The sequence below is a fragment of the Zootoca vivipara genome, chromosome 6 (genome assembly GCF_965207765.1).
Source record: "Zootoca vivipara chromosome 6, rZooViv2.hap1.1, whole genome shotgun sequence".
In the NCBI taxonomy this organism is placed as follows: domain Eukaryota; kingdom Metazoa; phylum Chordata; class Lepidosauria; order Squamata; family Lacertidae; genus Zootoca; species Zootoca vivipara.
In genome coordinates this window covers 72,751,376-72,891,280 of record NC_142589.1, presented here as the reverse complement: position 1 = coordinate 72,891,280, position 139,905 = coordinate 72,751,376, and the positions used below count along the sequence as shown (strand labels likewise).

Sequence of the window (139,905 nt, the reverse complement as noted above, 5' to 3'; positions counted from 1 at the left end):
TCAGGCATCCAAAACACAACCAATCTTTGCAATTCACACTTGTCTGAATTTTGCGATGCAATTCTCCAGCCAAATATTTTGTACATAAATGCATATACTAGGGTAAAGAGTGTGTGAAAATGCATCTATTCATGAAAATAACATACAAAAATGCATTTTAGGCAAGTTCCCATTTACATGAGTTCAATAAGTGTGCACATTCCACTGAACCCAGAAGCGTCACAAAAAGGGATGGAATGAGGGGGGGAGGGGAACAAGGTCTTTGCAGGCTTTTTTCAGTGGTGTTTCAAATATTCATGATTTCACTTAAACAAACAGTGGCTTGGAACGCAACCCATATGTACATTGGGAGTTGCCTGTATATTATGGGAAATTGCTTTGCAGAATTGCGTACGCCGTGCAAAATTGCATAGAAACATGTGTGTATCAAGCAAAAGTCACACCCAAATGCCGATAACTCTTCAGGAGAGAAAAGTTGGGAATGAGAAACTGAAACTGAAATTGACAGATTTCCCCATCCCAAATTACCTGCTCCCTGCGGTTTGCATGACGATAGCTCAGGTAGCAATCCCATTTGCTCCCACCCAAGAGAATATCTGGGCAAGGTCAGTAGACAAAGGGCTGTCCTGCCCTCTTAGCTAAACAATTTGAGGCAGGTCCCCAGGGTGTGTGCTGCAAGAAGTGTGTATGCAAGGAGAATGTGCCTTGAACACAGCACCTGAGAGCAAGAGGAGGGTCACACCTTTATAGCAAACACACCTCTCTGGGAGAGGGTGGTTTGGGGAACATTTCAGCTAAAAACCATGTAACAGAGATGGCAGGAATGGATGGGGTAGCGGGCCAAGGAAAAAGGAAGACATTCAAGGCTGCCATAGCTGGTCGTCTGAATTGAGGGGGAGATGTGAAGTTGGAGAGGAGCAGTGAGTGGAGTGAGCTGGCAAATGGTACTGCAATGTTGGCGTTTGAGCCTTTATTGGGATTTACATCTCTGCAATGCTGATAAATTGACACAGAACTCGCTTTCATGGAAACCAGTTTGCTGTATTTTTGGGCCCCGGATAAGGAAACTTTGACAAAAAAGAGGAGGTTGTCCAAACAAAGGAATTTTCAGACCCACAGGGTGGCTGCAGGGACAGCGGTGCACCCCAGATGTTTAGCTCAAGCCCATGTTGCTGCTTTGCACTCCACCCCTGAAATCCCCCAAGTTTTGCCAGACACCTTATGCCACCATAGCGCATCACAGCACTTAATGTTTATTAGAAGTTCTGCATTTTAAAAGTTCAGTGGAGCCTTCGCCAAAATGTTTCAGTATTGGCGGGTGTGGGGAATCTCTGGCCTTCCAGATGTTGCTAACTCCCCATCAACTGTGGCCATTGGTCATGCTTGCCGGGGCTGGTAGGAGTTGTACTTCAGCAACATCTGGAGGGCCAAAGATTCCCCGCACCTACAGCTTTCATTCTGGTTTACATGGGCAGTGTTTTTACACCACGTCAGATCATCTTATCTAGCTCAGGATCGACTACATGGACTGGCAGCTGCTCTTGAAGGTTTAAGAAAGAAGGCCCTCCCAGCCGAACCCAGAGATGCTGTGGAATGGATCTGGGACCTTCTGTATGCAAAGGAAAAAACCTCTAATATTTTATGGGGGAAATTAATTTTTCCTCACATTGTATTTACTTTCACTTTTTGAAGGATCTGATGAGTCTGTAAAGACAAGAGATCTCTTGATATTTGTGTTTGCTGCAGCAACGCTATTCATTGCCCAGATGTGTCGGAGAGTAGATCTATGATGTAAAAATGTGTGCAGTTTTGCTATACCTGTAATATATGCCATGTAATGGTGCTGAAAGCAAAGCAAAAGAAAGCAGATGCCTTTTATGCCACCTGCTGGCCGTTTATTTTGCTATGCTAGGAAAAAGGATCTGCGAAATATGTTTGTGGCTGCATCGCTAAATATCTGGATGTTGTGATCGGTGGATGGATGCTTCCATACAACCCTGATAAAAGATATTATAAACACTGGTGATGTTGGGGGCAGATGGAAAGGGGTGCTGGGATTATGTTTGGTTTGCTAGTTGTATTTTGATGTGCAGCTATTAAAACCAATGCAAATACTTACAAAATAATAAAATAATAATAATTTCAGTGGGGAGGGGGCCCTGTAGCACCAGAGGAGGCATCCAACTTTAATAGTTTTAAAGGACGATTAGATAAATGAATGGAGAATGACTGTCAATGGCTGATCATCATGATGGCTACATTATCCCCATGATTTGGGGCAACACGCCTCTCAGTACCAGCCACTGGGGATCCTGAGTGTGAGAGTACTATTTTACAGACTGTTCACTGCTGTGAGGACAGAATCAGGGCCAGATTAAGACCTTCAGAGGCCTGAAGCACTGAAAAGATTTTGGTGTTCCCCAATGTTGTTTTTTCTAGAAAAAGAGGTGCTGGAACTCACCATGAACACATCCCTTGTTCTCTTATAATGGCCATGGCACCCACCTGAAAGGTGATGGAACTAGGTTGTGGTTTGGTGCTCCCAGCCCTGGTGCTCCCCCATAAAAACAATACTAAGCTGATTGATTGATTGATTGATTGAATGATTTGCAGGTGAGAAGATTGGGGCAGGGGTGTTATGGTTATGCTTAGCTGTCTAGTTATATTTTGTTATATGTCTATGAAATAAAATTAATTATCATCATCATGTCATTTATCCAATGAAAATTATTATTATTATTATTATTATTATTATTATTATTATTATTATTACTTCAGTGTGGAGGGGGCCCTTTGAGTAAACCAATTGTTGATGATCATCAATTGCTACTATTCATGAAGGCTACATTGCCTCCAGTATCCGAGGCCACAGGTTCCTGGGAGAGCCAGAGTGGTGTAGTGGTTAAGAGAGGTGGATTTGTAATCTGGTGAACCGAATTTGCACCTGCTGGGTGACCTCGGGCTAGTCACACTTCTCTGAAGTCTCTCAGCCTCACTCACCTCACAGAGTGTTTGTTGTTGGGAAGGAAGGGAAAAAGGAGATTGTTAGCTGCCTTGATACTCCTTAGGGTAGTGATAAAGTGGGGTATCAAATCCAAACTCCTCCTCTGGGATAGCTCAGTTGGTAGAGCATGAGACTCTTAATTTCAGGGTCATTGATTCAAGCCCCAATCTGGGCAAAATATTCTGACGTTTAGAAGACATCTGAAGGTATCGCTGTTTAGGGAAGTTTTTAATGACTAGTGTTTTAATGTATTTTTAATCTTTTGTTGGAAGCTGCCCAGAGTGGCTGGAGAAACCCAGCAGTACCTATTTATCTACTTGTACTGGCGTGCTTTCAAACTGCTAGGTTGGCAGGAGCTGGGACAGAGCAACAGGAGCTCACTCCGTTGCGGGGATTCGAACTGCCAACCTTCCAATCGGCAAGCCCAAGAGGCTCAGTGGTTTAGACCACAGAGCCACCCGCACCCTTGAGACATACACAAACACGAGTCTCTCCCTGTGGTTTCACCACCTTGCACATTTTTCAGGATCTGAAAGAAGAGGATGGAGCTGTTCCCTATGATGTCTTACTCCTCCCCCTTTCAAAAAGTTGACAAAACTGATTGCAAATGAAGAAAACACATTTGGAGTCAGTGGTCCAGCAACATTGAGAGTGAGTGGGCCAGAGCTGTTGTTTTTCCACTGTGCCCATAAAGCCAGCTTGCCTACCACTCCTGATCATCCCCAGCCATGCAGGGCTCTGGGTATGTGCCCTGGATATTTGGAAAGGCCTTCACAATTATCTCCTCTTTACCATTGAGGCCTTATGCAATCACCCCTTCCCAAGAACCAGCATGTCCTGGATGGAAGGTGGACGAATATCCATAGCAAAGCATTCCTCCCTTACCTGGTTTTCTTTCCCTTGCTTTGTTGACAGGATATCTTTATGCAGCTGGAAGGCGTGCGGTTGGTGGTGTGAGATATATATACTCTCCAGCAAAAGGTGAGTAAGTAGCCGCTATCAGTGGGCAGGGAGAAGATATGAGAATGAGAAGAAAAGGCAGTTTCGAGGAGGGCATTTTAAGGTGGAGAGAAATGTATGATAAACAAGGAAACAGGGAGGTGTGACAAAGAAGGAAAGAGGGCTGACATGGGCAGTTGTGTCTTGTGGGGGAATCTATGGATCCAATGGTGCCATGGAATTTTTTGTCTGTTTGTTTATTCAGGACTGACTGTTTTCCTCCAATCACCAGAAGGAAGCAAATAGCTGCCCTGACAAGAAGCGTTTCTAAGGGTGGGCATGAAATAAGTACAGGTGAATCAGTCCATTTTGGTTTCCCTCAGTTTCTCATTTCCCCCCAATCAAATTCTCCACACACAAGGGATTGGCAAAGTGGGTAGGAACAGGCAGGGTGACAACCCCTAGTACTCTGTGTTTTTGTAGCACACGCCATACGTAGAACCTTCCTGTCTCTGAATGACAGTGGCCCACTTTTGAGCATCATGCAGAGTCAAACCATGGTTTGAATTAGATGAGCAAATAAGCGGGTTCCTGGACCGGGGATCAAGACTGGGGTACTTCTCCCCTGTTCCTACTGCTGTCCTTCCCCGGGGGAAAGCCATTGTTTGGCTTAACAGTACATCTGGACCTGGCCTTGTGGCTTGTCTCACTCCAGAGAAACCATGAGTTGCAATCAAGAGTTATTTGGCAAAGCTATTGCCTCATGCGCCTCAGCTGTCAGGCCTAATGCACAAGCCGAGTGAAAGTGTAACCGAGGACAACCCTGTAAACTTTACCTCTGTCCAGCAGTATTTCTTGCACATCTGTCTTGCACATACCCTTCTCTGTCCTCCATCCACACAGACATGAGTCAGAGTTCAAGGATGCATGCCAGCCAGGCAAAAGTAACCTAAGAGGCTTCAGAAGGCCACATTTGGCCCCTGAGGCCTGAGGTTCCCCACCCCTGGAGTTGGACATTCAAGCTCTATCCATCAGAGCTTCGCAAACCAGCTTGCTCTCAAAAGGCACAGGTGAAATGTTGCACATCTTTGATGCTTATTGTCGTCATCATTTGGCGTATTAAGCCACTCGCTGCAAAAATGTTTCTAAGCGACTTCCAAGAAAATTCAGGACCAAAAACAATGACCAAGCAGAAGAGCAAAGCTTCAGCCACAAGAAACATGGAGCAGCGAATGGCCACTCATGTATGTGTTTTTTTAAAAAAATTGAATAAAGATTAATTTAAAAAAAAAAAAGAATGGCCACTTTTTGTGGGTTTCGTCTTAATCTTTGAAATCAATGCTCATAATTACAAGTGAAAGAAAACAAGGGTACAGAAAGCTGAGCTAGATCAGATGACAAGTGAGGCTTATAATAACCCACAAGTGAATTGTACGTTCTACAACAATTTAAGTAAAGATGTATCGGATCAAGCATTTAGGCTTACCTAAACTTAATCATGAAAAGTTAAACTTATTTTCAGAAAGAAAGAAAGAAAGAAAGGGAGAGAGAAGGATTATATAATTATGGGAAAGCCTTGAGTAGCAGATCACAGCGGCGGAGCTTCATGCTCCACCACCGGGGGCGGAGAGCAGGTGCGCTGCCCCCAGTGATGTGGCGCATGTTCTGGAGGCGGGGGGCGCCCTTGTGCGCATTTTGGGGCGGGGCCCACCTTTTGGGGGCGGGGCGGGCAGCAGCGATGGCACCCCTGGGATCGCGTTGCTCGGGACGATCCGCCCCGCCCCTATCTTCCTACACCCCTGGCAGATCAGATGTAGTTTCCTAACTGTAAAGCAGGTGTGGGGAAGCTCTGGCCATCCAGATTGTGGCTAAACCACAACTCTGATCATCCCTGGGCACTGGCCATTCTTACTGGGGCTGATGGGAATTGTAGTTCGGAGCCAAAGGTTCACCATGCCTGCTTTAAAGCAATGTAAAGTGGGATAGTGATTGGAGGGGAGCATTCTTTTTCATACTAGTTTATTCAAAGAATTCACAGCAGGGCATGAAAAAGAATCACAGTGGCCCTGCAAAAAGCAGAGGAAGTTGCTCCCACTTGCTCATTTCAGCCACTGTTGGTGGCCGGGGCTGGGCTGCATTTGATTTGCTTCAGGAGGAAGTCCATGGCTCCAGTAGTGAGGTACGTCTTCACAGGCAAACTGCAGGCAGTTGCTGAGGCACAGCCTGATGCTATAAAAGGAAGAGGGGCAGCATCTCCTGAAGGCAGAGAATAGAGATGGAGACAAAAGTTGATTCAGCTCCCATTAAAAGGTCAGCCCTAACACATACCTTCCAAAACAAAAAAGGTGTGTTGTTGTTGGTGGTGGTGGTAGCCACCCATCTGACTGGGTCACTCTAGACAGATTCCAACACAATATTAGTCAAATAGTTGTTTATCTGCTTGACATCTGACGGGAGGGCATTCCACGGGGCAGGCGCCACTACCGAGAAGGCCCTTTTCCTTGGTCCCTGTAGAAGAATGTGTTCTGGGAAGGAGAAGGAAGAAGAATGACTGGCATCCATCTTAGGCAGGCTGCTGCACTGGGTGTGGGGGACGAGCCGCTCTTTAAATGACCATGCTGTAAGATATGGGCTTTCTGTTTAGGGAAGTTTTTTATGCTTTATGTTTTGTTGTATTTTTAATACTTTGTTGGAAGCCGCCCAGAGTGGCTGGGGAAACCCAGTCAGATGGGCTGGGTATATTATTATTATTATTATTATTATTATTATTATTATTATTATTATTATTATTATTATTATTCCATGCAGACTGAAGGTGTAAATAGGTGAATAAGGCATGTTTTTTAAAGCTACGAGTACAGTCTCAATTCTTCAAAGGAGCATGGACCCTGGGTGAGTGCCTGGAATCTTGCTGCAGCTCGAAAGAGAGTGGGGATGGCACCCAACTTTTGTAACAATATCAATTCTATTAGAATAGAATAGAATAGAATAGAATAGAAACTTTATTGTCATTGTACCTAGTACAACAAAATTGAATGTCATCCCATAAAAAACACAAACACAATTACAGCCACACACATACATACATACATACACACCCATCACAACTCCCCGGGATCATATTATTTAGTTGCAGCATTTAAGATGGTTATAGCTCTTGGACAGAAACTGTTTTTTAATCTATTCGTTCTTGATTTAATTGTTCTGTATCTCTTGCCCGAAGGCAAAAAGACTACGGTATATCCAGGATGAGATGAATCCTGTAAAATATTATTTGCTTTTTTAAGGCAGAGGGAGTTGTATAGTTCTTCCAGAGATGGGAGAGGATGACCGATAATCTTTTGGGCAGTATTAAGGACCAGATTATTTATCTCCACACCAACCATAGAGCCGCTCACCTCGTCTCGATAGGCGGACTCATTAGTGTTTAATTACATTTTTATAATTGACTTTTTATGTTTTTAGCTTGTTCTACTTTATCTGTGAAAGCCGTCTTGAGTCCTGGACTAGGAAAAAGGAATAGTATTAGTATTAGTATTAGTAGTATTAGTATTATTCCAAACAGACCAAACTGAGAAGGGGAGGACTTTCCTGCAGCAGTTGTTAGGAAGGGATGGTCCTTTGATTCTCTTGGCTGACAAAATAGGTGAAAGAAATTTGCTTCTCCAAAGGTAGGGAGCAGCTCAGTTATGAGACTTAGTGTTTGAATTCTCCAGGGAAGTACATGCCAGACGTCCGTCTTTTGCAATACTAGAGAACACTGGTGCTCTGGGACCCAACAGGAGCTTAAAGTGAGTCCTACCTGCAGTTAGCTCCCCGGCCGCAGAAATGCAGCTCTTTTCATCTCCTGTGCAACTCAGAGTCCCTGTTTCTTCTAAGCGGTTAGAGCCAAGTGCAAAACTGGCGGGACAATTCACTCCGTTCTTGGTGAGGTTCCTGGGCGGTACTGGAGGGACGCAGGAAAGAGAGAAAGCAGACTGCATTATATATATATTTAAAAAACAGTAAATGCCAGGCATCCCCAAACTTCAGCTCTCCAGATGTTTCGGACTACAATTTCCATCTTTCCCGACCACTGGTCCTGTTAGCGAGGATCATGGGAGTTGTAGGCCAAAACATCTAGAGGGCCGCAGTTTGGGGATGCCTGATATATGCCAAACATTTCTCAATTTACTGTCCAGACATGCGTAGAAGCGACTTCCGGTGCCGCTCTGCCCGATTTCTGGTGCCCAGACATGGGCAGAGCGGCACCCAAAATGGAGCCTCCCTGGCAGGTAGGAAATCCGGGGGATTTCCGGGATTTTTTCTATTCGGGATAACAGCGGGAAATGGATTAAAATCCGCAAAAAACGGGAGACTTGGCAGCTATGGTGTGGGTGTGTGGGTGTCTTATTGGTTTTCTGAGATTTATAAGAACACTAAACAGGTGCAGATATTCAAAATATGCCTTTCTCCCCACAATCTTGCCAGCTCCCACATCAGTACTCCTCTTTTTCTACAAAATTCTCCAACATTGTTCCATCAGGGTTGTATGCTAGCATCCATTCAGAATGTGTTCATCTAGGATATGAACTAAATAGTTAAGAATCACACTACAGTCATACCTCAGTTTAAGTATGCTTCGGTTTGAGTACTTTCAGTTTAAGTACTCCACGGACCCGTCTGGAACGGATTAATCCACTTTCCATTACTTTCAATGGGAAAGTTCGCTTCAGGTTAAATTCGCTTCAGGTTAAGTACAGACTTCCGGAACCAATTGTGTACTTAAATCGAGGTACCACTGTATTACATTAACATTTATGTTCTCTGTTATAGTCAGTCTCCATACAATTTTATATGTTAGGTCTCTTATCCAATCCTGTAATTCCTTGCACAACCAAGCAAGCAAATATATAAAGACACCCAGGCCATTAGTTTAAGGTTGTGACATTGTAAGGGTCGGAGAGGGACATCAAGCCTTTGATTGTTTTGGCTTGGTCTTGAGCCACCATGCAGGCACTTGGCATCCAAAGGCAGGGGGGAAGCTGTTGAAATAAATAATTAGCCATCAGGGATCATTAACCCCCTTTGCCATTGAGAGCCATTTAATGGAAAACTAGCAACAGGTCCTTTTGTTGTGGGCTGTGGAAAAAAGCTGGTGCTGTGAGAGCAAACAGGGAAGCATAATTATTATTAATAATAATAATAATAATAATAATAATAATAATAATAATTTATTATTTATACCCCGCCCATCTGGCTGGGTTTCCCCAGCCACTCTGGGCGGCTTCCAACAGAAAAATGAAATAATATAATCTATTAAACATTAAAAACCTCCCTAAACAGGGCTGCCTTCAGATGTCTTCTAAAAATCTGGTAGCTGTTTTTTTCTTTGACATCTGATGGGAGGGCGTTCCACAGGGCGGGCGCCACCACCGAGAAGGCCCTCTGCCTGGTTCCCTGCAACTTGGCCTCTCGCAACGAGGGAACCGCCAGAAGGCCCTTGGTATTGGATCTCAGTGTCCGGACAGAGATCCAGGTATACTGGACCGAGGCCATTTAGGGCTTTAAAGGTCAGCACCAACACTTTGAACTGGGCTCGGAAACGTACTGGGAGCCAATGTAGATCTTTCAAGACCGGTGTTATGTCAGACCATGGGGCCATCTAGGCCAGTGTATTGTCTACACTGACTGGCAGCAGCTCGCCAAGGTCTCAGACAGAGACCTTTCCCAGTCTTGCCTGGCCCTAGTGGGGATTGAACCTCAGACCTTGTTCATACAATGGCAGGTGCCACAGTCCTAATGTCCTTGGCTAACTGTCCCCACTCCCAAAGCAAACTTATCAAGGCCCGGACCTCCCTTCGCATACATTCAAGGGGAGTTTTATTGCAGTTTTCTGTCGTGCAGCATCTGGAAATGGTCCTTGTAAACAAGCCTCCAGACACAGTAACAGAGACGGCTTCATTGCAAAGCTGAGAATCCTGCTGGCAACCCCTGGATATTCCTGTGGCAAGGATTCCTTCTGTTTAAAAAACAAAACGAAAGAGAGAGGAATCATAAAGGAGCTGGGGAACATGCCTACAAGGTTGCACCAAGACATTTTCCTGCCTATATTTTGATAGAAAAATACATTTTTCAACTATTTTGGGTGTGGGTTTCTTAATAATAATAATAATAATAATAATAATAATAATAATAATAATAATTTGCAGAGTTATACAGAAATGAGACAGAACAGACTTCTGTAAATGCCAAAAAAAATTCCTCCCAGTAGCACCTTAGAGACCAACTAAGTTTGTCATTGGTATGAGCTTTCGTGTGTTTAATAAGCAAAAATAAAAGGTTTATTTTGAAAACACATCCAGTAAACACTGGGTGAAGTTTAGTCTCATGCCTTAATTGCCTCTCTGAAAATAGGAAGAGTATATACTTCTGAGACAGGTCAATGGTCCATCTCATCCATCCTCCTGTTTTTATAGTAGCAAACCAGACACCTGTTTCCATGTTTCAGAAACACTGTTTCTGTTTCAGTGTATCTGAAGAAGTGTGCATGCACACTAAAGCTCATACCAATGACAAACTTAGTTGGTCTCTAAGGTGCTACTGGGAGGAATTATGTTTGTTTGTTTGTTTGTTTCGACTACGTCAGACCAACACGGCTACCTACCTGTAACTAGTTCTGTAAATGCATTCGTGAAAACCGGCTGATTCACCCATCCCTGTTCTTTGTGAGTACCTGCCTGACTTCAGGAGGTAGGAGAGCATGAAACAGAGCCTCCTTTAAAAGCCTCATGTGCCCAACAGCAGGGCCGGGTCCGCTAGTTCAGTTTTCCCTGGATCAGACTGGTAACTGGAAGCTTCTCCTGCGAATGTAGCCCAGAACTAAGCGGGCTACAGGTGCAAGCACAAGGGAAATATGCATATACCAACCCATGTTATTCTGCTGGGCCACCGTTACGCAGATGGCTTCTGACTCTGGAATTGAACAGGTACCAGTGCTGCATTCTGGGCTTCCAGTACAGACACAGTTTAGAGAGTTTGCTAGCAGAAAAAGAAAATTGGGATGGAGAGCGGGAGAGAAAGCAATGCTGTTTCATTATTTCATGTCATTAATTTTTAAGAATGCTTTAAAAAATTGAAATAATAATAATAATAATAATTTATACCTCCCACTCTGGGCGGCTCCCAACAGAATATTAAAAACACGATAAAACATCAAACATTTAAGACTTCCCTAAACAGGGCTTCCTTCAGATGTCTTCTAAAGTCAGATAGTTGTTTATTTCCTTGACATCTGATGGGAGGGCGTTCCACAGGGTGGGCACTACTACCAAGAAGGCCCTCTGTCTGGTCCCTTGTAACCTCACTTCTCACAGTAAGGGAACCACCAGATGTCTTCCAAAAGTCAGATAGTTGTTTATTTCCTTGACATCTGATGGGAGGGCATTCCACAGGGTGGGCGCCACCACCGAGAAGGCCTTCTGCTGGTTCCCTGTAACCTCACTTCTCACAGCAAAGGGGAGCAGGAGTAGCAGCCCCAAGTTATTAAAAAGAAATATGATGGGTTGTTTGCAATTGTAGTCATACCTAGAGCAGACCATTTGAAAGTAATGGAGATGACTAGCATTTGATTCAATGTGTCTACCCTGAGGACAACATAGTTGCCTGCAGCCCATTAGAATAGGCTTCCTCAACCTCGGCCCTACAGATGTTTTTGGCCTACAACTCCCATGACCCCTAGCTAGCAGGACCAGTGGTCAGGGATGATGGGAATTGTAGTCTCAAAACATCTGGAGGGCCGAGGTTGAGGAAGCCTGCATTAGAACTATTTAATGCATTTTTTAACGTTTCTTCTGCTTGTGCGTTGTGCAGGGTTTTTGCACTGACTCTTCCCTCAGTGGTTCTTTAACCTCTTCATTGCTCTCTCCTGCAAAAATTTCTAGCTGTAATAATAATAATAATTTATTTTTTTATACCCCACCCATCTGACTGGGTTTCCCCAGTCACTCTGCACGGCTCCCAACAGAATTAAGGATAAAACATCAGACATTTAAAACAGGGCTGCCTTCAGATGTCTTCTAGAAGTCAGATAGTTGTTTATTTCCTTGACATCTGAATGGAGGGTGTTCCACAGGGAGGGCACTACTACCGAGAAGGCCCTCTGCCTGGTTCCCTGTAACCTCACTTCTTGCAGGGAGGGAACCGCCAGAAGGCCTCGGAGCTGGACTGGGCTGAATGATGGGGGTGGAGACGCTCCTTCAGGTATACAATAATACCTCGGGTTGCATCTGCTGCGGGTTGCGTCTTTTCGTGTTACGGACGTGGCGAACCCGGAAGTCCCGGAACGGGTTTCTTCCAGGTCTGTAACTCGGGCACATGCGTAGAAGAATGAAATTGTGCTTTGAGCATGCGCAGATGCGCCGTGTGACGTCATGTGCAGACGCGGGTTGCGGACTTTTCAGGGTGTGAATGGCACCCCGTTCCAGGATTGGGTCCGCAACTCGAGGTACCACTGTACGGGGCTGAGGCCGTTAAGGGCTTTAAAGATCAGTACCAACACTTTGAATTGTGCTCGGAAACGTACTGGGAGCCAATGTAGGTCTTTCAGGACCGGTGTTATGTGGTCTCAGCGGCCACTCCCAGTCACCAGACTGCCACATTCAAATAATTCAAATAATTCCAGGTGGGATGCATGGATTCGTTCCTGCTCACATCCTCCTCACAGAACTTCTTAGTTGCTGTGGGAAACTGGCAAGCACTCCCCTCCATCCCTTCCTGCGGCTTCCAGCAGCCGGCATTCAGAAGCATTACTGCCTCACAGCTGCGCCCGCCCGCCCGCCGCGCAGCAGCACCCGCAGCAGCCGTGCTGCGCCCGCCGTGCTGGGAAACGGGGCGGGGGGGCGACGGAGGTGCTTAAGACAGCCTTTACTGCCTCTGACATCAAGAGCAGGGTAAGCCATCATGGGCAGTAGAACTGTCCTCTGTGATTCTGTCTAATCCTCTTTTAAAGCCATCTAAGTTAGTGGCCGTCACTGCCTCCTGTGGGAGCGAGTTCCATAGTTTAACTACAAGCTTCATGAAGAAGCATCTTGTTGGCCTCACCTGTAGCTACAAGGGCAGCAGAAAGGTGGAGGAGAAACAGCTTCATGTCTCTGGGAACCGGAAGGGTCTGGCTTGAACAATGCCCCACACCAGGGTGGGGTGTCTTCTGCAGCCGCAGGGCTGAAAAAGTAAGGGGCAGGTTAAGCCAGCAAGAGAGAATCAGTCCAGCATAGAAGCACAACGGTGTCCAAAGGAATGCCAAGCAAGATTGGGAAAAACCTGATTCTAATACCTCGGAGGTTTCCACCACCCTGCAACTCAAATCCTGTGGAATGATATGAGTCCACTTGGGATACAGTCATACCTTGGTTTAAGTATGCCTCAATTTGAGTATTTTCAGTTTAAATACTCCGCAGACCCGTCTGGAACGGATTAATCCACTTTCCATTACTTTCAACGGGAAAGTTCGCTTCAGGTTAAGTATGCTTCAGTTTAAGTACTCCACGGACTGTCTGGAGCGGATTAATCCACTTTCCATTACTTTCAATGGGAAAGTTCGTTTCAGGTTAAGTACGCTTCAGGTTAAGTACAGACTTCCGGAACCAATTGTGTAAACCGAGGTACCACTGTATTCATTAACACAGTTGATTAACGTTTAATTTGGAATGTGGCTTGCCTGTTCAGTGTGCATAGGCAACATCAACAATTGATCTGAGAAAACTTGGTATATTTGTTTGCATAACATTATTCTTGTTTATAAAACCCAATTAAAAAAAGAAAAAAGAAAAACAATTTATTTGGCTCTTTGGCATTCCCTGTTTAGGGAAGTTTTTAATGTTTGAAGTTATATTCTGTTTTTAGTGTTCTGTTGGGCGGCTGCCCAGAGTGGGTGGGGTATAAATAATGAAATTAATTTATTATTATTATTATTACTACTACTACTACTACTACTACTACTACTACTACTACCAGTTTCCTAATATGGGTGCAAATGGAAGTTTATTCTGTGTCCCACATGCCTACTGTGGGTTTGTCCATGTTTTCTGCTATGCTGGTAGTAGCACTGGCTGTCTTAAGCAATCATCTCTCTCTCTCTCTCTCTCTCTCTCTCTCTCTCTCTCTCTCTCTCTCTCTCTCTCTCTCCACTTTGGTGATTCCAAGCTGTAAATTGAGACCAAGAGCATTGACTGAGTTCCTCCTTTTTGCAATTCAGATCAGTGTGCTCTGCGAGGAATCGACTGGTCAGCTTGGGCAGCTGCCCACACTTCAGAATGCCAGCTCTTGTATTACTTGGCAAAGGCAGAAAACAGAATGCATTAAGCTAAGATGAAACTGTTCGTGCCACAGGTCTCTCTGAAGAGAGCCGGCTGCATCCAACCAACTACTACTCAGAGTAGAAGTGTTGGGATTAATGGTCATGACTGAACTTAGTTCTATGGGCCTACTCTGAGCCATGGTTAGTTATAACCCAACTGATTGTCAAATTTGGGGTTTTAATTTATTACACCAAGATTTATGCAATGGCTGCGCAATAAAAATGGAACTGGCATACCCACTCAGGTTCAGGTGGGTGTTTGCCATGGGTGTTGTTGGTTTCTTTTTGTTTTTATTCTGTATTTTGTGTTCTCATTTTGTGTTCTCACATTGTGAACCACCCTGTGATCTTCGGATGAAGGGCAGTATGCAAATTTAATAAATAATCAAATGCACCAGCTAGTTCGCATACACTGAGTCTATGCCCTACAACCTAGAGCAGGCATGCAACCATCTAGACGTTGCTGGACTTCAACTCCCATCATTTTTAACCATTGGCCATGTTGGTGGTGGAGTCTAGCAACATCTGGAATATCAAAGGTTCCCCATTCTTCTAGAATAAGTTCCAGAAACCTTGTATCCCTCAGAACACAGGTTAGTATGGAAAGTTAGCTGTAAGAGAAATCTGGGAAACACAAACTGAGCTGGGAAACGTTTATGTATAAGCATGTGTGTGTGTGTGTGTGTGTGTTCCAGATATGCAAGATAAAAAAAAGAAGAACATAAATTGCAAGCAATAAATACAAAAAAAGCAATTATTGTTCAAAGGAAAAACAAAATAACTTTTCTGTATAAAATCAGAAGATTCATCCCAAAACAAATTACTACAATGAGAATAGGATCAGCATCATGTATTATTACACCAACCAGCCTTAACTAGGAATCTCACAAGTATTTTATCTGCTAAGGATTCATCTTTTACCTTTTATCCCCCCTTTCTAGATCTTCAAGTTCCTTGTTGAACTGATGTCTGTTGGTGAAGAGTTCAGTTGCAAGGTGTCCGGCTGACGCTTCCTCTATTTATAGGTGCATGTACTGTGCAGGAAAGGGTAAGTACCAGCTCTTTGTGGGGAGGGAGGAGATACAGGAAGCAGAGGGGAGCCTACGTGGCGGGGGGTGGGGGGTGGCAGTAACTAGGGGAACAGGACATTCCGATTTAGTGGAAAAAGGAAATAAGAAACTAGAGGCTGTGGTTTGTGAGAGATGTTTTTATCAATTAATCTCATGCCTGTTTTGGGAGAGACCTCTTAGGCAACATTGGCCATTTGGTCAACCTGTTTCCACCCATGACTCCCACTCATGTTCCCTCCGAATATAAACACTGGAGACCTCATTTTTGTTTGTTAATAGATGTTATCTTGAATAGGTGTGGGCGTTTTTTTTGTTTGGGGTACATCTAAAAGAAATAAGCATTGAAGAAAGGCCAAAGTATTGCTCTATTTTCCTTTGGAATGTATCAGCGAGGCTGTGAGGGGGGTCTTGTTGTCTGGGCAGCCCATGACCTCCCTAAATGTTCCCCAGGCTTGCAACCCAGGGAGGTCACTTCGGTGCTGCTAAAGCACCCGGTGCCCCCCCAGGTTGTCCAGTCACAGGTGTGCAGGAGGGCGGAGCCGGCCGGCCGCCTCAACATCTTGCTGGCTCGATCGCCACCAAACTTGCGGCACAGAGCTGCCCGCAGCAGAAGAGCACACTGCAGTGCTCCAAACGAAGGGTGGGCTCTTCCGCAGACTCAACTCTCGGGCCCTGGACTCTCAGCCTGGCGCCCCTGAGAGCCCGGCGCCTGGGTGCCCCACACCCCTAGCGCCTATGAGTAAGATGGCCCTGCACACACCATTGTCTCTTGAAACAGAAAGGCGCCAACAACAGTAATATCCCTGCTTAATGGCCATGCCGGCTGAGGCTGATGTCCTGAAACAGGGTCCCCCAACCCTGACCTGTGAAGTGGGGCTTTAGCCTACTGTGTCTAGCGGGAGTCTGTCCATGTTTCATCAGTGTCTTCATGGACTTGGTGTGGGGAGTCCGTATTACACCACCATCCCCACAGCAGTTGGACCTGCTGCTTCAACCTAGTCACGATTCAAAACGGACCTGAAGCTGGTTTCCATCCCTTACTTCTGTTTAGTGTTACTCAATTTTTACATTGCCTCCGACTAAAAGAAGGGCCGAATAGGAGAGCTACTTGAAAATGATTTACAGATGGTGTTAATAATAATAATAATAATAATAATAATAATAATAATAATAATAATAATATTTTTATACCCCGCCCTTCCCAGTCAAGACCGGGCTCAGGGCGGCTAACAACAAAAATATCAATGCAAATATAAAAGAAACAATTCAATTAAAATGCAGATTAATACAATGTTAAAATTCAATTTTAAAATTAAAAATCTACAAGTAAGATAAAACCATTATAAGATAAGATTTAACTCCAAGTAGGCTTGCTAAGATGTATAAGATTGAATCAGATAAATGCTGGAGATGCAATGAGGGAACATTCTTTCATATGTGGTGGACCTGTAAAAGGGTTAAAGAATTTTGGGAAATAATTCATAATGAATTTAAAAAATGTTTTTAAAGTACTTTTAAAAAAAAACAACCCCACCCTAGAGTCCTTTTTGTTGGGGATAATTCGGAAATTCCCAGGTGTCAAAAAAGGTTATTTATATGTATGCCACTACTGCGGCCCCTGTTTTGTTAGCCCCAAAATGGAAAACGAGTGAGGTCCCAACTAAAGAAGAATGGCAACTTAAGCTGATGGAATATGTGCAGCTTGCAGACTTAACACATAGAATAAGAGAACAAGCATTTCTGGAAGTGCGTAGAAGTGACTTCTGGCACTGCGGACATTTTGGAAATGGGCACAGCGGCATCGGAAGTTGCTTTTACGCATGTCCAGAAGTGTGTAGAAGCTACTTCTGGTGCCGCAGCACTGCTGATTCCGGATCTTTCAATCCGGAACTTGGCACCTATGAGCAGAAGCCTGAAGGGGGTGAAGGCAAAGGTGACTCCACCTGCACCTGACCAGCCTTCAAGGTCACAGAGCAGAAGGCACCAATGAGAACCAGCTGACTCTGGGCTTCTTAAACAGAGCTCTCAGCAGCAGTCAGATGCTGGAGACGGCACCTGTAGTTCCTGGCCCTACCTGGCTGTTGCCTGCTCTCCATCAGGAGTCCTTGACCTCTCGACTGGACCCTTAGCTCTGTGATCATGTGGCTGTTTATTGTGGTGGTGCTCATGCATGCAAGCTTTTTCTAGTATCCCCTTGGCGTCTCCATCATATTTCCCCATCTAATACAGATTTCTTGTTTTTGCAACAAATCCAGTAAGTTTTTTTAAAAAAAGTTTGTATATCCACAGTCACTGTGGAAATTTGTTTGCATGTTTTGGGGAAGGGGGCAGGGGAGTTGGTTATGTGAGGAGTGACATTTCAGTGGGGTGGGGAGGTCTCTATCACCTTCCTCCTGCCTCATCAGATCACAAGCTCACCATTTTGCTTCTGGCACCCCCCCCCCAAAAAAAAAAACACCTGTGCCCTGTTCAGATGAGATATTCTCTCAAGAAAGCCACACGGTAAATGTGATTAAAAAGGGAGAAAAATCCTATGGGTAGGGGAGAAATGTGATTCAAGTTCACATTTAAAGGAGAACCTTCCTAACCTGCGCTTTCTGAAATAATATGCAGTCTGCAACACAGCCATTATGAAAAATTCGCATTTCTCCAGATTTTGCAATGCAGTTCTCCAGCCAAGTCATGTGTACCGAAAATGCATATACTAGTAGAAAGTGTGCGTATGAATGCATATATTGGTGAAAATAACATACAAAAAGGCAAAATTGCATTTTAAAATGTGTATATTAGAACTTTGTACTAAAATGCTGGTGTATTTTCATTCAGGCGGTTTAAAAAATAATAATCACAAACTGAAGTGTAAATGTGAAGGACTGAGTGTTTTGGGTAATGATAAACTGAGAGAAACTGAAACTGACAGATCTGCCCATCCCTTGCTGAAGACCTCTTCATGAGTCTTCTAGGACACATCAGGATTAAGACAATTTTTTTACATGTTTAATCAGAGGAAAGTCATTGTTAACATTTGTTATAGACTGGAAACCTCCTATAGACCTTTTGCATGAAATGAAATAATGATATCTGGATTGGAGGATTGGAAATAATATTTGTTAATAGAAAACAGTTTTGTTGAGTGTTACACAGGTTTGGACAAAATTAATATTGTTTTTATATAGCGGACAGATGAAGAATGGGAAGTTCTTCATTTTCTTAATCTTATCTTTTCTATCTCTTTTAACCACTTTTTTACTCTTATTTATTTATTTATTTCCCTTTTTCTATTTCTATCTCCCGCCCCCTTTGTGTTTTTACTGTATCCAGATAAAAGTCTTAGTTTGGTTTTTAAAAACAGGAAAGATATTACCGTATTTTTCCATGTATAAGATGCCCCCATGTATAAGACTATTTTGGGGGACTCCGGATTAAGAAAACACCCCTCAGCACTACCCGTGTGTAAGACGAGCCCCAATTTTAAACCTAGTTTTTTTATTTAAAAAACCTAGTCTTATACATGGGAAAATATGGTAAGTTTTGTATTTTTATCTATAAAACTTAAGAACCTCTATAAAAAGGGTGGCACCCTCCCTTTGGAATGCCCGCCCACCAGATATCAAGGAGATAAAGAGCTACACAACTTTTAGAAGTTTTTTATGTGCTGGAAGCCACCCAGAGTGGCTGGGGGAACCCAGCCAGATTTTTTGGGGGGGTGTAAATAGTAAAATTATTATTATTATTATTATTATTATTATTATTATTATTATTAAAAGGATTAATACATTTTTAAATAGCAAGGAAAACAAAGAGTGCCTCTGTTTTCTTTCACCCTTGTTTTGATAGCAGAACTGACCTAAAACCTAAGAAGTTTTCTTCCTCTTTCCCTGCCTCCCCAAACTCCAGCTCTCACCTTTTATTACTGGCATGTGACTGCTTTTCTCCAGTGAACACAAGAAAATTTACAGGGATATTTTTAGATTTCAGCTTCCTGGACCAGGTCGAAACCCAGTCTCCCCTGGCCCCAGCCAGGCCTTGAGAGGCGGAGGTAAAAATGATGTGTATTATTTTTGCTACTTTCCATGCCAGGACAATGCAGAAAGATATGAGGAAAAAAATCATACCCCAAACACAGTGAGAGGAAGAGAAGCGTAAGAACATAAGAAGAGCCTGCTGGATCAGGCCAGTAGCCCATCTAGTGTCCAGTGTCCATTTTTCACAGTGACCAACCAGGTGCCTGTGGGAAACCAGCAAGCAGGACTCGAAGACAAGACCCCTCTCCTGTGGCATCCAGTTACTGGTATTTCAGAAGCATTGCTGCCTTCAACTGTGGTGGAAAGCCAACAGGGCAACGGAATCCTCGGGTCATATCCATGCCATACCTTTCAAGCACTTTCATACCACTTTAAGAGTCATGGCTTGCCTCAAAGAATCCTGGGAGCTGTTAAGGGTGCTGAGAGTTGTTAGAAGATCCTCAGCAAATGACAGTTCCCAGGATTCCCTGGGGGAAGCCGTGACTCTTAAAGTGGCCTAAGAGGGCTTGAGATGAATGGCTTTGATGCCACCTTGGGCATTTCACAGGGCTTGTTGTGTTATAAAATTTAAACTGAGTAGCTGCGCTGCAGAAAACGGGCCGAGGAGACTTCACGTTCTGCGCATAATTAAGAGAATGCAGAAATAAGTCTTCCGCTTGGTTTTAATTATAGAAAATAACAGAAGTTACATTAACTCTACAAAACAAAACATGACCCATCCAATGACCCACCCACCAGAGGCACTGAGAGAGGTACACAACACTCCTGATATACTATATCCAATTGCTGACACAGCTTAATTAACACAACCTTAACAGCACCTGCTGAACTGCCTCACAGCTGTATAACTAGGTCATGATATTTCCTTTTGGCTTTTAAAGAGATACACATCTTGTGAAACAATCATGAACCTTCATATTTAAATCATTCAACACGTTCCTGAACCGCCACCTTCTCCCTTAGTGGCTTTCGGTGGCTTTCGGTGCCGGGCTGCATGACACCTTGTCGAGGTTGAAGATCACTCCTGCTGAGTAAAGGGCCGTCCCCAGGGGCAAAGAGCAGGCCGTCTCTGTGCTGCATCCTCTTGCTGTGAACGTAGAGGGAAGACCACCTGCGGGCAGAGGATGACCTTGGTTAGCAGCACGAAGCTTGATGGGGAAGGGTTTTGCTCAGGGGCAGATGTACAACATCTTCACATGCAGGAGGCCCCAGACTCAGTCTCTAGGTAGTGCTGGGAAACAGCCCCAGGGCTGAGGTTGTGGGGGTCTTCTGTTTTTATTTATTTGGACCACCTAACATTAGACTAAATCTGGTAGCTCTGTCTTATGGGGGGGGTGCAGTTTTGGCAACCTATGCAGCAGCATTCTCCCCTGAACACTGGAGTCCTCCACACGTTGCTGAACTCCACCTCCAATCAGCCCCCACCAGCACAGCCAATGAGCAGGGGTGATGGGAGCTGTGGTTCAGCAGAATCTGCAGGACACCATAATGGCTATCCCTGGTTTAAATTCTAATTCTCTTTTCCTAAGGAACATGATTCTAGGGGCGGGGGGGGGATGTCTTGGGGAAAAATGATCAACACCTCATTAGGGCTGGGCGATATCTGATTTTCAACATCACATTATATCACCAGCTAAACATCACAATACAGTGGTACCTCCGGTTATGGATGGGATCTGTTCTGGAGGACTGGCCATATCCCCAAAAGTCCGTAACCAGAGGCTCCCTTCTGCGCACGTGCGTGGTGCGATTGAGCGCTTCTGCACATGCGTGCTGCACGCAGATCGCTTCTGCGCATGCACTCGCGGCAAAACCCGGAAGTATACACTTCTGGGTTCACCGCGTTCACAGCACGAAGATTATGTATCCAGAGGGATACAAAGCCCAAGGCACCACTGTATATCGATATATTGTGATGTCTGCAATAAGGGTGGAGCTATGTAGAGGCATTGGCTGACTTCAGGGTTTTTCCCACATTGTGATTTTTGCAGAGCGTGCGTGCGTGTGCGCGCGCACACACACACACACCCCATGACTTGTAATATATTGCCAGGTCACAAATTATGAAACCAATACCACGATATGGACTTCAAACAGGTTTGGGGTGATATATCGCCCAACCCTAATCCTCACCATTCTATTATCCTCAGTAGGACTACCTGGGTGATTTTTAAAGTATTACAAAGCCATTATGTAGATAGTTTTCTTCTTACATTTATATACCACATTTCTTCCACCATGGCACTGAAAGTGGCATACAGGAGTTTCTCACATGGCCTCCTATCCAAGCACTGACCAGACTCTGACCAGAGTCCCATCTGCACTACACATGTAAAACGGTATCATACCATAAAAAAATTCCTTCAGTAGCACCTTAAAGACCAACTAAGTTTTTTTTTTGGTATGAGCTTTCGTGTGCATGCACACTTCTTCAGATACCATACCATGTTGAACAGACATGGCTTCCTGCAAAGGGATATGTAGAGTTGTTGGCAGACCCCTGTTCCACTCACAGAGCTACAATTCCCAGGGTTCCCTAGGAGTAGTTCTGTTAGGGGAATAGGGGATCTGCTAGCAATCTGCTTGTTTTTTGTTTATTTTATTTACAAGGACTCGAGGCGACTTCCAACCCCACAGTTCTATGATTCTATGAGAGGTGTCAAAGCATGGTATAGTGTTCAAAAATAATAATGATACTCATCTAAGCATGGCCATTCTGACTGGGGCTAATGGGAATTGTAGTCCAGAACATCTGGAAGGCACCAGGTTGGCAAAGGCTACTTTGTTTGTGTCAACAGTGAAGGAGAGCCCATCTCCTCCCAAGGCTGCCTGTTCCACAGTTAAACAATGAGCATTGTTAGAAATTGGCTCCAACCTCCAACTATTCAGCAGCCCATTGCAATTTCCACCCATTGGCTCTCATCCTCCCCTTTGGAGCAACAGAGAGCAATTAAAAGTTTAGATCAGGAGTAGTGAACCTTTGGCCCTCCAGATCTTGCTGAACTACGATTCCCATGATCCCTAGCAAGCATGGCCAATAGCCAGACAGAAATTTTCGTTCAGCAAATGTCTCCTTTTTGGTTGAGACTTTTCTGCACATCCAAGCCTTTGGGGATATGTTGCCTGATTCTCCTCTGTACTGATTCATGGTTGCTTTTGCTGTGAAAGGCAAATATGGCTGGCCACTCTGCTGGAAATCGTAGTTTTGGTGTCTGCTGCTTCATATTGTGCATTATGTGACTGAAATCAATTGACAGAAGACAGAGTACTACAGTATATGCTTTTTTACTCATACCGGCATTCAGTGTCCCAGATACCATGATGCAGCGATTGTCTGTTCCGGTGCAATTCAGCATCTCAGTCCCCTTGCAGCGGCTGGAACCGAAGACGGAACAAGCTGGACACTGCAATCCGTTGGAGGTGAGGTTCGTAGGCGGCACTGCAGAGAAAAGTCCATGTAAAGCCCAGTCGCTCCCAAACTGCGAGGCACAAAATATTGTTTCATGCCACCCCAATCTCTGAGCAGTGCAAGATTCCAGAGGTCCTTGGCCTATCCAGGGATTGTTAAATGAGGTACTGTAAAGGCTGCTTTCCCCCGGGGTAAATAATAATAATAATAATAATAATAATAATAATAATAATAATAATAATACAGTAATAATAATACATTTTACTTTTTATACCCCCGTCCATCTGGCTGGGTTTTCTCAGCCACTCTGGGCAGCTTCCAGCACATATAAAAACATAGTAAAACACCAAACATTAAAAACTTCCTTAAACAGGGCTGCCTTCAGATGCCTTCTAAATCAATCAATCAAAAGTTGTGTAGTTCTTTATTTCCTTGTCATCTGATGGGAGGGCATTCCGCAAGGAAGTCGTAAAATGACTCTTTAATGCTGAACTGGAGCAAACAGCAATTTGGGTATTCTCCAGATTGTTGTTTGCTCCAATTTAAAGTGAAAGAGCAGGCTTTCCCTGAGAAAGGAGCAGAACAAGGGGAAAGCTGCTGGGACTCATGCCTAGAAAGCACGGGTCAAGGAAAAACCGCTCAGAGGAGAGAAGCAGAGAGTGCCATACAAGTCAGTTCCCAACGGTTGCAGAGGTCATCCTGGCAGCAGCTAGAGATGCTCTGAAGGTGGAGCCCGGCATTGGTGGTGACACTGATGGAACCAGAATAGCAATCTTCAGCAGCAATGCAGGTCTTGAGGGTCTCTGTAGTATCATCACCACCTGGAAAATGAAAAAGAGCCATTAAGAGAGCTGGTTCATGGTAGATTTTTCTCTTTTTTGCACAAAGGCTGAGGATTTGAGAACATTTGCAAAAAATCTCAGCAAGGAAAGCTTGCTCCCATCACAGCATGAGTATTTTCCAGTTGATCTGCTGTGCCCTCTTGCCTCAAAGGACCTTGGTGGGAGCAATCAGGAGGATCATACCACTGGATATTAGACCCCCATCTGCACTAAGAATGCTGAGAATTGTTAGGAGAGACCCCTATTCCCTTCACAAAGCTAGAATTCAGCTTTAACCATCAATAGCTCAAGTTGGTACAACTAATCTCAGGGTTGTGGGTTTGAACCCCACCTTGAGCAAAAGATTCCTGCATTGCAGGGGGTTGGACTAGATGATCCCCGTGGTGCCTTCCAACTCTACAATTCTGTGATTATATGGTTTTCCCATCCCAAGGAACACTGGTAAATGAAGCTCTGTGAAGGGAATAAGGGTTCTCCTAAGAGATCTCAGAACCCTCAACAAACTACAGCTCCCAGGATTCTTTGGGGGAAGCCATGGCTGTTAAAAGCAGTATGATACTGCTTTAAATGAATATTTTTCCCCCTTTCATAAAATTAATATACCACTTGATGGGGGGGGGGACTTGAAAGCAGTTTAAAAATGATAAAACAATAAAATAACTTTTTTTTAAAAAAAAAGGTAAAGCATACCACAACAAGAAATTTAAACCACAACAGAATAGTCTAAAACCAATTAAAACTCATATAAACTTTTTAAACATCTGGATAGGCTTGTCTAAATAATAATGTCTTCAGCAAGTGCTGAAAAGAATGCAGTGAAGGTACAGGTGTTGCCTTAAGTCTGTGGGGAACAACAGCAGGTGATCGCTGTTGTCCTCACGTCCTCCTTGCAGACTTCCAAAAGAGATACGCCTGCAAGCTTGCAAGCTTAAAGGAAGATTTATGGATAGCACACAGGAAAAGGAAAGTGATGCTCCTTGAAGCCTAAAATCTGTGGGAATCAGACCCCCTTGCTCCCTCTACTGGGCCAAGGCGGGACTTGCGTGTCCCTCTTTGCATCACTCACCCAAAGAGTTCATTCCCACAATGGTTAGGCAGGTGTCTTCATTCATTCTGCAGGGATGAGCCAGGCCAGTGCAGCCTTCACCGGGGCTGATGCAGGTCTCGCAGATTAGGCAGGAGCCTGCGGAAAGGAGCAGAGGAAGCAGAAGGAGTCAAGCTTGTATGAATGAGGCCAGGAAATTAGAAATGAGGACATTCAACAGAATATTTGCATTTGCAGTGGATGCACTGGGTTAGGTCCTCCAAACTGAGATAGCTGGGCTCTGGGGCCATTGAAATCAAAAGTGTGGCATTTGAACGTCAAATGGAATCCATTCCAGAAGTCCGTTCAACTTCCAAAACATTTGACTTCCAAGGCACAACTTCCAATTGGCTGCAGGAGCAATTGTGCAGCCAATCTGAAGCTGCAGAAGCCACACCGGACATTCGGCTTCCAAAAATCATTTGAAAACCAGAACAATCACTTCCGGTTTTCAATCACCGGGGAGCTGAAATGTTTGAGTTTACAGGTGTTCGGCTTCCGAGGTTCCACCGTACTTAATTCTACCCTCCCAGAGTGGCTGGGCTGGGGCAACCCAGTCAGGTGGGCAGGGTACAAATTATTTATTATCATCATTATTATTACACCAAATAGGCAGGTCAGGAAACAGTATTGCCCTCCTGACATGGACTCACCTTTACCCAGGAGGGAAGCCAGGAGGAGGCCGAGGTTGACCAGAGTCTTCATTGTGAGATCTCTGCTGAGCTGTTGCCTCTCTGGCAACGAAGAGTCCAAGTGAGAGTATATAAGCCACAGCAGTTACATAAGGGGGTGAACGGGTAAATATAAGCTTGGCGTCGGGCTTGTTGCTTTTGATGAGAGGCACTTAAAACCCTTGGGCAGCCCCCAAACTCCCTTGACAGCTGATCCTCTTTGTCTATTGACTGCCTCAAGGAGTCCTTTTGTGAGCCAGCTGGGTCTCGCTCACTCACTCTCTCATAGCCAAGGGAGCACACAGCCACCTTCATTTCACCCCGACCTTTCCCACTCCTGGCAACGAAGTTGGGAGCTTTGAGTTTCAACTTGTGGGATACAAAGAGAGTTGATGGAAAGAGGAATGCTTCCCAATCTAAAAGCGCATTGCACTCTTTTTTTCTTTCAAATGGAAAGGGTCTTCTAACACCGCTGGGATTGAGTCCCAGTGAGCTGAGCTTTCACTCCAGTTTTTGGGACGGTGACATAGCTCTTTGATTAGGAACGTAGCAAGATGCCCCGGTCCATCTGGCTCAGTATTGCCTGCACAAACTGGCAGCTGTTCTCCAGGGTTTCAGGAATTGTGTCTCCTTCAGCTCCATGTGGAGATGCTGGGGATTAAAATTGGGGACTTCTGCATGCAAAGAAGATGCTTTCCTGCTGAGCTACAGCCCTTCCTCACAAGGAATAGTCTGCCTGCAGAAAGAGCTGTAAAGGGAAAATGACCTCTCCCAAGATTCTCCACCCTTTTCCTGGGCAATGAAAGAGAGAAATTGTTCATAGAATCATGGATTTGTAGAATTGAGACCACAAGGGTCATCTAGTGCAACCTTCTGCAATGCAGGAATCTTTTTCCAAAAGATCCCACAACCCTGAGAGTAAGAGCTTCATGTTCTACTGCCAGAGATTTGACAAAAAGGGTGAAGAAAAGAGAAAATTCTCACTGATTTCCCTCAGAAACATCACTTCTGAGAAATTTTGGCTCAGCTCCGCTATTCACCCCAGCAAGGCAGCATACATGCCATCAGCTCCCAGTTGGCCTAAGAGGACTAGATAGATAGATAGATAGATAGATAGATAGATAGATAGATAGATAGATATAGACACACATACACAATAAAAAATGTAAATAAATAACGTTGTTGTTGTTGTTGTTGGTTGTTTCTCCTACCCCCACCCCACCACCAGGATGTTGAGTTTCAGTGCTGAGTTCCATTCACAAGAAAGCTTCATCACAAGGAAAAGTCAACCCTGTAATTGGCTTATTTTAATTTCTGTCTCACAGAATCCTTATCCCATGGATTCAGATCAGGTTACAGTATGCAAGAGCCCTGCTGGATCAGACCAAAGCAGCCTATCTGTTATAGCATCCTGTTCTCACAGAGGCCAACCAAGTGCCTAGTGAAGCTTACAAATATAGGTTCCTTGCCATTGATGTAAAACAAGGATGGACCTTTGACATGTTGCTGGGCTCCAGCTTCCATAAGCCCCAGCCAGTGGTTTAGCCAGTGGTCAAGAATGACGGAAGTTGCAGTCCAGCAACATCACAGATTCCCCATCCCTGATGATAAAACCTTGAAATGTTGATTGACCTTGAGACTGCGCAGGAACAAAAAAATAAAATGTGCACTCAAGTAAAAGAACAAGGAACCAATTGTTAGGCACTGAGATTGGAGGGATTCCAGTTACTTGCTTGCAATTTCAGTGGTTCAATGGTCCAGGGTCCCTTTTTTTTAAAGAAGAATAATGAAGGTGATCCATTAGTGTTGGCTGTCCCCAAGAGAAGGAGGGGTTCTTTTATACAAGACTGGGTGTTTTTCTTTTTCAAAGACGGATGTCAGTCAAGTATTAACATGACCTGCATGTAAAAAATCCTTGAAGGAGACCCCAAATACTTGAGGTTGGGAAGTGCCTTACTGAAAATGGGGCCATGATAGAATCAGCACACAACACCCTTCAACTGGGCCCACCACCGACTCCAGTCAGCTACATCTGTGGGCAGGTCTGACATTTAAATAGCCCACAATGCCCTGGGGCAACACTACAGCAGAGGTATTTTGTGGATAATTGCCATGGTGGTTTGCTTGCAGCTGTCTATCTCAAACTGTGGAGCCATAAACCTGCTGTGGCAGACATGAATGTAGAGCATTTTGCTGGGTAAGGGACCCTCGAACCCAGTCCAGACTAGCAGTGGGATCAGAAACGAAAGGCCTCTAGTTCAAATGCATCCCCCTTAAGAGATTCCAAATGGCAACTAAGGTTACAATTGGCAAGTAAGGCTGTATACACATTAGCAGCTAAGGATGCAGAAAGATTGTTACCCTCTGTTGTGTTTTTATTTAATTTGGCAATTTTATTGACGCGGGTGGCGCTGTGGGTTAAATCACAGAGCCTAGGGCTTGCTGATCAGAAGGTCGGTGGTTCAAATCCCCACGACGGGGTGAGCTCCCGTTGCTCGGGACCAGCTCCTGCCAACCTAGCAGTTCGAAAACACATCAAAGTGCAAGTACAGTGGTACCTCTACTTACAAATTTAATGCGTTCCGAGCACACATTTGTAAGTCGAAAAAAATTGTAAGTCGAATCCCATAGGAATGCATTGGGAGAAAAAAATCGTAAGTCAAAGCAACCCTATCTAAAAATTCGTAAGTAGAAAAAATCCTATCTAAACCGCATCCAAGATGGTGGACGGAGCTCCATTTATAAGTAGAAAAATTCGTAAGTACAGTTATTTGTAAGTAGAGGTACCACTGTATATAAATAGGTACCACCACAGCAGGAAGGTAAACGGCATTTCCATGCACTGCTCTGGTTCGCCAGAAGCGGCTTTGTCATGCTGGCCACATGACCTGGAAGCTGTACGCTGGCTCCCTTGGTCAATAATGTGAGATGAGCGCCACAAACCCAGAGTCGGTCACGACAGGACCTAATGGTCAGGGGTCCCTTTATCCATTTAGCTGTGATTATATCTATTTGTACATTGCACAATAAATGCCCATTTACCTACCCATCTCTTGGGGCTCATCCACACTTTCCCTTTAGTCCAGGCTTAGTTGTTCCGTTTTTAATTTTGTCTGGCATTCTAATTTTCAACCTTTTTGCCTCAGATTTTATTCGGTTTTTATTTGTGTTCATTTTTCTAGTCTGCTTTTCTGGTTGTTTTCACCGCCTCCCATGGCAGCTAGGTTGAGCAAGTGCATTCCTAAAAATAAATAAATAGTTGAGGGTCTTATTTCCACTAGACTCAATTTTTTGGCCTGCTCACAAATGAAGCATGAGCAACCATGGTGGGGGAATTTGTCTGCAAGTCTGCTAAAGGGACAGGATTCCCAACTTCCTTTGCATCTGAGCACCAGCTCTGGAAGCGACTGTTTCTTTTATGAAATTCTTTGAACGAGAGTGCTTATTACAGCCTTCCCCAATATTCTACCCTGCATTGCTGGGGCTGAAGGGATCTGTAGTCCAAAATTTCTGGAGGGCATCGGGTTGCAGAAGGATGGCTCAGCATTTATGTTCGTAAATGAAGCTTGGAGGGACGTAATGGCCCCAAAGAGGCACACAATGGAATGCTATTTCCAGGAGGCAAGCCTGTTGCCAGATTCTGAAAGGGGCCGAGTGCTTGGGCAGAGACTCTGAGGGAGAAATTGAGCTGAAGCTTGTTCCAAAAGGAATCGGGTAACAATGGATGAGTCAAGAGAAACAAGCTCAGATTGAGGGCTGATAAAGTTGTTTCTGTTGGCACGTACATTTGGGGCAGGAGACAAACAGTGGAGTTTCTTAGGTCTGATCCATCTGGTACCTGGACAAAGTACCTGCCACCACCACCACCCCGAAAGCTTTCATGCTATTGGATCATCTACTCTGACATCCAGCTGCCCATTTAGGCAATACGGAATATGTAAAGGTAAAAGACCATTGGATGGTTAAGTCCAGTTAAAATTGACTATAGGGTGTGGCGCTCATCTTGCACTGGCATGCTTTCGAACTGTTAGGTTGGCAGGATCTGGGACAGAGCAACGGGAGCTCACTCCATTGCAGGGCTTCGAACCGCCACAAGCCCGGGAGGCTCAGTGGTTTAGACAGACACGGGTGGCGTTGTGGATTAAACCACTGAGCCTAGGGCTTGTCAATCAGAAGGTCGGTGGTTCAAATCCCCGCGATGGGGTGAACTCCCGTTGCTCGGTCCCAGCTCCTGCCAACCTAGCAGTTTGAAAGCACGCAGTGCAAGTAGATAAATAGGTACCGCTACAGCAGGAAGGTAAATGGCATTTCCGTGTGCTGCTCTGGTTCGGCAGAAGTGGCTTTGTCATGCTGGCCACATGACCTGGAAGCTGTACGCCGGCTCCCTTGGCCAATAATGCAAGATGAGCGCCGCAACCCCAGAGTCAGTCATGACTGGACCTAATGGTCAGGGGTCCCTTTACCTTACCACCCACTCCCCTCACTGTACAGTACTAGGAAGCAGGTCTCAAGTGTATTCAGCTGGGGCAGGCGTCTCCAACATGGTGCCCCACATATCTTCCCCCGAGTCCACCTGCCTCAATGCCTGGGCCATGAGTTGGCAAGGGGAGTTGCCTTTCTATCCATGAAAAAGCACATAAGGTTGAAGAAGGAAGCTGGAAAAAGTGGCTCCCTTTCCTACTTCTCCCAGTTCTGCTCGCTTCTGAAGGCTCGGATTAATCGCAAAACGTTGAAGAGGAAGCAATAGAAAGCAATGGCTTTGCTTTCACACCCCATGAAGCCAGTTCCTATCACCTGCTTTTTCTTTTTTAAGACAATGGTTTTGTTAATATTGTAATGGTGTTAATAATTAATCAAACGAACACATTTCAAACAGGAAGCTTTTTTATTTTTTCCTCATTTCATAAAATTTGCCCGCTGTTTGACTGTAGCGAAAGCACGGTTTGCAAAAAACAAACAAAAAAAACCCTAAAAAGCAGGGGGGGATGAGAAAAAAATCTACAACACTTAAAGTTAAAGCAGCAGATTGACATCTCACCTTTCTAAGCATGTGGCAATAATAATTAAATTAATTAATGCATGTAAATAAGTGCTGAATACATTAGGAACTGCATGTTATATCCTTTATTTATTTATTTCTCAGGGTTGCTCTTGGTATTTATTTATTTATTGCTTGCTTGCTTGCCTGCTTGCAATAAAAAAGAATTTTCCCGCCAATTTAGCGCCCGCTCCGAGAGCGAGCTAGAGCGCATGCGCCTACAGGAGGAGGCGGGGACTCGCCCGTCGGGAAGCAAAACCTGACTTGAACAGGAAAAAAAGAAAAACGGCGGCAGGGGGCGCTCGTGCCTCCGAGCCAACGCTGCCTTGCCCTTAGGCGCCTGCGCAAAAGCTCCTGGCGGACTCGTCCAGGTGGGAGGAGTCTCTGAGCGGCGGGCAGGCGAGAACATACCATAGAGCTGAGCGTCCTCGGGATCCGGCATTTCCGGCCGGCAAGGGGAGTTTTGCTACCGGGTCACGGTGGTGACAGAAAGTGGCGGGGAGATGCCGGAGATCGCGATCCGACATGTGGTGTCTGCCAGTAGTTCCGACCCGGTGCGGGCGAAGGTGTAGGGCGAGGTCGCGGCCGCCTTTCTTAAGAGGGCGCTCCGTGGCCGAGGGAGGGGAGGGAGGTTCCGTTATTTCCCCTAGCCGGTTGGGCGCAACCACTCATATCTAGGGTGGGGGTGGTCGGGGGGAGTTGGTTTTTGATTGGTGGAGCCTGGAAGAGCCCATTCCAAGGGGGAGGAAGAGAGGTGGGTGATAAATTAAGGGATAGGAGACCAGAGGAGATTATTGGGTGATGTCATATGTAGGGTGAAGTGATGGGCTGGGGAGTGATGGGGAGGACAACACACCATATATTTAAAGCACACACCCAAGAGTCCTGGGGGCTGTAGCTTGTGCAGGGTGCTGGGAATTGTAGCACTGTGTGAGGCAAACTACAGTTCTAGTGGAGGGGTGGGGAGTGATGGGGAGAACAGCTGTGTACACACCATACATGTAAAGCACACATACGGACATCCAAGGGTCCTGGGAGCCGTAGTTTGTCCTGGGAATTGTAGCTCCGTGTGGTGCAGATTATACAGTTTGTAGGATTTTTGGGAGTGAGAGGAGCGGATTGTGTTTTAAATGTACAGTGTGTATGCAGCTGAAGAAATCACAATGCAGATGATGTGGGCAAGTAATACCTGCTCTGGTTGAGGGATTCTTTCCTGCCCCTTCTTTTTTGACTCTTCCCATCTCATCTCTCTTCTCACGGCCCCCCCCCCTCCAGACGCACTGTGCTGAGAACCTGCTTAAGGCCGACACCTATCGCAAGTGGAAGGCCGCACAGGCTGGGGAGAAGCACATCTCTGCCATACTACAGGTGAGTTTTTGTTAACCTCCTGAGCATTTGAAATCTGCCTCAACTCCCCCACCTGCACTTTGTTAGGAGTGTAATTGGAGTGAGAAGCCTGTGATGCAATTTCTTTGGGGCCAAAATACCTGGGATTGGCTTGCATAATTAGTTTCTCATGTACTTAAACAGCTGCAGTTCTTTCTTGGCTACGCAAATTCCTTGCTTGGAAGGAAGCTAAACTGAATCAGGTTGTAGGCATACATAACAGCTGTCTTGATTTTGTAGAGAGTGACAGATGGACAGGATGTTGGCATGATGATGGAGCTTGCTGGTGGAAATATGTCCATACAGCCTGATTTGTGCTATTGTGTCTCCAAGTGATTGCAGGCAAATTTGTGGCTGTGGAGAGGAAAGCGTACTGTGGGAACTGGCAATATTTGTAGCATTGGCAGATAACAAACCTCATGCATGTGTTTAGTTGCAACTTGACTTAGGTTTGGCTAGGTTTGCTATTGGCATTTGGCTTACTGTGGTTGCATTGCTTCAAAAATGGTACTGTGTTGGCTTGGGTGTGCTCAATAGGCTGCCAGGTCTTCATGTCCATACTTCCCATTAAGCTGCTTTTGCCACCCATCTGTCCCAGTCTGTGAGCTGGGATCTTGAGAGGTCAACTCCAAAACCAGGCAGCAGATTAGCATCTCATCTTTATGTCATAGCTTGGTGGATCACTTGCAGTCAGAAGTCTGAATGCAGCCCAGCAGCTGTGCATTGTGACCACCAGTGGTTGACACCCCCCCCCCATATTTCCCACAACAAAAAGCATAACAGGAATTCAGTGAGAAAGACAAAGCCCTTTGGTAGGGCACATTGTTTGCATGCTGCAGGTTCCAAGTTCAAACCCTATTCTCTGTGGCTAGAAGGACCTTGGGCACCAGGGCTGGGAAGAGAAGGATTCTGTGTGAGAGCTTGGAGAGTCACTGCCAGTCAGAGTAATAATAATTTATTATTTGTATCCCGTCCATCTGGCTGGGTTTCCCCAGCCGCTCTGGGTGGCTTCCAAGAAAGATTTAAAATACATTAACGTGTCACAGATTAAAAACTTCCCTGAACAGGGCTGCCTTCAGATGTCTTCTGACAGTTCTCTGGTATAAGACAGCCTCCCCCCAACCCTGTGTCTTCCAGATGCTTTGGACTAGAACTCCCATCAGCCTTAGCTAGCACAGCTCTGCTGGCTGAAATTAATGAACTCTCAAAACATCCGAAGGGCACCGGGTTGGGGAAGGCTGGTATAAGATTTGATTTGGTATGAAGTGAGTGTGTGTGTGTGCATGCATACATATCGGCAATCATGCATGAATGGGACACTGTTCAATTTGTCAGAAACTTTAGAAGCTTGGGCTGAGACAACATTTCTGTGTGTTCCTTAACCGTTGGCTGAAGCTGTTGTGTCTCCCCACAGTTTGAGAAAGAGGAGCAGATTCACAGCATTGACATTGGCAATGAAGGCTCCGCATTTGTTGAAGTATTGGCTGGCAGCTCTGCCTCCTCCAGCGAGCAGAACTATGAGGTGAGTGAGTGCCTGTGTGTGAGAGACTGGAAGAGCCTCGTTCCTCACCCAACCTGAGAGCAAGCTGTTTTTTGCAGGATCAGAGTTGTGTCCTTCTTGCAATTTGTTTGGGCTGTTTCATTTGGTGCAGAACATATCCCCCCCTACTATTTTCCTAGTCTGTGGGGTTGAAGCAGTCTACTAATGGGGGTCCATTTCACAGAGGCTGGAAGTGGCACTTAAACCTAGTTAAAGAAAGCCCAAACCTAGAGATAGTGGGAGTGGGGTCCAGAGTAACACATGAGTGGCAGTCCAGCAGCATAGGCTAGCTGCAACTTGAATGCAGCCACATGCAAAACAAACAATGTTAGACAAGTCAAAGAACGTGCCATAGAGACATGGAGGGGCAGGGGGGTAGAGGAGCACCCTGTATATTGTGCATTTGGTAGTTTTCATCAGAAGCCATAAATATGACCCAATGTTCCTCTCTAGTCCCATCCCCCCCCCACACCTCCTACCTCCGTGAACCCATATTTTAATCCTATTAGGCTGGCATATGTCAAGTTATAGGCTAAAATGCAATCCCTTTAAGCCTGCAGTGCACCCTGACCTCCACCCCAGTCCTTTTCCTCTTACCTCAGGTTCTGCTGGTCACATCCTCCTTCATGTCCCCCTCGGAGAGCAAGAGCGGCACCAACCTCAACAGGGTTCGTATGTTTGGACCAGATAAGCTTGTGAAGGCCACAGCTGAGAGAAAGTGGGACCGGGTGAAAATCATCTGTACCCAGCCCTATACCAAGGTTTGTGAGGAAGTACAAATGATACAGGATATAAGGGATGCTGGCCAGTGTCAGGCTTGAGTTCCTGCCTTTGTTTCTCAGTTTGGTAAGAGACTTACTAGGCCTGCCTTCATTAGCCTGATAGTCTCCAGCTATTTAGGATTACAACACGCTGTTCTAGCCAGCACAGCCATGTTGACCAGAGCTGATAGGAGTTGTAGTATGAAATGCCTGCAGAGTACCAGGTTGGTGAAGGCTGTGCTAGCCAGTCACGGGTTAGTTACCATCTCCCTCCATTGCCCATCTGTGAAATGGGTTTCATTCTGGCCAGTATTACAGGAGTGGTTTGAAGCTGAGAAAGGGTAAAGTACTTTGCATTCTGCAATAGAAATGGTTATTGTAACTGCCCAAAGAACATTTATATTATGGAGTGTTGTACAAATGCCAAAAATAATAACAGCAACAGCAGCATGAAAAGGCTGGTGGCTAGCATCTCTACTAATCTGGTGAACAGAGGATGCAATTTTTTAACTGCTTTAGGTAGTAAAACTATGGGTTCCCCATCTAGAATGAGGTGAAATCAGGGAACATTAACGTGGGATGGAAATAACTAAATTCTTGTATAGAGATATTATTTTGAGCATATTCCTATTTTTGTCTACTCTGAAATTCCGATGAGTTGTGGAACTTACTCCCAAGTAAGTGCATAACAGCATTAATTGGGCTAACCTCCAGCAAAAGAACATGTAAACTCCAGAGTTGTGCATATTCTTGGCACAAAAAATATAGTATCAGCTGTTTATCAGGGTGATTGTTTACAAGGGGAGCAATTCCTAGTAAGTGGTGTCAGTCTGATGTATGCCTACCATACCAGTAAGTCTGTTAACTGAGATGTCTTTGGTCCCTGAGGAGTGTGTGATGATGATAAGAGAGAGGTGCCGCCTGGGAGGAGGGGCCGACAAGTGCTTGGGACTGCCTGATTGATAAACCTGACTCCTTTACTCGAGTTTCTTGCTTTTCTCAGTCCTTGACTTATGGCCTTTCCTTTGTGAGATTCCACTCTCCTCCAGAAAATGACGAGATTCATTCCAAAACTGCTTCTCCGGTGAGTGCTCCAGTGACCAGAATGTTGTCCCCTCTTTTGCTGCCACTCCTTGGCTGATTTGAAACCCTCTCTCTCTCCTTCCTGCTCTGTGTATTCAGAAGCTCACCAAGCTGGGGCAGTTCAAGGTCAAGGAAGACGACAACGACTCCCTGAAGCCCGGGGCGCTTTTCTTCAGCCGTGCCAGCAAACCCCTCGTCTCTCCACCTAAAGGTAGCCACAGTAGCTATAGCCTAGGTGGGAAACTATTTCCAACTCAAGGGCTGCATTTTCCGTCTGGGCAGATGTTCGAGGCCCAGGGGCAAAAGAGGGCAGGGCCCTCAATGTAAGTGCTGTCTTTGTACAGTAAGCTAGTTTCCGCACACACTCCTCTCTAACCTCCATCCAGATAAGGAATAAACATCATCAGAGATCAGTTGCTCAAAACCACTCAGGGTCAGTGGTTCTGAGGCCAGAGAAGGCCCTACGCTTGGTATATTGCTTCCAGCTGGCAAACCCTTAATGAGGGTTACTAGGTCAAGCCATGGGTCCATTGCATCCAGTTTTCTGTTTCCCTCAGTTGCCGACAAGATGCCTTTGAGATGCTCACACGAAAGGCATGAAAGCTACAGCACTCTCTCAACATTGCTCCTTGGGATCTTGTATTGAATGGTATCCGAAAGCCCTAAATGGCCTCGGCCCAGTATACCTGAAGGAGCATCTCCGCACCCATTGTTCAGCCTGGACGCTGAGGTTCAGCTCCGAGGGCCTTCTGGCGGTTCCCTCAGTGTGTGAAATGTAGTTACAGGGAACCAGGCAGAGAGAGTCTTCTCAGTAGTGGCGCCCGCCCTGTGGAACGTCCTCCCGTCAGATGTCAAGGAAATAAACAACTACCTGACTTTTAGAAGACAACAGAAGGCAGCCCTGTTTCGGGAAGTTTTTAATGTTTGATGTTTTATAATTTTTTATGCGCTGTAGGCCACCCAGAGTGGCTGGGGAAACCCAGCCAGATGGGTGCGTTATCAATATTATTATTATTATTATTATTATTATTATTATTATTATTATACTGCCACTGAACTTGGAGGTTCCATTTACCCATGATTACTAATAGCCATTACGAAGGAGAGTCTTAACGAAGTTTGTGTCGGTGGGGCCAGGAGGTGGCGTTTCTTTTTCTTTTCTTTTCTTTTATTCATTTATTTCTAAGAGTAATTAATATATTTTTAATAAGCTTTATTTGCACAATAAAAGCTACACATTGAAACATATTAATCCGTTATAAAAAAAGAAAACAGAAAAAAAGAAAAGAAAAAAGGATAAGAAAAAAGGAAATGGCAATAATAAAAAAGAAAGAAAAAATAAGAATATTCAACAAAAAATCTTATCAGAAACATACATTAATTTAAGGGATACCATCCGTCGTCGACATTATAAACACATATTTCCAGTGAGGTGGGTGGGGTATCTATATTATTATTAATAATAATAATATTAATATTATGCCACCGAACATGGAGGTTCCATTTACCCATTGTTACTAATAGCCATTAGCAAGGAGAGTCTTAGGCGAGTTTGTGTTGGTGGGGACAAGAAGTGGCTTTTCCCTTGGCTCTCTGTTGAACCAGAGACATTCACATGTGTGCTCCCACTGTAATGCTGTGACGACAAAGGTTTTTCGTGCCATCCCTGAAAAAGCATTCTTTAACAAACAAACAAACAAACCAAATGCACACTTCATAGCATCAGCACTGCATTTCTTAACACATTGAGAATGATTATTCATTACTGTTGTTGCAGCCTCTCAGAACAACCAGCCCTCGCCCAGTTACGCCGCTGCCTCATTGCAAACCAGCGTGTCCAGTTCCCCCGATCCTTCGCCATCAGCCACCGAAAAACCCACCACAAAAGCCTCTCCCAAGGTTAAAAGCTGATTTCTGGGTGAATGGGTTGGGTTCCAAACTTTATCCTTGCATGTTAGCCTAAAGTAGGGCTGCCAGGTGTTCCTTTATTGTTTTAACTACCTATGCTCTGATTAATAGTTCTATAGAACTTTTGTGTGTTCAAACTGCTTCATGTTCGTTATCTAGTTGTAACCTTTACAGCAACCTTTTAAAGCAGATGGGGGGAATATGTGACCCTCCAGATGTTTATCAGACTACAGCTTCCGTCAGCTTCAGCCAACATGGTTGGATGATGTGAGTTGGAGTTCAGGAACATGGGGAGGGCAACTGGCTCCCTACCCCTGCTTTAAGGAAAGTTGATATTATTATTATCCCCTGCACAGCAGTTGAGACACTAAGACTTAAGGCTAAGAGCTGTGTGCAGACCCTCCAAGAGGGTTTTTTAATTCTCCTCCAAGATTCCAATTTTCCCCATTTTTAAAAATGAAAATATGTTTTAAAACTTATTTGAAAACTTTTTACTGACTGCTCCTATAAATTGCTTATTGTGATGCTGAAAAGGTTTTTTGTTTTATTTTTGTGTACCCTCAAATTTATCCATCAAAAAACAATATTCTTTTTATGGCATCTCCTACATGTCCCCAGCTGTGATTCTGTGATGCGGAAGGGACGCAACAAGGGACGCAGGTGGCTCTGTGGGTTAAACCACAGCCTAGGGCTTGCTGATCAGAAGGTCAGTGGTTCAAATCCCTGCGACAGGGTGAGCTCCCGTTGCTCGGTCCCAGCTCCTGCCCACCTAGCAGTTCAAAAAAGCACATCAAAGTGCAAGTAGATAAATAGGTACCGCTCCAAGCGGGAAGGTAAACGGCATTTCCGTGTGCTGCTCTGGTTTGCCAGAAGCGGCTTTGTCATGCTGGCCACATGACCTGGAAGCTGTACACCGGCTCCCTTGGCCAATAATGCGAGATGAGCGCCGCAACCCCAGAGTCAGTCACGACTGGACCTAATGGTCAGGGGTCCCTTTACCTTTACCGGCATGTCCCCAGCTGTGATTCTGTGATACTAGAAGTTGGTATTTTATGACCCCAGTTTAAGGCCACCAATATGTGTGCTTGGATGGAGGATTAGCCAAGCTCATTTTTACACTTAGTCCTGTCGGTAGACTGTTTGCCAAAGAGAGACGGCTTAGCTAAGGCTACCTAGTGGGTTCAGTGCAGATGCACGATCTGAACCAAGGACTAGGAGCAAGCTTGTTTTCTCCTGCTCTGGAGGGTAGGACACGAACCAATGGCTTCAAGTTACCAGAAAGGAGATGCCGACTGAACACCAGGCAGAGCTTTCAGACAGTAAGAGCTGTTTGACAGCGGAACAGACTCCCTCGGGAGTTTGTGGTTTCTCCTTCCTTGGAGGTTTTTTAGCAGAGGTTGGATGACCATCTGTCATGGATGCTTTAGTTGAAATTCCTGTGTTGCAGAGTGTTGGACTAGATGACCCCTGAGGATCCCTTCCAACTACACAGCACCAGCCCTACTGTTAATTTAACCACTGTCTGACATGCAGAAATTCAGCAACTGCAGTTTTTTTCCTGCCAGTGAAGATGGACTGGGGGGGGGGGAATGCTTCCCTTGCTACATCTCTATATGTGGAGCTGCTGTAATTTAAAAACCAAACAAACCAGGAGCAAGTCAACCCCTGAAGTATACAAGTCCCATCCCATGATCCACTGCATTTCCTCTCTAGGTGGTTGTTAGACTAAAGCTCTCATCATCCCTGGCCACTGGTCATGCTGCATGAGGTTAATGGGAGTTGCGAGCCCAACAACATGTGGAAAGCCACAGGTTGCCTTCTTATACCATAAGTAAGTCCCTGTGGCCTTTGGGCGTCTTACCTTTTCGTCGGCCTGCATAGTTTTGCACTGCATGTTTCCTTCTGCTCACAGGAGCCCACGCCGGTCAAGAGGAAGTTTGAATTCAGCAAGAGAAATTCTGGTGTCTCGTCTACAGCCAGTAAACCCCACCCAGATACTCCCCGCCCTGCACAGCCAGCCTCCAAGAAACTCAAAGGTGTGTATGTGGGGGCTGCATTTTGAAAATGGGCCTTGGGAGTCCTCTTACGCTGGGAGAAGTTGGAGGCTAAACTCGGGGTTACTGTAAGTTACTTTCGTTGATAAGTAACTTTGCAGTGCAGATCTTAACACATTTACTCAGCAGTTAAATCCTTCCACATTGCTTCTTATAAAGTGTGCATGGGGTTGCATCCTGACTCTTTAATATGCCCATGCTCATTATTAGTGGTAGCATTCCAGCTATGGAATTCCCTCCCTAGAGAAATCAGATAATCTGCCTTTTTTACTGCATTCTTGAGAAAAGTTAAGGATTTTTTTTGTTTGTCCAGGCTTTTGGAAGATAGTTCTATCAAGGTTTTACATGGCTGGTCACTGACAACTGCATACCTTATCTGTTCTGCAGCTGATCTTGATACTACAGAAGAGACTGAAGTTCTTAACTGCTGGAAGTACTTTTTTGTTCCCCACCCCCTCCCAAAAGCTCTTCTGATGTCCAGCAGTACCAGCTGTTGCCTGGATGCTTTCACAGCCATAAGGACTAGAAACTTAGCTATTTAAAAATAATAATGTTGAGATAGCAGGTTGCCATATGCTGCTTATACTTCAATATTCCATGCAGCACCCACTTCCAGCAACTATTTGAACAGGAGTTAGGAACACAGCTTGTTCAGCATCACATTTTGATCGACTCGTACAGAAGAATGGCTACAGATCTGTGCATCTCCTCTTCCTCCTAAATAACTTTGATTTGCTCTCCTCCCCCCTCCCCAAATTTACCAGCTTCTCCTTCAGCACTTCCTTCCCCAAAGACGCCACCTTCCAAAAAGCCTCCGCAAACTCAGTCTTCAGAGGGGACAGCAGACGTGCCTTTCCAGCGTCTCCTGCAGGGAACTGTGTTCGTGTTGAGCGGCTTCCAGAACCCATTCCGCTCTGAGCTGCGGGACAAAGCCCTAGAGATGGGTGCAAAGTACCGACCAGACTGGACCCCTGACAGCACTCACCTCATGTAGGTGTCCTGCAAACCACTGGATCTCCCTGTGCCTTCTAAAACTTTGTTTCTCTCTACCCAACCCCTAGATTTTTTAAGACTGTACAGTCCCGAAGGCTTCAACCAGACATTGGTTTATATCTTGACGACTTGCTGTTTTACCAGAAACATAACAAGTCTTTGGTACGAGAAGTACATAAAAACATGCAACTACTTCTTTCCCTGCACCTCACCTCCCAAAAGATCAGATTTTGCCAGGTCTTGGAAATGGGGTAGCAGGAGAGAGTTCCCCTGCTGTCACAGGCTGCCGCCTTTTTTAATACAGCCTACAAAAGGAAGCTTGGGCATCTTACACACCATAAAAATGCAATAGCAACAAGCTAAACAATTTGCAAATCAGCATTGCACATGTGATTTTTAACACAGGCCCGTTAAAATAAGTAGCACAATAATATTAATCCCACTGGTCTCCGACCGTAATAAATTACCTATCTATTAATCCCAGATTTTTTTAAAAAAAAAATAGAAGTATTATTCTACATTTTGTACATATGGGAAATATGCTAGACACCAGCCTGCATCAACCTGGTAACCTAGATTTTTTTCTTACTACAACTTCCATCCGTCTCCAGGCCTCACAACCATGGCTGGGAGTGATGGGAGTTGCTGTCCAACACATCTCCAGGCATCGGGTTAATAATGCTGGCTGCTATAGGTGGTTGCAGGGTAGCTCCAGTAAACTAGGGCTGCTAACCAACAGGGAACTATGTAGAAGTACAGCCTGATCCTGTGCTGGTCTGCTCAAGGGTTAAAGTTGCAGCTGAGTGCATTAGAACTAATTCCAGTTTCCACCACAACAATCTGCCTTTTGAAGCGACTGGTTTATAATGGTTGTGCTTTCCACCAGCTCTTCTGCTCTTGGCGCTGGTTAGTAGAGAGTGACATGTTGCTGTGCTCTGAGTGCCCTGCTGTGTTCTCTCCCCTTCCAGCTGTGCCTTTGCCAACACGCCCAAGTTCAGCCAAGTGAAAGGGCTCGGGGGCACGATTGTGCGCAAGGAGTGGGTCCTGGACTGTTACCGCACAAAGCGGTGCCTTCCCTGCAAGCGGTGAGTTGGCGGGCGGGGGCTGAGCCTAAAGGGTCGCTCTGTCGAGGATCCTTGCAGCATTGCAGAGATGGGGAACCTGTGGTGGCAGAACTCCAGTCTCCTGTCATCCACTGGTAGCTGTGGCTGGTGGGAGTTAGAGTCCAACAAAATCGAGAGAGTCCCCACTGTATTGGGATGGGTGGTTTGGTTTCAGCTACATCTGGGTTTGCAACGGGTGTGTTCCTTTTGCCAGCTACCTGATGGTAAGCCCAGAATCTTCCAGCAGTGAGCAGGAGGAGGAGAGCGACGAAGAGACTCCTGCCCGACACCACAAACCCCTTGCACATCCGCAGGTAATAGAGCACCTCGGTTCATATGGAATAGGTGCAGCTCTGGCAGACTGCTTTTGTCCTGAGAGGAGTTCGCCTCACTGGCACTTAAAGATCAGGAATGTATGTCTGCACACACACTGTGATTGAAAAGTAGGGTCCTTCCTATAAGGTTCTTCCAATGAAATGGGGTAAAATCAAACTCTGTGCTTACTTCTCATTGCATACTTTACACAGAAGTAAATCTACATTGCCATTCTGTCTAGGATATTGTCACCTGTATAGTAGTAAACAGTGTTTGATATTTGAGCCACTTCATGGTTACAATTTTCTATCTGTAACAAAGAATATATCCCCAAAGTCTCTTGATTGTTTTGCCTTTAGGGGGCTTTTTTTTTTTGTCCCTCCCAGTGTTAACATACTGGACCGGGCGGGGGGGGACAACCTTATGTATTTTTTGAAACAAAACTGAGCTTTTAGAGAATAAAACGTCCCCCACAAAGTGTCATGGTTTTTACTTTGAGTTGAAGCAGGTCACTTGTCTCTGTTGTTCAAAAAGCTTTTTAAATTAACTGAGAAGACAATGCTCCCTGGTTAACTGGGCAATGCATTTAAAATTCTATGTGCTTTATACGTTTTTAATAAAGGATAAGATTGCAGGCATCCCCTCCTTTGTGAGATTGAAGGGGAGAACTGCTGTGACGTGAGCACTGCTTTTATTTGACAGAGAGCTGACGTGCCCAGCTCCAACCACAAGCCCAAGACCCTTGCCAGTCCCAAAGCTGTACCGATGGCACCGAAGAGGGCATCCTCTGAAGAAGAGGAAGAGCCCGCTACCTCTCGGAGCAGTGGCATCCATAACAACTCGCGGGCCCCAGCAGCTGACTCTGGAGCATCCAGCAGCGACGAGGATCCCAGGGGTAGGTCTGAGAAGCCCTGGTTCTACCTGCATGTTGGAGCAAAAGAGCTCACTTTTATACTCCCACTCCTGCTTTATCTTCCTGTAAGAACCGCCTTGTGGGATCAGTCTAAAGCAGGCATCCCCAAACTGTGGCCCTCCAGATGTTTTGACCTACAACTCCCATGATCCCTAGGTAAGAGGACCCGTGGTCAGGGATGATGGGAATTGTAGTCCAAAACATCTGGAGGGCCGAAGTTTGGGGATGCCTGGTCTAAAGGTCCTTCTCACTGAGCATCCTATTTCCACCAGCAGCCAGAGAGGTGCCCCTTGGAAGGCTCACAAATGGGGCACGAATGTGATGGCTACCCTCTCCCTGCATTTTTTGCACCCAAGGGTAATGAAATCCATGAAATGATTATGATTAAAGGAGCAATCATGAACCTTCTGCTGATCAATTCCACTACATGAAGCTCAAGTTACTAGGCAATTTAATAAACCTTTTTATCTGTGTATACCAGGCCCAATTCAAGGTGCTGACGAGGATATAAAGCTCTAATTACTTTGGGCCCTGACAGTTGAAGGGCCGCCTCTTCCCATACCTGCCAAACTGAGCCCAACACACTGCAAGGCAATGCAGGAATATACAGCTGTTCCATCCAGGGATCAAACCGCAACCTAGGCATTATCACAACCACACACTAACCAACTGAGCTGTCTGAGCTGTGGGTCTTATCTCTGGACCCCAGCAGGCCTTTTGAGTGTTCCCTTGCTGAGCCACCGAGCCTCTGATTCTTTGCTTCCCATTGCCACTTGCTCACCTGTCTTTCAGGTTTTTGTGCAATGCTGTAAGGCAGGCATCCCCAAACTTCGGCCCTCCAGATGTTTTGGACTACAATTCCCATCATCCCTGACCACTGGTCCTGTTAGCTAGGAATCATGGGAGTTGTAGGCCAAAACATCTGGAGGGCCGCAGTTTGGGGATGCCTGCTGTAAGGAAACACCATATCCCTGGCAGCTACGAAGGAGCTGGAAGGAGCAGGCAGTGCTCCTGGGTTGTGAGTCAAGGGCTGCATTAATCTGCCCATTCAAATGTAATGGCACAGTAGTGGCCCTGTACTAATTTTCTCTCTCCTCTACCCCCCTCCCCGCCCCCGCCCCCCCCCAAAAAAACCTCAGGTGCTCGAGACAATGGAGATGAGGGCTCTGGTGACACCGACGATGAGCTGAGGAGGTTAGTCAAGTGAATGGTTCTTTTGTAAGCCATGCCCTCAGGGATGGAAGAAGGATTTTGTGTTTTAAAGGGGTTGGAATAGTGGCTGGGTACCTATGATGCCAGAGACGTTGGTGACGCTGTGGGTTAAACCACAGAGCCTAGGGCTTGCCGATCAGAAGGTCGGCGGTTCGAATCCCCGTGATGAGGTGAGCTCCCGTTGCTCAGTCCCAACTCCTGCCAACCTAGCAGTTCGAAAGCATGCAGTGCAAGTAGATAAATAGGTACCACTCCGGCAGGAAGGTACAGTAAATGGCGTTTCTGTGTGCTGCTCTGGTTCGCCAGAAGTGGCTTAATCATGCTGGCCACATGACCCGGAAAAACTGTCTGGATCTAATGGTCGGGGTCCCTTTACCTTTACCTATGATGCCAGCCAGTAAGCAAATATAGGAGAAGATGGTTAGAAATTGGTGGAACAGGACTTGAAGCTGTGGTTTAAAGGGGAGAGGCTCCATCCCCTTAGTGAAAGTCGTTTGCACAGATGTTTCCTGATTTCAAAGCCTTCAATTGTAATGGCCAATGTGCATTTTTGTCCTTGAGGACTAGAAGCATGATGCTGATGGTAGGGCGGGGATATCAGGTCCTTTGTGCCAACATATTTCCATTTTCCTCGGCTTTAGAGTGGAAGAGGAGCACCGCAAAAAGCAACAAGGGGGGCGGAGGGTGGTCCCGGAGCCAGATGATGATCCGTACGGCGGCTCCACAGATGAGAATACAGATGTTGAAGAAAAAGAGGAGCCAGATCAGCCCATCCCAGAGCTACCAGGTATGTCAGGACTGATGGGATGTGAGGACTGTGAGCTTAGATCTGATTGGTCAGCTAAAGCTTTTGTTGTTTAACCCACGGGGATGAATTACTCATTGGGGCTGAGAGTGACTCATTCATCTTGTGCATAGAATCATAGAATCATAGAGTTGGAAGAGACCACAAGGGCCATCCAGTCAAAGCCCCTGCCAAGCAGGAAACACCATCAAAGCATTCTTGACATGTGGCTGTCAAGCCTCTGCTTAAAGACCTCCAAAGAAGGAGACTCCACCACACTTCTTGGCAGCAAATTCCACTGTCAAACAGCTCTTACTGTCAGGAAGTTCTTCCTAATGTTTAGGTGGAATCTTCTTTCTTGTAGTTTGAATCCATTGCTCCGTGTCCGCTTCTCTGGAGCAGCAGAAAACAACCTTTCACCCTCCTCTATATGACATCCTTTTATATATTTGAACATGGCTATCATATGACCCCTTAACCTTCTCTTCTCCAGGCTAAACATACCCAGCTCCCTAAGCCGTTCCTCATAAGGCATCGTTTCCAGCCCTTTGACCATTTTGGTTGCCCTCCTCTGGTCAGACCTCACCTGGAGTACTGCCTTCCAGCTTGTCAGTATCCTTGAACTGTGGTGCCCAGAACTGGACACAGTACTCCAGGTGAGGTCTGACCAGAGCAGCTATTTTGTTTGCTCTTTATGCAGTGCGTAGTTAAAACTATGGAACTCACTGCCACAGGAGGCCACCAGTTTGGATAGCTTTAAAAGATTATTGGACCAATTTGTGGAGGAGAAAGCTACCAATGGCCACTAGCCTCAGTGAGAGGCAGAAATTTTTCTGAATACCAGTTGCTAGAAACTACAGAGGGAGAGAGTGCTACCACGTGTTGGTCCTGTGCTTGAGGGTTTCACTTTGAGAACAGGATGCTTGACTTACCCTGATCCAGCAGGGCTCTTCTTACACGTTTGAGTATTCCTATAAAAGGCTTTGATGGTGTTTCCTGCTTGGCAGGGGGTTGGACTGGATGGCCCCTGTGGTCTCTTCCAGCTCTATGATTCTATGAAGTTAAAAAGAAAATGTTAAAGATGACCTTTTCTTTTCACCAGAGTGGTAGCTTTTGTTAAGCTGTGGGTTATCCCCACCGCCAAGATATATTGAGGCTTATTTAGTGCAAATTATTTAATGATAAGTTTTTAGGAGCAAGTTACTGGTGGGCAGCCCCATCTTTCTCCCTTCTCTGCTAAGGAGGCCTCATGACTTCTAAAGGCAAGGAGAGACTGGGAAAATGAAGTCAGGAGATGAGATGCAACCATGCTGTTTCTTTCCATGCTGGTATACATGAGACTAGGACCTGAGAGCTCCTGGTTTGCATCCAATGTTACTATACTCAGAGTAGACCCATTGAAATTAATTAGATGCAACCCTCTAGTCTTGAACTGCATAAATAGACACAATGCTTGGAAATTATGTGGTTCATTTATGGGGCGAGTTTGGGGTTTCAAGTCTTCATTCAGCTTCTCTGTCTTTGCCAGATTTATTTGTGGGCAAGCACTTCTTCCTTTATGGCGAATTCCCTTCCCAAGAGCGACGCCTCTTGAACCGTTACATTGTGGCTTTTAACGGGTGAGTTTTGCTGTGGTGGCATTGTAGTAGGTGCCTGCTGTGGCCCAAGTGGCGTGCTGAATGCATGTTGTCATCAGAGGCAGCCCCCAAAAGAGTGTAAGCTGTGTATGGTGAAGAACAAAGACCATGGAAATCCAAATTCCCCACCAAAGACAGTCGAGTTTAGCCACCAAATTTTGAAACACAGCTCCATATTTTTCTATAATGATGCTTCTCTAGGAAGAGAGGAACCAGAAACTACGTAAAGTCTTGACTGTCCACTCCTTCAGTCTTGCCTAACATGCTTTGAATATATCATACTCATTATGTCTGGGTCAGCTAAAATTTAAAAAGCACAATTCAAACAATAAACTAACATTTAGCATGGTATACTTGCATACAAACTTATCAATCCATTTAAAAATACTACTCAGAGTAGATCCATTGAAATTAAGTCAGTCATATCCATTAATTTCTGTGGGTCTGGATACAATCTACTACTTTCCTTTTTTGGTGAGAGGACGCCCATGCGATGTTGGATTTAGAACAAATCTTGGCTGCAGCGTGCAGCTAATTGAGGGAGATTTTAGCCACAAGTCCTGGTTCAGAGGCCATGCTAAACCAAACCTTGCCTAGTTTGGTGTGGCAGCAAAGATGACCTGGGAGAAGGAGCAAAGTGGGTGCAAGGCACCCTAGGAACCCATGTGTTCAAGTTTGGCTTAGTACAACCTTTGCCAACCTGGCATCCCACACCCATCTAGAGGTTTTGGACCACAACTCTCATCAGCCCCAGCCAGTGCACCGAAACATCTGGAGGGTGAGCCAGCTTGGCTTAGTATGTCATGCGAACCAGCCATTTGTGCCAATTCTGCAATCTCAAGTGTATTTCACTATCACTTCTTTCTGCTCTTAAGGGGAGGAGGAAAAGGTGCCTGTAAATTATTGTAAGGGGAATGCTTCTCTTCCGCTTGCAGGGAAGTGGAGGATTATATGAATGAGCGAGTCAATTATGTGATCACGGCTCAAGAGTGGGATGACACGTTTGAGGAGGTGAGCTCATCTTTCCAGCTGTGTAAGACTGCATTGGTCTAGCCCAGTCATCCGTAAGCCATGACACACTTTTCAGGTGGCCCCATAGATAACGGATGGAGATAAACACAGGGTGCCGGTTCCAAAGGCAACTGTGGCAGAAACAGATGATCATAGTAGCACTTTTTAGCGTTTTTATGCTTTCAAAATGCTTCAAGAGCTTTTCAGCATCCTTACAATGACCCAGTAAGGTAGTCCCACATGTTTAATGTTACATTGCTGTAGAGGTTGGGGCTGAGGTTAAAGAATAATGCTTCTTGTTCATGTTTGTTGTTTTAATTTTACTTGTACCCTGCCCATCTGAGACTAGTCCAAAGTCACCAGCAAGCTCTGTGCTTCAGTAGGGAATTAAAGTGTCAGACAGGAGTGGGGAAACCTTGTTCTAACCACGACACCCCACTTTCTCTTGCTTTGTAACCGAGATAAAATCTGAACCTGGGCTACCTCATTTAAATGCTTGTGCTAGTCCACAACAGTTAGGCATTGCATCAGGATGAACTGGCTCCGCCTTTTGGGGTGGAGCCAGGCACCTTCCAAGTGCCAGCATTTTCTCCTTTCTGTTGCAGGCTCTGAACGAGAATGCCAACCTTTCCTTTGTGCGCCCCCGCTGGATCTACAACTGCAACCAGCGGCAGAAGCTGATCCCCCACCAGCCCTATGTTGTGGTACCACGAGTGTAGGCCGGCCTCCTCCCTGCGGGTCCTGTATACTCCCTCTGGAACAAACAGCTCTCCTTCCCTTAGGGGCCACTTGACACCATGCTCTCTCTCTCTCTCGTTTTCCACTGGGACGTTCCTTCCTCTCAAGGCCCTTGTCCAGCAGCTCTGTTTCTACACTCACACACAGACGGAGCTGGGGTTTTGAGGGCCTTTTTTTCTACTATTGCTTGCTCCAGCAGTAGCTACCCCAGCTCACATGGGACATGATTTCATTTGCAGAAATAACTCGAGCTGCTCTGGAGAAATCAGTGTAGAAAGCCTCCATGGTGCACTGTGGCAGAGTGGTGAGCTGCTCTGGATTGGGGCCTGTGTAAACTCTCTCAAGGTCTTAGTAAGTGGAGTTGGAGCTTGGTTTGGACTAATAAGGGGCGAGGGCACAACTGGGAAAGCAAGATGCATCCTCCAAACAATCCTGACTTTTATTTCTGCGACCCTCTCCTGACCCTGGTTCTCATGTCACCCTTTTTCTTTCTCTTTTTTTTACCTCTCCCACCTCCCACAATCATTTCCTAGGAGGCTCTGTGTGTTCTTGTCAGTCAGTTAACTTCTCTCTCTCTCTCTCTCTCTCTCTCTCTCTCTCTCTCTCTCTCTCTATATATATATATATATATATATATATATATGTATATAGTTGAGGACACTGGCCATTTTAAGGTGGAAGTTTACATTCTGACACAAACACTGTCCTTAGAACGGAAGCACCTGTCCCTCTATACAAGCTCTGCCTTCCTCCCAGTTTTACAGGAGTTGATATTTGCCTCCTACTCCTTGACCCCTTTTCATTTTGTGACTAAGGCCACCCCATCACAAGCTTCCATTTTTGCAGATGAAATTTGTTCCTCTGTCTGCAGATTCAGCAAACCTGAGCATATGAACAGTCGGTGGTATGCTGGCCTGACCATGGGGCAAATCCAAGCCCATTTTTAGAATTCAGGAATTAACCACTCACAAGTGTTACCATTTTGGTTGACATTCTGCTCACCTGCATTTCTACGACCACCTCTGGAAAATCATTTTCAAATGAGGCCCACCGTGTAATATCCAGTCCCTGAGCTCACATTCCTTTTTAAGCTCAGTGTCCTTGCTCTGTGTCTTACACAGCTCCGTTATAAGCATGTGGTATTTGGAGTAGACGCCATACGGTGACCGAACAGAGATTCCTAAGTGGCATGCTTGGCCCAGGTACAGAGATGTTTTAATGCTGAGTGTTCTCTCACACAACCGCTTTAAACAGTGTTCAGGGTAGAAACTATGACTGTTAAAATCATACTAAGTTTTATATTGCAGCTCTTACGACCCAAGCCTCAGATTTCTCCTATAGGAAGCAAAACAAAAAACGGCTGGAGTTAATTGTCTTGTGATTTGATTCATTTCAGCAGCATGTTGTCAGTTCCACTCTTTGCTTTTTACCTCGGGCAAAGAACTATCTTCAGATTTCGCTGGAAGGGAAACAGCAGAAAAACCCACCCTTTCAGCTCAGCTTCCCGGTGAGCTTTTTTTTGGGGGGGGGGTGGTATTCTGCCCGACCCCCCCCCCCAAAAAAATTGCATGTTCCTTCCTGCTTTTCCCTGGCTGTGAACTGGACTGAGAGGCCTTGAATAATCTACCTCGTTTTTACAGCCCATCTCTTCCCCATCATTGGTGCTGCCCTCAGTGCTGCGAATCAAGCCAGCAACTCTGTCCTTATGTTCATGGATAAACTACACTAAATAAGCTGATTGCTCACAGGAGCTTCCCAGCTTCAGGAAAGGGCTGCAAATAGCCCATCTCTATGGATTCTACTCTTTGGCCCCTGTGTATATAACATCTCCAATACAGAGGTTCTCCACTTGAACCCTTAGCTTTGATCTATTTTCCACTAGGTCTTGCTATGTGGAAGCCCAGAGATCACAGGAGTAAGAAGTAGGCAGAAGCCTACCAACGGGGGGCTTCAATCAGCACGACCAACAGACAGCGTTGATGGGAGCTATAACAAAGGATGGAGATACCATGTTGGCCTCCCGTTTACCCCAATGCCTCTTTGGAAGGGAGGATTAACCTGTCCCCAGGTAGGGGGCATTAGTGTTAGCCAGAAATTGTTGAAAAGCATGGGATGCTCTATTTTAAGGAGAGTTTGCTCAGCTATGATTCCCAAAAAGCTGGTGATGGCTTTCAGGTGACAGTGAAGGGCAATAGTGTTTTTTTAATAAGCTATCTTGACTTCTCACCAGAGGGGAACTAGCTTTGGGAGTGCAATGAGAATTCACACACCCCTTCTAAAATCTGCCACGTTCAGAGTTGCTATGGGGGTGGGGGGAGGCCTAGCATTTAAACTGGATCAGGTTTGCATCACAGCTCACATGTCCCGAGATTAAGGGCTTCTTGGTTTTTAAAAAGGAATTATACCTATGGTTCATCAAAGTTTGCATGAGAATCCAAAAGTTGTAATGAATCTTCTCCAGGGATGTATTCATGTCTTCTTTCCCCCTCCAATCTGGTTTGTTGTGTTTTTTTATATATAAAAATAAATAAATGAAATGAAAACAAAATCTCAGCCTCGAGCTGCTCTTCTGCGCCACAGAGATTGTAACAACCTCCTAAGATATAACTGAGAAGAAACAGGTGTCAGAATGTTCACATGATGATTTCTAACAGGGTCTCAACAGTTCTGAACAGAAAGTCATGCATTTAAGCTTTTAAAAAGGCTCCTGGTGCTCATAGTGGCAGTTTCGGCTCATAATGTGGCTACTGAGGGTGGTGTGGAATGGCTTGAGCACACAGTAAAACGATTGTCTCCTTTCCCCTGAGGTCTCCATTCCCTGCCTGCCTTCTGTCCTGCTCATACAGCCCCAAATGCTTCTCTTCTTTCTGACATAATTGCATTATTTAGAAACCCACAAACTATTTGGATAAACCATTTAAAAATTCAAGCTAAGGCAATTACCCCTAGGACTGACATCACTATTTGTCTCCCTTTACCTTCCTCCTGTGCTTTTTTTTTTTTTACCGCTTACAAAATCTGGAATATCTGCACCAGCAGCAACAGTTAAGTAACTGCCTTTGGGGCTGTAATGGACATCCAATTTATTCTAGCTGCCTGATTCTCGTATCAAAACGCTTTGAAAGTAGGCACCTCTCTCTTTTCCTACTGTCTTGACCCGCAAAAAGTAAGCTGCCTTTGGCCAATGATGCTACACCTGTCTTCTGCCAAGTTTGCCCCCCACCCCAAATCTGTATTTGTCATATGCTCCAAGCTCAACCCGGTTAACTCAACTTTTATAGGTTTTATTATTTTTTTCCAAGAAAAATAAGACAAAAAAACTCCAGGCTCCCAGGGGAGTCCCATTTGTTTAGTATTAACTACAAACATACCATGGATCAATCAGCCCCCCCTCCCTGCTTCCCTTGCAACAATCTGAACAAATGCCTGGGGGGTGGGGGTGAGAAAGCAAAAGATGCTTTGGCAAACGGTACAAGGACAAAGAGTGTGTGTGTAGAATTCATCCAAGAAAGTGGGGTGGAAAGGTGGGCATGTGTCTAAAAATGGGAGATTGGAACACTGTGTCTGAGAAATTCAACATTTGAACCAAGAGGCAAGACAGTAACCCCCAAAAGTGGGGGATGTTTTTTTTGGGGGGGGGGGAACAAAGGAAGGCAGGTTTCTAGGCATGTGGTGAAACGGTCACACGGAAGAAGCGAAAGTAACCGAGCAGTAAAAGTTGTGTAAACCAAGTGATGGGGTGGGGTGGGAAATTCAACCATCCAAATGCAGCACAAGAAATCTATGTGCTTCAGCAGTTTTCAGTACATGTTGTAAATGCCTGGAGACATATTTTGATGTGATCAGGAACAGAAGCCCAGAGCCACCAGTTTTTACAGCAGCTGGCTCAGAGGTAAGATTCCATGCCAACTAAAGCAAAAATTTAAAAAATGGCAGATGAACACAATACATAACATTTGCAAAATTATTCTACTGCTACTTTTTGGGAGGGCCCACCACTGTACAGAATGTAGCGTGCAAGCACACCCAAAAAAATTCATGTATTCTTGGAATTTTGACTTAAGCTACCCCTGGCAATGTTGCAGGTGCCACAACCACATTTTCAGACTTATCTGTGCCTTCATAAGGACTAGCAACTTCTATTGCACACACTGTATGTGACACCGGTGTGTGTGCGGCGTTGTTAAAACTGTCCCCCTTTTCTTTAGCCACAGGCCGGATGCACAAACAGGGTTTGATAAGCCACAGGAGGCAGATGATGTACAACCCAGGAAAATGCTAAGTTTGACAGGCCTAACTTAGTAGAGCCTTGGACTGTGAAGATGCTGGTCTCTGCATTCCAATGTAAGCATGCGCCAACTGATCACAGACAAGAGACAGCCTGGGCAATGGTCAGAGGTTGTACAAAGCAATGGCAGAATTCTGCTCTCCGGAAGATTTGTGCATATCCATACATTTTCTATGAATTTATGCAAGCTTCTTGTGAAATTGGGATTCAAAGGTGGCTGAGCTTGTTTTGTAGAATCAGTGGAGTGCTGAGGTTGCAGGCCGTGGCACTCTGCCCCTCCTAGGCACACATCTCAGCAATACACAAGTTAGTCAGGTTGCAGAATATGCCGTTTCTGAGCGCAGAACCGGGGTTCTCTGACCACACACACTTTGGCTTTTTTTCAGCATGGTATACACAGCTTGGGCTATGGGGAGGAGGAGAGTACACACACATCGACTTGGCACTGTAGGGGGAGGGGAACAGCGGCAAGACCCTCAACACAAGAGCTGAGCAACTGGGTCCTCAAAGCGCATCTCTGTGTAAACCCCAAACCCCCTCTCCCTTGCTGTTATTTACAAAGATCCCACTGCACCCAAGTTAGCCAATTTCCTCCCTGCACCCCCGTGTTGTCCAGTCGCTTCAGATCTCCTATGGCCTCTCTACGTTGCTGTGGCCTTTGCTTTGGGACAAGTCATCCCCCACTTCCCCGTCCTCGTGCACCCGCTGGTGGAGCGTGAGGTTGCGCAGCTGCCGGAAGCTCTTGCTGCAGCGCATGCACGGGTAGGGCCGCCCCGCCGCAGCGGCTGCGTGGATCTGCTGGTGGGCCGCCAGCTTGGACGGGTAGCAGAAGCTCTTCCCGCAGCGGTTGCAGGGGTAGGGCCGCTGCCCCGTGTGTGTGCGGCGGTGGGCGGCCAGCTTGGAAGGGTAGCAGAAGCTCTTGGGGCAGTCGGCGCATTTGTACGGGCGCTCGGGCGTGTGGATCCACTGGTGGGCGGCCAGCTTGGAGCGGTGTCCGAAGCGCTTGGGGCAGAGCGTGCAGGGGTAGGGCCGCTCGCCGGTGTGCGTGCGGCGGTGGGCCGCCAGCTTGGACGGGTAGCTGAAACTCTTGGGGCAGTCGGGGCATTTGTACGGGCGCTCGGCGCAATGGGTCCACTGGTGCGTGGCCAGCTTGGAGCGGTACACGAAGCGCTTGCCGCAGTCTTTGCACTGGTAGGGGCGCTCGGAGGGCAGCACGGCCGGGGGGCGGGGGCGGCGGGGCCGGGCAGGCTTGGGCGACTCCGTGGCGGGCGGCGAAGACAGAGCCGCGGACGAAGGTGACTTTGCGTTCTCTTTCAGGGCCTGCGAGTCTGGAAGGGGGTGAAAAGGAGGGTGTCAGAAGCTGGGCATCCTCATTAACCAGCGGGCCATTCCCGCATCTCCCAGCCACTTCTCTGCCCCACCTCTCTAGCTTCTCATCAGTCTACTCACTAAATGCATGGACTGGGGAGACAGATAAACCCGGCTGCCACTCACCTCCCGAAGTCAGCACAATCCCTGTAGTTCTCTGTAGAAGAGAACTGATCGCTAATTCCCTCTAGGAATTGTAGCTCTTGGAAGGGAACGGGACCTCCTAAGAACTCTCAGCACCCTGAACAAGCTATAACTCCCAGGATTCTTTTTTGGGGGGGAGCTCTAGTTGTCGTTAAAACCTTTATTAAAGTTTTTTTCATGACACAATAAGAGATACACTAAGCTACCAGGGTAAATAAAAAATGCTAAGGTAAATAAAAAACAAAAACAGCTACAAAAAGTAATACAGTCGTACCTTGGTTCTCAAACGCCTTGTTACTCGCACGTTTTGGTTCCCGAACACCACAAACCCGGAAGTAAGTGTTCTGGTTTGCAAATGTTTCTCAGAAGCCGAACATCCGATGCAGTCCAATTGAGTGCAGGAAGCTCCTGCAGCCAATCGGAAGCCGCGCCTTGGTTTTTGAACCGTTTCGGAAGTCGAATGGAAGGTACCACTGTAATAGCATGCAAAGTCTTCCCTTACTGCAGACGGTCGTAGGCCCTCCCAGCTCTCACCTGGGATCTTTATCCTCCCAGCCTGTCACCCTGTCACCCAATATTTCCTTGCCTCCCACCCAGGGCCCTTCCATCAACCATCTACAACCCTCAAGAGTGTACAATCCCTGGACCCTAATAAAATTTACAAGCAGATGATACCAAAGAAGAAAAAGAAAGAAGCAGGAAAAAGAGAGAAAATGAAATTAAAATAAAAAAAATTAAAAAAAATCCCATTTCTCATCTTCCAGTTACATTTAAAATTTTATTTAAGGCATCACTCCATGGTTAACACCCATCTTTTCTACTTTCTGTTCAACAATATTTATTTTAAATCCAAGTGTCTCAGCTTCATTCATTTCCTTTTGGGGGGAAAGCCATAGCTGTTTAAAGCAGTATCACAGAGCTTTAGGTATGACCTAAGTCCTGGCAGGATGATCCAGGCTGGCTTCCCAAACGACGCCTTACCCGCAACACTGCTGCTCAGAGGGTTGGTGCCCACGCTGATCTTGCTGTTGCTCATGCAAGGCTGTTCCCCCCTTTCCAGCATCAGGACAAGGCTTGGTCGGGTGAGAATGTAACCTGCACAAACAGAGGGAAATGGTTTTATCACCATGGCACGGTCATCCATCGTGAACATAGAATATACAAAGACAAACTCGGGAATCAATGTTCTGAGCAGTGCTAGACAGAAACACAGGAAACTGCCTTACATCCAGTCAGATGTTCATTTTACATCGTTCCGTTTCTGCTCATTGTGAAGGGCAGAGGGAGACTGAAACCTTGTCCTTGGCTGCTAGAAACCCTACAGAGCCACTCACTCTCTCGCCTGGGAGGATGCTCATGAACTTTCAAGCCTACTTATCTAGGCCTAAGGACTAGGAACTTGGCGGGGCTTTTTAAAACAAAACAAACAAAACACAAAGAAAGTATTTATATATTTACGTCCCCGCTAAGAACCTCGATTTGGCACCCAGTAACAGATTCCTGGTGCTGCCGTTGGACACTCGGCCCTAGGCACAAGGCATGTGTGTGCAAAACAGGAGTCGTTAGATTCCCTAAATAAATAAATAAATAAATTCAAAAACCAATTTAAGTGGCTCCAATTTTGTTTGGAGGAGCAGAGATGCTCCAAGGTGAGCTGAAGGCTCCCACCACCACATTGAGATTTTTCCTCCAGAAGTTTATTTGCCCTGTTTGAAAGGGATGGAGGGTAGAATAAAGGAAACTGCATCTTTTAATACCAGTAGCAGTGGTGGTGGGGATTTTGACTGGGGGAAAGAACGCAGGGAGAAAAAATTAAACACTGCCCGCGACCCCCTGGCACTGCAATTCGAATAAAAACTGCTCGCTTGCTCTCTGGCCAGTGATGTGGGCTTTCTGGGACATTTTATGTCCTGATGCCCCAAAGCGATTGGGATTCAATTGAGCATGCTTGACTTACATTTAGTCAACAACATTTCTAAAAATATGCACTCTATCTTCATTTTGCATGTTGTATAAGTATCTCAAAACATCCCCCCCCCTCTAATACCGTAGCTTTTTAAAGAAGGTATTTAGTGGGGTGTGGGGGAGAGAATGGTAACTGCCCTGAGATCTATTGGTATAGGGAGGTATACAAATTTAATAAATAACAATGATAAATAAAATTTGAACTGACATATTTGATTGTTGGGGGTGGGGGGAACACAACAAAGCACGCTCAGCATTGGAGAATGTTACAATCAAACCAATTTAGAGTTTCTTCCAGATTATTTCTTGTCGAAATACTTACACATACACACTTCTCTTTCCAAATGAAAATATGTTAATATGCTCATTTCACCGTCCCTTGGAAGCTGCCAACTGGACTCGATATAGCACTGGCATCCCACTCATTATGTTGCTAACTAATTTTAATGAAGCAATGCATCGTAGATAGAGATTTAACAGGAAAATATATACCTTAGCAACGGGAAAATGTATCGCCACCCCGCTCCCATCACAACACAACAATGTTTAATTTGAAAAATAAAATAAAATGCAGAAATCCAGTCCCCTCACATCTTGTACAGGCTTGTAAACAGCCCCTTGGCCTGGTCACCTATGGCGAGCGAGAAGCGGCTCGAGTTGACTAGGGAGGCCAGATCTGTGCAAATAGGCCTCCTCCACACCCCCACACCCCACACCCGTTTCCAAGCCTCACATAAACTTTACGAGGATGTGTGGGCAAATGGGCTGGTTATTCCTGCGCCCTCATTTACAGGCTTGGCCTCGGTTTTGCCACAGGTCAGTCGGGTAGCGTATGGATCAGAACTGTGTTAACTAATGGTACTTCAATCACACGGTTCCCTCATGGCTCCCAAAAGGCCCCGGGATCCAATTACTGCTGGATTCTGCTCTTGGCCTAAGTGTGGAGTTGCTATGGAAACTCGCTTGGAATACAGGCCAGAGAGGAGGAGTTGGTGGATAAGGCAGAGAGGAGAAAGGAAACTAACAGCCTTTGCAAACCAAGTATTACAGGGGAAAGCTTTCGGATCAGATGGTGGCCTATGCAAAAGAGGGCCGGACCCATAGCTGCCAAGTTATCCCTTTTTTTAAGGGATTTTCCCTTATGCTGAATAGGCTTCCTCGCGAGAAAAGGGAAAACTTGGCAGCTATGGTCGGACCCCAATATCCTCCCTTCCAGTAGGTTCCTGATGGCAGGAAGCTGCGGAAACAATATCTGCTGGAAACAGACCATTGGCCATGCTGGCTGGCGCTGGAGAGTTGGGAGGCCAGCAACGAATTGGGACCACGTCCACACATTTAAAGCACCGAGATGCCCCTTCACACAGTCATGGCTTTCCCCCAAGGAATTCTGGGAACTGTAGTTACTCCTGGGTGCTGAGAGTTGTTGGCAATGCCTCACAGCGCTACAAGTTCCCAGAGCTCCTTGCAAAAAGGGGTTGTTGTTTTGTTTGCAGTTCTGTTGCGTATATTTGTGTTTTTATATTGTAAACCACCACATGATCCTTGAATGAAGGGTGGGATAGAAATTCAATTACTAATAATAATAACAACAGTAATTTGCAGAAATCACATCACTGCACATGCTTACTCAGTTGAGTAAGTCACTTCAGGATGGCTCTGACTTGAGTAGGTACCTCTTTCAATAACAGACCTTTTTATTTTTAGAGGGGGGAGCGATGCCTCAGGACCTAGCAAGGCAAATGTTTGTATATGCAACAATTACAAGCAAAATGGCTTATATAAACTATTATATATAAGCTATTATATATACATTATGTTTAAAGAGCAAGCTGTTGGCTTTCCAGGAAAGTTCAGTTTCGCAGTCTGAAATCCGAGACACACTTATCCGCATGCAAGCACCACTGGACACTGTGGGTTTTACTTTTGAGTAAACACACATAGGGTTGTGGTAGAACGGAGTTGTTTGGTGCTGGGCCCAAACTATTTGAACGTGAGCCCCCTGACCTAGTTCCTCAAGAAGCAGGTGTGCACCATGTAGAGTTTGCACCAGCCACGAACCACAATGTTTTCTTCAAAGCATTTTTTTTATTTTTAGAAAAATGCAACCAAGGCAGCCATCCTCGGTACAGTTACCTGGGAGTAAGCCCCATGAAGCCGAGTGGCACTTACTTCCCAGTAAACACAGACAACAGCTCTTGCTGCTATGGGGCAGCCCCCTTCCCTTACAGCTGGCCCTCCTTTCCCCAAACCAGTCAGACAGTGGACAGGAGACCAGGTGCTTGGAATCCTACGTGCAATGGGATTCGTATTACCACCGAGGGAAATCTGGATTTGGTGCAATGCACCCGGGTTCACACCATATTGGGGTGTGTGCTTTCAAAGCGGGTTAGTCTTTCTTTGGGGGGAGGGGCGGAGAGGAAAATAAAACTGCCCCCTTCTTCACCCGGCCTCGCCAAGGCCTGGAGCAAATGCAAAACCACCTTCAAATCCGAATGCAGCGGAGACTCCCCATTTTTGGATCCCCCCCCCCGCTGGGCATCCCTCGCCTTTTCACCGCATCTATATATGCAGCTGAGCAGCTGGGCCTTCCTCCTGCTGCGCGCCCGCCCCCGCCCCCCAGACGCCACTCACCGGCCCTGGAGCCTCCCCCGGCCTCAGGCTGCCTCTGGGGTCTCCCCTTCATGAGCCGATCGCGCCGGGTCATGCTGTCCCCGCGGGGGGCCAGGTCGTGCGCCCCACCGCATCCCTTCCCAGGCCGGTCCCCAGCGACGGGCGGGCGCAGCAGCAATCCGGCTGGCTGGCGAGGAGGGGTCTTTCCTTACTCGCAGCTTCCTCGGCCAATCCGCGCCTTCCCCGGTATTTATTTATTTATTTTGCAAAGTAGGTGTGTGTGTGTGTGTGTGTGTGTGTGTGTGTGTGTGTGTGTGTGTGTGTGTGTGTGTGTGTGTGTGTGTGTGTGTGTGGCGATAACGGAAACGGCCGTCCCTGGGCGCTCTTCAATTTGCAGACCTAGACCCCCACCCCCACCGTGCATGCAACTAAATTCTATTTAGAACCAAAATCATTCGTTCCAATGGGTCTGCTCTGAGCTGGGCGAAGGGGGGGGGTGAAGCTGGATAAGTATTTTTAAAAATATATTATTATTATTATTAAATAAAAACTCGTTAGCAATGTTTACTTGAAAGCAAACTCTTGCAAAATCTTACGCATGCATGGTTAGTTAACACTCACTAAATAAATATACAAAACAAAACCCCTCTGAACGTCCGAGGATGCTACTACCAGCCTATGCAGTAGGGCTACTTGAAAGTAAGCCCCGCTGAGTTCAAGGCCACTTATTAAGCAATTATATACATGTGGCCGGGTGCTTCTATGCAGACTTATTACTTACTGCCCAATAAATGTCCTTAGGATGCCAGCGCTATATAACGATGCACCACCACCTCTCGGTTCAAGGCCATATCGGATCCTAACCAGGTTTACCTAGCAGTAGGGAGACTGGGCTTAACCTCTTACACGCACCTCCTTCAGGATGGAAATGTGCGTGGCTTCAGTTCCTCCACGATGTGGCACTGCCAGCCAGGTTGAGCTTAAGGGCCCTGCTGCACCTTCTGCTGAGAGGAGGACATCTGCCCTAAGTCCTGTCTTGGTGGCGCCAAACTTAAGTCCCATCCCATTGATTTCAACGTGGCTTCCTTCCTTCCAAGAAAGCAGGAAGCTCATTGAATGCAGCAAGGTACTTGCCTCGAGGACTAACCTGGATATGACAAGGCTGCGTGGGTGTTTTGTTTCGCAGCCTCCGTTCCTAAAGAGAGAAAACTGGTGCTTAAATCTGCCCTAGGGTGGCATAATTTTACTCCTTTAATGCCTGCTCCCTAACTCGAGAAAGACAGGGAGGATGGTGCTGCTTTTCAGGGAAGAGAGGAGCCCACCTTTTCTCTGCATTATTATTGTTTACTATTAAGGCTGCAGCCCTGCAGACGGATAGAGACTTTAAGGCAAGGCGGTGTTGGGAGGAAGGAAATGTTATTACGCCTCTACCCCGCCTTTATTCCAAGCAAGTCAGGGGGGGGGTGCGTTTCCCAAACATTCCTCATGATCTGGACACTGGCCAGACCAGAACCTGCGTAACTTGAGCCAAGACTGTTGGAACAAGATGCAACTTTAGGCCGTGTCCCAGGACCCTTAAAAACAGACAGGATTTCAGGTAATAGGAAGCCATATTTTCAGGGAGACCCACTTTGGAAGATCATATTGCATCAAGGGGGTGGGTGCAATTTTAAGAGCGTTTCTTGCATTGGCTTTAAAAAAAAACTTCTAAAGAACTGTATTATTCTCCGGCTTTTCTTTTACGTATAGATTTTTATGCTCTGGGCACGCAGATAAATTATTAAACTGCTTCTTGGAATGCACACTAGGCCAATGAAGCTGAGCGAGAGACTTCAATTTGGTTTAGTTTTGGAAAGTACCGCACATTGAAATGCAAAACTCGCTGCCTATAAGTACGCGCGCGCACAAACAGACAGGAAAATACGAAAATATATTTTTCCCCAAAAGACTAAATCACAAGCAGCCGAAGGAAGCGCGATTATACAGAAAGCAGAAGCGATCTATACGGAACAGAGAAGAACTACCTGCAGCAGAATCAACTGAGCAAGCCTTGTTGGCAAAATGAGCACGCCCGGGCAGAACCACATCCAGGGATGATTTCACCCGCACCCCTCCGCCGAATGGTTTCGCCCACAGAGGAGCGCGAATGAACGACGTTTAACGGTGGCTGGAGAAGGACAAACTTAATCGCTTTTTCCCTTTTTTTTTTGCCAATGAGCTGCTGTTCTGAGTTCTATGCTGTCCAGGCTTTCCTCCAATAGAAAAGCCTTCTGGAATCTGGACGTGTAGCAAATGCAGCATTTTCTTGGCATGCAAACATCTAAGCTGCTTTCCACTGGTCCATCTAGCTCAGTATTGTCCACACTGCCTGGAAGCAAGCTATCTAGGATTTCAGACTAGGGGTTTTCCCCCCAACCCAGCCTAGAGATTGAACCCCAGGATCTTTTGCGTGCAAAGCAGATGCTAAGCCACTGAGCAACAGCCCTTCCCCTCTTTAATGTCTGTGTTTCAAGCTAGGGTTAGTCACACTCCAGGAGCTGGTCAACGTTTTAAAAGGGTGGGAGCTATTTACTGATGCTGTATTAGGATGGATGGATGTGTGAGCATTATTATTTACAATCGCCTTTGGGAAATCTCTGTGTTGCAGAATAGTCTTTCATTAAGTCAAGGCCGTTTTTTACCAGGGATGAAACCTAGGCATTTAAACTTTGTGCTGAAATTTGCCAGAACCTGTTCTGCCTCGTATACAGACATCCCCGCCCTATATAAAACAGGGAATGTCAGTTTGCAGCCTTTTTAATAAGTAAAGAATAGGGGCATTTCTACATGCAAAGAAAGAAGGCTGTGTGCAAGTCAGTGGTGGTGTAGTGCTTAGAGGATCTAGGAGAAGAGGGTTCAAATTCTCACTCAGCCACAAAGCTCACTGGGTGACCTTGGGCCAGTCACTGCCTCTCACCCTAACCTACCTCACAGGGTAGTTGTGAGGATTAAATGAGGAGGGAGGGGGAGAGCCATGTATGCCCCTTGAACTCCTTGGATAAAAAAAAGTGGGATATAAATGGAATAAATAAGGAAGGAAGCCCAATAAGAGACCCTTTTTCTACCATGATCTGCTGTGTTGTGGGTAGAACCTCTTTCCCCGTTCTCTCTCTCTCTCTATCAAAAGTACCCACCCACACAATACAAAATAAAAATCAAATGTATATTTTTTCCCAACGTCTCATACAAGAATACCGTACATCTCTTGCCCTTTGGGCTATAGAAAAGAGCAATGTTAAACATTGAAATTGAAGCGCAATTGCACTAGTTAAAGATTTCCAGCTCCCCACCCTAACGATAATGTATATATAGACCTTGAGTGTGTGCTCTGGCTTTGTATATCCATGTCCCTCCATATTGTATTGCACCAACAAATCCCACTGCCTCACCTTTTACACACATACATGCCCTACCCTCTAGTGCTCACACAGCGTCCCCCAAGTCACACAGCAAACTGCAATAATATCCATTTAGCTTAAGTACACACATTTTAGCGTTGTAAAACAGAAAAACGAGGCTGTCCTTTGCACAAAGAACGATAGCATGTAATTGTTGCAGGCTTCTTGTTTACGAGAACCTCCCTGCATGTAGACTTTACACCTGCCGGTTCAGCTCTAATTTGAGCTAGCCAGGTGCCCTTGCCTAGCTTTTATTTTCAAAGTGTTATAGTGATGGTAGTTCATTGATATGAATGATATACCCACTCGGTGAATGTAGATTAGACTACCCTACTTTGTGGGTGGAAGATTATATCTTCTTAGCTATAGTTATGTTGCTGGACAGATGCATTGCATTGGGGGGGAGGCCCAAGTCCAAGATTTTTTGCACTGGGCCCCAGATCTCCTGGCTCTCTCTCTCCCCACTCCCCAAATTTTAAAAACTTTATTTTTAAATTTATTTTAATTTGCTTACAGGATGGTCGTGCATGCTGCAAAGTGCAGTGCTGGTGATGCCCCAGCCAGCCAGAGACTTAAACATACACCTTTGCAGATAATCACACAGATAATCTTAGCCTTGTGCTCTGATTCTATTAAATACTTCACAGTGGCCAGTCCCTAAGACAGTACTGATCAGTGACTGCAGAAGGTGGGAAAGGTAGAAACCTCAGGCAGGAAGAGGATTGAATAAATCCTAGCCAAAGGAAGATAATAATATACTGAAAGGCAAAATGCTGAAGGTTCTTCATTTTTACCCATGTGTGCATGAATGGACTGTGTGCATGAATGTGTGTTGAAGGGGGTGAACTCAGCCAAATGGGTTTCTCGGGAATGTATTCTCTGTGCAATCAACCATCTGGTGGTGTCAATCTGAGTATGTAAGAACTCTCATTCCTAGAATGTGTTTATCTGGACAAGTCGGTTCTCTGGCTCTTATAGTGACTTGCAGCAAGGGTTATCTGGAAGATGCTTTGCCCTTGGGACCAAAGTCCAGGCTAAGAGTTTGTTGTCAGTAAATCTTGTGATTACAGTAGCATTAAATAGGACTTTTTGGCACAATGCTAGCTCATGCCCCTGCCATAGCTGCCACGTTTTCCCTTTTCTTGCGAGGAAGCCTATTCAGCATAAGGGAAAATCCCTTAAAAAAAGGGATAACTTGGCAGCTATGGCCCCTGCATTCAGTTGGCAGGAAAAGCCAAAACAAGGAGAGGGCTCCTGTACCTTTAATAGTAGCATGGAAGTGAGCATTACCACAGCTGCAGCTTTTCATTAAAGATGCAATAGCCCTCAACCAGGCCAATTTATGGACCTCTGAAATGTTCCCAGTTTGCAGGGAGGCAGCAGTGAACTATTCTTGTTCACTGTCCTCTTGTATATCTGAAGAAGTGGGCTCCTGTCCACAAACGCTTCATGTGAATACGGTACATTTAAACCTGTTATCATGCCACTTTTAAGTCATGGCTCCTCCCCAAAGAATCACGGGAAGTGTAGTTTTTGTTAAGGGTGCAGAGAGCTGTTAGGAGACCCCCTACTCCTTTCCCAGAGCTATAAGTGTTGAACAATCCATTCCTCTTCCTAGGGGACCCCCGGGGAATTGCAGCACTCTGAGGAGAATGGGAGTGGGGGGGTCAGTCTTTCTCAAGAAACTACACTTCCCAGATGTAGTTTACAGTTTACTTCACCTACTTCAAAATATGGCAGGTAAAAAGTCTTTTGGGTGCCCTCTTGCTCAGTTTGCTGAATTGCCCCCCCCCCCCGCAAAAAAAGACTGGACTGAACAGGTCCCCCAACAGAGGGGGCTGTTCCACCCGTGATTCCCAGAAACTGGTACAGTATTAAGAGGTATACTGTAATGACAGTGGAGGCAGAACACCAGACATCTTGGCTAGCTAGTATGGTAGCAAGTTGGTACAGTCCTCTCTTCCCTGAGTTTGCCTAATCATTTTACAAAGCCATGCACCACTGCCTCCTACCTGTGTGTGAGTTGCACAGTTTGCCTACGCACCGCATGAAGAAGTACTGCACTTTTTTTTTAATCCGCCCTGAATCTTCCAAAATTCAGCTTCACCGTCCACAAGTTCTAGGGGCATAATTTCAAAAGTCGCCTCTCGCCTTTCCACTAAACTAAAAAGTCTCAGCAGTTGCAACCTTTTCTCATAGGGAACCAATGCTGAACAAGGTCCTCTTGGAGGTGAGCCGACCAGAACTGTACGCAGGAGAAGGAACTGAGATCAGGGCTCCCAGGACTGTCTTGGTGGAAGAGCGCGCGCTTTAAGTGCAGAGAGAGAGAGAGAGCGCGCAAACATACAGCCTTGGTGGGGAGCTGCTGCGCCTGTGCGCGCTTTCCTTGTTGCTGGTACATGGCGCTTTAAGGAGGCTCGCAGCCCGCCCACTCCGCCGCCGCTCCTGACCCAGCCTCTGAACTTTTAAAGGGCGTCTCTCCTCTCCTTTCATTTCCACCAAGTGTGGCGCGCCCGATGTCTCTGTCCCGGAGATGCCCTGCTGCAGCCGCGGCTGCTCTGCGGATCCTGGGCACCGCTCCGGCCCGGGCCATTCTTCCCGGGCGATGCTACTGTGTCCGCGCAGCGCAGCGCCAGGGGCTGCTCTTCCGACAGGTGAGCTGATCCGAGGCACCCCCTCCCCCCCCCGAAGGGTGGCAGGCAGGATCGGGACCCTTCTACCCCGCTCTTGAAACAATAACAGCAGGAGTAGCAGCAACCTTACATTGAATTTATTTGGCAGTACTGTACTGCTGGTTTGGGTGGGTGTGTTTGTGCTTCTGTGGGTTGCCAACGTTTCCCATCCCATAGGGCTCCTCTGCCTCTGTGCACGGCTGCAAGGCAAGCAGAACTTTTACAGTTGCGAAGCTGCCCTCTCCATACGCACATCATACGTTGAAACACACCCGCACGGATTCTGGGAAGTGTAGTTGTGTTAAGTTTGCTGGGAAGTGCAGCTCTGTGAGGGCCAAACTACAGTTCCCAGGGTTCATTCTTTCTTTTAAGGAAAGGGAGGGGGAATGTACAGCGTGTATGAAGCTGGAAAGCTCTGCTGGAAAGCTCCATTTGCTGGATTGTTGTTTTCCGTTCAAGATAACTGGAAGCCTAGAGTGCTTCCAAGCGGGTGCTGTTTGTTGTTGTGGGATCAGCATGCATGCATGCATGTGTCTCTTCATGGCTGCTACACGGTGCCATTGTGGGGCAGAGGAGCTGGGATTTTGGGTTCCATTTCCTGGATGCCTTATCTTCCTTTTTGCCACTTGTTCCTGGGCACTTAGGCTTCGAAGTCAACTGAGTTCCTTCCGAGTAACTTCTACCCTGCTTTTCAAAGCTAACAACAAAAAGTACATTTACATGCAATCTTTTCTCCCAAGTGGTGTGCATCATTGTTCTCCTCTTCCCTGTGTAACCCTCACAACAACCCTGTTAGGCCGAGACGAGAGCATACAAGCCATTTCCTAGGAACCGAGGTCCCCTCGACCCTCCCAATAAAATATTTGAAGGCTCCAGCACCCTGAAAGTTGATAAGCATTGCCATTCAAATGGTATGCGTGTCTTATGATCAATTATGCAGGGTGGGCCTTATCTCCCACCCCCCTATTCATAGCTGCCAAGTCCGGGTCGTAAAGATCCGGGATCGGCAGCGCGCACATGACCGGAAGTTGCGTGACGCAACTTCCGGTGGCACTTTTCCCTTCTATGGGCACCAGAAAATGGCGGCGCTGGCGCCGGAAGTCGCTTCCGCACATGACCGGAAACACGTAAAAGCGACTTACGGCGCCGCCATTTTCTGATGCCCATAGAAGGGCAAAGCGCCACCGGAAGTCGCGTCACGCAACTTCCGGTCACGCGCGGAAGCGACTTCCGGCACCGCCATTTTCTGGTGCCCATAGAAGGGCAAAGCGGCACCAGAAAAATGGCCGGGTAACAATTGCATTCTCCTCCACAGTCATAGCTGCCAAGTATCCCGATTTAAGGGAAAATACCGGGATTTTCCGCCAAACGGGAGACCGCCGGGAAACGGTAAGAAAAAAGGGGTTTTCCCGGCGGATACGGGATACTTGGCAGCTATGCCCTATTTTATTCAAGTTGGCAACTACTCTATTCTGAACGTAAAAATGGAAAGCGTAATGCTGGTGGTCAACAAAAGAGATTTAAAGACTCTCTCAAGACAAATCTAAACAAAGGTACAGTAGTATAAACACTGACAACTGGGAAACACTGGCCTGCGAGCGCTCCAATTGGAGAACAGCCTTTACCAAAGGTGTCATGGGCTTTGAAAACGCTCGAACTCAGGATGAAATTGAGAAATGTGCTAAGAGGAAGGCATGCTTGGCAAATCCTCACCATGATCAACTCCCATCTGGAAACCTATGTGGAAGAATGTGTGGATCCAGAACTGGCCTCCACGGTCACTTACGGACCCACTGTTAAAACCATGTTTATGGAAGACAATCTTACTCAGCTACGAGTGATTGCCAAAGATTCAAGTTGGCACTCTTTGCTGAGAAGCAGTGAGTGGCCCAAGGTCGTAACAGGCTTCCCATAATAAATAAGTAACAGCATATAGGAGTGCATCCTGGTTTTCTCTTTCTTCCCTCTGCATCCAAAATGTAAGCATACCCGTGTTTCTCCAAAAATAAGACACCGTGTTATATTTATTTTTCCTTAAAAAAACACACTATGGCTTATTTTCAGGGGATGTCTTATTTTTTTTAATTAAGTATGGTACAGTTTAACCTACATGGTTAAACTGCCTATCACTATGGCTTATTTTCGGGGTATGGCTTATATTTCTTGAATGCTTAAAAATCCTGCTATGGCTTATTTTCGGAGAAACCGGGTAAATGTGCTTGACTACGGCCAAAGCTGGCCCTAAAATTAAGGTGTCAGATGCTGAGGGGTATTGGGAGACAGGGCTGTGTGTACCACGTTGAAGTAAGACTCGGTTAACACACCATTATAGCACAGTCACAGCTTCCTTCAACAGAATTATGGGAGCTGTAGTTTGTTAAGGATCATGAGAATTGCTGGGAGACCTCCCTATTTCCCTAACAGAGTTGCAACTCTCAGAGCTCCCAAAAAGCAGAGGGACTTAATTGTTAAACCAAGTTCAAAACTGGAGCTCTGGGAGAAGGACGGGAGTCTCCCAACTACTCTCAGCACCCTTAACAGCTCCCAAGACTGGGAATACAAATGTTTATTTACTTATCGTTTTTTATTTTGCTAAGTTGTAATACATTGTCTTTTAATTTACTGTGCTTTCTTAAACATAAATGTTATATATTTCTCTTGAAATATAATGTTTTGATGTGTATGGTCCCTTTTTAAAGGTTATCATATTATTGTCTCACTTGTATTGTTGACCACCTTGACATTCTTAAAACAACAGCAAAGTTGGACTTAGGGGCGTACCCAGGATCAAAACTGGGGGGGGGGGAGAGAGAGAGAGAGGTAAGGAAGGAGGGAGGGAAGAGAGAGAAGGAAGGAAGGGGTGGGTGGGTGGGTGGGTGGGGGAGAGAGAGAAGGAAGGAAGGAAGGAAGAAAAGAAAGAGAGAGAGGGAGGGAGGGAGGGAGGGAGGAAGGAAGAAAAGAAAGAGAGAGAGGGAGGGAGGGAGGAAGGAAGGAAGGAAGGAAGGAAGGAAGGAAGGAAGGAAGGAAGGAAGGAAGGAAGGAAGGAAGGAAGGAAGGAAGGAAGGAAGGAAGGAAGGAAGAAAGAAAGAAAGAAAGAAAGAAAGAAAGAAAGAAAGAAAGAAAGAAAGAAAGAAAGAAAGAAAGAAAGAAAGAAAGAAAGAAAGAAAGAAAGAAAGAAAGAAAGAAAGAAAGAAAGAAAGAAGGCGGGGAAGGAAGGGTGGAAGGAAGGATGGATCTCCCGTCCGTCCATCCATCCGTCCCAGCTCAGGCTGCTCCTCCCCCCTCCCACGTTCCTGTCGCTGGCTGCAGCCGCGGAGGGGGCGAAAACAGCCCGGTTTCCATAACCCGCAGTGACTTTTCCCCTTCAGTTTTCGGAGGGGAAAAATGTGGGTTATGGTCCGTAAAATACGCTAATTTCTTTTGCTGCCCCCCCCTGCCCCTCACTGGGTACGTCCATGGTTGGACTCCAATCCCTGATTCTCCCCTCCCCCCCTTTTTTTACCTATCCTTCCTCATAATGTCCCAGGTTGGTTTACAACAACATAATACACAATTATCTTATTGTACTAGGTGAAGACCTTGTAACAATAATACTAATAAAATAATACAGAACATACATCCATGCTGTAAGAGAGAGGAGATACCAAAGATTCCAACAAGCTTATCTTAATTTCAGTTTGAACTTCTGAATCGCCGGAACAATTTGCAGCCATTTTATCTACAGTTATGCAGACTTTTAAAACTTCCAGGATGATAAAACAAGTAAACCATGTTCGAAATGAACACAGTACTGGCGTGTCTGCTAGATTCTTGGGGCTGTAATCTGTTTGATGATTAACTTCACCTTCTTGACCCCTGGGTCCAGCCTGCTTGGATATAAGCAATGTTAGGAAATAAGTTCTTCTGTGAGTAGGTCTGGAACTTACGACCTGCATCAAGAATACCGATAGAGAAGTCAGTGGTAGGAATATAAAGTGCTGTGCCATTGGAGGAAAGCAAGCCTTGCTAAGATCTGAAGAGTAGCCAAATTAGGCAAAAGTGGAAGACTGTGTTACACCCGAGCGATGTGGGAGCAGGGAGCAATTGGACACATTTAAAAGATCATGGCCATTTCCTCATTTTATACGAAGAGCCTCAAACCCAGTGTGTCTCTGGGATTGTAAGAACTCAAAGAAAGCACAGCTTTAAGAATTTTGGTCCACCATCTTGATTCAAAATGGCATATTCAAGCATAGACGAAAACCAGCTCCCTCATCTCAGGTGCCATTGTGCAAAATTTGGCTACAATACATTACGAGGTGTTCCAATGCATAGAGAATGGGCAGGCAAGCAATTTTCCTAAATAATACAATACCAAATGGAATGTGGGTATTTTTATTTTAGTCGGTTAACACAATTTATAGACTGCTTAATCTAAGAAAGAAAGAAGAATCTTTAAAGCAGCTTACATAAAATGGTGCAAATATTTAATAAGGAAGTCAGACGCAGCCAAAAATAATGGGTATATGTATGTAACTTCTTAAAACTGCAGAAAGACCAGAAGATTTTTTTGTTCTTGTTTTAAAGCAAGTATATGTAATAAAAATCACATGTCTGGGTGGGCGGGCCAAAACCAAAGATTTGTTTGTTTGTTTTTAGCAAGTGCCTAAAGCAGTACAACGAAGGCACCTCCCTAATACTACCCTGTGGAACTCCCTGCTATTGACACCAGGCAGGCGCCTTCACTGTATGCTTCACATGCTTGCTTAGGTAAAACTATCCAGAAGGCTTGGTGGGTGTTTTAATCTGGTTTTTTAGTTTATCATTGATTTTAAATATTTTTTTTCAAATCTTTTAAATAATTGTTTTAAACCGGTTTATTTCATTGTTTTTTCTTTTTGTAAACTGCTTTGCAGTTTAGTTTAGGGGACCCAGGTGGCACTGTGGTTAAACCACTGAGCCTAGGATCAGAAGGTCGGCGGTTCGAATCCCTGTGACGGGGTGAGCTCCCGTTGCCCGGTCCCAGCTCCTGCCAACCTAGCAGTTCGAAAGCACATCAAAATGCAAGTAGATAAATAGGAACCGCTACAGCGGGAAGGTAAACGGCGTTTCCATGTGCTGCTCTGGTTTGCCAGAAGCGGCTTTGTCATGCTGGCCACATGACCTGGAAGCTATACGCCGGCTCCCTCGGCCAATAATGCGAGATGAGTGCTGCAACCCCAGAGTCGGTCACCACTGGACCTAATGGTCAGGGGTCCCTCTACCTTTACCTTTTGCGGTTTAGTTTAGTTTTACAATCAAGCTGTATATATAAATGCTGTGAAATAAAATAAAATAACATAAAATAGACCCGGAGTATAAAAGAACCAACGCTAAAAGATCCAACTCCTTATATACGAAGGCACGTAAAATATTTTTCTGTAGCGGGAGTATATTTGTGGACGCTAATTTGGAAAGAATATAAATCAAGAGATTCCCCAGGGCAAGGGATTAGAAGCCCGCTTCCTGCTTTAACCACTAGGCCTGGAGTGGAGGCACTCTGGCCTATGTGCTGATGCACATCATGTTGCCTTTGGCTTATGGCCTCCAGCTTCTTCTCCATGTGACTGCGCACCCATACCCCGGTCATTGCTGTTATTAGGGGCAGGGGGAAGGTGTCGTTTTGTGTACAGGGGTCCTTTTCTTCCTAGACACAAGGGCCACTGGAAGAGAAGGCTGCTTTAGGGAGAGGGGTCCTCAGACGCTTCCACCTAACGCCTTTCATGGACTAACCAGATATATCTCTGCATTCCCTCCCACCCCCCAGCTCTTTGAATCAGAAAGTTCCACATATACCTACTTGCTGGCAGATTTGAAGACCAAGGAGGCGGTTCTGATCGACCCAGTTCTAGAGACAGCCAAGAGGGATTCGACACTGGTGAAGCAGCTTGGTCTGAATTTGGTATATGCAGGTGAGAAGAGGTTTTTCTTCGGTCCTGGATGGATCAAGGCAGTTGGAGTAGCGTAACATGCTCCCAAGGAAGCCCACTCAGACAAGTTCAGAGCCCTTGCATTTGTTTACAAAGCCCTGAGCAACTTAGTTCCTGGCTAATCTAGGTACCACCTGGACCCTTACAGCTCAGCCTCATCACTCAGATCAACTGTAGGAACATTGCTGGTCACCCTCCATGATGCTGAGACTCATTTGACATCAGTGTGAAAACATGCCTTGGCCCAGTGCCATGGGATGCTCTTCTGAGAGAGATTCAGCACGGCATCCTCTTTTTCCACCTTTAAATGTTTGATGAAAACTCAGCTATGCCGCCAGGCTTATGCAGAAAATTAAGAAAGCATCCCCTGTAATGGTTAGCGAATGATCTGTGGTTTTAATTTTTTACTTGGTTTTTATTGTGCGTGTGTGCATTGCTGTAAATCACTTTGATATTTTTTCCCTTTTTTGAAGTAGAACAAAACCACATTATTCCCTCCTAGCTCCCACCTTCTCTCCCTTCCTTCTTTTCCCCCTCAACCACACAATATCTATGACAACAGGGTCTCGTACGGAATGTAAACGAAGTGTGAAGAAGACTATGAATTGAAAGTAGAGATGCTATATGTACTTGTCCTTGTTTATTTGTTTCCTAACACAATAACATCTTTAATAAAAACAAATTTTTAATACAGTCGTACCTCGGCTCCCAAACGCCTTGAGAGTCGAACATTTTGGCTCCCAAACAATCAAAAACCGGAAGTGAGTGTTCCGGTTTTTGAACATTCTTTTGGAAGCCGAACGTCCAGTGGGGCTTCCACGGCTTCCAATTGGCTGCAGGAGTTTCCTACCACCAATCAGAAGCCATGCTTTGGTTTCCGAACATTTCAGAAGTCGAACAGACTTCCGCAACCGATTCCGTTCAATTTCCGAGGTACAACTGTTTATGTGTACATATAATGAAATTGCAAAAAAGTGGATTTTTTTTCAGCTTCCAAGAGCAGCTTGGTCAAACCTGGCCTTCCTGGGTACAGTTTTACCTCGGGTTGCAGACACGATCCGTTCCGGGGTGCCATTCGCACCCCGAAAAGCCCGCAACCCGAGTGGCACTTTCGCGCATGTGCAAAAGCGCAATAGAGCGCTTCTGCGCATGTGTGCGTGGCGAAACCCGGAAGTAAACACTTCCAGGTCCGCCGCGACTGTAAGCTGGAAAAACGCAACCCGCGGCGGTCGCAACATGAGGTATGACTGTATTGCTAGGTTAAAATGGAACAGAAAATAAATGGCATATTCCACTTTCTACCACTAGGTAGCAGAAGAGTAGAATAATAGAGTCGTCCCTTTGAATCAGGAAGGAGATGGTAACCCACACTGGCGCAAGGCATTTTGGCACCTGAGGCGGCAAAAACGGCCTGGCCCTGACTGTGGGGTTAGATCTGTGGTTCTCCAGAAACATTTAGAGAACCAATCCCATCATCCCTCAACGTTGGCAATGCTGGCTGAGACCAACGGGCAATTGGAGTCCCAGTAACATCTAGGGCGGGGCACAGGCTCCCCACTTCTTTGTTAAATGCTTTGACCTTTGTGTCTTGCAATAATAACCTCAAGCTTTTTTCCTCTTTCTCAGTCAACACTCACTGCCATGCAGACCATATCACAGGCACCGGATTGCTGAAGAAGCTTCTCCCAGGCTGCCGGAGTGTCATCTCCAAACATAGTGGCGCCTCTGCTGACCTCCTAATTCAGGAAGGGCACACCCTCAAATTTGGGGATTTTGTGAGTTTGTTTAATTGATTTTACACTCCACCTTTTCCTCCAGGGAGCTCAAGGTGGTGTACACACGGCTCGCCCCCCTCCTCATTTAAACCCCACAACAACCCTGCGAGGTTGGTTAGGCTGAGGGACTGTGGCTGGCCCAAGGCCACCCAGTGAGTTTCACAGCTGAGTGGGGATTTGAACCCTGGTCTCCCACTCTAAGCACTATATCACACTGGCAATTCCAAGGCTTGAGTCTCATGGCATGCCGCCTTGCTGTTGTTGCAGGCCTTGGAAGCTCGTGCCACCCCTGGGCACACGGACGGATGCCTGACGTATGTGCTGAATGACAAGGGTATGGCTTTCACTGGCGATGCCTTGCTGATCCGGGGCTGTGGACGGACGGACTTCCAGCAAGGTACGGAGGCCTTGTGGATCCAGTTGTGAGCCTCCATAATATCCGGGGAGGGTGGTCATACCAGGGTGGACTCTGATCTGTTGCAAGGGGGGAGGTGCTATGGGATCTGAGTCAGTCTTAATGGCTGCCATCTGGAATAGAGGGCAGCTTCAAGATTTATGGGGAGACATGGGCTGTCGTATTCCATTTGACATGGGCTGTCGTATTCCATTTGACAAATGATGCCCATATTTTTTGCCTTTTTGCCTTAATCTGAATGTGTCTACCTACAATAGCACTGTTTTTCTCTCTGGCCACGTTCAGACCATACATTTGGTACCACTTCAAACAGTCATGGTTTCCCCCATAGAATTCTGGGAGCAGTAGTTTGTTAAAGGTGCTGAGAGTTTTAGGGAGCCCTTTATTTCCCCAACACAGAGCTACAATTCCCAGAGTCCCTGGAGCAAGTCTCTTTGAAGGGAAAAATATGGGATAGTGCTTCAATGAAGACAAAATCCTGTGGGTGTTGTGGATAAGATTTACAATAAGCTGTTGTATAGAAATGTGCAGCCACCTCTGCAAAAACAACAACAACAACAACAACAACAACAACCCTGTAAGGGGTGTATGTGTTTTCTTCCTCCCCACTTTGAATGAACACTTAATGCCCGGAGTGGACCTCACTGGTCACCCCCTAACACATCCCATTAATGTGAAATTGGCTTTTATGAACTTTCCATGCATCCAGAAATGCAGATTGCCTAGGATTCTGAATGCATGAAAGAGCATTTCTTCCTATATACATAAAAATCTAATGCTGTCGTCACGCTTTGAAGTTCAGGTAGCCACACCAACTGCATGACAGACAGCAGGCAAGAGAGCGAGGAAGCAGCACTGATGGCAGACATTTAACAGAGGAGGGGGAGGTGCTTCACAGAGTGCTTTAGTCAGCTGCTCTAAAGGCCCCCTTCCCACTGTTAAAAATGGGTGACAAGGGGGAGGGTATAAAGGTGGTTGGTCAGATATGGGGAAAGGTCAGTGGGCAAATTGGTAGACAGGGTGGGCAGCCAGTGTCCCAGTATATGCTCCATAGATACTTTCTTTGCACTAATGCTGAACGCATAGGTGTCAGGAGAGTGGCCAGAGGGCATACTGTTGGAGGCAGGGCCCATATGCATAGTGCTTCTCCGTCCCCCTGCCTGCATATGCATTCACTGAACAAATGGGATGAATGTGTTGAAGACCCTTTTTTAAAGCATCTGTCCTAGAGAATCAGGTTGGCAAAAAGAGTTGATGTTGAAGGAAACTTAGCTCAGCAAGGCTCTCTGTCTCATCCAAGGCAACCCAGAGACCCTGTATCAGTCGGTCCACGAAAAAATCTTCACACTCCCTGGCCACTGCCTAATCTACCCTGCCCATGACTATACCGGTAAGTCGGGGTCTCAGATTTGATGCTGGGGGGCGGGTAGCGCTGTGGTACAACGGGCACTGGATGACAATGCATGTTCTCACCCACTTCCTCATTTTCCTTAAATATCTCTGTTGCGATCAACACAGTGCCTTCTGGTTCTCTTAGAGACCGATAGATTTACTATTATAGAAACTGGAGACCCCTTCAACAGATGCACAAAGTGTTGTGTTGTTTTGTTTTATTGAATGAAATTTTATCAACCACTTCATATCCCTCAAAAAGTGATGTGCGGGGATTTAAAACATCAGTATGCAACTGAGCAGTATATAGGAAGGCAGATTGTTCTACAGTTCACAGTGCGCATGGCTGGAATCAACTCATAGGAAGGCTTCTTTAAATAAAAGTATCCAGACTAAGGACTGCTTCACTAGTGTGTTTCGTACATGAGAGTGTGCTGGTGAAGCAGCACTCAGCAGAACTGAACCCTCCTGCTCTCTTCAGTGCAGTTGGAAGTGAGAGTGGGCCATATGCTTAATTAGGGTTAACTGTATGCTTAATTGGGGTTTTAAAAGAACCCTATTTAAACATTAACCCCACACCCTGACTTGATTTGGGCTCAGGTTGGTCTGGGTTTTCCTCACAGGGGTGTGCACACCTCTGACACACACACACAGAATATACACATTAGGGCTACAACTTTTTTACAGCCTCATGTTCCTGTTGCTTAGTTAGATGAACTTTTGGCTAAAAACAAAAGGAATGGACTTTCACTTCCAAATCTTTTGAAAACAGGTCACCCCAAAATAAATGAGTCATTTTTTTGCATATGTAACTATAATGTGTCATGTAATATGCATCACATTTATTATAACACAGGAAAAATGGAGCTTGCAAATTACTTGTACAATGTTTTGTACATTGTACAATGTACATCACTTCTTATTGTCTGTAATAAATCGAGATTGTGGTTTTGTCTTTCTTTTTGCTGCAAGCACTATAAAGTTCATCCCTTTATGATGCAGGAAATCATTTGGGGGGGGGGTTGTGGGGGAAAGTCAAAAAGTTATAATATACGTACAAGGGCACATAAATATAGGTGTAGAAGGAAACATTTGTAAAAGTGGAGTCGAGAGGTCATGAAATGTGAGAGGCATCAGCTCTGTTCAGGCATTTGAGATGGATGCATAAAGTAAGGTTACCAGATGTCCCCGTTTCCCGGGGACAGATTTACAAATCAGTCCTCATACAAAATCTATTGACGTTGAAAAGTGTCCCCAGATTCATTGAAAAAATAATTTGGTAACCTAAGCATAAAGAGGCTTGCGAAGGCGAGGCCCCCCTACCCCATTGCTCCACCAGAGACTTTCCCACATTGGCCAGGAAAGTGGGGGTTGCAAGTGTGTTGAGCTAATCAATGTGAGGAGCCCCAAGCTGGAGCAGGAAGGGGCAGAGTGTGCAAGGATATTGGTGGCAGGGCTGCCTGCTTGTTTATAGGCATGACAGTAGAACTGAATGAGGCCAAAGTCTATGCTATGCAAATCTCAAAATGTCCGCCTGCCAACTGAGGATGATAATTTCCACACTTGTAGGCCCAAAGAGCTTCGCCTCGATAGATCTATGTGAGCCTTTTGGGTGCCAAAAGACTCTTTTTGCTGTTTCAGCCCCTCCCCCTTGATACATCTCCTCCTCGCTTGCAGGCCAGACAGTGTCCACAGTAGAGGAAGAAAAGACCCTGAACCCTCGCCTCACCTTGCCCCGAGAGGCCTTCATTGAACTGATGAACAACCTGAATCTGCCCAAGCCAAAACAAATAGGTGAGGCTGGTTTCTGGTTCAGTGGAGCAGCACTGATCTGGAGGCTGCCTTCTCTCTGCTTCAAGCCAATATCTGCTCCGCTACTGTGGCTTCCTCAGAGGGATCCTGGGGACCATGGTTTGGAAACGGTGCAGAAAATTATCTCGTTTTCCTAGCCTCCTTCGCTTGCTGGGCCAAGAAATGTAGGTAGCTTGCCCTATCTTGAGCCAGATAGTTGGTCCACCTACACTGGCCGGCGGCAGCTTTTCGGGATTTGCGGCAGGAGTAACACTCTCAGCCTTGCCTGCAGATGCCAAGGATTGAACCTGAGCCACAGCACTTCCCTTAAGGAATATCCAAGGGATGGGCTTTTCTTGTGCTGGACTTCTTAAAGCACAATCCCCCAAACACTTCCTAGGGAGTAAGTCTCATAGAACACAGTGGGACTTATGTACCGGTATGAGTAAACAGTGTATAGGATTGAGCATGGTGTCCCGCCAGATGTGTGTTTGTTTGCATTTACATCCCACCTTTTTCTCAGGGGGGTGTACGTCGTTCTCCCCCTCCTCAATTAATCTGCACAACAACCCTGTGACATAGGCTAGGCTGAGAGGCTGCGACTGGCCCCCAAGGTCACCTGGCGATCTTCCTGGACAAGTGGGGATTCGAACCCTGGTCTCCCAGGTCTTCATCTGGCATTCTAACCCACTATACCACACTGGCTGGGTTGCAACTCACATCATCGAGGACCGTTGGGTGTGATGGGTGTTGGAGTCCCTCAGAATCTGAAGGCCCATAAGTTCTCTCTGGCTCAATTCCTTTGGCGCTTTTACTTGGGAGCAAGTTATGTTGCTCTCCGTAGGACTTGCTTCAGAGTAAACCAGAATTGGGTTGGGCTGCCGGGGTGCTTGGTGGCTGGTCTGAAGGGTGGGCAGCCATGACTTCTTGGGTTCTGTGCCCAGCCACAGAGGGAGGGTGATTCCTATAGGGGGGTAATCTTTCTGCTCCCCCTCATCTCCTGCAGATTTCGCGGTTCCTGCTAACCTCAAGTGTGGGGTCCAAGATGTAGCCGCCTAGATGCACCCTCTGACTTCCCCAAGGTGACCTAAGGCATCCCTTGCAGCAATGGGATGGTTTCATGGTGAACAAACCCATCTCCTTACCACACTCTGGAGGAAGATGGCAGTGATTTCTTTGGAAAGAGGCGTGTTTCCTCAGATACACTCTAATTTGGTTTGGTTCCTGATCCTCCTGCCTATTGTGATAATCAGCCTCTTAATTTCAACTCCATGACCTCAGTGACCCACTTTTCTTTGTCAATTTGCACTGGCTGGACATTCCCAGCTCAACCAGGACTCGTCTGATGTTTTTGTTTTCCAAGTATGCACTGCATCGAGATTTCTGCCGGGCTTCAAGATTCCTTGCCAGAAGACAGACAAGAGTCCCTTGCACTGTGAATGTCCTGAAAACTCGGGTTTTGTGCCTGAGAAACTCTTGTTGCTAAGAAAAAATAAAACGCATTTGTTGTTTGCCGGCTTCACTTCTGAATAGGATGGGGTTGATTTTTCTGGAGCAGCAGTGGGGAACATTGTCCTTGCGGATGGCATTAGCCAATGGTCACATCCACACCATGCATTTAAAACACACGAGGAACCTGGGAGTTGTAGTTTGCGAATGGTGCTGGGAATTATAGTTCTGGGACAGTTAAGCTTTACTTCCCAGAAGCATTTGGTGGAATCAGTGTGCTTTAATTTATTTTTATCATGACATTTCTGTCTCACCTTTCCTCCAAAAACTTCATGGTGGCATAAGCACTTCCTGCCCCACTATTCGTTTACAACAACTCTGTTCACCTGATAGACAGTGACTGGCCCAAGATCACCCCATTGACAATCATGTACCGAAGTAGGGATTTGAGCCCTGGTCTCAAGAGTCCTTAATCCAGAACACTAAGCACTACACTACACAATCTAACTTCTGCTGCTGCTGCTGCTTTGGCGTGGCTGAGTAAGAGTGTCTTCCATGAACACGGTTTTAACAGTGAGTCCGTAAGTGGCTGTGGAGGCCAATTCTGGATTCACACGTCCTTCTACAGTGGGGACATTGGTTCCCAGGCAGGAGTTGATCACGGTGAGGGTTTGCCAAGTGAGCCTACCTCTTAGTGCATTTTTCCTTTTCGTCCTGAGTTCAAGCATCTTCAAAGTCCATGACACCTTTGGTAAAGGCTGTTCTCCAGTTGGAGTGCTCACAGGCACTCCATTTATACTACATTTTTTTTAGATTTTCCTTGAGAGAGTCTTTGAACCTCTCTTTGTTGACCACCAGCATTACGCTTTCCATTTTTAAGTTCAGAATAGAGTAGTTGCTTTGGAAGACGATCATCAGGCATCCGAACAACATGACCAGTCCAACAAAGTTCATGTTGAAGAATCATTGCTTTGACACTGGTGATCTTTGCTTCTTCCAGTGGATGTGGCCTTCAACTCCCATCATCCCTGACCATTGGCCATGTTGGCGGAGAGGGATGGGAATCATTGTCCAATAATTTAAGAGTCCTGCCTTAATCAGGCCAGCAGCTCACCTAGTCCAGCATCTTCTCACACAAGCCAACCAGATGCTTCTGGGAAACATGCAAACACAAGAGCCTTCTCCCCTCCTGTGGTTTCCAGCAAGTGGTGTTCAAAAGCACTATTGCCTCCAACTGGCAACAATAGCTATCATCGCTAGCGGGCATTCATAGTCCTTCATGAATTTATTCAACCCTCTTTTAAAGCCATCCCAAGTTGGTGGCCATCTCTGTTGTAACTGTAAACTCCTTGGAAGAAGAAACCTTTCTCTCTCTATTTTTGATGCACCCTTATTCATGCTGAAGCGGCTGAAACAATAATCTTTGTCCATTACAAGTCTCAGCTCAGAGACTTGTGCTGGCTTGTAGTTGCAAGTTCTAACCGCTAGGGGTGACTTGCCAGAAACTGTTAACAATAACAGGTAGCTTTTCTGAAAGGCCCCAACTACACTTTGCAGGGCATTGCTTGGATTTTCTGACAACTGCTTTTTTAAAAAAAAGCATTTTAAAGATGAAATTGCCATGGGGGCAGGTGGTTGTCTGCAAATATGAGCAGAGGCATGGTTCTGGGAATGTGCACTCTTTGCTTCCTCATCCGGGACTGAGTTTTGCATGAAAATTATTCCTCTCCTTTCTCAAATATTGACTTGGGAGCATCCAGAAACAAAATCTACCAAAAAACAAACAAACACCAATGCCTGGATCGAACGCCTTGCTGTGGTCCCAGCATGCAGGAGAAGTGGGTTGAGTTAAGGGAACCAGAGGAGGAACAAGCAGAGGAGGGGAGGTAGTAGCTGTAGCATCTCTATGTTGGGGGCTCTTGAAAGGAGCTGCCAGATTACAACTTGACCTTGACTTTCATTTTAAAATGCTACTGTGCTGTTTGGGGTTTTCCAGCTTGGGTGTCCTTGCAGCCTTGGGGATTTCCCAGAAGTTGTGGATAGAATGTGGAACGTATTGCTTGCCGCTAGATGTTGTGTTTGAAGTGTTTAAAGGGGTGGGGCACAGAGGGAGCCCTTCTGACTTTTTCACTGTGTTGTGTTCAGAGTTCTCTCTCTTGGGGCACCTAAACGGTTTGGGCAGATCATTTGGGGCAGAGATCCTGGGCCCCTCTCAGCAGGATGAGCAAGAGGGCTCCCCAAAAGCAGCACAACTAGCTTTCCATGGCTTTGATCTAAGGTGATTCCAAAGACCAAGGAGTTGGAGGGAAGCCCGAGACAGCAATGGAACAAAAACTGGATAAAATAAACAAAAACTGTATAAAGTAAACAAACAAAAAAACAGAACAACAAAGTAATATCCAGTTAACTCAGCTGGTTAGAATGTGGTGCTGATAATGGCAAGGTCAGACATAGGCAAACTTGGCCCTCCAGATGTTTTGGGACCACAACTCCCACCATCCCAAGCTAATAGGACCAGTGGTCAGGGATGGTGGGAATTGTGGTCCCTAAACATCTGGAGGGCCAAGTTTGCCTATGCCTATGCCTGGGCAAAGTTGAAGGTTCAATCTTCATACGGGCCAGCTGGATATTCCTGCATTTGAGGGGGTTGGACTAGATGATCCTCAGGGTCCCTTCCAGATCTATAATGCTATGATTCTATTATTCCTATCCCTTAAGCTCTTCCAGCCCTGTTGCAGACAGTCCTGTACAACCAGGCCTGATCTAATGAACCTTAAAGTTGAGGTGTTTTGACTGGCTATGATTCTTCTCTGTTCTCCCTGCATTCTCCTGTGTCCCAGGGTGCCCCACTGCCCTTAGTTCCTGTTATTAGCAGCTGGATACTTTGCCCCTTGATCTTCCAGCTGTACAGGCTGACGTGGTTGTTGGACTGCTCAGGGGCTCGCCGGAGAAAGTAAAAGTCCCTTCTGTGCTGCTGTTGTAGCTTCAAGCAACAGGAACTGCACGGACTCCAACTCGCATCGGCTCCAGCCAGCATAGCCAGGAATGATGGGAGTTGGAGTCCAGTCACATCTGGAGGGCCACTAACACCCCACCACTGCTAAACCATTCTCTTCCTGCAGATATCTTGTTGGTTAAGAGGGGAGCATTAAGTCAACAGCTGCAGTTAAGAATTTAAATGGTGACCCAGCCCAAGCCTGCCTGCGAGTTCCAGTCTCTTCTGTGAATCCCTTAATCCCCTGATATTTAACCATTCGGGGCTCTTGGTTACTCAGTAGTGAGGGGGGTCACACTCTGTGAATGCTCAGAAACACAATGTTCTTTGCTACATATGTTTAACGGTGGCTCCTGCCATGGAAAAGAAGTTTTGGGGCCGAGTCCAAGAACATGCCAGAATGCAAGAATACAAAGCCCAACAGGCTTAGTTTCCTGTATGACAGATGTGGGCAGGGCTGGGGAAAATATCAATCCATATTCCTAGGTGCCGCATCATTGATATAATAGCCAGAATTGCACTTAGAGGCCAGGCCAGCTTAGAGCTAAAGAAACTTCTCCAGTTTCCAGGCACCTCCAGTTTCTAGAGGTGGAACAAGTCAGTTCCACCACTGATCTGTTTACTCAGCACCTATCCTGATTTGTTTGCACAAAGCTTACACAGTGAGCAGACTGTGTCAGAACAAATGCTCAATAGATTACAGGGCAGTTTTGTGACAATGTGCATTCATCTGGGTTTGCTTGTGGCGTGTTTACATATATTCCCATGAAACATTTGGTCATTCCACACTCATCAATGCATTTCCTCGTTGCGTTCCAAATCACAAAAAGTCTGGGTTGTTTTTTGTTTTGATTTTTGTATTTACTCTAGTGTATTTAAATATTCTTCCATTATTAGTTCTGGAGGGGAGTTTCCAAAAAATACCCTATTGTCAACATAAATGTCTCTGTCAATCTGGCGAGGCAGAATTCTGAGAACTGCAATTTTCGAAGGACGGGTGTGTTACAGTGAAGAATTAGGCATCTCACATGAAAATTCAAACCCTATTCCACGCCACTCACCCATACCCCAAACAAAGCTCCATTAAACAGTGTGAGACTTACATCTCAGCAAGGTTTTGCACTGTGCACCCTACGTTAATTGCTCCCTTTGAACAGCGCGGCATCCTTCAGGATACTTTTTCGGTTCTCTAACTTTATTTCCCTTTCCACTTTACCACTTTGGCTGTGGAGACTAATTTGTCTGCCAGCTTCTCACTCCATAATTCCAGTGGGAACACCCAATGTTGTCATCCATGGGGGAATTGGGGAGAGTTGTGCTTCTGCACACAGACAGGTGTCCCGATTGTATCTCACAAATGGATTGTTTTGAACATGCAGAGAAGTGTGTCCTGCCAGCACGGCTCCCATTCATTCCCAGAGATGGGACGGGCAGAGATGACCACCGACTCGGGTGGCTGTTAAAGGAGGTTTGGACAAATGCCCGGAAGATTACGTTTCATTTCACTTTTACCTTGTATACCGCCTTTCTATATAACTATATGCAAGGCGGTTTTGAAGTTGGAGAAACAACAAAATAGAATCATAGAGTTGGAAGAGACCACAAGGGCCATCCAGTCCAACCCCCTGCCAAGCAGGAAACACCATCAAAGCATTCCTGACAGATGGCTGTCAAGCCTCTGCTTAAAGACCTCCAAAGAAGGAGACTCCACCACACTCCTTGGCAGCAAGTTCCACTGTCAAACAGTTCTTTCTAATGTTTAGGTGGAATCTTCTTTCTTGTAGCTTGAATCCATTGCTCGTGTCCGCTTCTCTGGAGCAGCAGAAAACAACCTTTCACCCTCTTCTATGTGACATCCTTTTATATATTTGAACATGGCTATCATATCACCCCATAACCTTCTCTTCTCCAGGCTAAGCATACCCAGCTCCCTAAGCTGTTCCTCATAAGGCATTGTTTCCAGGCCTTTGACCATTTTGGTTGCCCTCCTCTGGACACGTTCCAGCTTGTCAGTATCCTTCTTGAACTGTGGTGCCCAGAACTGGACACAGTATTCCAGGTGAGGTCTGACCAGAGCAGAATACAGTAGTACTATTACTTCCCTTGATCTAGATGCTATACTCCTATTGATGCAGCCCAGAATTAACAAAGCAAGCAAAGACCACATCTGACCACATCTAATCACAATCTGATCCAGTACAAAAAAGTCATAATAAAAACATAACTTTGAAATAAACAACTTATATCAAAAAAGCAATATACAATAATCCATTAGAATGCAATAGTAAACAGTGGCTGTCTTGTCTATGGGAGGCAGCAATACTCCTAAAATACCAGTTAAAGGAGAGGGCTCTTGTGCCTGAATCCTGCTTGCGGGATTCCCACAGGCTGGCCACGGTGGAAATTTATGCCAGTTTAGGTGTGTCACTGGCCTCAACATCCAGCAGGCTTTTATGTTCTTATCCTCAAAACCCAGATTAAGTGCAGGGGGTAGTGATGAAGGAACTGAATCAACAAGGTTTGCATTTGTGATTGGTGGCAATTTGTTTGCCAGAATACTGAAAGGGAGTGGGCTGTTCTCCTTGCCTGGTTTTATATAAATATATATAAATTAGAAGCTGGTGGGAAGCTGTTTCTCTCCCTGCCTTCTTCCCCACCTGCACAACTTTCCCTAGACAGGCCCGAGTTTCCCAGCCATTTCCCAAGGGAAACCAAAAGGCAGCGAAACAAGAGCAAAACCAGGCAAGACCTGGCATGTTTCAATCTGCCATCAGCTCAGAGTAGCTGGCTTGAGAAGGACGCGAGTTTTCTGTTATGTTTTGGTTTTTTCCCACAGCCCAGGTGGTGAGATCCTGCAATGCCTTGCGAAATTGTTTCAGGGTCTCATTTCCCCAGGGGCTGGAACGAGAACCTGGGATGAAGGTTCCCACCTTTGATCTGCACCAGTTGGCCTGGGACAGGGATGAGGAACCTGTCCGTCCCCGTCCCCGTCCCCATCCCCCCCAGTTAATGTTGGACTACAACCCTCACCAACCCTGGGACTATGGGCCATTGCCATGTTGGCTGGGGCTGATGGGAGTTGGAGTCCAACGACATCCAGAGCGCCATAGGCTCTCCATCACTGGATTTGTTTGTTGCTGAAGCTAAAGCAATCTGAGTGATTTAAATGAGACGTTGCACTACCTTTGTAACCCAAGAAAATCCTTAATAAAAAATAATTACCAAAAAACACACATAAAAACACAGTTCATCTGTCTTCCCAGGGAATTCTGGGAATTGCTGCTGTGTGAGGAGAATAGGGGCCTCCTACCAACTCTCAGCATCCTTAACAAACTACATCCATACCCTCCAACAGTTCTCCAGTGAAAATAGGGACATCCTATTCAACAACAATTTTCTACCCCACCCCAGGTAGTCCCAGCCACTCTGGGTGGCTTCCAACACATATAAAAACAACATCATTAAACATTTTTTTAAAAACTTCCCTGCACAGGATAACTCCATACCCTACGACTTTTGTCCGATGAAAATAGAGACGTCCTAAGGAAAAGCAGGACATTCTTCTGGGATCAAATCAGAAAATGGAATGGCTTCTGTAAGTCCAGGACTGTCCCTTGAAAATAGAGTCACTTGGAGGGTCTTTGACTGGACTTAACCATTCAGGGGTCCTTTACATTTTTAATCTCACTTTGTTGTTGTTTTTTAGTCGTGTCCAACTCTTCGTGACCCCATGGACCAGAGCACGCCAGGCACTCCTGTCTTGCACTGCCTCCCGCAGTTTGGTCAAACTCATGTTGGTAGCTTTGAGAACACTGTCCAACCATCTTGTCCTCTGTCGTCCCCTTCTCCTAGTGCCCTCTTTCCCAACATCAGGGTCTTTTCCAGAGAGTCTTCTCACTACTCTTATGTAAATTTCTCTTTTTTGTCATTTGAACCCACTGGATGAAGACACCTGTGCCCCTCTGTGTGTTGTTGTTCTACAAGCCCCATCTTCCCTGACCATCAGTTATGCTGCCTGCAGGTGATGAAGTCCAACAATGTAAGAACATTAGATGGACTTGCTGGATGAGGCCAATGGCCCACCCGGTCCAGCATCCTGTTCTCACCTTGGCCAACCAGGTGCCTGTGGGAAGCCTGCAGGCTGGATGGTATGGAGAGGCATAATATTTCTGCACTGTGGAACATAATCATCACAGCTAGTTGATAGTCTGGAGCAGGGGTTCCCAACAAAATTTTCTCGAGGACCCCTCATCGAGCCGCTATTGTGACAAGGACCCCCATTAATTCCTAATCCTAAAATTAAAAAGTGAGAGCCAAATTAAGAGTCTTTTTATATTTTATATTTATACGTTTTTTACAGTTACAACAGAGTACTCCATCAGTATACAGTTAGTTTTAATTTTCAGTTCTTAATGAGATGAACCACTTTTTAACCAACGGTCCATTTTTAACTACACGAACTGTAGCTTCCGCGAAAAACAATGCTTTGTTTACAAATACTACTGTTTTGCAAAGAGGCAGCACGCGCCAGGGAGGAGGGAGGGGAATGGAGAAGACAGGGTACCTGCGCAGTAGCGCACAAATGAAGCCGATGTGCGCAAAGCATCTTGGGGCGGTGAGCGTTAGTAGTGTTTGTAAAGCGCCACCTAACGGCATACAGCAGAACTACTGCCTCTATCTAATTCTAGTTTTACGCTAGACTCTGCTCATGCAGGAAGCGGCCAAAACAAAAAATCTGTTATCATACGAAATATATTTAATATATTTTTTATTCTAATAGCATCTTGCGGACCCCTCTGGCATAGCTCGCGGACCCCTGGGGGTCCCCGGACCACCTATTGGGAACCACTGGTCTGGAGGTTAGACTATCAGGTTAGAGAAATTCAGCTCTTTCTCCCCCCCCCCCAGCAGTCATTTTACTGCAATGGCCAGGAATGAAGTTTCCATGTTCAGGGGTAGTATCCCACAGAGGACCAGACATTTTCCTGTTCCTCACGCATTGTGGAGAGAGACAGCAGGAGACAGATGTCACCTTCATGCCCTCGGTGAACTTTCTGGGGTGCGGTAAGCATTTGAAAGCATTGCTGGGTATCGTATTGGCAATCAGCTCACAAACATTCGGTCGAAGGGCGGCTCAGGGCTCCACAGACTGTGAGTCACATTGCCACTGGGATGGTTGAACGGGAGCAGTGGGGTCACGACCCTGATTGCTGTGTCGCCTCCAGGACTTCCATGAATTAGGAAAGGGCTGTCACTCAGCAGAAAGGGATCTGCTTTGCATGCAGGAGATTCCGGGTTCAATCCCCGATGGCATCTCGGAAGTAGGACTGGGAGAGAGTCCCAGCCTGGAACCCTGGAGAGTTGCTGCCAGTCAGTGTAGGCATCACTAGATGGACCCAACGGTCTGACTCAGAATAAGACATGCCATAACTGTGGCCAAGAGACTGGTATTGATGAATTGGAAGAATAAAGATTTGATCCCCATTAATCAATGGACTGATGACATGACAACACCTGCACCATGTGAAAGGATCGCTTGCAGACTTTTTTTTGAAAAATTATTTATTAGATTTTCCAAATTAAAATTTTTCAGAGGTATATCAAACATAAATCATAAAAAACAAGATTCCAAGGAATCTCCTGGACTTCCATCCTCCCCTATTATTAATCATTTCCTCCCGCATCTTTTATGATACTCCAAATCCTTTGCCTCTTCCATTATGCCCTGATTTCAACCTTAAACTACAAGTAATATTTCAATCCTACTAATGATTTTAGCTGTTTACAATGCTATTTAAGATAAGTAATAAATTTTCCCCATTCCTTATTAAAATTTTGGTCTTCATAATCATATATGTATTAGGACAGTAATACTATTCATCTACCTATATATACTGCATCATATTATATATTTCTTAATTTTTTACACTTTTCTTCTCCCTCTTTTTTCTTTTTTCCTTTCCCCTCTTTATTTTCTAAAACTGAAACTCCCTTAATAAAATATTGATATTATTAATAAATGCAGCTTCCAATGTTACATGAATCACAGAGTCACGGGCTTGGAGGAGATCTTGTAGACTCTCTGGTCCAATGTCCATGCTCGATGCAGGAAATCCTGAGCTAGGGGACCTGCAACGGACGGCTGCCCTCCCTGTTTCCAAAGGCTTCCAGCAAGGGAGAGCCCATCAGCCCTGTAGCTAATGAGTCCCATTGTCAAACTGCTCTCACCATCTTCAGATGGAATTATTACATCCTGGGACTTCTCGGGTAAGGAGGGACCACATGGTTGAGCCAAGGAAGAGTAATTTGAGAAACATGGACTGCAATGCTCCATGGCTGGGGACAGAGTTAGTTTAGAAGGTCAGGGAATGTCTGGGCTGATCTGCTGTTTCAGGGTCAGCGCCAGCAGGGGATTAAAATTCACACTTCCTGAAAAAATATTCCAAGGAGACAGGAAATGGTGGAGTTGAGATAACCCCCAGTGAGGCCTTTGGGTGGGATGGAGAGGGAAAGGGAAAGGTAGAAAGCCACCTCCTGCATGTACTTGTTGTCATTTTGAACACTTGTTTTCATGTCCTGGCTGGTCCTGTTCACCAGCAAGCTTACTGCAATGTGCTCTATGTGGGGCTACCTTTGAAGGTGACCCGGAAACTACAACTAATCCAGAATGTGGCAGCTAGACTGGTGACTAGGAGTGGCCGCTGAGACCATAAACACCGGTCCTGAAAGACCTACATTGTCTCCCAGTATGTTTCCAAGCACAAATCAAAGTGTTGGTGCTGATCTTTAAATCCTTAAATGGGTGGGTGCATGTCAATGCTTTTACAGAGAAGCTTGTTTGCCATGTCTCTCCAAGTGACTGAGGAATGCTCAGATAAAACTCTAAGGAGCCTCTCTAGGGTTCCCCACAGCACAGTTTGCAAGCGCCAACATGCGCCCCAAAACAACACAGGGACCTAGAGCTATTCATGGGTGCAGTGACGGTTCCGATTTCCCCGATTGTTGGGAGTGCCACCCAGCATTCCATCTCTGCCGGAAGGATTTCTCTGTCTGCAGAGACATCATGCTTCTCGAGCGATGCAATGCACTGTTGTGACAGAGGGGAGTGGCTGTTTTTGTTCAGGTATTATTTCTGGGTTGGAGGCAGACAGGGCAGAGTATGTGCTCTCCCTCTGTGTGTGTTTGTGTGCGTCCCACAGGGCGATCTATCTGTATCAACAGAATACCTGCTTTTATTGACATTTTCTCAGGTGGTGCCAAAATGGTGTGATGGCCTTTAGGCTCCAGATCCGTTTTTTCTGACCAGCCAGTGTTATGGTTTTAGCTGTGGACCATGCTGTGAGAACAAAGATAACTGAACATGAAAGGGCAACAAACAAGACTCTGATAGTATCCCAATGAGTCTGCAAAGAACACAGGAAGCACTAGGTCAGATAACTTGTTCATCTGGTCCAGGACTGCCTAATACACTGACAGGCAGTGACTCTTCAATAGAGGTCTTTATCATCACCTGCCTGTACCACACGGTTGGGGAACCTGTGACTCTGCAGGTGTCTCTGGATTCCCAATTCCCATCAGCCTCATCATGTACAATCAATAGTAAGGGATACAGTCCAACAAGATCCAACAGGTAAGAGCTGTTTGGCAGTGGAACGGTCTCCCTCAGGAGGTGGTGGACTCTCCTTCCTTGGAGGTTTTTAAGCAGAGGTTGGATGGCCATCTGTCATGGATGCTTTAGCTGAGATTCCTGCATTGCAGGGAGTTGGGCTAGAATCTAGATGACCCTCGGGGTCCCTTCCAACTCTACAATTCTGATTCTAAGATCTGGACAACTGCAGTGCCTCTGTTCCCTGTTTTTACTGAATCCATCTAACTGGAGATGCCAGGGATCGAACATGGGACCTTCTGTATACAAAAACATGCACTCTACCACTAAGCTATGCCCCCTGCAACCTGCATCACTGCCCACAGATTTGCTCTAAAGGTCCCAACTCCCCAGACAGAGCTACAGTTGGCAGATTTCCTGGAAAGAGGGATGCATTGTTAAAGCACTCTGGGAATTGTAGCTCTGCAAGGGGAATGGGAGACTCCGAAGAAGTCTCAGCACCCTTAACAAATGAGGGAAACCTGTGACTGTTTTAAGTGGAACATAGCGCTTTAAATGCAGGGTGCCAATAAACTCTGCTCTCTGCCCTCTCCCTGAGAATAGGGGTGGGGAACCTGTGACCCTGCAGCTTCTGCTGGACTCCAATTCCCATCAGCCCCCAGGCAGCATGGCCAATGGCCAGGGATGATGGGAGCTGTAGTCCAGCAAATGTATGGAGGCCTGCAGATTTCTCATCCCTGCATGTCAATCTTTCCAAGTGCCAAGCTTAAGAACAAATATTATTCCAGCTTATATAGCTTCTGGCAGAAGAGTTATATAATAAAAGAAATACAGCTTGAAAATGCACACGCACACAAAACCCACTTCAGGAAACTGACAGACATTTATGGCTCTGAGGTTAAACAGCTCGATTTCCCGCAGGCTGCAAGACTCGGCCAATAGGCTACCAGTTCTACCATCAACAGCATCAAGTGGTTCAGCACTTCCTGGACTGTGCAACTTTGGGGGGCGGGGTTTTTTTTTGCATATTTGAATGCTCCCACATTTTTAAAATAATTATTATTCTTTAAAAAAAACAAAAACAAAAAAAACCCGTCCATCCGGAAAACCAAAATGTCAAGGGAAAGCTTAACAGCATGCAAGTTTTTTATGTATGTTTTCTGCCCTCCACCCTGTGGATGAGCAATTCCAACATGCCACTTCCCCGCCATATGATCTAGTCAGAAGTGGTAGAGTCCAGGCAAGGTTTTCAAACAGTGGGAGGCTGTAATGCTTCTGAATACTAGTTGCCAGGAACCTCAGAGGGGAAAGAGTGCTCTTGTATTCAAGTCCTGCTTACAGGTTTCCCACAGGGAACTGGCTGAATCAGATGGGCCAATGGCCTCATACAGCAGGCTCTTCTTATCTCTTAATGAGTGGTTCTGCCATTTGCAAACAAACCAGCTGATTAAATAGACTCTTTGCAAAGAAATCAGGATGAATTTTTAATTGTCTTTTTATTAATTTGTTTATATGCCACCTTTCCTCCAAGGAGCTCAAGCTGGTGAACAAAGCTCTTTCTCCCCTCCTGCTATATCCTTGCAACAACCCAGTGAGGAAGGTTAGGCTGAGACATTGTGGCTGGCTCAAGGTCACACTCTAACCACTACATCACACTGCCTCTCCAAAATGTTTGCTTGCTTGTTTATTACATTTGCACCCCTACCTTTCCTCCACGGAGCTCAAGATGGCAGACTTGGTTCAGGTGCTGTCTTTCTAGAAAAAGGGATGCCAGAACTCACCCCGTGAACACTTTCTTTGTTCTCCTAGAATAGCAATAACACCTACCTGAGGGGTGCCGGAACCGAGTTCCGGCGAGTTCTAGCTGAAAAAAAGCCCTGCTTTTATCCTCACAACAACCCTGTGAAGTAGGTTAAGCTGAGAGACAAAAGTGCCTGGGCTATGGCCACCCATTGAGTTTCATGTCTGAGCTGGAATTTGAACCCTCGTCTTCCAGGTCCTAGTTCAACACTCAATCTGCTACACTACGCTGGTTATGAGTTGCTGTGTATTTTAAGGACTGTGCTGGCATCACACCAAAGCAGGCTTTCATGGGTGTAAATGATCAGTAAGACATACCTAATGACTGAAAACATGTCTCTGAGCACAGACAGAGTGCCTTTCCCCCGAGCATCACTGTGCAAAACTGCCAGCAGCAATCTGAAGAGGAGGGACAGGTGACTAAATGAGAGGGTGTTGCTTTCAAACCACCTTCTGCCCCAGCATAATTGGCACCCGTCTCATTAGGAAATTAACCACTGTGGAGCGACAAGACTGAGAGGTACTCCAAAGGTTTTGAACTTATGACGCTGCCATAGTGTCAGGCAGACCATTGGTCTCTGCCTCTAGCAGACAGCTGCGAATTCTCCCGGCAGGGATAGCCAACCCAGTGCCCTCCAGACTTTTGTTGGACTACAACTCCCATTACTCCTGATCATTGACCATCCTGGCTGGGGCTGATGGGAGTTTGAGTCCATCAACGTCCAGAGTGCATTACATAATCTATCCCTGCAATCTAACCCTCAACTCTCTTTAAATTATGATCTTTAAACTGGAAATGCCAGGGATTGAATTTGGGAGACTTGGGCATACGAAAGACTCACACTGCCATTGAACCACAATCTCTTCCTGCAAAAACAAAACAAACCAGCTTAACCTGTTGAACGTCTGCCTGCCAAGTAATTTATTAACGGACAGCTGCTGCTAAATCTTTGAGCTGGAGATGCCTGGAGATAAACTTGCACTACAAGAGAAGCTTCACCTGCTGAACGTCTGCCTGCCAAGCAAGTTATAGAATCATAGAATGGTAGACATTATGAAAGGCCCTGTGTGAGAGGCAGGGTAGAGAGGATCTTGTAGGGTGGGAGTCTGGGGGAAGAGGGGGGAAGTGCCCGGATGTGAGCTGGGATGGCTTGCCTCCCTTTGTGTGGATGAAGAGTAAAGACACAATCTTCATAGAAGGTTTTATATTTTAGTTTTCTTGTTTCTTCCTCTTCTTCTTTTTCATTTTCTTTCCTTTTCTGTGCTCTTTCTTACTCTCTGTTTTGCTTTTATTGTATTCTGAAACTTAATTAAAAACTGATCACATATAAAAAAGAAAACAACCAAGAAATAAAAGGGTTTCGGCACAGCTGGGGAGGAACAAAAGAATGGTAGATTTTATTAAAGTCCCACTGCTGTTAATAATAATAATAATAATAATAATAATAATAATAATAATAGTCAGGGGTTGTTGTTGTTTTTAGCAGGAACTCAGGGGAACTGAGTTCCTTTACCTTTTAAAATTTAAATAATAATTATCTTTTGTCTGCTGGGGCTGGAACCCAATGCCTGAACCAACAATCCACCTATATCTGTAATCAATAAAGTTGCGGCCATTTCTGATCCAGATCATTGTCTGCCTGAGTTTATTAATCACATTTTACACTTAGCCACTGCGGTGTGTGTGTGTGTGGGGGGCTAACTAACTAACTAACTAACTAACTAACTAACTAACTAACTAACTAACTAACTAACTAACTTCTGGTGAGTTCCCCCACCATTTCTCCCAGAAAAAAAATCCCATTGACATTAGTAATAATAAAAGGGGCAGCTGCCCTCAGCTGGAAGCTTCAAACTTCTGCACTCGTGGGATTTTCCTGGTTTCACTATCTCAAAGCTGGTTCCCTGCAGGCCGGGCGCCCCCTCCCCCGTCCCGCTTCTTTCGGCCTCTGATGTCACAGTTTTTGTTTTTCCAAAGCAAAAGCCAAAGCCAGCGAGCAGGGTTGTAAAACTTGTTTGAACACCAGGAAGGCAGGAGGCGAACCGCTTGCAGGCTCGACCTTGCGAGCGGAAAATCAGCAGAAGAAGCCGTTCCGGCAGCTCAGCGCACGAGGGGGCTGCGCGCCTCGGAGCCGGAGGGGGTCCTCTGTCCTATAGCCCGAGAGCATCGGGGAAAAGCCGCCCCGTCAATCCAGGTGAGTGACAGGCAGCTAGCTGTCTGTCCCCGAGACTTAGCAAGGAGGCAGCGTGGTGCAGAGAGGAAGCCAGGAGCTGGGTGACATAGGCAAGGGAACGATCCAGGATGGGGGCGGAGCAAGGGAGGGACACTCAGGGAACCAGGAAGGACATTAGGACAACCTGGGAGAGACACCCATCACCCTGTTTGTCTCCATCATTTTTCCCTATCTGGGATCACAAGGGACAGCATCTGCTTGGACTGGGGGCGCCCTCAAACTTGGGAGCTTGTTTTTCACTTATCTGTGATCTCCTCTCCTGGAATTGACTGAAGACCCAGGCGGGGAGGGTTCACCCTGCCCTCCACCCCAAGAAACTGGAGGTTTTGCTTTGGGACAGATTCCCCCTCCCTACACCCTCGGATTGTCAAGGCCCAGAGGAAAGTGAGTATCAAGAAGTGTTGACCTTGGATTAGTGGGGAAGGTTGTGTGGCTTTTTTTTCCCCTGGGGAGGAAGAGGGAGCAATGTGCTTATTATTGTCGTTTTTCTGGGTTTGTTTTCCCCTGCAGTCCAGTTTAAATTTGGGGAGAGGGGCAGGAAAGGGCAAGCAATAGAGGGCTAGTCCCACCCCCCAATTTCTGGAATCTTATCAAATGAAGGCTAAAATGACTTTCAGGACAGACTGAAAGAATCTGAAATGGTGGGAAGCTGATGGAAGTCAACTTTTTTCTTTCTTTTTGAACTGAGACAAAACTTTCCATCGGTGCACGGAATTAAGTGCCTTGTTTGTGGGATTTGCAGTCTGCAAACATGGGGGGGGGGATTCCATATAGGAATTTTTGTGTGTGTGTGTGTGCGCGCGCAGAGGTTAAGAGTGTCAGTTCTATGGTACGCAAGGAGGGTCTCAAAATATGGGTTGTGGAAAGGGATTGTTTTTTAGAAGCAAGTGGCAGTGCTTTTCCTGGAAATGTTATGACCTGGTGTGTGTTTGTATCACTTGGGTGGTGCGGAAAGGGGTTAATTTTGGAGGGGTTGAAGATCAAGAACGTGCCAGGTACAGGGAAAAGGTCACTGGTGTTGCGCCATAAGGAAGTGGGGCTGGACGTGAACCAGAATAGTATCTTTCCTGCTTGTCTGGTGCAGTGACTATACCATGGGTAGGCAAACTAAGGGCCGGGGACCAGATCTGGCCCAATCACCTTCTAAATCTGGCCCACAGTCAGTCCAGGAATCAGTGTGTTTTTACATGAGTAGAATGTGCCCTTTTATTTTAAATGCATCTCTGGGTTATTTGTGGGGCATAGGAATTCGTTCACCCCCAAAAAAGTATAGTCCGGCCCCCACAAGGTCTGAGGGACCCCTGCTGAAAATTTTTGCTGACCCCTGCACTATACACTTGCAACACTTCCTGCTCTTGGGAGAGAGTCCTGGGAGCTGTAGTGTACTTTCTGCAGTGCTATAATTCCCAGCACCCACAACAAACTACAGTTTCCAGGATTCTTCAATGTCGGGGAGATGCACAGCAAAAACCAGCACACTGCAACCAAACCCTTATGTTGTACTCCACTGTTAGTTTACAGCAGGTGTGGGCAGCTCGTGTCCAAATGTTATATGGCCCTCGGTCTGATTTTGGAAGCTCCTTTGCAAGTGGTCAGCTCAGACCTCTGACAAGTGCAACTTGTCCTTCCCCTGGACATTCAATGGATGGGGAGGGGTGAGAGAGAAGGGGTGGCAAAAGGGGTACCCCTGCCCACCACTGGCTTTAGCCGTGTCCACAGTTGACATGCAGCCCCCTACAAGGGGAATGCATAGCCTCCAACATTTCCCCTATGAAAATAGGAACGTCCTATTCAACAACAACAACAACAACAATTTTATTATTTTATACCTTGCTCATCTGACTGGGTTGCCCCAGCCACTCTGGGCAGCTTCCAACACATATAAAAACATAATAAAACACTGAACATTGGAAAACCTCCCTATAACAGGGCTGCCTTCAGATGTCTTCTAAAGGTTGTATAGTTACTTATCTCCTTGACTTTGGGGGGTGGGGTTTGCATAACTCCCTAACTTCCAGCAGTTCTCTGATGAGAACAGGGATTATTCTAAGGAAAAACAGGACATTCCAGAATCAAATTAGAAACCGGGACAGCTTCTGTAAATCCGGGACTGTCCCTGGAAAATAGGGACACTTGGAGGGTCTGGGAATGCGGCCATAAGCTCTGATCCACCTCTGCTGTCAAAGGCGACTGAATGCCAGTTGCTGGAAATGGCAAGCGGGAGAAAGCGACGTCCCATTTTCCCCAAGAGTGGGGGGCCTTGCAATGACGAAAGCACACGGCGCACAGTTAAACATGGAAATCGCTCCGATGGCTTTGAAAGAATTGTAGATGGATTCATGGAGGAGAAGGCTTATCAGTGGCTACTAGCCACGATGACGGTGCAATGCCTCCACGACCAAAGGCAGCCGTGCTTCTGAATGTTAGCTGCTGGAAACCGCAAGAGGGGAGAGATGCTGTTGTGCTCAGGTCCTGCTTGAGGGTTTGCTACAGGCATCTGGGTCACTGGCCACTGTGAGAACAGGAAGCTAGATAGAGCATAGCTGCCAAGTTATCCCTTTTTTACAGGGATTTTCCCTTATGCTGAATAGGCTTCCTCGCGAGAAAAGCGAAAACTTGGCAGCTATGAGATAGAGGGGCTATTGGCCACCCAAGCCAGGGCTATTCTTATGTTCTTAATCAGCTAGGATCTCCCTAGTAGTGGGACCTACAAAAGAACATAAGAGTTTGCTGGATCAGGTCAATGGCCCATTTAGTCCAGCAATCTATTCTTACAGTGACCAGCCAGGTGCCAATGGGAAGACCACAGACAGGTCCCTTTTAGTTCCACAGTTCCATGCGTTGCAGGCAAGTTTCTCTCTTACACAGAAGGAAATCCTTTCTGACGCTTGATGTGCCGTGACACACAGATAGAGGGATGCACCGCTGGTAAACTGGGAAGTGTTTAAAAATTGAAAACCCGGACGGCTGTGTTAGTTGATATGCAAATGCATGCAGATTTAATGAGTGAGGACCCCATTCAACAAGAGGCATGCTTAATTGACCAAGCTGTCTTCCGTCAAGCAACAGCCAAAGCAAAAGCAAGCACACGTAACACTCGTTCTCTGCGGGTTTGGCAGAATAAACTGGGAGGTTGGGTGGTGGGTTTTCCTTCTTCCAAGGGCTAAGGGAGTCCAAGGGGTGCCGTTTAAGACTCCAGGAGAAGGCAATGAGCCAAATTTCCAGCAAGATTGAAAGGCCCCTTTTGGGTTATGTTTATTTATTTAGAGCATTATTATTATTACTATTATTATTAACCTGCTCTTCATTTTTAAAAGCCTTCCAGAATGGGTTGCATGTGACTGCTTAAAATACCATGGTCCCTGCTCACAGGCTTGCCATCTGAAAGATAAGAGACGAAAGGAAAATGAGTTGGAGAGGGAAGGAGGCGAAGCAGTTTTTATTGCAGTTATGACAAAGAGTGTGTGTTTGTGTGTGTGTTTTAAGAGTATTTGTTAGGATATCTTTTATTATTATTATTTGAACCCTTCTCGATTTTAAGATACTCACCTACAGCAGTGTTTCCCAAACTCGGGTCTCCAGCTGTTTTTGGTCTATAACTCCCACCATCCCTAGTTAGCAAGACCAGTGGTCAGGGATGATGGGAATTGTAGTCCAAAAACAGCTGGAGACCCAAGTTTGGGAAACGCTGACCTAGAGGGTCTGGCTCTAGGCTTCTTCTTTGTCAGATAGGAGGCAGAAACCTAGCAGGATAAGGGCCTTGTTTGCTATGGACCCCTTTTCTCTCCTTAAAGAGCTTGCAAGGCAATTTCCTTGTGGACTATGAGCAAAGAAATATTTAAAAATTATTATTACGTCTCCAGGTTTGGAGAGCTTATCACGCGCTCTTTTGCACCAAAACAACATGGCTACTTACCTGTAATCTTCATCCTGTGAAAGCCTTGCCTTCTTTCTGCAATTCAACCTGCCACAAAAGGCTCAGGAGCAAGATAATCTAGTTTTCCCCCTCCTGTTTAGTTGTCCACCCACCTTATCCGAGGCTGTGCACAACTCTGCACATTTAAAGCACATTCCCCTGTCCGCCAAAAAGCCTGGGAACTGTAGCTCCACATCACAGAACTATAATTCCCAGCACCCTGGACAAACTTCATTTCCCAGGATACTTTGATGGAAAAATGTGCCTTAAAGGCAATTTGAACATATGGTGTGCACATAGCTTGCATTGCCAACCGTTCTTTGTTTTCATTTTGTAAATGTGCTTTTGTAAATGGGTTTACAGTATGTGTGATGCTGCTACCTTTCTAAGCTGCCTTGAGGGCCCTTTGTTCAGAAAAGCAAGGTGGTGAAAAGGATAAATAAATACCCCATAAGAATAATTATACTCAAGCCATCGGTACAGATTAAACAGTCACCTACGACACCCTTGTTTCTTAAGCAGAGGGATTTATGCCTTTGCCACGCATGCAAATGACATGGGGCCAGTTTTAATCCTTCATAACAAAATGCTTCGTCAGCATGTAGATCGAATCAGAGTGGGCCAAAGATGCTTCTGAGCCATGTTGTTGTTGTTGTTGTTGTTTAGTCGTGTCCAACTCTTCATGACCCCATGGACCATAGCACTCCAGGCACTCCTGTCTTCCACTGCCTCCCATACCTTGGTCAAACTCATGTTCGTAGCTTCGAGAACACCGTCCAACCATCTCATCCTCTGTCATCCCCTTCTCCTTGTGCCCTCCATCTTTCCCAGCATCAGGGTCTTTTCCAGGGAGTCTTCTCTTCTCATGAGGTGGCCAAAGTATTGGAGCCTCAGCTTCAGGATCTGTCCTTCCGGTGAGCACTCAGGGCTCATCTCCTTCAGAATGGAGAGGTTTGATCTTCTTGCAGTCCATGGGACTCTCAAGAGTCTCCTCCAGCACCATAATTCAAAAGCATCACTTCTTTGGCAATCAACCTTCTTTATAGCCATAGTCACATGCAAAAGGATGCTGTTGCAGCCTTAGAGTTGCGCTATCTTGCCACTGAGGAAAGAGAGGGAGGAGAAAGATGAGCTAAGAGGGAGCATGTGGAGGAATACATGTGAAAAACTGTACAAGTGTGTCTAGTTCAGCTGACATACAAGTTCCTATTCAGCTCGGGACCAGGTTGCTTGAAAGACTGCCTTACACACCCTGCAAATTGAAATTGCAAGCCCGCTGCACAGTGACTCAGAGCAGGGCTTTTACTGTGGCTGCCCCTGTTCTGTGGTACAGTGGAACCTCGGTTTTCAAACGTCTCGGCTGTCGAATGTTTTGGAAGCCGAATGTCAAAACCTTGGAAATGAATGCTTCCGTTTTCGGAAGTTGAATGGCTTCCGAGGCACGTTTCTCAATTTTTTCAATTGAATTTGCCAACAACCCTTTGATCCTCGGTTTTTGAACATTTTGGAAGTCAAAAGGTCTTCTGGAACAGATTATGTTCAAAAAGCAATGTTCCACTGTACAGCATTCCTGCTGACATACAGCAGGTGGCTGCTATCTGCACTTTCCAGAAACTTTTAAAAACATTTGCTAAGACAGGCTTTCTCAGCTGGATAAATGGGTCTTCACCATGCTTGCATGCTTGTTAGGCTGTAGTCTTGTTTTAAATGTATTTAATAGGATCGTAGAATTGGAAGGGATCCCGGAGGTCATCCAGCCCAACCCTCTACAACGCATGAATCTCAACTAAACCAGTGTTTCTAACTGCTTTTAATTGTCTCGTATGTAAATCATATTGAGATGGTGGTTTAGAAGACTATAAATAATAATAATAATAATAATAATAATAATAATAATAATAATAATAGCAATAACTATATGTATCCAGGTGCACAGATTGTACACTCATAGAAGCGAGGGCTTCTGGGACCCAGGGATTGTATCCAATTAAGGAGAGCTGCTAAAAAATTACTGGAGCTAAATTGACCATGCCCATTGATTCCAATGGGTCTTCTCTGAGCATGACTAATGTTGGACGCAACTCCAGGCTTCTGCCCCATTTTAATGTAGTTTCTGCCGAGTCCAATCTGCTTCCTCTCTGTTTGAATCCACTTCTTCCTTCTGGAAAAACAGGACTTAATAAGGCGTGCCCCACCTAATTGTGGGTGAGGCACTGAGCGAGATTGCTGACAGAAGAACTTACATAAAACAATTTACGTTTCTTACCATATAAAAGAAGCCGGGGAGGAGGCATGTGTGGGAAGGGTTCGCAACTTGCTACATATGTACGGACTCGCACACACAGACTAGTCTGCTAGGACTGTGCCCTACCGCCAGCCCTCACCCACCTGGCTGTGTCTCCCTCCTCCACCTTAATCTCAGAGTTGCCCAGCTAAAATCCCCGTGCTATTTTTCTAGAAAAAGGGGTTCCAGAGCTCACCATGAACTTTCCCCTTGTTCTCCTAGAACGACAGTACAGTGGTACCTCTGGTTGTGGATGGGATCCGTTCTGGAGCTCCGTTCGGATTCCGAGGTTTCCACAACCGGAGGGATCACTTCTGTGCATGCGCACCGCGAAACCTGGAAAAATACTTCCGGGTTTGCTGCGTACGTATCCCGAAGGATATGTAACCGGAGGTGACTGTAAGTAGAGGTACAACTGTAGTGCCCACCCGAGAGGTGCCAGAGCTGAGGTCTAGTGAGCGCCATATGAAATCCCGTTTTCAGAATATAATATTAAAATCCACATCACACACTTTAAAATGCCTGAGCAAAGCTGTTGGTGCCCTTTTAATATCAAACCAGGCAGAGTATATTGGAAACAGGCAGCAGGCTCCTTCGTTGCATATCTTTAGGCACTGGGCTAAAACATTTCTCTTCAACCAGGCATTCTTTTTAATGAGTTTGTGAGAGGAGGGGATTATTGGCTTTTTGTTTTATCATGTACAGTATTATGTATGTTGTGTTCTCGTGTTGTATTTTCATGGTGTGAACCACCCTGTAATAATACAGACAGACAGACAGACAGACAGACAGACAGACAGACAGACAGACAGACAGACATCACAATCCTTAACCCTGCAGCAGATTTTCGGGGGGGGGGGGCTAGGGGGACGGACGACAGGACAACTGCAGGCCTGGCCCAAGATTATTACCATTTTCCCAAACTCCAGCTCAAATTCCACTTCCAGGCGCTCTCTGACCAAATGCAAGCAGAAAGACGTGTCATTCCAAAGGCTGGGAAGAGACCTGTAGCTGTTAAGGACCATGGAACTCGTTTGCTGTGTGATCACAGGATATGCAGCCAGCCTTGCAACAAACTTCCTGAAAAATAGGAGAAGTTCCCCTCAGGTAGCGTTGCAAGGGAGCCTTGTCCATTAGGACAAATGGAGCTCTTCGTCACCAGTCTCATTCTGCCTCGTCCACCTGCCTTCTTATTTACAACCAGTCCAAGGGGTAGCTCTGGCTGTCAGCTTCTTCCTACATAACTTCAGTGTTGCTTTTGCAGAACTCAGCAGGCAGGAGAGTTGGGCTCAATCTACAATTAGTTGGCTCTGCTTATTACTGGCCCTGTCTCCATCTGCTGTTGACCTCCCTGTCTTCCCCACTGCTGATTTCCAGGGGGACTGAACACAGGATTTTCTGCATGCAAAGGAAATGTTCTTCCACTGTGCCCTTCTTCATTTGTGAGCTGGAGCGATGAGAAACAAAGTAGCTCTGCAGGCACACTCTGGCTGTCGGCAAGCCCATGCGCTGCCTCAGCAGACCTCCTGGCTGTGTTCAGTTCCTTTTTCAATGGCATCCTACCCGCTTCTGTGGAAAAACCTGACCTTGATGTTATTTTGGTCCAAAGTGAAAGTGTCTCATAGCGAAGAGGGAAACAAGCTGGGAGAGACAACTAGGAGAGATAAGTGGGCTGCTGAAGTGGTGGGTCTCTGCCTCCGCATTCCCACTTGAGGTAGCGACAGCCCCCAGCTTGGAAGGCTTTTCAAAGGGGACCGGACAAATTCGTGGAGGAGAAAGCTATTGAAGACTGCCAGCCGCAATGAAAATGCTCTCCACCTCCTCTGAATGTGGCACTGGGCATTTGAATGTCAATTGCTGGGCATCACAAGTGAGGAGGATGCAGCTGTGTTGGGGGGCGTCTTGTGGGCATCTGGTTGGCTGTTGTAAGAACAGGATGGGCCTGCAGCCTGATCCAGCAGCCAGACTCTTCTTAAATCAGGCATCCCCAAAACTCGGCCCTCCAGATGTTTTGGGACTACAACTCCCATCATCCCTAGATAACAGGACCAGTGGTCAGGGATGATGGGAATTGTAGTCCCAAAACATCTGGAGGGCCGAGTTTGGGGATGCCTGTCTTAAATTCTCTCACAAGACATTTAAAGCAAACTTGATGTTGTTATTAGGTCATCAGTTGCGTACCCACCACCATTTCTCCGATGAAAATATGGACGTCCTATTCAATCATCATCATCATCAGTGCTTTTTTTCTGGGGGGACGCAGGGGTATGCATACTCCTAAACATTTTGTAAATCTGAGTTTGGCCTCATTGAGGGACAGTATTTCAATATGAGTAGGAAAATGATAGTACCCCTAAAGACTTTTTTTAAAGAAAAAAGCACTAATAATAATAATAATAGTAGTAGTAGTAGTAATAATACCCCACCCATCTGACTGGGTTGCGCCAGCCACTTTGGGTGGCTTCCAACATATATAAAACCATATTAAAACATTTAAGATTAAAAAAACAAAACACTTCCCTATATAGGGCTGCCTTCAGGTGTCTTCTAAAGGTTGTATAGTTACTTATCTCATTTTGGGGGTCTCATAACTCCATACCCTCTGATGAAAATAGGGACATTCTAAGGAAAAGCGGAACATTCCGGGATCAAATCAGAGACCAGGATGGCTTTTGTAAATCCAGGACTGTCCCTGGAAAATAGGGACACTTGGAGGGTCTACAGTTATTTAAGAGGTTCATAGCTCCCCCCCCCGACCCCGCACATCTTGCGTAGGAAATATCTTTATTATTCTCACACCAATGAAGACTTGGGCAACCAGAGTTCCTCTGCTATTACACAGGAAGCTACTTCAGACTAGGCAAGACTGTCTGGCCAGTGCTGACTACTCTGACTGGCAGCAGCAGCTCCCAAAAGGTCTGAGGCCATGACACTTTCCCAGCCACCCTTTTCAATGAAGGCGGCTGCTCATGTGTCACCCAAAAATCGGAAAGGCGTCACCAAAGAAGACGCCGAAAAAGGATGCAGATTTGCATGGAATGTGTGTGTGCTGATGTTTATGTATGGATGCAAACCTAGAAATATTTAATAGACTCTAATGAACAGAAATAATTGCATTTTCTGCCTCAGGCAATGAAATGTCTTAAGCCAGTCCTGTTGCCGATGTGGGGTGTAATGTGCTGCCCTGCGTACCAGGGATAGGGCGTCCCATGTCTGGGGTGCAAATGTGGCCCTGGCCTACAAGACTCTCTCTATGGCTCCCGCAGCTCAATCTAGGCCACACCTCCTTTCCTCAAACCACGTCCCTCAGTGACCCTGCTTCCCACCTCCCCACACCTTGAAAGCTATTGCGTGGCTAGGATACGTCCTTGCTCTCTAATAATGAAAATTCATATTTGTCGCTCTGCCCGATTTAAGCTCTGGCCCCGTCCACTTCTGCCGTGTGGCCCCCCGGGCTCAGAAAGCGTCCTCATCCCTATGTACATCTGACTTGAAACAGTGTGGGAGCAGCTATGGAGTTGGTAGCAACCACAGTGTTTGAGGTAACCTGAATGATACCTGAAGGAGTGTCTCCACCCCCATCGTTCAGCCCGGACACTGAGGTCCAGCTCTGAGGGCCTTCTGGCGGTTCCCTCCCTGCGAGAAGTGAGGTTACAGGGAACCAGGCAGAAGGCCTTCTTGGTAGTGGCAGCCGCCCTGTGGAACGCCCTCCCATCAGATGTCAAGGAAATAAACATCTACCTGACTTTTAGAAGACATCTGAAGGAAGCCCTGTTTAGGGAAGTTTTTAATGTTTGATGTTTTATTGTGTTTTTAGTATTCTGTTGGGAACCGTCCAGAGTGCCTGGGGGTATAATTAACAAACAAACAAACAAACAAACAACAACAACATGTCTGTTCCTTTGCCCTTTAACCTCAGGTGGCAAAGATGGCCAGGAACCACCAACTCCAGTTGTTGCCCCCGTGCAGGGGCACCATCTGGAGGGGGGCAAGATTTAAGGAGGAGGTCAGGGCCCCTCAATATTCCACAGCCTGCCAGGCCCCACTCGGCTTTCCCGCAGCCAGCAGAAGGCTGCATCGGCCTGCACTGTGTCTCGAGACGCCATGGGGACCAGCAGTCATGGTGCGAGGTCACACCGACTTGCACAGCATTTCCTGACACTGTGGGGACTGGCACAGTTTAGTGGAAGGTGGCACCGGTCTACCCAGCATTTGGAGATGCATGGGACATCACAGGTGACATGTGGCATCACATGTGTATGCTGGGCCCCTTAGGGGCAATTTGGCATCGGTGCATTCAAGGTAACATGATGCCCAGGCCTGCCACTGGATTATTTCGGGAAAAAGGAAAGGCGACAGCTGGCTGAGAAGCAGTTTGGATTCCTTTGGCCTTTGGTGCAATGGGAATTTCCTTTCCTTTCCACTTCCAGGCTCCTGGTAAGCTTTTCTTCTTTCCCCCCCTGAAAAGAATAAATGTCAGGGAGTCCATTATGGGATGCTGACTTTGACATATAAAGTCCCTGAGGGCTTTGCCCCAACCTATGGTAATGAGTTGCAATAAACAGGGCTGGCCTTCTACCTTTGCGTAAGACAGGGAGGGGGAAAATACTTAGCATTCATGGGGTGTGTTTCAGATGTTCAGGGCATTACACCTGCGTTTATCTATTCATGCCTTAAAATATTTGTACCACACCTTTGGGGTCCAGAATGAACTAAATGACAGATAATGCTTTTAAAAAATACAAAAGAATGAACAACAGCAAGCTAAAACCACACTGCAACAAAAGGCACCCCTCACTGCCCCCCAATCTGCTTTGGGCTTGGGGGGGGAAACTCAGGACAGATTTACGGCGTGCATGGAGGGGAACACTGCCCCCACCATGCAGTAGAAATCGTTCTGCTCATGCAAAGCACTTCTTAGCTCTACATTAAATGCAACCCTTAGTGACACCAACCCTTTGGCAGTTATATATCAGGCAAAAAACACCTCTGTGGTCTTTCTGGCACCTATTGAAGATCATTTCAAGTGGAGATCTTTATCCCTGTCTGTACCTGTGTTGGATTTGAAATTGTTTTCATTCATGAAAGCATTTCGAGTTGTTGTTTCTATATACAGGGAACTGTTTCTCTGTTGCTTTTCGCATAGGGGTTTGTTTTCAGCATGTATCTTTCCTGCTATGAAACCATGGGAAACAACTCCCAAACAGAGTCACAAGTCAGTAAAGAAATAGATGGTGCTGGTGACTAAATAACACAGGGTCTTTGTTGTTATCGTTTATCCTCGCAGCGGTTATCATGCCTTGTTGAGCGATGGTGCTCCAGAACTCAGATGCCATGGGGGTGCTGAGCCAAGCAGAGCTTTGCCCCTATTCAACCAAATCAGAGAAGGATCGCCTGGAGGATATGCCCAAGTGCCACCAATCACCAGACAAGGAGGGGTCCCCAGCCCAGTGCAGCATCGAAGGAGATGCCCTTTCTTTGGAAGGCGGCTCCAGTCCAGGTGGAAACTCTAGTGATGGTATGGAGGAGGATGAAGCAAGCAGCACAGAGAGTGCCCAGAACGGGGTGAGTGGCAGCAAACATCTAGGGGCTCATTTCTTATTTGAGGCTTAATTGGCTTTTGAGCCTTTTCCTTCGTCAAGCGGGAGAGGGGTGTTTTTAACAGAAATGACGGGGAAATATGCATATGTATTTGCTAGGGTCTGCCTCCTCTGCTTTCTCTGCTCGCCAGCCCCATATGTTTTGCAAGCAGAAGGTCACAGGTTCAATCCCTGATATCCCCAGGCAGGGCTGGGAATGTGCCCTGTCTGAAACCCTGGAGAGCTGCTGCCAGTCAGTGTTGACAATACTGAGCTACAGATGGACCAGTGGTCCTCCTTGGGACAAGGCAGCTCCCAATGTTTTTATTTTAATCAAACAATGGATAGAGAAGTGCAGTCATCTCTAAGCGGTGCACATGAAATGCAATACAGAAAAGGTAGTTAAAACCACACAATCAGATACTCTGGTTTCTCTTCAGATCGTACAAATCTTTCGCCTTTTACTAAAACGTCACAATCAGACTTCAGCTAATGGGGGGAGTCTTCAGTAGACGCTGGAAGATCAACAGGGATGAGCCTGCTAACCCCAACCAGAAGAGAGTTGGGCCCACAATTTTAACTGCATGGCTCCCAATGAATACAAACCACGCATCCAAGCCATAGGTGCCACAAACAGTGACCCAGAGGACTCAGTGTCTGGGCAGAGATTGGGGCGGCCAATGATTTTTGAGCATTAGGGTTATGTAGTTTGGGAGGAGCCACAGCTCCTTGGTAGTTTGAGGAGCCACAGCTCATTGGTAGAGCATCTGCTTTGCATGCAGAAGGTCCCAGTTAGGCATTGGGGTGGCTAACATGAGAACAGGATGCTGGACTTGGTGGGCCTCTGGCTGGATCCAGCAGGACCCTTCTTAAGTTCTTATGCGGCAGCAAACCAGAAGCCTTTTTGCCACTGGTGCCTAAAATCATTAGTTTGGGTGTTGCTAAAGAGGGAAGTGAGCAGGTTTTTCCTCCTCCCTCTATGAAGCTCATCTGTGTGGAGAATGGTCAACACCTCCTCTTAGTTTTCTACTATAGTTGTACCTTGGTTCTCGAACGGAATCCATTCTGGAAGTCTGTTCAACTTCCAAAAACCAAGGAACTTCCTGCACTCAATCGGAAGCTGTGTTGGATGTTTGGCTTCCAAAAAATGTTTGCAAACCGGAACACTCACTTCCAGGTTTGCAGCGTTCGGGAGCCAAAACGTTTGAGTCACAAGGCATTCGAGAACCAAGGTACGATTGTATGTAGTGACTGGAAGGATTCCCAAGACAGAAGTTTTGGTTTTCAGGTACTATATGGTTAGGTCTTCATAGCTCCTAGTTAAGTACCAATTGGACAAAGGGGTAAAGTATGGGAGCAGGGCTGTGAGGAAGAGTTCAGAAAGAACCAAATCTCTCCTCTCGTGAAGGGAATCTAGTCTCTTGCCTTCCAAGCTGACTTTTTCAGATTCAGTTTTGCAACCCTGGTAGGGAACCCCGCCACACCTTTTGGCACAATTTTTGGGATACACCGTAGCTCCGTACTGGAGCATCTCATTTGAACAAAGATGGTCACTGTTTTGATTTGCACCTGGTACCTCCAGTGAAAAGGAAGCCCATGATCAGAGGCAGCCGCAATGCTTCTGAATTGCTGGAAAGCACAGGAGGGGAAAGATGCTCTTGTGTTCCGATCCTGCATGCAGGCTTCCCAACTTCTTCTTAAATTCTCTTTTTATTTCATATTCTTTATTGAAAAATAAAAAGTACAAAATTACAAGTGCTCAAAGTCAAAGAAGACACAAAATGAAGAGACAATAAATAGTATCCATGTAGGAAACAAAACAGAACAACGACAGCAAAATATATTGTGTACATTACAAAAAAGGGGTTGTTATTGTAGTTAGCCGGACCTTCATCTAATATGGCATTTATAGCAAATATCATTAAATTTGTCCTTGGCAAATCTGTGTTTGTACACAACTTGCTCATGTGCAGCGAGTTTGTACATATCTTCAATCCAATCATTAAAGGGAGCTGCATTTTTATTTTTCCAGTTCATCAATACCAGTCTTTTTGCCGTAGTAAGGGCACGTAGAGTCCCTTTGTTAGATTCCATGTCTTGCGTATATAATTCAAAAAGATATTTTCCTCTGAAAATTTAAGATTGCTGCATACAGTCATGTTGATTGTCTCTATTACCTCCTGCCAGAAATTTTTCAATGTAGGACGTTGTATGGCCGTATGTTTTAGCTGAAGCCTTATCCTTGCCACATCTCCAGCAGCTAGATATATAGGCCCTTCTTAAGCTCTTACAGCGAGGGGATGAGAACCACCCACAGGGTTTCGTTTGTGTCAATGCAGCCTGCGCGTGTACACGCAACCCCTGATTTATATATTGTGTTTCCCTTCCCAGTACGAGAGTCCCCAAACAGGAAGAATTGGCTGCAGCACAAAGGAGAAGCAGCTGCGGCCGACTCACGCTGTGAGCAAGATCTCGGCTCTTGAGAATCGGATCAAGGAGCTGCATCACCGGAAGAAGGAGGTGAACATCGAGGTACGCCTCACTCTCCTACAATCCCCTCCCTGTTTCACAAGGAAAGGGGTGTCTGATGGGTGACAATTGGCACCTGCAAAACCGGTATGGTGGAGGCACCACACCCAGGCAGGTGGGGAAAAGGATTGAGGCACGTCACAGATACATAGAGAGCAGGACCTGCTGGTTCTGCAGAACGGGGCATCCCTCGCTGCACAGTGTTTAGTTCCCAAGGTGCTCTCAGAAGCGTTTTCTAATGGTCAGATCAGATCAGGGGAGCCTGGAAGTTAGAACTTCCCCTGCATTCCTCGATTGCTCTTATCCCATGATTCCGCTTGCCCATCTGCCCCCTGGTGGTTTTGTAGAGGTTGGCTGGCCGCCAGTCAGGATGTTTGGGCACCTCACCTCTGACATGCCCCCCTTCCCCAGCAGCTGGACCTGGAAGGAGCCTTGCTGCAAGGAGAACTGAAGGAGGAGAGGCAAGAACTGAGAAGGGAAGAGGAGCGGCTGCTGGAGCTGCAGAGGCGCCTCGTGGAGACGGAGCGCAGGTGCCACGCCGAAAGAGAGAAGGTGAGGCCCTCCTCTCTAAGTCTTCCTCTCGTCAGCCTCCAGGGGCCTCTTTAGGTCGGCGATTTATTGCGGGTGTGTTTTGCAACATGTGGATTTCTCCTGCTTTCGTTTGTTCTGAGGTGCTCCTTGTATGCCTCTGTACGATTGCTGTCTGGAAGGGTGGAAGTGCAACAAAAGCCGGGCAAAAATAAACCGGGACATAGAATCATAGGATTGCAGAGTTGGAAGGGACCCCCCAAGGGTCATCTAGCCCAACCCCCTGCAATGCAGGAACATTTGTTATGTGATTTCAGTAGGAAGTTGCAGGATATGCACCGATTGGAAACAAAGCAGTGCGACCTCCCCGAAACTTTTGCGAGTGCAAGCAGTATTGAAAGTCAGATTATGTGTGGTTGCCCAGATAGCATCATCCTGAGCTGATGATGAATGGGATGGGTAGGATCACACCCTTTCTCTACCAGCTCCCTCTTCCCTGCTGGATAACTCTTCCAGTTGGATGAATCTTACCTCCTGTGTGATGGTGGGAAGGTCCATCAGGACTGTGGAAAGGGGAGGGAAGTTTTGCATTCTTCATCTCCCTGCAGTTCGCCTTCTGTTGCTCAGTTGATTGGTGAACAGGTGAGACTGGTGAAAAGGTGGTGGAGGATGGACTGCAGAAAAAAAATTAATCTGTATCTGGAGCCTCCTGTCCTTCTTACTGCTCTGCTGATCAGGAGGAGGGCATGTTGTGTTGTCATGTAAGATCAGGCAGTGGTCCGGAAGCAGCCTGGGCAGTGGACCGATTGCACACCTCTGACCTGAGAATGTGCAAAATTAGTCGACATATGCACATTCCCCAAGGGCAGTTGCGAGTATGTCTGTTGATGGAAAATATACATTATTCCCTCTTCCTGGAAAGATTATATGCACATTCCCCATGAGACCTGGTGAATGTGCACAATGGCCAGTTGCTATGCACATTAACCTCTCAGTGCACATTCCCTTTAAAGCACACACATGTTATGGATATATATATATATATACCTTCCACTCAAGGAGGTTTATGCATCTGATGAAGTGCACTGTCATCCAGGAAAGCTTATGCCATAATAAATTTGTTAGCCTTTAAAGTGCCACGAGGCTCTTTGTTTGTATTTTGAGATTGAAACTGAAATTCAAAGGCTTTCTCATCATCCCTTTTGTTATTCACCACGTTGGCCTTTTAGTGTTATATAATAAAGCAAAGCTTAAGTTGACAGAAAAGCGGTGTTTGGCTAAACGAAAACAAAACCCCACCACACCTACACACAGAATGGAGGAAGGACTGTAGCTCATTGGTAGAACATTTGCCTTACATGCACAAGGTCCTGGGTTCAATTCTTGGCATCTCAAGGTAGGGCTGGCAAAACTCCTTCCTGGAACCCTTACACTGGGCTAGATAAACCAGAGTAAGGCAGCTGTCTATATTCCTACTTAGGTTTTTTCTTGTCTTAGACTCATAGAACTTAGAGCAGGAAGGGAACCCAAGGGTCATCTGGCCCAATCCCCTGCAAGTCAGGCCGTCCCCACTGTCTCCCTGCTTGTCTTAGGTCTCTCAGCTTTTTTTTTGTGTGTGTGTGTGTGGTAGGGGGAAGAAATGGCAAATGGTTGCGTCCTGCCCTGAGATCATTTATGGTGACAGGTGCAATAGATATTTTCTTCCTATATACATAAAAATGCAATGCTGTCATCATGCAGCCCACATCACAGGACTTCTGCATAACAACAACAAGCTGTCACCAAGAATATATACATATGCATAAAGAAGCTGTCCTTCTGAAATCTTCAAAAGTACCTGTAATTAAATGGTGCAAGGAACTTAACAGGTAGCTGACACACAGGAGGGTGCTAAATCTCCACCTTGGTGTCCAAAGTCTGCTCCTAGCAGAGCGCAACACCTTGGTCTCTGGTGGTGGGCTGGGAGGTTGAAGTGCCTGAAGCAGTGAGGAATAACAGCACAACAAGAAGGAAGAGAACACAGGGAAGGAGGAAAATGCCGGTAACCTAGCGACTAGTTATATCTTTCCATTCCCCAGTGGGAGAAGAGTAAGGGCCATAGCTCAGCGGTAGAGCATCTGTTTTGCATGCAGAAGGTCTCAGGTTTGAATCCCAGCATCTTCAAGTAGGACTGGGAGGGACTCCTGGAAAACCACTGCTGGGCAGTGTCACCAATGTTGATGGGCCAATGTGTCTGACTTAGCACAAGACAGCTTTCAATCTTCCCACGCTGGCAAAAGTGATGGGTAGACTGAATCCAGGTGACCCTACCCTGAAATGCACTCCTGCCTGCACTCTGAAGTGTTGCAGCCTGGCCTTTATTTCATCAGTGAGAACGTGGCCTCCCAAGCGGCACTTATCGCAGTGCCGATCACGGTTGGGAAAGGAATGCCTAATCTGGTAACCTGCTAGGTGGAGCAAAAGTGGCTGGATATTTGCTGCCCATGGAGATGTAGTAACGCTATCCCTGCCCTCTTTTTCGGCAGGAGAAGGCGCGGCTGCAGAGGGAGCGTCACAAGGTAGAGGAGCTGCAGCGGCAGCACGCTGAATCACAGATCCACCTGGACAACCAGCCCGAATCCATGCGGGAGCGGATGCAGAAGCAGCTTCAGGAGGTGAGCGTGCAGCAAAGAGCTACCAGAAACAGGTCTGGTATGGCGGCATGTGAAAAGCAGGTCAGATCGTGTGGTTTCTCTTTGGTTGCTACTGCTTCAGATTGCAAGTGGGGCAGATATTGCAATTTGAAGACATGCATCAAACTCTCTGCGTATAGGAAGATAGGCATCAGGGAGAGAAGGGCTCTAGCCTAGACCTTTAGGGAAGGGCAGTGGTTCACTGGCAGAACACGTGCATGCAAAAGATCACAGGTTCAACCCCCAGTGTCTCCAGGTACAGTTGGGAGACACCTCCTGGCTAAGACCTTGGGCATTGCTGAGCTTCATGGGCCCAGTGGTCTGATCAGTGTAAGGCAACTCCCTGTGTTTGCATGTTTCTAATAGTGTTCTGTGTGCATTTAAAAATGTGGTTCTCCTCACCTACGATCTGAAGTGGTGAAATCTAGGACAGACTCCCCCAACTAGGTGCCCACCAGGGGCTTAGGATTGCTATCTGCCCCCCAATAACACAGCTGGGGTGGGTGGGAGTTGTGGTCCAAAACATCTGGAAGGCACCAGGAGGTGGGGGAAGGCTGGTCTCCACAATCAGCTGCAGGCCTAAAAAAAAAATCCAAAGCCAGGAAGAAATTTCTACTGGCTTGCAAATTTTGGGAATCTGGCAGGTAGCATAAGTTCCCTGGCCACTGGGTCCTTCTGCCAATAAGCGATGGGACCCAGAAGTCTATCTTGACTCTGGTTCTCTTCCCAGACATCTGAGATGCTAGATGGAGCCCTGAGATGCTATGAAGATCTGGAGTTCCAGCAATTGGAGCGGGAAAGCCGGGTGGAGGAGGAGAAGGAGGCCGTCTGCCAGGCTCTGGCCCAAGAGATCACTCAGCTGCAGAACAGCATCAACCAAAGGAAGGTAAGTGGCAGTCCTGATGACCCATGAATCCAGTTCCAGGCTTTGTGTTCACCCTATAGTAGCTGCCTCTGACCTGGGGCCCTGACAGTGCTGGTTGGGAGTTGTAGTCCAAAACATCTCAAGGGCACCAGTTTGGTGCAAAGGCTACTGCAGTGTTTTTCTTTTCAGGATGAGGGGAGACATTCCTATCCTGCCATTTTCATGTGCACAGCATTTATTTCTTACACATTTATTCTTTTAAAAAGTAGCATGGGTGGTTTTTTGTGTGCTCCAGGCTACTTTGCCAAGTTAACGACAAACAGATCTGGTACTTTTGTTTTCCTTTGACTGCACACTTAAATCTGGTCCAATCAGTAGATCAACCAACTGAAATTTTAGTTTCTCAATAGACACAGGAGCCACCTTTGAACCAGTGGTGCCAACTTTTAATCAGAGGGATCAGGACTTAGAGGCTCTTAAGTATATTTTTGAAGGGTGTTGTTTGTCTTTTTTTCCTGCTGGGATATGTATAAAAGAAAGGATGAAAAAGAAGATGGCCTTTCCTTTCAGAAAAGGAGCATTGTTAAACTGTAGGTTAGCACACAATTCACCTGTCCACCTTTTGCTTTCTAAAAAAGATCCACGTTTAGCTTGGGATATTCTGCACACGTGATAGTTAAATCTGTGAAAAGGCAGATGAGTCATCAGCTAAGCATTATTTAATTAGTCAATAACCTTGGGATTGTGTTTTTGCTTCTACTGCACCTGACCACGACACAAGAGGGGATCCCTGTGTGTAATTATCCGAGGTGCAATAGAGCTCTGTGTTGCCCTGAAGCCTGAGGATTCTAACCAGGTTCTCTCCCCCATATCCAGAGGACGGTGCAGAGGCTGGAAGGACAGGCCTGTTTGACACAGGAGCAAATGGTGGGTGAGAGCCAGCGATTTGCGCAAGAGAAAGGCGAGGCTGTCAGGAATCTCAACGCGGTAAGGAATTCCCAGGAATCTCGGTGCAGCAAGGAATTCCTGGCTGAAAGCCAGGAAAACACCCAGGATCCCAGGTTCCTTGTCCTCCCACACCAGTCCACTTCCTATGCCCAATGATAACAATTAATACAAGGTCTTGCTTTCAGTTCCCTACCACTAAGCTTCTTTCTACCTTTCCAGCCTAGTGATGGAAACCAGAGGTTCTGGCTCCTAGGCTTCAGTGGTGGCTGGTTCCATTTGGGATGGGTAGGGCAGAAGATAAGGGAACCCAGCAGCAGGTGGCGCCAAACCCAATGGCAATGGAGGAGACCAGGGGTTTTATTGTGAGGAGGGAGGGCACTAAATACACTGTGATGCTATTCTCATACCTTCCAACACGTCAAGGTGAAAAACCAGGATGTGTGTCCATATGAGTCATGTTACCCACATGAGATTGGGGCCCTGAAAGACACAGTTTTTCCAGGGCTCTGCTCCTGCATGGGGTACTGAGTGAGATCATGCCCCCCAAAGCATTTTTTTGGGGGGAGCGAGATTGTGGCGCCCCAAACGGGCACTGTGTTCTTGCATGAAAAAAGGGATGTCGCAGTTTTACTGGGACAATTGAAGAATACCTATTCTTTGTGGGTGAACCGACAGTAGGAAGATGTGGGGTGGTAGGAGGAGGGAAAAAGGATGGGGCACCAGATCCATTTATGGGTCAAGCTGACCTGAGCCAACATTTGCAACTGGACTTTGCCTGTCTACAAAACTGACTTGTTGTTGTTCTCGGTCTAGGAGAAAAATCGCCTAATGGACATGGGCCCGGAGTATTCGGAGGAGGGTGGAGAGGACTCCTCTGAAAGTAAGCAGGGTGTCACTCAGGTAAGCCCTTTCAGGTGCTCCCTTTTGTCTCTCCATCCACCAGTGCCCATCCAAAACCAAATCATCTTCCAGACAGCCTGCTTATCGAGTGGTCATCCTGATTTGTGTGCACAAAGTTTTGTGGGGAGGTTATATGGTTTCTTGAGCATTCGTTCTGATATTTTTTTACGGGCAAGTTTTGCAACAATACCTCAAGCAAATGTTATTTATTCCCCACCTTCTGGTACATTTCCTTGTCACTTTCCTTACTGTAAAAAGTCCACTTGTTTTTGGGAAAGGGTTTGTTTTACAAGAGCTCCAAATCTACAGTATTTTAATAGCGCGACCAGTGATGGGATCCCACCTGCAAATTAGTGACAGTATGAGAGTGACCCAAGTTTCCCATCAACCAGGATTGTTCGTGTGTTTTTGTACCCAGGTGGGTGCACAGTTCAAAAGTGCACCCTGCTATTGTTGCATGGGGGGGGGGGTGCAGAGGGGAACCCCAGATCTCAGCTCTAAAGTTGCTGCTGTTTAACAGGCAGAAATTCAACATTCCTCCAGCCTAGTGATCCCACATTTTAAAACACTGCTGTTATGTACTGAGCTGAATCCTAGAACAATAGGATTCAGAATCAGCGGGAGCTACCCAATCCAACTCCAGGTGGAAGTGAATCCGCAACCTGATTGGCCTGCTGGAGCAGCCAATCAGGCGGCTGGCAGAAGTGAATCTGCTACCTGATTGGCCTGTAGGAGCAGCCAATCAGGCTGCAGGCAGAAGTCAATCCATAATATAATTGGCCCACAGGTGTAGCCCTGAAGTAGCCAATCACGCAAGGCCCATTGTGTAAATAATGTATATAAGCAGATGGTTTGGGGAAAAGAGCCATTCGTCTTCTCTTCTCCTCCTTGATGACTATGAGCTGAATAAAGAGCATGAAATTCACTCTTGACTCCGAGTATATTTCAACTGCCATTGAAGTATTTGCATGGCTGTTTTAATTCCTGCTTTAATCTGTGCATTGTGTTAATGTATTTCTTTTAATTGATCTGATCTTACGTTTTTATTATTGCTGTGTTTTAGATTGCATTATAAACTACTCCAGGATGAATATTATTATTTATTCAAGGTTACTTATTTATTTTTTATCTATCTGTGCACCTGACATCCTCAAAGAAGCCCAGGGCTGCAAGCAACCAAGCAGTAAAATAATGCAGCGTAAAATAGAATAGAATAGAATAGAATAGAATAGAATAGAATGTATTTAAAACAATCTGAAAACAATTTGAAAGGAGTGGCATATAAATAACTTAAGTGTCATTGGAGCGGGGGGGGCAGCCTTCTGAAATTTAAGACTTTGTGCTGGTCCAACATGTTCGTTTTTTTTGTACTCCCCCCAATGCCACCCTATCTTCTTATTCCCTGTTCAATCTGGATACACCATTTCCATGTGCTGATCTGATTTTTTGCAAAAATGGTAAATCCCTGTTAAACGGGAATATACAACAGAACGTCATTTTGAGTTGTGTGTTGTGTGGGCACCAAGCAAAACCTATATTCAAGGGCTAGGGGTGACCTGGAAACTACAACTAATCCAGAATGTGGCAGCTAGACTGATGACTGGGAGTGGCTGCCGAGACCATATAACACCGGTCCTGAAAGACCTACATTGGCTCCCAGTACGTTTCCAAGCACAATTCAAAGTGTTGGTGCTGACCTTTAAAGCCCTAAACGGCCTCAGCCCAGTATACCTGAAGGAGCGTCTCCACCCCCATAGTTCTTCCCGGACACTGAGATTCAGCGCCAAGGGCCTTCTGGCGGTTCCCTCACTGAGAGAAGCCAAGTTACAGGGAACCAGGCAGAGGGCCTTCTCGGTAGTGGTGCTCGCCCTGTGGCACGCCCTCCCATCAGATGTCAAAGAGATAAACAATTACTTGACTTTTAGAAGACATAGGGAAGTTTAACTAGTTTAAATTTGTGTGAGTCAAATTGGCCTCGCCAACCTTGCAGGGGAGGAGGGGAGGGGAGTCATGTAAACTACCATGTGTGCTGCCAGACCACCTGTGAAAAGCTTGCTGGGACTGTGCTGAAAAATCTCACACCTTTTTTATTGGTTCTGGTGGTAAAAGCAACAGAGGATTGATTTATTATTTCACGGGGGGTGGGGGGTGGGGAGAAACACCGCTTCCATCCTTTTATCTGTGTCTGTCTCTCCCTGCAGCTCACTTTCACCCAAAAGACGGACCGGAAGGTCATTGTGTTGGGTTCCGACCAATCAGACTCCTCCTCCTGTGTCTTCTCCGTCCGCAGTTCTGTCAAGGTCTGTCTTGTCCTGTTGGTCTGTGTTGATTTTCAGTGTCTGTCTTCCTTTTATGTGTACAGACGTGACTCTGCAGCTGTGCTCCCCCCACCCCAACCTAGTACCCTCTGGGTGTTAGCAGACTACAACTCCCAAACATCCAGAGGCCACCAGGTTATGGGAGATGCCTGCTAAGCACCTTTGGATCTGCATTGTCTTTGATAGGAGAGGATGGGGCATCTGCATCCTTTCAGGGTGGTATGGGAACATGGACCAGCAGTGGAGGCAGCAGATATCCAATGGCTTAACTGCTGCAGCGTAGGCTGGTCTGTTAGGGCAAATGGGACACATTCAGCAACCTCAGCCTGCCCTCATCCAATCCTCACATGCTTGCCTTCTGGCTCTGGCTCTGGTTCCACTTCTTGTTGGCCTCCTGCCCTACCAGTTCCAAAGGGCACCAGCCACCACTGCAAGATAGATTCTGTAACAAAGATGACGTGTTAGCATGAGAACATAACTAGAACCTGCTGGATCAGGTCAATGGCCCATCCAGCCCAGCTTCCTATCCTTGCAGTGGCCAAAATCTGCAAACAGGAACTGAGCGCAAGAACACTCTCCCCTCCTGTGGTTTCCAGCTGCTGATTTTCAGAAGCATTACGACTGTGGGGGGGGGGGTAGTGCATAGTCATTGTGGCTAGTAGCCATGGCAGTGACTCATGGGGCAAAAGGACAGAGACTTGGGAATATGAGATTGACCTTTGCTAGGGGAATATTGGGGCTGAGCCTTGCAAGGCAGTAGGAGGTGAACCAGGAGCCATGAGATCAGTCTCAGTCAGTCACGACCAAAGAGCAAATTGCAGCCAGAGGGCGAACCAGAGTCAGGATTTCTAGCAGCTGTGGTGGCTCATTTACCAGAAGTGATGTCTGTAGCATTAACTCTGGAAGTGTATACTTGATTCTGGCCAAACGAAGCCTCCTGATGTATATTTTGCTCTAGGAGTGTAAATCCTTGTACTGAAGGAACAAGTTAAGTTAGATGCCACTTGTGAGGTTCTAGATAGCCAGCGTGGCTAATAGACCCTTCTTCCATGTTGTTGAATCATTCCCTCTATTTCTGGGGTTCAAGAGGTAAGTGCTGTTGCTTATGTGTGATGGATTTTACTGGATGTAATTCTTATAAAGCTGCCTAAGAAATTGCTAGACAAACAGACAGACAAACGAAGGAATGAAAGAAAACCTGGCTCCTTTCAAAGCATGAGGGGGCACTGGAGTGTGAGCTCCGACCCTAATTCTTACCTTCCTGTTTTTTCTGCCCAGGGATCAATTGGATTGCAGAGGACCGCAAGTCTCCCCCGTAGGAGAGGAGATCGCCTCACGGCCAGGACTGCACAGCGCCCCCTCTCCATGCATGGTATGGATTATTATTATTAATTACCTGCCCTTCACCCTGAGGTTCTAGGGTGGGCTACAACAATTAGAGAAGGAGGTGGTCTTTCAGGTATTTGGGGTCTAAGTCAATTACAGCTTTAAACACGAGTGTGAACACCTTGGATTGGGCCCAGCAACCAGTTTTCTGGAGTGGGCGGAAAGCATGAGACAGGGAATAGGGAAAAATTCAAGGAATACTATTTTTGGAGGTGGGTGGGTGGATAAGGTTCATATACATGACATTTTGGTTGCAGAGGTTGTTGTTATCACTTTAGCACAAAACCCGACTTCTATCCAGTGAAACAAAAAAGTACAACATCCATTCCAGTAAACAGTGAATGCTATCCACCTTACCCATTGATGTGAAAAGTCCCTTTCTCCTCCAAAAAGTATGAGCCAGTGGTAAACCCACCTCTGCAATCTCTGAGACAGCTTTCCCCAACCTGGTGCCCTCCATGCATTTTAGAATACAATTCCCATCAGCCCCAGCCAGCATGACCCTTGGTAGGGATGGTGGGAATTGTAGTCCAAAACAGCCTGAAGCCACAAGGTTTCCAGGGGGAGGCAACTCTTTCCCTTTCGCCAGCCATTTCATGGTGGCTGGCAAAAAACAAACAAGCCACACCTTAGCAGTGAACCAAGAGGTTTGAAATAAGATGTTTTACAGGAATTGGGTCTTTTTCATCTAAATGGTGCGGCAGGAAAACAAACGGACCTGTTATTTGTTTAGTACATTTATATTCCACTGTTCCTCCAAGGAGCTCAGTGTGGTGTGCATGGTTCTTCCCTCTCATTCTAACCTCACAACAACCCTGTGAGGTAGGTCAGGTTGAGAGATAGTGACTGGTCCAAGGCTGCCCAGTGATCATCCTCCCTGGGTGGGGATTTGAACCCTATGTTGTGACCAATTATATCCAAAATTGGGATTTCCAGAGTGGGTGTTTTTTTTAGGGGGGAGGTTATTGGGCCATAGCTCAGAGAGAGAGCATCTGCCCTGCATGCAGAATTTCCCAGGTTCAAGTCGCTGCCAATCATTGTACTGAGCTAGAGGACCAATGGTCTGTTTCACTGTCTTCTGATGAGGACCGTGTGCCCTGTGTCTTTGGGGAAATGCTGAACCAATCACTTTCCTTGGATTTCCTCCTCTCTCCCTGCAGGCGCTCTGGATCCCAGCATGCTGGCAGCACAGCTCTCAGGTGGGGGCAACAGGCCCTACCTAGGCAGCCCAAACCTGCAATATTCACGTCTCAACAACCCCCTCTACCAGCTGCTGGCCGGCCAAGGAGCTGTGGGGCAGCTAGGAGGGTCCAGCCAAGGAGCCTATAGGTGAGCACACCTGTTTCTCCTTAATCTCAGCCTGTCCCAACAAACACCTCACCAGTTGACAGTGGCCTTTTCCTTGGCACTCCAGCCTTCTCCACTTGGCAGGCGCCAATCCATTAGTTAAACCATGGGAGTCCACATGAGGCAGTGATGGCCCCAGACTTAGATGCCTTTAAAAGAGGATTGGACAACTTTGTGGAGAACATCAGTGGCTATGTTCTTTTTTATAATTTTTATTACATTTTCTGTTTTACTATTTAGAATATTCATTTAAACAACCTTAACATATCAACGACTTCGCTTCTTCTCTTTCCATGGTTATTTTGCATAACATAAATCCCTGCATATTTTACATCAACTAAACCATTCAGTATTCCATTATTACATCCATAAAAACTTATTTACACTGTTGAATTTTTCTTAATGCTGCCAACGTTTTCAAGTGTACGCAACCCCCCCCCCCCCATATTCAACAAACATTTTCCAATCTTCTTTAAACGTATCTTCTTGTTGTTCTCTTATTCTATTTGTTAGGTCTGCAAGCTGCGCATATTCCATCAGTTTAAGTTGCCATTCTTCTTTAGTTGGGACCTTGCTCGTTTTCCATTTGGGGGCTGACAAAATATGGGCCACAGTGGTGGCATACATAAATAACTTTTTTGAACACCTGGGCAATTTCGTCTGAATTATCCCCAACAAAAAGGACACTGGGTGGTTTTTTTGGTGTGGTTTTTTTTTTTTGGAAAAGTGCTTTTCAGCATTTTTTTCAATTCATTATGAATTATTTCCCAATACTCTTTTGCCCTTTTACAGGTCCACCACATATGAAAGAACGTACCCTTAACCTCATTGCATCTCCAGCACTTATCTGATTCAGTCTTATACATCTTAGCAAGTCTACTTGGGTTGAGGGGGGAGTGGTGTCACACTCATGTCCTGCTTGTGGGTTTCTCATCTGGTTGGCCACTGTGAGGACAGGTTGCTGGACTAGACGGTCCTTTGACCAGATCCAGCAGGACTCATGAGATCTCCCACTTTCCCTCCTGTGGAAGAGAGAGAGGTGGAGGGAGGCGCTGTGTCTCTTGAAATACTTAGAACTGTGTGTGGATACCTTGGCCCTCCAGATGTTGATGCACCACTGCAGGGCAGCCAATGTAGTCCCCTCCAGATGTTCCTGACTACAGCTACAACATTGGGCATGCTCTCTAAGGCTCATGGGAATTGTAGTCTAGCGACATCTGGAGGAACTAAGCATGTCAGCCAGTCCTGAACTACATGCTCAGGCCGACACCCTGATGTCTGCTTGTCCACTTCCACCGTCACTAACTAGAAATGTCTCCCGACAGCCTTGGGAACTGTGTCACCCAGTTGGCCGAGATGGAACGGAGGGTGCGGGAGGCCATGGCCGAGAGAGAGCGGCTGCTGCAGGAAAGGGTGAGATCAACGAATTCCAGGCCAAGATTGTTAACCTTCCTCTGGTTTCAGAATAATCCCTGGTATTTGGGAAGGGTGGGAAGTATCATCCATGTATACATACCACAAGTCTCTCCAGCTCTCCCAACACAAACACACACACACACACAAACAAACACACAAACACACACACACACACACACATTCCCCAAAGTGTAAGAGCATGAGGACCAAGCTACAAATTATGTACATCTCCTGCATTTTTCTCTGATGTCAAAAGAGCTTGGAGGTGAGGGGGGAGGCAGAATTTGATAGGGGCCAAGGCAGAGGGGTGGGTGGGTTAATGAGGTGACATGCATACCCAGGTCCAGGAAATCTACTGGACCTGACTCCCCCTATTAGCAGCATTATGCGGTTCTATTACACAATATCACCCATATACTCTTTGCATATGAGGCCATAAATATGAGGCCATAAATGCTGAAGCACCTAAATGCAATTCAGAGTTGTACAGTGGCAGAGCATCAGGCCAGGGTTGGTGAGATCAGGGTTCAAATCCTCACTTAGCCATGAAGCTCAGGAGGAATCAGACTGCTCAACTACTACTAGATCTGGGTGTGCTCATGGGTGTTGAAGTTGGGAACAGAAGAAGGTAGCAGTTTTCCTTCCGACCGGTCTCTGTCGCAAGAGACGCCGTTTCCATTCTGCCGCAGTTCGGTTTGCCCCAAATGCTGCTCTTGTAGCCTGCTGTTTCATGTAATCTGGGGAATTATTTATGCTAAGCTATGCAACTTTACAAATTTAACATAATTAATGACGTAATGCTTTCTCTGCTATTCATTTCAATGTAAAGGAAATCATAGAATTGCAGAGTTGGAAGGGACCCCCAAGGGACATCTAGCCCAACCCCCTGCAATGCATGAATGTCAAAGCATTGCTTAAAAAATGACCAGGAGTTGCATATTGGTTGCTATTCATTAGCTAATTAATTAATGGATAGGCCTGTTAGCCACTTGTTACCGGAAAGTCTCCAAGCAACTTGCAGCACATTAAAAAAAGAAGAAGAATAGGACTATGAATATATTGTGAAAACGAAACAAACATACACAAAACTCCCCAGTAACACTGTAGGAAGCCTTGGCAACACTAGCGATAGACCGTCAAGCCCAGAATCTAACATTAACCAACAGCATCATTGTTCTGCTCAACTCCGTTTTCTTTTCTTGAGACGGAACACCACAACATCTTGTTAGTAGTGAGGTCTAGCCGGTGGGCAGGCAGTGGGGGAAAGCGAACAGAATGCCACCCAGCCCCCCCCTTTTGCTATAAATCAGAATAACCTCAGTTGCCTGCCATGTGCCTCCGAGGACAAGGAAGTTGAAGGTTTCACTATGTCAGCTCTCTGCTCGCCTGGTCTTCACAGAGAGAGAGCGTGAGGGGAGGAGTTTGGGGATCCGTTTGGTTTTTATCTTTTGCGGTTTGGGGTTGTGTGCATGTGCCCGTGTGATGTTTGTCTTTTTGGGGGTATGTCTGTGGCTGCTGGCGCTTCGCTGCCTACCACCCGCTCTCGCCGGCAGACTCCGCTCAACCCTCTTTCCTTGCAGGAGGCCAAGAAAGTAGCCGGGGAGGTGAGACGCATGGAGGTGCTCCCGTCCACCAAGGTAGGAGAACTTCTGCAAAATCAAAACAAGCTTTTACAATCCCTTTCGTCTTTGGATTCCCAGCGGGAAGGTGGCTTGAGCTCAAACGGGCTTTGCCAGGGCTAAGCCTGGAGCCTGTTGCAAATTTGCTTCTGGTATGCACCTTGTAAACTGGGAAGGACTTTGAGCATGCACAGGGCATAGCTATCCTACACATCAGGGGGATGGGGAAATGATTCAGCTTTTTGATCAGAGGAGGTAGCCTCTGTGAACATGTGAGCAAAGCCGTGCTTCTTGCTAAGAGCAGCCCTGCAGCTGGGTCAAGCCAAAGGCTGATCTGCTCTTTGGCATTCTGTTTCCTTCAGTGCCCAAGCAGGCGCTTACAGGAAACTCACAAGGAGGACAGGAGTGTAAATAACACTTTCATTTTTGCTGTCCTGCAGCTGGTATTCAGAGCCATGCTGGAGTTAGCAAATAGAGATCATGGGATCGTAGCCATTGATAGCCTTAGCTTACATCAGGGGTTCCCAAACTGTGGTCCGTGGACCATGAGTGGCCCACAAGCATCCTTCAAGTGGTCCGCGGTTTGCCCTCATTAAATGCTCACATTGATTTTTCACTATTGCTTCTTTCATTTCTTAAATTGTATTTCATGGCATTGTAATTTGAATTCTGTGGAAGCAATGTTTCTGTGGCAGCAATGTTTCTGTGGCAGACACTTTATTTTAAAAAAATCTCTTAATCGGCTTTTTATTTAAGTAGCTCCTGTCCAGAGGTTTAGATGAGAGTCTGTTTCCAAGTCCTGCTTGAAGATGCCAGAAGCGGAGATATTTTAACTAAGGATGTTTTAATGCCCCAGTGGAACTATGACTGTGTATTTTAATTATTTATTGATTTTATAGTATAATAATAATAATAATAATAATAATTGTTGCCCCAGCCACCTCTGGGTGGCTTCCAACATATATAAAAACATAAGAAAACTATAAAATGCTTCCCTAAACGAGGTTGTCTCCAGATGTCGTCTAATGGTTATATAGTTAAATATGACTTAGAAGCCATTTTGGCATGTAAGCGGTATGTAAATTAATAAATAATAACAATAACAATAGTAATTATATTGCTCCCTTTGTTTCTTTTATTGTATTACAATTTGAATTCTATTATAGAGAGAGAAACAAAAATACTTCTTCATGCAGCACACAGTTCACCTGTGGAACTCTCTTCCACAGGAGGCAATGATGGCCACCAACTTAGATGGCTTTAAAAGAGAATTATACAAATTCTTGAAGGAGAAAGCTATCAATGGCTGCTAGCCATGATGGCTGTGCTCTGCCTTCCTGGTTGGAGGCAGTAATGCTTCTGAACAGCAGCTGCTAGAGGGGAGAGTGCTCTTTTCCTTCGGTCCAGCTTCCGGGTCTATCACAGGCATCTGGTTGGCTGCTGTGAGAACAGGATGCTGGACTAGATGGGCCTGATCCGGCAGCCAAGCTCTTCTTATGCTCGTTCATTGTTAAGTATGTACAGTGGTGCCTCGTCTTACGAATTTAATCCGTTCCAAAGGCACCTTCGTAAGTCGAAAAATTCGTAAGTCGAAAAGCGCCATTGGAAATGCGATTTCCCATAGGAATGCATTGGAAACGGAAAAATTCGTAACCCTATCTAAAAATTCATAAGTCAAAAGAATCCCTATCTAAAACCACCGCAGTTTTTTCCCGGATGTCGAGACATTCGTAAGCGCGTGGCCATTACCCCCATTTGTAAGTCGAAAAATTCGGTTGTTGAGTCGTTTGTAAGTCGAGGTACCACTGTATCTGTGCTTTGAAAGGTGCTGTCAATCAAGGTAGGCAACGCTAGGTCAGGTGGGCTAACTCGAAAAGAAAGCTGGTGAATATATCTGTAATGTTTCACTTAACGCCAGAATTTCATACCCGAAGTAACATCCCCATTCTGCACCAGAAATGCCGTTTGCATATAGGAAGTGGGGAGAGATGTGTTATACAAGGCAGTCAAGCTTCAAATGCAAATTCTGCTCAGCTCCCACCCACTAGCTTGAGAACATGAGGCTTCATTATAAGACTGCAAGACCAAATCCAATACTTACAGTAAGATGGCGTGCTAGATTTGAAGATAACAGTCCTCTCCTGTTCATTTTGTCCCAGTGTCGCTGGTGTCCCTGGGTGTTCTGCCGGTTAACTGTTGGCTTTCATGTAGCATACAAAGCAGCTCTATAGACAGTCAACCTTCACTCGCATGCATTTCAAGCTTCTCTTTGCCTCCATAAGGACTAGAAACTTGCCTTGGCGAAAGTATAAAGCCAAGAACCTTAGGAAACTGAATTCTGTGCCCGGTTTGGCTTCGTGTGCTTGCATGGTGCAGTCGCAGAGTACAGGCTGCTCTGAGTGCACCCCCCCCCAAAAAGCCACTTCCAAATTTAACCTTTGCCATGCTTGCCGTCCTGCAGGATCCTAACCCAGCCGAGATCCAGGAGCAAAAACCAGCCACATTCGACCTGCGCAAACACCTGGAGGCATCGGGGCACAGCGTGGACACCTGCCCCCAGGTGCGGGTGACCAACAAGTCCTGCAAAGGCTACCTGGTCAAGATGGGTGGCAGGATCAAGACCTGGAAGAAGCGCTGGTTCACCTTTGACCGTCAGAAACGTGTCCTAGCCTACTATGCAGGTGAGAAGGAGAGTCCACGGCCGACTGCCATGTAAAAAAATGCAAGAGAAACTCTGCTGGATCACGCCGGAAGCCCACCTAGTTCAGCATCCAGTTCTCACAGTGGCCTGATCCAACAGGCTGGTCCTGTAAGGTTGCTCCCACTTTTTATGGCTTGGGTGGGGTGGGGTGAAAGAAAGGCTTTCTCACCTGGGAGCATAACTCCCAAACATGCATAAAGTGCATGCAAAAATGTCCATAGAGTCAGAATTGTAGACTGGAAGGGGCCGTGAGAGTTCATCTAGTCCGATCCCCTGCAATACAGGAGTCTTTTGCCCAATGTGGGACTTGAGCCCATGACCCTGACATTAAGAGTCTTACGCTGCATTTACGGAACTATCTAACTTGAAATAAATGTTGTCTGGAGAAATGAAAAGCAAAAAACAAAATTGGATGTATTTATTTTATTTGCATGCAGAGATTTAAAAGACTGGCACCTTTTAGAGGTAATTTGGGTTTTTGATTGTAGTAGGGTGAGCCTGCTTATCCCCCGATTAGCCACCTGGGTGGGGGGTGCTCATCTGTTATCGGAACCTGCTGCTCTGGATGGCTCTTGGCTCCCCCAGTTCTGAAAGCTATGTACTGAAAGTTGGAGTACAGTTGTTCTGCCTGCAGAAGGTCCCTGGTTTAACTCCTCCCTTGCATCTCCAGGCAAAGGCGTCTCAGGCAGCAGACATAGGAAAGAGAGCTTCTGCCAGCCAGTGCAGAAAGTTTTAGGCTCAATGGGCAGATGTGACGATGGGTCCCTCTCTCTCTGTTACTATCAATGCGTCACAGGAATTCAGAGGGGAAAACACCCACCCTCTTCTCCTGCCGCCTCAAAAATAAACCCCTTTTACTTATGGGTTTCTCAGTAAGGAGAGCCTTCCAGCTTACGTGGCCTGGTACCTTAAGAAACTCTAGGCTGTCCGATGGAATAACCTCTTGCCTACAGTAAAGGGTCTCCCTCAGTTTGATTCCCCACTGTAAAAGTTTGCCCTTTTCACTCTGGCAACTTCTTGGCGCCTCAGGTTACCCTACTAAGCCTCCTCCGTTTAACTCCAGGACACAAACTGCCACCTCCCTGCCTGAGGTGAGTTTTGCCCTCTCTTGAGCCACCACGGCTGTGAGTCCTGGTACCTCGCTGGAATAATAAAGATGAACCTTTTTGGCAAAACAGAGATGAAGTTTTATTGTCTTAAAAGCATAAGTTTTTCTTTAACGTGTCATGTATTAATCTGCTTTGTTTCAGTTGTACAAAAAAACTCAGTCAAACATTTAACTTCAAGTTTTCCTAAATCTTATCTAAATTCCCAGTCTCCTGACCTCTCCACTTTCTTCATATAACCTCACCACACCACATCACACCACATCACACCCTCCTCCCTCTCCCTAACTGACCAAACCGACACTCCCTCCTTTTTTTTTTGAACCGGGCACAGTCCCGCCCCCATCAGAATTCTATGTCAGTCAGGCTGGAGGTGGATTAACTCTTTGCCAGCCAGGTAGGAATAAACATTTCAAAACTGCGTCAATTTGTCACAGCAGACTTAGAGCCAAACTGCATGTGGTGTTAATCATATGGCCATCCTTTTTTTCTTTCAGAAATTGACTGTGCATGGCCCCAATCTGGATCGGGACCTTGGGGTGGGCTTTATCCTTTTGACTCTGCCACAGCACTGATCCAGATCCTGTGCAATCCACATCCCTGCAATTTGTGTTGCAGGGTGGGGTGGGGTGGCAGAAGCATCCATTTATTGCAACAAAGCACCTTCCTTTGATCCCGAAAGTCTGCTCAGAGCATTAATCTCCCCCCCCCCTAATTCCCATGCCGATTGAAGCTCAAACCGCTGGTATGTGTAGAACATACAAATCAAGTCTGTTTGCATATTTCTTATTTGCGTATGAGAATTTGCATCTAGGTATAAAAAATGAAAATCATCCTCCTCCTCCATGGGGAAAGCAAGTTGCTAACAAAAATGAAATATACTGGAAAGCATAGTCATCTTCCTCTCAGGCTCTTAAATTTCACCAGGCTTCCTCTCTTTAAGCCATAGCCATTCACTTGTTTCACATCCGTAAGGACTAGAAACTCTTTGAAATAAAAAAATAAAAATGAAGAAATTAAAGTTTTGCAGTCTGCAACCCAGTACTATTTCCCCTAAGGAATTGCAGCTGGCACCCAATCCTGGAATGTCTGAGATTCTCTTAGAGAATGCCTCTAGGCTTGTGTTGTGGAGGGGTCAATGTGATGGGCCTGAGAAATTCTTGCCTGTCCTCTGTTTGGTATTTCCCCTGCCGCTCTCAGCTTTCTAATGTGCCCCTCTGCTTCTTTCTCATTGCAGACAAAGAGGAGACCAAGCTGAAGGGCGTCATTTACTTCCAGGCCATTGAAGAGGTGTACTACGACCATCTCCGCAGTGCTTTCAAGGTACCCAAAAGCACAGACCCTCCCCCCTTAAAACTCTCTTCCCAGTGAAATCCCTTGACGCAGAGCAAAGTTAAACTATGGTACTAGCTGCCACGGGAAGCAGTGATAGCCACCAACTCTGGTGGCTTTAAAAGGGGATGAGACAAATTCGTGGAGGAGAGGGCTATCAATGGCTTTACTAGCCATTTGGAGGCAGGAATGCTTCTGGAAACGGCAGGAGGGGAGAGTGTTTTTGTGCTTGGGGAAATAAGTTACATCAGGGGCAGGACTGGGGTGGGGAAGTGAGTGGAGCCGCAGGTGTGACCCTTAACCTTTGCATACCATAGCAGGTGGCATCTCTCCTTCCATGCAAATGGTAGCCAAAAGCATGTCAGGAAGCCACGGAGCAGGGGTCATTGAGGAGTGTAGATCTGGGGGTGAAGGGTTTGTAAACTGGGAAGAGTTGTCCTTTGCCACCCTGGGTTCCTTTAGGCAGGATAATAAACAAATAAACAAATAAACGGACACATTCCAGCTAAGCAGAAACCACCCGAGGACAGTGTGAAGCAGGGCAAATCGGGGTGGGGGTTATCTAGGTAGCATCCTGGGGTGAAATAAGAGAGGCTAGGTGAGCCGCTTTCAGTTCCCTGCCCATTATCTACCTCAGTGTAATCTGGAGTAGGCTAACTTTATCACTATGGGGAAGGATAGCTACAATAAAGATGACTGTGCTACTGAAAATGTTGTTTCTTTTTCAAACAATCCCAATAACAAGTGGACAAAATTGCTTTAAAGAATGGCAGAGAGATTTGGCAAGATTTATACGGCAGGGCAAAAAACCAAGGATAAAGTACAAACTGCTAACAGAAATAAAAGAAAGAGGAGGGTTTGCACTTCCAGACCTCAACTTGTATTATGAGGCAGCATGCCTAGTAAGGCTTAAAGAGTGGATGATATTAAAAAATGCAAATATATTAGATCCATATTTTTTTTCATGGAGTCTGCAGAAATTGGGTTTGTGCAAAGCACCTGCTCTAACAACTGAGATGTGGTTGCTTTGCAAAGCTGCTCTGCTGTAATTGAGCCTAGAGCTACCCCACAAAATGCCAGAGGATAAAATGAAAGTGTGGGGGGGGAGGTGTTGAAAGAGCACCACGTGCCCTGCCGTGAGGTCCTTAGGGGAGGAAGGGTTGGATTTCTAAAAAGTGCATCATGAGAAAGTTTTGTGTTTCCATTGTTCTTTCGACTCTCCTCTCTTCCAGAGCCCCAGCCCCAAGATGACCTTCTGCGTCAAGACTTATGATCGCCTTTTCTGCATGGTGGCACCCAGTCCAGAGGCGATGCGTATCTGGATGGATGCGATAGTCACAGCGGCAGAGGAGAACGTTCGCTACTGATGGGCCTCACTTGCTGTGGACATGTGGCTCCCATGCTTGACTATGGGGCCTGGCACTTCTCTCCAAGGAGGACTCCTCTGCTGTAAAATATAGCTCCTCCCCAGGACAGAGACTGATGGCAAGATGGGAGAGGCCAAACGTTTTCATGTTCGGTCAGAAGGCCTTGCGTCCTGTCTGATCTTTGGAACAACAGGGTGGAATCCCAAGTACCTTGTAACAGGGTAATCAGTCAATAAGAATGGTTGGCTGTGCCTGTTTTGTTCATACAAATTGCCTGAATACTGATGTTTGTTTTTTAATGGACCAGTTCAAAAGAGGTTTCTGAGTATCCCCTCTATCAGAAAAGACTTAGGGCGATGTCTTGGCAGAGGGAAACTCTTCTAGCCAGTTCTATAAATAAAAGTGACTTCCATTCCAAAGGATAAAAACCAGCTTCTCTGGAACTTGTAGCTCCTGGACATCTGCTGAACAAAGCGAATCATCTGGACTTCATGTGGATTTTATGAGTTGGCTGGACGTTCCATGAGTCACAAGTAGACTCCTGCTGGTTTTGTAGAAGTCATGGCTTGCACTAGCCCCAGCCAGCTGAGATTTGATCCTGGTTGTGACCCTTACAGGTACATCTAATTTCCATCATGCTACTTGTTTAGACTTGCTCAACCACGTGGCATTTCCACCCCTCCCCAGTAGTGTTTTTGTCACACTGCGTTCACATGGCTTTGACTGGATTGTGGAAGAGGTTTTTAATATGTGTGTTTGGGGGTGGGGGTAAAACTCTGCTACACCCCCTAAGCGGAAAAGCAAGGCACCTTGCCCACACTGTATAGACCTTCTTATATTTATTGTGTGCTTCGGTCTTTCTTTCTTTTGTTGGAATACCTGGGACACTGCTTAAAGGGGCAACCATGTATAAAACTGTGGGCTATTTATTATGTCAACCTTTAAAGATCTGAATGTCACTCAAGTTTTTCCCTCCTGCAATAAGAAGGTTTCACTCGTGGTAATTAAGCTGTCCAGCCTCCCTCCCTTTGCAAACTTCTCTGTGTCGAATCCTGCTCTTCTCCTGTATCTGCCTGGAAGTACACTAGGCACTAGCTAGAGCCTATTTTGGTACCCACCATGCGGAATATCCAGTTGTTCCCATGACTATGCATCTGTCGCGCACAAGTGACTGCTATCAGGGTTGATGTCATCAGGGCTCGGAATCATGAAGAAGACGAAGAAGAAGAAGGGTTTGGATTTGATATCCCGCTTTATCACTACCCGAAGGAGTTTCAAAGTGGCTAACAATCTCCTTTTCCCTTCCTCCCCCACAACAAACACCCTGTGAGGTGAGTGGGGCTGAAAGACTTCAAAGAAGTGTGACTAGCCCAAGGTCACCCAGCAGCTGCATGTGGAGGAGCGGAGACGCGAACCCGGTTCCCCAGATTACAAGTCTACTGCTCTTAACCACTACACCACACTGGCTCCCAAGAGCCATGAGACACCAGCCCAGGCCCACTCCCCAACAGTGGGGCTGCTAGTTCCCCCCACCCCTTCGACCTTCTTCTGGTGCCTGTTCAGCTGCTTTCTCCAAGCGCAGTGACAAGTCGAAGGAGCAGGAGCAGCTGAGGAAGGAGCGTAGCTCAGTGGCAGAGCATCTACTTTGCATGTACAAGGTCCAAACTCCAGGTAGGAGTGGGAGAAACTCCTATCTAAGTGTTGGAGTGGCAGCAGTACTGAGCTGGATGGACCAACAGCCTCATTCAGTATTTATTTATTTCATAAAAGGAGTACGCCTCTTGAAAAAGAACCTCAAAGCAGTTTATAAGACAGCTTCCCACATTCCTGTGAGTGTCTCTGCCTCCCATGGCTCCTCTCATACCTGTCAATTGCCAGATATCTCAGTGATGCCATTTTCCTGCCCATGTGGATGCTGCTGCAGCTTGTGAAACGCTGATTGCCAGTGTTTGCATGGTCCATGGATGGCATGTCACAAGCCCTGACAAACAGCTGATTGTTGGCCCTTGCACAACCTGCAAACCCCCTTTGGCTCACTCACATCTTTACCTGCCCCCAAACAGCCTCATTTATAGGCAATTTGCTTTTGCTCAACAGACTTTGCCCCTTCTCCTGCCTGCCCTCTCTTCGATCACAACTCTCTTCATCCCCCCAATATGAGCCAGCAAAAGAGCTTCCTTCAACATTCTGAAAGATAGGGAAGGTGAAAAATGTATTTTCCCTGAACTGTTGAAGAATTTTCATCCAGCTCTGAAGAATATTCAGTGAAATGCATGTACCCAGCACATACAATGTCACCACCTACATATAGTGCCGAGAAATGGGGATGGTTTAGTCCTAGGCCGCATTCACACCAAGTTAAAGCACTATGATACCACTTTAAGCAGTTATGAACTCCCCAAAGAATTATAGAAGCTGTAGTTTGTTAAGGTCCCCGAGTCTCTTCTCGCAGAACTTTGATCCCCAGAGTTCCCTGTGAATTGGTCGTTCTGAGAGGGGACTAGGTTCCTCCTAGCAACTCTCAGCACCCTTAACAATTTCCAGCTCCCATAATTCTTTGGGGGAAGCCATGACTGTTTAAGCTGGTATCATCTGGCTTGGTGTGAAGGTGGCCCTGGTCATTTGACTAGTTTTTTCTCTCCAGTAACTTGCTGTGGGACTTGAACCCAGGCCTGTCCAGTGAAGCTGAATGTTGGGAGATTCAGGACAGACTAAAGGAAGCTCCATATATAGCACATAGTTAAAATATGGAATTTTCTGGGTGTGACGGGTACCCAGCCACGAGCTGGGTAGCTTCAGTAGGCGATTAAGATGGTCAAATAGGTTTCTAGACATGGTGGGTGTATTGCAGCCAGGTTATACTGCCTATATATCACTGTGAAACTATGGTGGACTAGGGCTACTGTCCTTGCATCCTTGTTGCAGGCTTTCCTTAATAGGCATCTGAATGGCCACTGTGAGAACAAAATGCTGGCCTAGATGTGACCCACCAGGATTCTCCTTGAGACAGCACCACCTACAACAAAACAGCTCAGAAACAAAGCCTGCATGATTAAGACTGCCTGTCTCCTATTTGGGCTGGGGAAGCTGGATGAATAACTTGTTTTGTGCGATAGGAAACATTGAGCAAAGCTGTCGCTTAATCCTCAGGAGAGGTGTGTCTATTTTGAGCAGCTTCTACAATCCCATGTTTAGGAAGCCTGTTTGATGACTGTATTTAATAAATTTTTGCACCATCACAGGTACATTAAACAAACACACACACACACTCTGTGCTTTAAACCTGCTTAGCAACACGGCACGGAGGAGAAGAGAGGAACAAGGTGCTATTAAAAAATCCAGATGCCAGCAGAAGTTCTAAGAATCCTTCAGGGGTGGAAAGACACTGCCCCATGCAGCTTCAGACCACATGTGCTTCTGTCAACCAGAGCAAGTCTTCTAACTGTTCGATTCTGCAGGGCTGTTGTTGCAGGCATCTATCGCAAAGACACCTTAAGTCTCCAATGCTGACTCACCCAGACCTAGGAAGCCCTAGTTCCCTGGAAAGTCTCACTGCTCAGGGAAGGGGTGGGGGTGGGATTCTGCAATACCATGCAAGCATTCTCCCCAGGTTTTTAAGGGTCTTGGTTTTCCAGCTTTGCTAAGCTGAACTTCGGAAACTTGTCCTCAATCCATTTCCAGAGCCTGGTTCTCAAAAGCAGAGCTTTATTTGTCCCTCGAATGACTCCACATTTGCTTTCAGACCCAATGATAGGGCAAAAGACCACACACACCCACACACACACACGTTATGTTCAGAGAACTGAGACTAAGAATCAGCATTCAGACTAAACTTAGTAGGTATAGGGATTTATTCTAGAGTTCCTTCCTTGCCCTAGGGTGCACTCTCCTTCTTTCCAGAACTGCTCTTGCCCTGTCAGTCTAGTACAAATCCTGGGATGGACTTATCTGTGCTTAGACCGGGTCATTTTGAAAAACCTGACCTGGATAAAGAAATGGATCTGCCACGAACCTCACACCTGCTATACCCAGTTGAAAATGTTCAGAAAACATCGCTGTGTAGCACAAGGTCAAATTTCATTCTACTCCGCAATTTGGGGGCAGAAACAGGCCGTACAAAATTTGATTTGGTAAGGAATGTGATGGATTAATACTGTTTTAGCAAACGATGACACATAGGCCTCACAAGCCTCAAGTCTCCAGAGCCTTGAATTTGCTCACAGCACTCTATCAACCACCGTGGATTGGACCGGCTCAGCGACAGATGAAGTAGCTTCCTTCTGGTATCTGCTAGGCCTTCTGAAGGAGTAGCCGCTCTCTTCGAGCAAAGTTCTCCTGAAAGCCCCAGCCAAGTTGAAACGGCCGAGCTTCCTGCGGAAGTCCAGGCCCAAGAAGAAGTAAAGGATGGGGTTGGCACAGCTGTTGAGGTAGGCCAGAGAGGACATGAGGGGAAGGCCAATGGAAATCCCTTGACCCTTCACTCCCACCAACTTGAGGATGAGGAATATGTGGTACGGTGCCCAGCAGAGAAAGAAGGTGACCACAATAGCCAAGATGACCTTGAAGGGTTTGTTGGAACGAAAGGTGGTCTGCCGCCGCCTCAGCTTCACTGCGATGACCCCGTAGCAGATCACAATGATGGCAAAGGGAGCCAGGAACCCACAGACCAACCTCAGAAAATACAAGGCCCACTTCACTGAAACCTTGTCCCCCAGGGCGAGGGAACACTTGGTGCTACCTTTCTCTGCTACCACTCTTCGGTAAAGATAGAAAGGGAGGCTCGCGGCAGTAGCCACAAACCAGGCCCCAGCAGCAGCCAACCACGCCAAGCGGGGCCCCCGGTGGTTTTTGAACCACACCGGGTAAGACACGGACACTGCTCGGTCCAAGCTGATAGCAGCCAGGAGGAAGACGCTGCAGAACATGTTGAGGTACTTGATGAAGCTGTTTGCTTGGCACACGAAGCTCCCAAAGGGCCACCCCTCGTTGAAGGCGTTCTTCAGCAGCGGCACTATCCGGCTGACCGAGAACAGGAAGTCGGCCAAGGCAAGGTGGAAGAACCAAACACAATTGACAGTGTGTAAGACCTGGGGCGCTGTGATCCAGATCACGGTCCCGTTGCCGAGGGAGCCAAGCAGGAAAACCACACTGTAGAAGAAGATCTGGATTGTGTCCATGATTTTGCTCTCTTCGCTTCTAGCTTTGGAAGGCAGCTGCAAAGAGACACTGGTAGGCCACAGGGCAGTGGCGTTGACATCCATGATGGAACCTTCGAAAAGAGAGAGAAATGGGGAGTCAGCTGTTCCTGAGGCTGGTATGTGAACCTCGAAAGGAGAGGACTTGTGCCCCAGCAACAGCTGCAGGGCCACAGATTAGCCGCCCCTGCTGTAGGTGCCTTGAGAAAGAGACTTTTTAGAATTTTTTTTTAAAAAAATGATGAAAAAAAGAAGAGAGAAGCAGAAAGAAAGAAAAATTTATCCTTGCAAATGAATGCTGAGTGAACTCTTCACAGATTCAAGCCGGATTGGCTTGGAAGTAAGCCTGCCTGTCAAGCTATGAAAGCCAATCAAAATGCAGCCCACACCTCAGATTCATTTCTCCAAATCCCCTCCCCCAAACTTGCCAATTCCTCAACCCGTTTCTGCATTAGGTAGGCACTTTGAGGAGCAGGAACAAATCACGGCAAGAAGGAGGAAGGTCTCCCCTCCCCTGCCCACAGCCCTCTATCATCTGAAGGGCTTCTGCATTTTCCAGGGACTGCATGCAGTCTGATACTCCAAAAAGCAGCAAACCCCAGGGACCAGAAAAGGAAGTTGGATGAGAGACTTTTCTCCCTTCCTCTCACTTGTAGAACCAGGGTGGGAACCAGTCTGGGAAGAAGAGGGTCTGGGGTGGCTGGGGCAGGGCAGAAGAACTTGGAGGTTGGTAACACTTATATTTGAGGCAAGCTCATGAGCCTGTAAGGCTTCTCATCCATGCTGAGAAAGAAGGGTCTTGAGTTTGGAGCTTATGAAATGAGCAGATTACTGAAAGGTTCCTGTGAACCACAAATGCTTTCCCACAAAGGAGGCTGCCCGCTGCAACTCTGCCCGAGTCCCTGTTCTGGATTCGCCTCTTCCCTAGGAGCCTCCAACAGTGTTGCATTCATCCTGCAATTGCAGCACTCTGAAGGCACAGAAGCCCCAGAATTAACCTCCCTTAGAGGAGGGCTGCCTGTTGTGTACCTGCATGAATAACTACTCTAGGCTTTTCTCCTTTCATTCAGGAGATAAACAGGAACTCACACAGGAACACAACAGGTAGGCTTTCCAGACAGAAAGGTGGAGGTGGGGAAGGCGGCTGGAAACAAGTCCGAAGAGGAAAGGTTTAAGGAAGTGGGCATATTTAGCTTTGAGAAGAGAGAATTAAAAAGAGATATGATAGTCACCATCAAGTAGTCAAAAGAGCTATAACTAGGGTTGGAAGGATATTTCCATTTCTATTCTGTTTCTTATTTTTCCAGTCTTAAATACTGTCCAGCAGCAACTTTTTTTTATGTCCCTGTGAAAATTCACCAGCATTTTATCAAAAATTTCTCCCAATAAACACCTTTTTGTGTGCAACATTGACTAATGGACATATTTTTGCAAGCAATATAAACCATTTTTTCACACATATAATTCAGTTTCAGGCACACTATCCAAATTTATGCATTTCTGTACACATTATTTGCTGAAAATCTGCATAGCAAAATTCATATAAGTGCATATCTAGAAGGAGAGCTGCATTTTGTTTTCCGTATTGTTTTGCAATGTGCAAATTTGATACAATTTGCCTATAAATGTGAACTGAATTTACATCCTCACCCAGCAAACTAATCTGCATTTTCATAAACAACATACAAACCCAAACACTACCATCCTTTGAAATTTATCTGAATTTTGCAATGCAGTTTTTCAGGCAAGTAATGTGTACAGAAATGCATACGCTAGGATGTGTGTGTGTGTGTGCGCGCACACACACACACACACAAATGCAGAGATTAGTGAACACCAAATGCCAAAATCCATTATAGTACGCAAAATGACTTTGGGGGAAAAAAAGTGCTGATGGATTTTCACAAGTTTTTTAAATAAAAAAATCACATACTGATGTGGAAACGTGGAGAACTCGTGATAACAGAGGGAAATGACTGGCAGGGAGGGGTCTCAGGAAGAAAAGCTGGAGGGGAAAAAATCTGCCACCTGAAGTGGCTGCCTCACTTTGCCAAATGGTAGAGCCTTATTTTGGAGCACAAGAGTGAAAGGGTATCTTTATTTTCCCAGAAAAAGGGAATGACTCTGTTATTAGAACAGGGGGGAAATATCCATCTGCTTTGATTGACTTAGGCTGCGTACACACCATACATTTAAAGCACTTCCCCAACAGCCCTGGAAGTTGTAGTTCAACCCTGGCAGAGCTACAATTCTCAGCACTCTTCAAACACTACAATTCCCAGGATTCCTTGGTGGGTGGGTGTGCTTTAAATGTATGGTGTTCATTCAGCCTATGCCTCCCCACTGTCTCTGGCACAGATCCTTCCCAGCTCTGCCTTATGAGGTTGTTTTTAATTAGGAATAGCAAGATTGGAACCCGGGACCTTGTTGCTGCCTCCACTCAGCTGTGCTTTCTCTACACAAGAGTATGAACCACATACAGGAAAGTGGGAGGCATACGCTCCACCCTAAGCATGCCACTGAGGCCACACACCTAAATCACATTGGGATGCCAACATGACACACATTGCGATGCAAACCACAACGCAGACAGAGCACAATTTTGGCGGTCACAGACCACAACAGAGGTGCAATCTATGCAGGGAAGAAACAATCTCGCCAGATGGACGATAGAAGCATATTTACTTTGCTTCAAAAGACCAAAGCAACTGGAACAGCCACAGAGGCGAGAAAGGCCATTGTGATGTGTTTTCCCTCACACCAGCTTCCATCTGATTTGAAAACGTAAGCTCTAGAAGGACACCGTCCAAGAAGATGAAGCATCTTGGACCCAACCCTTACCTGTCAGAGGTTGCAGGATTCTGGTCTTGTCTTCTCTTTCGTTGGTTTCCTTGTGCATGAAACTGGAGACCTCTTGGTTGCTACTTGTCTTCCTCGCCTGGCTAAGACCTTGGTGTCTGGACAAGACAAAGATTAGCTCCTGATGAAAAGGGGAACTCGGTGATATGTTTACTTCATTTTGCGTGGAAGAGGGGGGAACACAGAGGCTGGTGTGTGTTCGGGAAGCTCTGCTTGTAGACCGAGATAACAGCAGCCAATTGAGGCACCAGAGAAGGCAGGAAGTCCTCTAATGAAGAGTTCTGTAGAAGCAAGGCGAGGCATCAATAAAAAGAAGAAAAAATCCAATTGCTCTCCTAAAGCTGCAGGGTGCGATGATTCATGGGAGACACAGATTTCACCCGATGCTTGACTTGAAGAGGAATTCTTTCTCTCAGGAGTGAGCTGTTCCTTTTGTAGTAGAGAGCGGGTTTGCAGAGTCGACAGTGGGCAGGGCTGGATGTGCAATCTGTGCAAAAGTTCAGCCAAGTTCTGCTACAAGAAACAGCTGAATTCTGCAACTGGAATATGAGCACATTTGCCTGATTTATTCCATGTTTTTTTTTTCTTCTGCAACAAGGAAAAGCTGGATTCTGCAACTTGAATGAAAGCACATTTGCCTGATTTATTCTGTAATTGGTTTATTTTTATTTATTTATTTTGCAAAAATCCCCCTAGCTGCTCTTAGTTATTGGGCTGGGGAAGCGCTGACCCTCCATATATCACACATACAGAGACAATTCTTGCATGTTTCTTAAGGGTGCTGACAGATGTTGTTGTTTAGTCGTTTAGTCGTGTCCGACTCTTCGTGACCCCATGGACCATAGCACGCCAGGCACTCCTGTCTTCCACTGCCTCCCGCAGTTTGGTCAAACTCATGTTCGTAGCTTCGAGAACACTGTCCAACCATCTCGTCCTCTGTCGTCCCCTTCTCCTAGTGCCCTCCATCTTTCCCAACATCAAGGTCTTTTCCAAGGATTCTTCTCTTCTCATGAGGTGGCCAAAGTATTGGAGCCTCAGCTTCACGATCTGTCCTTCCAGGGAGCACTCAGGGCTGATTTCCTTAAGAATGGATAGGTTTGATCTTCTTGCAGTCCATGGGACTCTCAAGAGTCTCTTCCAGCACCATAATTCAAAAGCATCAATTCAGATGTTAAGAGACCTTATTACCCTCACGGGGCTACAGTTCTCAGAACAGTTTAACAGTTCCCTGGTAACTCTCAACACCAGCATATCTGAAGGAGTGTCTCCACCCCCATCATTAAGCCTGGACAGTGAAGTCCAGCTCGGAGGGCCTTCTGGTTCCCTCCCTTTGAGAAGTGAAGCTACAGGGAACCAGGCAGAGGGCCTTCTTGGTAGGGCCACCCGCCTGTGGAACGCCCTCCCATCAGATGTTTTAGAAGGCAGCCCTGTTTAGGGAAGTTTTTAATGTTTGATGTTTTATTGTGTTTTTAATATCCTGTTGGAAGCTGCCCAATGTGGCTGGGGAGGCCCAGCCAGATGGGCAGGGTATAAGTAATTGCTGTTGTTGTTACCCAGAATAAATTGGACTTATGGTTCTCAGGATTCTTTGGGGAGAAGCCATGACTCTTTAAAGCAGCATGACACTGTTTTCAGTGTGTTGGGCAGATGGGGCCAAAGAAATACATGGTAATTTTACTAAAACTATGGTGCCAACACAGGGCAGCAGTTGTAGAGTCAACAAATGCAACATACACCAAATGAACAACCAGGACAGGAGTGTCTCTGTGTTAGTAATGTTTGGTATGTGCCATTGATCTAACAGCCCCTTCGTCCGTTCGGAGGTTGTTCAGCCTTAGCCACTGTTGGGGATACTTTATGGAAGAGGCGATGCTGCTGTTCCGTTACATAATGAAAGCATCGGAGAGAGCGGACTCGGGCTCTCTGCTAGAGTGCTTATCATTTTTATTTGAACATTTCAACATTTCAATTTTAAAATTTATTTCAAGGAGCGTGTCACAAACACATCGTTATTTCAAGCACCACAGATTTACAGATATAAACTGTCAGATGTAATGCAACACAGATGAGGATGACTCTTAAAAAAAAACAACCTCCTTTGGACAGCTCTCACAGGAAACCGAAGCCGCTGTCTAGTTTGACTGATAATGCAGATAAATTTAATAGGCAGTCAAACTAGATAGCAGCTCCTCTTTCCTGAAGATTAGGCTGCATGTTAGAGCTATGAGGTCTGCTTGCAGTCTGAGGCTAGGCACACATTTGTAACTTATAACTCTGTTCCCCACCACTGCATTTTGAATTTCTATTTTTAATGTTGCTATATGCATCAGAGAGAAAGTCAAGGATGTTTTCACTCGCTGTGCGTTACCGAATTTGTTTTGTTGAGCTCAACTCCCTTCATTGAAGTTGTCCTCGGTGCTTGTTCAATGGCTGTTTCAAATGTACACACCTCAGCTTAACTGTGGGTTGCATTTTCAAATCATATTCCTGTATTGCAGGGGGTTAGACTTAAATGATCCTCAGGGTCTCTTCCAACTCTCTGATTCTGTGATATAGAGTATTTCTAAGCAAACTACAGGATGCACATGGATTGGGGTTAATGCCATGTGTGTTCAGACATCAGCAGCAGCAACACACTGGAGCTGGAGTAAACAGTAATGTTTTCAGATGGAGGTTCTCTAAGGAAATATTCACACAATCCATATAAAGCACTATGATGCCACTTTTAAGCAGCCAGGGCTTCCCCGCAAAGAATTCTGGGAGCTGTAATTAGTTAAGGGTGCTGAGAGTCATAAGGAGAGTCCTATTATCCCCATGGAGCTAGAGTTCCCTGGAAAGAGGGATTGACTGTTAAACCCCTCTGGAAATTGTAGCTCTGTGAGGGGAATAAAGGGTCTCATAACAACACACGGCACATTTTGCACATAGAAGGACCTGGGAACAATCCCTGGTCACTGGGTGACCTTGGGCCAGTCACAGTCTCTTAGCCTGACCTACCTCACAGGGTTGTTGTGAAGGGGGAAAAAGAGTGGGGAGGGAGAACTGTGCATGCGACCTTGAGCTCCTGGTGGGATATAAATGCAATGATAAATAAGGGTGATATTTAAAGCTAGGAAAGCTTTGGTGCAGCTGCCTGAGCAAAGTCTGGAGCCCCCTCCAGCTGTTATGGAAGGGAAGGGAGAAGACAGCCAGTGCACAAGAGAAAGTCTTCCTAGGGTCTCTCGCTGCTTATAAGAATGTATCATTGCTTAGAGGGCTGATGCCAAAAAAACTTCAGCTATTTACTTTTAGGATGTTTTGCAACAAGCAAATTAAACCAAGATTACTCAGAGGTCCCCCGCCCCAGCATTCCCATGAAATGCCACATTTTGGAGTTGGAGCTGTGTTTGCAGGTGTCTGTGACTGACAGGCAGACTTGCCATGAATATGTGATTCACCTTGATTGTATTGTTCATGAGGATGTGGGTGGCGCTGTGGTCTAAACCGCTGAGCCTCTTGGGCTTGCCGATCGGAAGGTCGGCAGTTCGAATCCCCATGACGGGGTGAGCTCCCAATGCTCTGTCCCAGCTCCTGCGAAACTAGCAGTTCGAAAGCACGCCAGTGCAAGTAGATAAATAGGTACTGTGGCGGCAGGAAAGTAAATGATGTTTCCATGCACTTTGGTTTCCGTCACGGTGTTCCATTGTACCAGAAGTGGTTTAGTCATGCTGGCCACATGGCCCAGAAAGCTGTCTGTAGACAAATGCCGGCTTGCTCGGCCTGAAAGTGAGAAGATCGTCACAACCCCATAGTTGCCTTTGACTGGACTTAACTGTCCAGGGGCCCTTTACTTACCTTTTAACCTATTGTTCATGATCCAGAACAAAGCATCAAACTACAAAGGAGTGGGGAGCATGTGCCTTTTAAAACCTTGGTGATAAAATCTCCAAAGGGCTAGCCGAGGAAAAGGGCATGACAACTTTCACGTACAGAAACTGGCTTGGTTTGACAATTACATATTTCTTCAATACTGGCAATGAGGAAGCAGCCTTCATTGTGCCTGAAGGCGACAGGCTAGTTTAGAAGGTTGCTGGGCAGACCAAGTGACAGCCCTCTCCTTCAAGGCTTTGCTTCTGTTGCCCAGCCCCTTTACAGTTGCCACCTGAGGCAACCACCTCCCTCTGCCTAAGGCCAGCTCTGCCTTCAGTTGGAGGGATCAGATAGTAGCTGTTGGAAAAGACCCTTTGCTTCCTGAGACCCTGTGGGGCTGTTGCCAGTCAGAATAGACAATAAATACCAGACCTGGAAACTCAAAACAGCCTCCAGTGATGTGGAAGGAAGGAGGTGGCGGCACTCTCTGAAAGTTCTCTCAGGTCTTTAGAGAGACACTCAAGAAGCAACGAGATGTCTCATTTGGTGGGGATCCTGTAGAATAGTGGGTAAGAAGGATGAAGACACAGCTCTCAAAACAACCAGCTCTTTATTCTAGCTCTGAGTCCAGACTGAACAGCAGCTTAGCCAACTGGCTTATATACCGTGTTTCCCCCCTTTTAAGCCGTAGTCATAAAATAAGCCAGGGCAGGATTTTAAAACTTTGTAAAATATAAGACATACCCCGAAAATAAGCCATAGGTCTACCTGCAGTGCCGCGCCGGATCGAGGAGGTTCTTCTATCCTACTGCCTTTTAGACTGTGGCCTGCTGGCAGCCTGCCGGGTCAGCACCGATCAGCGTCGCGCTGAGCACTGGATCGAGGAAGCGGTCTGCAGGGTCGGCGCCCAGCAGCGCCGCACGGAACATCACCTCCTCTATCCAGCACGGCGCTGCTGGACGCTGACTCTGCAGACCCGATCGAGAAGGCGGCCTGCTGGATTGAGGAGGTGGTGTTCCGTGTGACGTTGCTGGGCGCTGCCCCTGCAGGCCGCTTCCTCAATCCAGTGCTCAGCGCGGCGCTGATTGGCGCCGACCCGGCAGGCCGCCGGATCAAGGAAGGTGCACCGCCGGGGCGACTGGCGGTGGCGGGAGCCCTGCTGCCGTAATATTGTGGGCCGCATGGCCCGAGGCAGAGTGGCAGCGGGAGGCAGAGCGGCGGCGGGGTGACTGACGGCGGCGGGAGCCGCGCCGCCGGAAGCCGCGCCGCCGGAACGTTGTGGCCTGAGGCAGAGTGGTGGCCAGAGGCCCGCTGGCCCTTCCGCACCGCCGACGTGACGGGCGGCGGCGGGAGCCCTGCTGGCCCCGTCCGCCTTCTGTGCGCAACAAAAAAGTGAGCCAAAACCTGGCGCGCAGCTCAAGCACGGGACGAGGGGCACGATGAA

At 46.3% G+C, this 139,905-nt stretch overlaps 8 protein-coding genes across 21 annotated transcripts in view; 3 read left to right on the top strand and 5 right to left on the bottom strand.

The window, feature by feature from the left end:
- Nucleotides 1-4,242, bottom strand: part of LOC148685447 (uncharacterized) — an 11,891-nt gene extending 7,649 nt beyond the window's left edge. Inside the window, exon 1 of the mRNA XM_088672592.1 lies at nucleotides 3,890-4,242. The gene's annotated coding sequence lies outside the window, so the exon portion shown is untranslated. The remainder of the gene's footprint in view (nucleotides 1-3,889) is intronic.
- A 1,703-nt stretch (nucleotides 4,243-5,945) lies between these two features.
- Nucleotides 5,946-15,271, bottom strand: LOC118086215 (phospholipase A2 inhibitor and Ly6/PLAUR domain-containing protein-like). Its single transcript, XM_035117600.3, has 6 exons — nucleotides 15,201-15,271; nucleotides 13,025-13,144; nucleotides 10,853-10,963; nucleotides 9,792-9,944; nucleotides 7,746-7,889; nucleotides 5,946-6,199 (listed from the first exon to the last, which is right to left on the bottom strand). Exons 2-6 carry the CDS (start codon nucleotides 13,068-13,070, stop codon nucleotides 6,048-6,050), a joined length of 606 nt encoding a protein of 201 aa, XP_034973491.1. The 5' UTR covers nucleotides 13,071-13,144; nucleotides 15,201-15,271; the 3' UTR covers nucleotides 5,946-6,047.
- Nucleotides 15,272-19,427: 4,156 nt separating this feature from the next.
- Nucleotides 19,428-27,788, bottom strand: PINLYP (phospholipase A2 inhibitor and LY6/PLAUR domain containing). Its single transcript, XM_060275263.2, has 5 exons — nucleotides 25,363-27,788; nucleotides 24,692-24,808; nucleotides 23,452-23,604; nucleotides 22,670-22,813; nucleotides 19,428-20,485 (listed from the first exon to the last, which is right to left on the bottom strand). The coding sequence occupies exons 1-5, from the start codon at nucleotides 25,412-25,414 to the stop codon at nucleotides 20,334-20,336; spliced, it is 618 nt and encodes a 205-aa protein (XP_060131246.2). The 5' UTR covers nucleotides 25,415-27,788; the 3' UTR covers nucleotides 19,428-20,333.
- A 3,055-nt stretch (nucleotides 27,789-30,843) lies between these two features.
- Nucleotides 30,844-50,404, top strand: XRCC1 (X-ray repair cross complementing 1). Its single transcript, XM_035118105.3, has 17 exons — nucleotides 30,844-30,972; nucleotides 31,694-31,786; nucleotides 33,219-33,326; nucleotides 33,947-34,105; nucleotides 35,109-35,189; nucleotides 35,288-35,399; nucleotides 36,966-37,087; nucleotides 39,009-39,132; nucleotides 39,915-40,140; nucleotides 41,112-41,228; nucleotides 41,461-41,560; nucleotides 42,264-42,456; nucleotides 43,614-43,668; nucleotides 44,328-44,473; nucleotides 45,999-46,089; nucleotides 47,043-47,118; nucleotides 47,724-50,404. The coding sequence occupies exons 1-17, from the start codon at nucleotides 30,922-30,924 to the stop codon at nucleotides 47,835-47,837; spliced, it is 1,968 nt and encodes a 655-aa protein (XP_034973996.2). The 5' UTR covers nucleotides 30,844-30,921; the 3' UTR covers nucleotides 47,838-50,404.
- Nucleotides 50,405-51,124: 720 nt separating this feature from the next.
- On the bottom strand, nucleotides 51,125-63,873 carry ZNF575 (zinc finger protein 575). 6 transcript variants are annotated; one of them, XM_088672589.1, is made up of 3 exons: nucleotides 63,681-63,873; nucleotides 54,638-54,751; nucleotides 51,125-53,472 (listed from the first exon to the last, which is right to left on the bottom strand). In XM_088672589.1, the coding sequence occupies exons 1-3, from the start codon at nucleotides 63,715-63,717 to the stop codon at nucleotides 52,775-52,777; spliced, it is 849 nt and encodes a 282-aa protein (XP_088528715.1). In that variant the 5' UTR covers nucleotides 63,718-63,873; the 3' UTR covers nucleotides 51,125-52,774. The 6 variants fall into 6 exon arrangements, with proteins under 6 accessions (XP_088528715.1, XP_060131625.1, XP_088528717.1 ...); XM_060275642.2 differs by lacking the exon at nucleotides 63,681-63,873 and adding an exon at nucleotides 59,144-59,276; XM_088672591.1 differs by lacking the exon at nucleotides 63,681-63,873 and adding an exon at nucleotides 59,105-59,176.
- Nucleotides 63,874-64,009: 136 nt separating this feature from the next.
- On the top strand, nucleotides 64,010-77,172 carry ETHE1 (ETHE1 persulfide dioxygenase). Its single transcript, XM_035118107.3, has 7 exons — nucleotides 64,010-64,322; nucleotides 70,126-70,270; nucleotides 71,915-72,063; nucleotides 72,331-72,460; nucleotides 73,779-73,868; nucleotides 75,548-75,664; nucleotides 76,668-77,172. Exons 1-7 carry the CDS (start codon nucleotides 64,185-64,187, stop codon nucleotides 76,718-76,720), a joined length of 822 nt encoding a protein of 273 aa, XP_034973998.2. The 5' UTR covers nucleotides 64,010-64,184; the 3' UTR covers nucleotides 76,721-77,172.
- A 14,338-nt stretch (nucleotides 77,173-91,510) lies between these two features.
- Nucleotides 91,511-127,562, top strand: PHLDB3 (pleckstrin homology like domain family B member 3). Of its 9 annotated transcripts, XM_035119009.3 has the most exons (17): nucleotides 91,563-91,706; nucleotides 91,931-92,129; nucleotides 103,233-103,510; nucleotides 105,916-106,056; nucleotides 106,468-106,605; nucleotides 109,107-109,235; nucleotides 109,984-110,139; nucleotides 110,995-111,105; nucleotides 111,880-111,966; nucleotides 114,168-114,266; nucleotides 115,563-115,656; nucleotides 116,831-116,999; nucleotides 118,343-118,430; nucleotides 120,014-120,070; nucleotides 122,514-122,733; nucleotides 125,097-125,182; nucleotides 126,424-127,562. In XM_035119009.3, the coding sequence occupies exons 3-17, from the start codon at nucleotides 103,256-103,258 to the stop codon at nucleotides 126,556-126,558; spliced, it is 1,965 nt and encodes a 654-aa protein (XP_034974900.1). In that variant the 5' UTR covers nucleotides 91,563-91,706; nucleotides 91,931-92,129; nucleotides 103,233-103,255; the 3' UTR covers nucleotides 126,559-127,562. The 9 variants fall into 9 exon arrangements, with proteins under 9 accessions (XP_088527353.1, XP_088527351.1, XP_088527349.1 ...); XM_088671223.1 differs by lacking the exon at nucleotides 91,931-92,129 and having other exon boundaries at nucleotides 91,513-91,706; XM_088671224.1 differs by lacking the exon at nucleotides 114,168-114,266 and having other exon boundaries at nucleotides 91,546-91,706; nucleotides 106,465-106,605.
- A 2,829-nt stretch (nucleotides 127,563-130,391) lies between these two features.
- Nucleotides 130,392-135,032, bottom strand: LOC118087845 (chemerin-like receptor 1). The gene is made up of 2 exons (XM_035120874.3): nucleotides 134,595-135,032; nucleotides 130,392-131,827 (listed from the first exon to the last, which is right to left on the bottom strand). The coding sequence occupies exons 1-2, from the start codon at nucleotides 134,650-134,652 to the stop codon at nucleotides 130,776-130,778; spliced, it is 1,110 nt and encodes a 369-aa protein (XP_034976765.2). The 5' UTR covers nucleotides 134,653-135,032; the 3' UTR covers nucleotides 130,392-130,775.
- Nucleotides 135,033-139,905: the final 4,873 nt, after the last annotated feature.

Bases quoted from the DNA above. Each gene is read 5' to 3' on its own strand.
- ETHE1 (XM_035118107.3), top strand. From the start codon at position 64,185: ATGTCTCTGTCCCGGAGATGCCCTGCTGCAGCCGCGGCTGCTCTGCGG. The intron at 72,461-73,778 runs GTACGGAGGCCT...GTCTCATCCAAG, and splicing joins ACGGACGGACTTCCAGCAAG to GCAACCCAGAGACCCTGTAT. The intron at 75,665-76,667 runs GTGAGGCTGGTT...CATCTCCTGCAG, and splicing joins GCCCAAGCCAAAACAAATAG to ATTTCGCGGTTCCTGCTAAC.
- PHLDB3 (XM_035119008.3), top strand. From the start codon at position 103,256: ATGGTGCTCCAGAACTCAGATGCCATGGGGGTGCTGAGCCAAGCAGAG. The intron at 111,967-114,167 runs GTAAGCCCTTTC...CTCTCCCTGCAG, and splicing joins GTAAGCAGGGTGTCACTCAG to CTCACTTTCACCCAAAAGAC. The intron at 115,657-116,830 runs GTATGGATTATT...CTCTCCCTGCAG, and splicing joins GCGCCCCCTCTCCATGCATG to GCGCTCTGGATCCCAGCATG.
- PINLYP (XM_060275263.2), bottom strand. From the start codon at position 25,414: ATGAAGACTCTGGTCAACCTCGGCCTCCTCCTGGCTTCCCTCCTGGGT. The intron at 23,605-24,691 runs GTGAGTGATGCA...TTCATTTTCCAG, and splicing joins TGTGGGAATGAACTCTTTGG to GTGGTGATGATACTACAGAG. The intron at 20,486-22,669 runs GTATGAGTAAAA...CTCTGCCCGCAG, and splicing joins ATCTGGGACACTGAATGCCG to GTGGTCTTCCCTCTACGTTC.
- LOC118086215 (XM_035117600.3), bottom strand. From the start codon at position 13,070: ATGAAGCTGTTTCTCCTCCACCTTTCTGCTGCCCTTGTAGCTACAG. The intron at 10,964-13,024 runs GTGAGGCCAACA...TTTTTCTGCTAG, and splicing joins TGCTGCCCTTGTAGCTACAG to CAAACTCTCTAAACTGTGTC. The intron at 6,200-7,745 runs GTAGGACTCACT...CTCTGCCTTCAG, and splicing joins GGCCGGGGAGCTAACTGCAG to GAGATGCTGCCCCTCTTCCT.
- LOC118087845 (XM_035120874.3), bottom strand. From the start codon at position 134,652: ATGCACAAGGAAACCAACGAAAGAGAAGACAAGACCAGAATCCTGCAA. The intron at 131,828-134,594 runs GTAAGGGTTGGG...CTCTTTTCGAAG, and splicing joins AATCCTGCAACCTCTGACAG to GTTCCATCATGGATGTCAAC.
- ZNF575 (XM_060275640.2), bottom strand. From the start codon at position 58,325: ATGACCCGGCGCGATCGGCTCATGAAGGGGAGACCCCAGAGGCAGCCT. The intron at 54,752-58,252 runs GTGAGTGGCGTC...CTGTTTGTGCAG, and splicing joins CGGGGGAGGCTCCAGGGCCG to GTTACATTCTCACCCGACCA. The intron at 53,473-54,637 runs GTAAGGCGTCGT...ACCCCCTTCCAG, and splicing joins TCTGAGCAGCAGTGTTGCGG to ACTCGCAGGCCCTGAAAGAG.
- XRCC1 (XM_035118105.3), top strand. From the start codon at position 30,922: ATGCCGGAGATCGCGATCCGACATGTGGTGTCTGCCAGTAGTTCCGAC. The intron at 31,787-33,218 runs GTGAGTTTTTGT...GTCTCCCCACAG, and splicing joins ACATCTCTGCCATACTACAG to TTTGAGAAAGAGGAGCAGAT. The intron at 41,229-41,460 runs GTGAGTTGGCGG...TCCTTTTGCCAG, and splicing joins CGGTGCCTTCCCTGCAAGCG to CTACCTGATGGTAAGCCCAG.